At 38.9% G+C, this 109656-nt stretch overlaps 1 protein-coding gene across 1 annotated transcript; it reads left to right on the top strand.

Moving 5' to 3' along the window:
• Positions 1-7059: 7059 nt before the first annotated feature.
• On the top strand, positions 7060-101462 carry LOC135462011 (protein kinase C-binding protein NELL1-like). Its single transcript, XM_064739345.1, has 21 exons — positions 7060-7471; positions 46029-46151; positions 55199-55349; positions 61189-61459; positions 62711-62783; positions 63668-63750; positions 69967-70098; positions 79293-79386; positions 85649-85728; positions 85928-86030; positions 87424-87543; positions 89359-89511; positions 92675-92797; positions 93880-93975; positions 94227-94367; positions 95437-95556; positions 97185-97267; positions 97408-97521; positions 97858-98028; positions 99038-99271; positions 100138-101462. The coding sequence occupies exons 1-21, from the start codon at positions 7405-7407 to the stop codon at positions 100177-100179; spliced, it is 2574 nt and encodes an 857-aa protein (XP_064595415.1). The 5' UTR covers positions 7060-7404; the 3' UTR covers positions 100180-101462.
• The last annotated feature ends 8194 nt before the right edge of the window (positions 101463-109656 follow it).

Raw genomic sequence — 109656 nt, 5'->3', positions numbered from 1 at the left:
CGCTTGTCATGCAAAGTGGTGCATGTTACGTAATAAATTTGGATCTCTCTGTATTTGCTAGTGAAATTGTTCTTAAAACTTACATGTTAAAACGATCTTTCGTTTATTGAAAGGGAAAACCTACGCAACCAAGTCAAACTACGTCAGGCAACACGTTAGAATCTTCAGATTCAGTTTTTTTTCATTGGACATCAATTCCGTTGTGTAAGTTAAAACCTAATTCTCAGATTTCATTATTTTTCTTTCTTATAATAGCCTCTAGGAAACGCTTCTTACGTGTGTTAAAAGTCAATTGGACATGAGGTTCTGAAGAAAATGACTCTCAAATGTTTTCATATTAAAAAGTAAATTTTTACTTGCTGAAACTGATATCATGTTCAGCCATATATCAAAGTTTTACGCATTTCTGCTTTGCCGTTTTAGTTGCAAGATTTTTGCAATTTTAATAACTGAAAAAAGTTCGATTTTTCCCCCGCATGTACTACTTCCGTTTGTAGTTACTTCACTTCCGGTTATGTAAAATTTGTTGCCTTGCCTTGGTATGATGGTAAGCCTTAAGTCTACGAAGAAATACCCACTTCTGGTTTTGTCACTCCGGTTTAGCAAATTGCAATTTCGGAATCAAGTGTCCAAAATTGCATCATACAGACAATTACCCAAAGCAAAATTTTCAACAATGTAAAAATTATTGGGGGAAAAAACGAATTTTTTCTAGTTTAGTTTTCATTAAAGGTTCTTCAAAAAGGTTGTTCGTTTTACAGCTATTTTTCTTTACAGTTTGGGTGTCCACTTAGCTCCGGGCCACGAACGATGAACAATGTCAATGAGTTTCGCTTGAAGAAATATCTCTCGTCGGTTGCAGAACCAATGTACACGCGGAGCAGAACCAATACACACAATTCTAATTGTGTAAATCTTTTTATGAAATATAATATGGTCTTGATCACCTTGCAATCGGGGTCAGACATCATTTTGCGAAAAAGTTTTGGACTGATTTGGAAGAACTTTGTTTCACAGCTCCGCCTTGGACCAAATGCGAATCCTTTAAATTTTGTGGTCATTCTCATCTGCGTCCGGATCCAGGAAATTCTTCACCATTGTGAAATTACGGTTAGCAACCTTCGAAGAAATCACTTTGCACCGAAACACTTCAGTTTGGTTGTGATCCGAATCTGAATACGGTTCAGATAATTTTTTAAAAAGATTCTTCACCACCGCCAGAAAAGTGTTGTTAAAAGTTACTCCTGCTCATTTGGTGCAATAGTATTCCGTACACTGACACGGCACTCTTCTCTATGTTAAGGTTAATCCTGTTCATTTGTTGCATAGTATTCCGTACACTGACACAGCACTGTTCTCTGACACGGCACTGTTCTCTTTGTAAAGGTTAATCCTGTTCATTTGGTGCAATAGTATTCCGTACATTGACACGGCACTGTTCTCTTTGTAAAGGTTAATCCTGTTCATTTGGTGCAATAGTATTCCGTACATTGACACGGCACTGTTCTCTTTGTAAAGGTTAATCCTGTTCATTTGGTGCAATAGTATTCCGTACATTGACACGGCACTGTTCTCTTTGTAAAGGTTAATCCTGTTCATTTGGTGCAATAGTATTCCGTACATTGACACGGCACTGTTCTCTTTGTAAATGTTACTCCTGTCCATCTGGTGCAGTACTTTCCGTACATTTCGTACACTGACTGACACGGTACTGTTATCTTCGTAAAGGTCAATCCTATTCATTTAGTGCATTAGTATTCCGTACACTGACACGGCACCGTTCTCTTTGTAAATGTTACTCCTGTCCATCTGGTGCAGTACTTTCCGTACATTTCGTACACTGACTGACACGGTACTGTTATCTTCGTAAAGGTCAATCCTATTCATTTAGTGCAATAGTATTCCGTACACTGACACGGCACTGTTCTTTTTGTAAAGGTTAATCCTGCTCACCTGGTGCATTAGTATTCCGTACACTGAGCGACACGGTAGGCCCTACCGTTCTCTTCGTACGGGTTACTGCTGCTCAGTTGGTGCATTTTAATCTTCCGTATATATTAGGTACCTTCTCGTCGTAAGTCCTTCGACCGGTTATTTTGTTTAATTCTACTCGTATTACTCATCAATCTCAACAGACTGCATCGTCGTAATTTCGTCTTGTTCTGTTTATGGAGTTGTTGAAAGATTTTTTGTATTAGGAATTCGATAAAGCGATGTAATCTACCAACTTGTTCCGAGACACGTAACAGATTATTAAGGAAACACAGTCCAACATGTATATTCAAGCTAAGTTTCCTTACACATACTTCAGATCCAGCGGGGAAGTGGTTAAATCGCTTGTCATTAAATCACTAAAACATCACACGAGGTATGAATGCAAACCCGGCGTTGGACTGGGAATATCGCAGAATCCCACGCTCTCGGCTGTTCGTGAAGCCTCAGTGGCCGTTCAGTTACGCAATGAAGACCACCTGTCTCATATAGTGGCATATACCTGTATGACACATCTGAAGATGTGCGTCAGCAACTTATATTAATATTACAAAATATTACGTCGATTACTCCGGTTTCCTTTACTCGTAACACTGACAGCTATCGTGTTTTACATCGTACTCATAAATATTTCACTTGCATAAACGACCAGCATTATGATGGAGGGAAAAACGTAATTGAAATATATAGTTGTTACGCGTTGATCTCTATCAAATGACATACCATGCACCTATTAGTACAATTGACACGTACACATGTAGTCTTATATAGGCCTATATTCGAATTCCCTCCTCTAGAGCCTCTCTTGTAAAACGTGTTCCTCAATGAGACAAGATTGGACAGCTTAGTAAGCATCTTGTTCTGATTACGTCTGGTTAACCTTCTACCCAGGGCCTAGCATGGGGCGTCGGCAGAGCGGTTATCTCTCACTTGTAACTCACTGGGAACGCCGCTTTCCTTTCACAAAACGGGCACTTCGTAAGCAATGGCGTATAATCATACACAGCATTCAGTATAGGCCATCAGTCAGTTGGGTAATAACTGAGTTCCGTTCATTTAATAAATTCCAGTAAAATCTTCTGGGTAGGGAGTCACAGCTATATTGCTCTGCTTTCTCATTTGGTGAGAAGAAGTACAGAACAGTTACGTGACTGTTTATAGGCCCTCGAGGGAACTTCATTCATCGGATAGCGTATATACATGTATATACAGAACTGTTGGAAACCCTAGCTGCGTTATAATATACGTGTATGTATATGCGCGTAAGCACGTGGTTATGTACACTATCTACAGTTACGGGAATGTTGATAGTGTCACATGCATGTTATGTTACATATATTGTCACACTAATGTACTGATTTCTTATAACTTGGAATGAAAGCATACAAGTACTAAACCGTGTTTAATTCGTGTATATATAATAATTCTCACCGCCGTCTTATAAGTGAAAAACTCTTTTGTACGGCGCTAAACATCATCCAAATAAATAAATATATTCATTCATTCATTCATCCAATTATGGGGAACATTCTCAGCTCAGTGAGTAAGGTGTAACTTCTATAGCCAAGAGGTACACGGGATGTGGGTTCAATTCCAGCTCTCTCCGGCCGTACGTGGGAAGGTCTTCAGCAACCTGCGGGTGGTCGTGGGTTTCTCCCGGGCTCTGCCCGGTTTCCTCCCGCCATAATGCTGGACGCCGTCATATAAATGAAATTTTCATGAGTACGGCGTAAAACACCAATCAAATAAATAAAACAAATCAATTCCAGCCTTGAAAAGGGGACTCCCCGCTCTCTCTGTTCTTATAGTGGCTTTGATGACAAAGGCGATCGTATATAGGACCATTTCCACAGTCTTGCGCTCCTTGAAAATCACTGGTCGTCCACCAATATGGCGTGCAAGTATGTTCGAGACAAGACGTGGGAAAGTATGTCAGTAACTTGCCATGCAACATTACAACATTTCGGACACTCCGCTTTTCTCTAATAAGGGTGAAACCATTGGGCAAGTGAACAATTCTGAAGTAAGATGTTTAAGAACAACCAGTAAACCTGTGCAATAATTATAGAAAATTGCGGCAACAAAAATATTTGTCTGACGATAGTAGTATATCGTCTAATCCACATGACGCGCATGCTGCAGTTAACTCGCAACGCGCACTGTGAAAACCCAGCGCACGCGGCAGGTAAAGCGCATGCATGACTGCGTGAAGCCTGTATACGCTCATGACACATGAAGCCCAGCGCACACGGCGCGTTAAACCCAGCGCGCACGCCAGAGCAAAACATGCGTCTCTATATTGCGTGCGTTGGCCAAAATCCAAATCCAATGAGATTAACTAATATTGAGACGTGTTTCTCATATTTGTTAAAACTCACATGACATGAGGCAAAAGGCATTGAATATTGCAATAGTTTTTATTATATATATATATATATATACGGACATCCATCATATCATAACACTTCCGACAAACATTTTCTTAGACTTCTTCAGTTTGTCCTTCTCACTGGAACAGTTATTTTATTTTCCATTCACAGTCACAAAGTAATTACATTAATTAATTTGCACATATATCATCACCAATCATGGAGTTCTTGAACCGCAGCACTTTTACGCTTAGCACATAACTAGCATTTAGTTCCTTGGAATTCATGACGACAGTATATATACGTGTACACGTGCCCATTGAAAAGAGAGTACAGCAAAGTACGTACTTCTAAGGTTCTTATAGATTTGTGAATTAATTTTGCCTCACAAAATAGGACATTTATGACATGTTTTTGGTTTAACTATAACAGACCCTTTATTAATGTTAAGCCAAAACCTGTGAAAAAGGGTAAGAAGAATCACTTATAAATATATAGTGCATCTCCGAGTTTTCCTGCTTGGTATATAGGCCTATGTATAAACCCTGTTTTATCATGCAGCATAGGCCAACAAATGCATCCCGCGCCTTCATCCGCGGTCTAAAGGACTGGAAACACACACACACACACACACACACACACACACACACACACACATATATATATATATATATATATATATATATATATATATATATATATATCCATGCACATATATGCAGCGGGTTATTTCGTATGGAGCCTCTGTGAGAATCACTGGTATAGACGACCACAGGTTTCAGATTTATTTCTAGATAGCACGTTTCAGCGACAATTCAAAAAGATGCACTCGCCGATAAATACATAATTTTTTCCTGCAGAGCTGTTTTTCAATGATGAATTTAGCAAATGGTCACAAAAAATATGGGCAGCAGCGCTGGGATAAGATGTGTTGGTTGAGGTCCCATCCCAGCAAGTGTACGGGCTGTGTTGACCGAAAGTTTGGGTTGAGCCACATTTCTGGTTGGAAACAAACCTACATGGCAAAGTAGCTTCGTTACTAAACCATGCACCCATTTTGGATATCAAATAAAGGACGATCATCTCAACTGGAAGACACGCACGAGACAGTGGAAACAGTATATTTCACAAGATCTTTAAATAGCACATGGGCAATGCAATGGTGTTAAGAGACACGTGGTATGTTACTCCCCCCAACGCACGCAGCCTGGCTCCTCACGTCCCCGTTCCCATCCACACATACCCTCGGGCATCCAATCTTGTATACTCCGTGGCTGATTTTAACTGTATACACCGCGTAGACCACATCATTTAGTTGGAGTTACAGACGAATGATGCATTTAAACACATCTAGATATTTTCTTTCACACATGTAAACATGCAGAATGTTAGATTTTTTCATAGCTTAAAGAAATCCACTGTTTGTTCGTATGCTTGTTGACAGCAGAAATAATTTCATAGCTTTTTCATTAAAACTTGTCACATTCAAATATGCTAATTGGCCCGAAGTCAAAACATAGACAATGGTGAATAGTGAAATATGAAATACAATCTCGCTGCCAGATAACTGGATATATAAGCTATACCTTTCTAAATATAAAGTATATATTGCATATTTATTTATTTAATTTATTTATTTGATTGGTGTTTTACGCCGCACTCAAGAATATTTCACTAATACGACGGCCGCCAGCATTATGGTGGGTGGAAACCGGACAGAGCCCGGGGGAAACCCACGAACATCCGCAGATTGCTGACAGACCTTACCACTTACGGACGGAGAGGAAGCCAGCATGAGCTTGACTTGAACTCACAGCGGCCGTATTGGTGAGACGCTTCTGGGTCATTACGCTGCGCTAGCGTGCTAACGAACTGAGCCACGGAGGCCCTCTATATATTATATAAAGTACATATATAAATATAGCCACAGCGGGATACACATATTCCATTTAATTCACACACGTGAAGAATGTGGTTCTAGAAAAAGTCCTTTTGAAAACCATCATGTGTCGTCTGTTCGACAATGACTTTTATTAAAAGGCCAGTCATCATGCATGTAAAGTGGCAGTCCTATATAATTATGCAGGCCTATCTTGGCCTATTTCCATGCAACAGAATACTTTTTGTTCAGTTCGTAAGTAACCCGGTATCGTCACGATATGAAAGTATAGCCTATTTCATCTTTAGTATACTTGCACATATAAGTATTACCTGACCTTGTGTAGTTTCAGAGGCAACACCAAAACATATGTATCCTCCAAAATCCGGGACAGAGTTAGGCGTTGCAGAGAACAACCATGTTTTTTTTTTATTTTTTTTATTTTTCCTGCCATCGCCTCTGAAGCTTCTGATCCGACCGTATCAGCACAGTCAAGGGGACAAAGGCATTGCGGTGTTATCAAAGTTCAAAGTAAAGATGTTGATGGAGTCAACCATTCATGGAATTAGATAGTGGTATCCGGCTAGTGCATGATATCATAAAGTTGGCAAAACTGTTACAGAGTTGAGCTTTCTGAGATTTGGTCCTCTGGTGCCTATGCTGGGATATATAGGACAATAGCATGTGTCAGTCTTTGATGACATATTCGATGATGGGTTCACGATTTTTAATTCGATTAATTAGTTAATGGGCAGTGGAGATACGGTCGCCTCGTCAGTGACGATAGGGGGCGTACCGGCAAAGTGGAATGGTCTTGTGCGAGAGGTCAGAGGCCGGGCAGCAGTGTTTTCGAGCATCTCGCTCTTGTCAGTGGAGCCGACAAGTGTTGGGGGAAATTACCGGGCTCGTGTGTGTGATATGTATTCCGAGAGTGCACTATTATAAAACACCTTCTTATGGAAGAATAGAGCCAGGGTGTTTTCAGTCAGTGTAGCTGTTGTACAATTCATGAAGACGTCCTTTTCTCTCTCATCGCTAACTGAGAATCGCCAATGAGGTCTACGGCAGTCGACACCAGCAGTGTACATTTCGATCAGGGATTATCGTGCGAGGAAGCATGTTGGTTATAAAGGTAGCACCCAACTCCTCGCCAACTCTACCGAAATGGGACCAATCAAATATGAAATCGTCGTGCGCTACCTCTTCCTCATACTAGCATGCATATTTCAAGGTAAGTTCTACTTTCATTGCAATGATTCTTTCACTCCAAAAGCGACAAGCGGCTTTCAAATGTACAAGCTTGGGGCCTACGCAGTACATAGTGTCGTAATATGACCTTTTCTTTGTCATATTTAAATATAATCACTGATGTCACCTTCCTAAGCTTTTAATTTATTCATTTTCTGTGGCAGGGGGTTGTCATATGCGGCCCAGATATGTTTCTTGGGTAGCGATCATTCAGGTTTATCTTTCTTTCCGCGGTGAGAAATGCGAAGAGGTGAGATGAGAAGGCTTGCATGCCTTCCGCTGGCCTGGTCGCACGCCAGTCCGTCACACACACTCCCGGCTCGTGGCGGCGTTACACTGGGGCAATCATCTACATGTGTCCCCGTGCGAAAGTAATCGAATCTTTAAGACCCTGTAATGCGTGACATCTCACGCCCATGGACGCGTGCCTGGCGTCGCAGTTCACGGACCCTACATGCTTGTAGCTGTTTGAATGGTACATGCGCCGTTTTTTTTGTTTTTTTTTTTGGAGTCCACCGCTCACATTGAACTGTGTTTTGATCAACACTTCGCGAAAAATAGTGTTGCAACTTACGTAACTCTTTACATGTATGTTCAACCCTACAGACCTTGTTGCCTTGTTATAATCTAAAGGGATGGATAACTGGTTTTGAGACATTGTCTATGTATAATGAATCAGTACATTTCTTTCTTTAATTTTCACAAATAAATGACAAATTTGATTTTAAAAGTTTACAAACTCAGAACTGTGGACATTATGTGACAAGTAAATAATTTTCAGGAGTTGTAAAATTTATGGGACCGTCTTTATTTGTCTTTGGCAGGTTTAATCAGCATTTCATTGTGAAAACTGATCAATAATGAAACTCATCCCATATCCTCTACGTATGAGAAAAACAACCTCTTGAACTTACCGACCTCTATTTCCCCTGGTTGACCAGACTTTTTCATCTATTTTAGACATTGAAAGTTAGTATTTTCAATCATCACTTTTGTTAAGTTTCAAATTGTTACAAGGTAACTTTGTCTTTCAACTTATTCATTACAAGAAATGACAAGATTCAGTGCCTGTCACCCAATAATAAAATTGTCCTAGAAAAATACATTTGTTTATATTTTCCAATGTCAACTGTTTATAAATGTAAACATTGTGTATTTCTGATGAGATATATTAGGAATTATCAAAAATGTAACACATCCCTTGCCACAGCTTTGAGTTTGTGATATGAATCACCTGCCATCCTGCCATCTTGACTTCATTATTTTGCTGTTTAGTTATTTGTTTGTGCTTCCCTTTACCATTTATCAGCATTTATCAAAACAGTATTACATGTGCAAGGTGGCATTCCACTCTCTTGAGAGATTTGGCTGCATGGGATCCCATTTTTTTTATGCGTCAGATGGTAAGACTAAGACGGGGGTGGAAGCTGCGATAGATGTGGGTTTTTTCAGTTGGTTGGTACTTGGATGTGGGTGAGGTAACCCGGTGTTCTAGGAGACCAACTGGTATTTTGGGTCTGGCCTAATTCAGCAAGGGTGTCTGTCTAAAGTAGGATCATGTACACAACAAAGGTCCCCTTTCTGTGTCTCTCTTCAGGAGCCTTTACCATTGTTTTAAGCTCTACAATATGAAGTTTACACTTCCTCACATGCTGATTTCACTGGTTCTTCAGCTGAAACTACAGTCAGTCAGTGAACTTGTTCACTCTCTCCCCCCTCCCCTCCTCGTCTCATTTTTACTTCTCCCAACAAAAGAAGCAGTTTAATTTGGTTAAATGAGTTCGATATAAATTTACAATTTTAATACTATTACACTATTAGGGGAAGGTATGAAACAAGAAGATAGAAATGATCTGTTATCAGTTTTAGCTTTTCTAGACTGACATAAATGTTGGGTATTTTTTCCTTGTGTAACAGTTTATGAAGTTGATGTGTACATTTTGATGACAAGTGTATTATTTGGAACCTATTTTGTGGTTAGCATGAGGTCACTAGTGTTTCTCATGGTCCGAATGATAAGATAGTGTAATAGTTAAGTGACATGTAGTGCGAGTTAGTGTGATTTCTATTTTCGTTTTCCTGAATACAAAGATTTCTAGTTTTGTTTTCCTCAATACAAAATCAATTATCAGAATTCCAGATGAATAAGTAATTGTGAAGATTTAATGAACTCATCTGTGTCAAGGACATGTCAGTTGTGCAAAATTGTCATTATGACATGATCCTTTGTGACCCATGTTTCTTCTATACTCAATCTTCTCAGCTAGAACCTCATTCACTGTGGAGGAAGCAGAAATAATTTAGAGTTGGTGAATTAATGAAGAGAAGGTTTCACAACTTCACAAAGGATGATCCCCCCTCCCCCCATCAATGTTTTGACCCCTGCGTGCCTCCCTCAGTTAGCCCCTCTCCTACAGTGCACCCACTCCCACCCACCTGCTTTTACCTAGGTGACTGTTCACCGCCACGATAATGGCACATTTAAGGAGATCAAAAACACTTAAGTGAGGAAGACATGGTGGGTGTTATTTGTTGACTTTGTGACAAATCCACTGCAGGGTAGTAGCTGATTGTCATGGAAGTGAGATAGCTCCTTGATAAGGCTTTGTTCAGGCTATAAGGTTAACACCTTACAGGTACTGCCTTTGTTGTCTTGTCCATTGTTGCCCTTAGGCTTGCTGGGTGCCAAGGTGGAGTGGTTATGGATGGCTTGTCGCACAGATGTACCAGGACATAGCCCACTGTCTTAGGCCACCCTTAAGTATACCTTTGAGTGGTGGAACCTAACCACTGGCCATGGGAGCTCTTATCTACACTCATTCTCCTCTGCACTCATTCTCCTCTTAGGACTACATGCATTCTAAATGTATGTGACAAGGAGGTAATGTCATTTTGAACTTCCACCGAGTCCACACCTCTGTCTCAACCACATGTTACAACAAATAAAGAGCACGTGATCTGTGTTATCCGTCATTAGCTAAAATATCCCGACACTATCCAGGTGAAAATTTTGACACTTTTTCTACAGTTTTCTGAAACTTAGTTCTTATATTGTGTTGATGGAACTTTGATCGAACATGCTGCATTGTCAAATTTTAGAAATTCTCAAAGAATTTCACAGGGTGAGTTCCAACTGTGAACATGTACATATTGATTATATCTACCGCGATAATTTTGACCAGTGATCGAGCAGAAGGAAAGTGCAATTAGCCAGTGAAATCGTTCAGAATTTGAATGCGCGGAATGTCTGGTCGCTTTTCTGCTTAAACACAAAAATTAGAAATCATGGACATTTGTTCTTTGCCATATAGTAAGTGAGTGAGTGCTTGGGGTTTAACGTCGTACTCAACAATTTTTCAGTCATATGACGACGAAGGAATCATTAGGGTGCATGTACGTGTAATGTGCCTCCTTGTTGCAGGACGGATTTCCACCGCTCTTTTATTTAGTGCTGCTTCACTGAGACGACTTACCGAAGGCAACTAAGCCGCCCCGCCCGATACGGATACGGTATACTGATACGGGTCAACCAGTCGTTGCACTATCCCCTTCATGCTGAACGCCAAGCGAGGAAGTTACAACTTCCTCTTTTAAAGTCTTAGGTGTGACTCGATCTAGGATTGATCCTGGATCTACCGGTCCCGAAGCGGACGCTCTAGCCATATAGTATGTATGAAGTACAAGTAAATAAGAACTCTTGAGCCAATTACTTTCTGCATCATGGCTTGGCTTGGACATCACCACTCTACCAACTGTGGACAGCTTTGATGTCTAAATGAGGCCAAAAATGAAAAATGAAGTGTGTGTCATTAGCATTTCTGTAACTGTCTGGCATACTCTTGTTTAGATGACAAAACTGTTTATGAATTTTCAGAATAAACTTACAAATAACAAGGAAAAACACCACTGTAGAAAAATGTATTTCTTAAAATTTTTGTGTGGATCATATGGAGATATGCCCAACATACATATTTTTATTCTTGGCCTGATGAATATCTGTTGTGGTCAGTTTGACTATTTAAACTTCATCAAGCTCTTTTATGACCAACTAACTGACCATACTCTATCTCCTTAATGGCTGGTTTGAAATCTGGTTTGATAAACAAAGGTATCAGTATCTACATGTACCTGAGAAGACCATGATTTCCTGTTTATTGGCAGAGGGGCTAATATACACTCAGTGTATCTAGCAAGACCATCAACATATCTGTGTACACATCTCTAACTCCTCAACAGAACCATATCTGTGTACATGTAGTTTCTAAGTCTGCAAGCAGCATGTACATGCATCTGGCAAGAAATTTTAGAACATGTGATGTGCTACTTGAACTTATCAGTTCAAATGCTACTCGTGTGATTTGCAGAATTTAAGGGGTACATGTATGTACACTGTATAAGGTATTCATTTTTGAGGCTGTCCAAAATACTAAGAAATATTAAAGGCGCATACATATTTATGTATATAAATGCTTACTGGACAACTCTGTCTGACTACATCTAACCCTGTGAATGTTTTAACTGTGAGTACAACAGGAAAGTACTTGTGCTGATCGGAAGGGAAGTCACATGCTGGGCACGGGGTTCAGCATATGACGTCAGATATTCCAAGTATATATTACATTGAATGATTTTCTTTCAGAAAAATCTATATTTAGGAATGTTTATAATCTCACTATTGAGTCATTTCTGCCCTCTTGAAGAAGAGTGTGCTGATGAAAACTGGACCCGTTGGTCAGTTGATGGGTGTGACTACCAGTGTTAAAATTTAGGCTATCAGGGCATTGTAAGGTCTAAACGAAAAGGACATATTGTATAACACACATTGTATAAGATGTTTATTATGGAACATGTATATTTTGGAAAGACAGGGCACTAATAAGCCACAAGAAAGACAAGGCACTAATAAGCCATAAGAAAGACAAGGCACTAATAAGCCACAAGAAAGACAAGGCACTAATAAGCCATAAGAAAGACAAGGCACTAACAAGCCATAAGAAAACAAGGCACTAATAAGCCCTAAGAAAGACAAGGCACTAATAAGCCATAAGAAAGACAAGGCACTTATAAGCCATAAGAAAGACAAGGCACTAATAAGCCATAAGAAAACAAGGCACTAATAAGCCATAAGAAAACAAGGCACTAATAAGCCATAAGAATTACAAGCCACCAAGGCCAGTCTACTGTCAGAAACTGTTATAAAACATACTGTATTACTCTAAAGAGATGTTATTGTACAAGTGACTTAAAACATTAAATGTTGTCTGCTGTTAAGAATTACATCGAACCATCAGACTGACAGTTGTTCTGCGTTTAAATGTTGCAATTTCACAAAAAAAAAAACAAAAACAGATGAGCCTTAGAACTGGTAGAAGCCTTAAGTGCTTGCTCAATCTAGTCACAGGAAGGTACATACAAGTACATGGCACTAAAGTGGTTACAAATAAAATACTGTGAGCTGAGTATTTGTCACATCTCAGGCTGTGAGAGTGAAGTAAGTAGAATATGTGTGTGCAGTCAGCAGAGCAAGGCCTAAGCAAGTTGAAAATCTGCCCGAGAATGAATGATTGTATGGATTAACAATAATGTTTCAGTGATATCATGACAAGGCTATAATACACATTCCAGATCTTGCTATAGTTTACGTTCTGAAATCAAGGAGAATTGTCTCCTGATTAATTATGTCACCATGATAAAACTGATCACATGCATGACATCATGCAGTTGTTATGGTAGTATATTTTTAGAAAACCAACCGTCTTGTACGTGAACAGTTTTTATGGAACTATTGGTTGTTTTTTTTACAGACTTACTTTATTTTCTGTAATAACATTAATAAGGAGATCATTGAAGAGTGTTTTTACTACTTACTACGAGTTACCAATTAGAGAACATGAGTAGTTCTGGTATAATGCAGTGAGCAGTGGTACGTGCACACATGGTGATGCTGGCTGATTGTGAGTTTAGTACTTATTTTGCCCAACTACCTGACTGACTTGGTACCAGGGGCTGAACAGTGGCCCATCAGACACGAGTGAGGTCATAGAATCTATTTCCACGCAGATCCTGCCTGACATAATGCCCGGCTCATGGCAGACATGATAAGATGCCAGAGAGCGTCCTGCACTTACCCCTTGTAGCTTAGCAGCTAATATAGACGCCATCTATGCGGATGACAGTGGTCTCAAGTCATCTCCAGGTTCATTAATGTTCCGTTCAGCGTAAAGTGTTTACCACAAAAACCATGATGACACATTATGCGCTCATCCTGCAGGCAGTGTCTCCTTCCGTCGTCAGAGAAGCAGTCTGGCTTCGGGCTCGTCACATATTTGCGCGAAATGCTTGTCAATATTCACATACCGCTACCTAGAACAACTTTGCACTTTATTGTTCATTGTATTAAAGGACTAAATAGATCATTTATTTCCATGTATTTTGTTTTATTTTTTTCAGAATAAGCTCTCAACTGATATAACTTGAATTTCAGTTTGACGTTTTGCTTTCTACATGTACATGTATTTCTTTAAGCCTAGACTGTGTGTGTCTCTAGTTTGCTGTCGGCTATAGATTACTGATCAATCTGTGTTCAAGAATCAATGGCGCCTGTTGTCTGGTTTAGATTGAATTTGAACAATGATACCCCTCATTGTGCGGCATTGTTTTGAGGGATTTGCAGGGATCAGGAATTCTTTAATAATATTTGCAGGTTGAGCTCCAGATCACCCACATGGCATCCTCACACAGCCGATTGGTTTCATTGTGGTGCTGATTGGCCGCCTTCATTGTCTTTGTTTGGCCACAGTTTCAGATAAAGCCGTCTTAAGAGACCAAGCTTCCTCTTGTGGGTTGCTTCAATCTGTCTGCGGAGGCAGTGCATCAACAGAGCCTGGCTGTCAGCTGCTAATTGACACATTATGGCCTCTGTCTACAGTACTGTGTCCAGCGCTTCCTGTTTTCCTTTGTGTAGCCCCTGACACCTTTCCTGTTGCATCTTCACGTGCCCTTGCGGTGATAATTTAACATGGTACAATGATCTCTACACATGTGCAGTGTATACATGTGGTATAGCACAAGAAGCATGAAGTGATATGCTGTATGTACACTGCTCTTGGCACAAGCATTGCATCACAATATCCAGCTGCAACTGCAGGTTAATTAAGATAATGCAGTTGACACTTTGATGGGGGGTGAAGGGTTTGTAAGAGTGTGGGGTTGTATGTGACACATTTATTTAAATCTTTCTACTGATTTATGAAAGTTTGAAATACATACTCAAAGCTGGGATGTACATATAAACAGAATCTGGACTGAAGAGATGTTTTTTTTGCTTACCATAACATAAGTTGGGTGAGAACATGTACAGTATGAAAAAAAAGACTTGGAATTTTTTTGCTAATATAGATCATCTTATCTGTGAAAAGAAATATATGACCATACATTTCGTCCATGACTAACTTGCCTGTATTTCCTAATTCTGAGAGTACTAATTATTTTAGAAAGGTGTCTTGCTGTTTGCTTGGATTATGTATGATATTCCACTGGAAAATCGTAAGTTTCAGCTCCAAAAATAATATTTTGTGACATTTATTTGCCTCTAAAAATGCACTTTTGTGGGAAAAATTTTTGGGTATTTATATTGAAGCTCAGAAATACATTTCTATTAGTTGGATAAGTTTTATTGTTTTGCCTAAGAGAAGAATAACATGTACTATGGAGAAAAAAGTTTATGAATTTATAATGTGTTTAAAATTCTATAAATTCTATGTAGTACATGTATTTACTGTCACAGTCACAGCCTACCACCCCTGTATTTCTTGATGAATGGAATGTTCCAATGATGTTTCATTAATTGTGAAATTATGTCACCATAAATGTGATATTATGGCTTCGGTTATAAAAAGAAGTCTTTTTTTTTCCAGTACTCTTGTGTTAGGTGCGCTTGTAAGCACAGAGTTTATGATTGATTTAAGATGTTTCTGTTCATTTTAATTTCACAAATTTACATCAGCTACACATGGAAATTCATGCTGAGTACAGTTGTGGTCTCGATTAATTCATGCTTTTAGGTTTTTTTTTTTTCGTCAAATGATTGTGCTTCTATAGCTATTCTATCACAATCAGTCTTGGCTGTAAAATGCCAGAATATGCGAGTTTACAACATCATGGTGACATACCTGCTATTTATTCTCTTTGTGAATGCATTTGTGTTTTAAGGTCAGTGAATACATGTTCTGGTCAAACGTAAATTTCGGGGGGTCAAAGTGCGTGATATTTCGAGCTCTTCAATTGGATGACCTCAATGAAGTTTGATTCCATCCAATATGATTTAGAAAGTATGGAATATGTTAGATCACATTTATATTCTGGTAACACTTCATGGCAGTGGGTAAAATGCAACAATCATTTATGTGTCTGAAATTGTGAATATTTACATGACACAAAATGACCTTTTTAATGTCTTGGGCTGAATTTGAGGTCCATTTTTGTGTATAGCTCTGAATGAGCAAACATTTTGACCCCTGACTCCTTGTCATTCTGGGAATATAAATTATTTTTCTCGCACTATACATAAACTACATTATTTCAGGGATTTTACACATATTTTTGAGTGCCTTTAGTTCAGTATCATGATGTTTAAATGATTGAAAATATTTAACTAAATGGGTAGGTATTTATCTAACCAACAAATGGAAATGGTATTGTTATGTACATTGGCATATTCTATCCTTGCAGTTGGAAGTGCCTTTTCTTAAAATGTCAACAATAGTCTTAATAGACATATGGTAATAATAAGAACCACCTGAAAAGAACTGTTAAATAAATGTCTGCTATTCCACTGGACGATGAAACAGCCTCATATAGCACTGATGAATGTAAAACTGTTGTAGAAGAGCATACATGTAATGGGTGTTCCTGTGTGCCTAGGTAACAAATGACAGCGTCATTAGTAATGCTGCCTTGTGCTGATGCTGCGCAAAAGTACTAAACCATCCAAATAGCATTTATCACCATCCGGGAGTGATGTGATGCATTAAACTTACATAGATATAATAATGTAATATTCCAGTATTAATTACATGAAACATTAGTAAATCTTTGGTGTTTTTATATGAGGGGTTCTTGTTGCGCTACTCTTTTATAGGCCTGCTAGCGTTGTAATCATTGGATTGTTCGTAGGGATCTGGTTTGGAGATCGTCAGTTTGTCAGTGTGCCAGCATTAGCATAGGCCGTAACACTCGCCACTTGATGATGTAAAATGTGCCGTGTTATGAGGAATTATCAATCAATACGCTGTCACAGGGGCAATTTCACCAGCGGCAATGAGTTAATAATTTGGCTAGCAACGCACACACAGTCCTACAAAAGCTCATTAAATGACAATGATTGGCCATTCTTAAGACAGTTTTTTTCCCAGAAATAGCAAAATGTTGCTGTTGAGAAAGTGGATTCAGGAAGGCGTGTAAAATGGCTGCTGAAAGGCTCCTTGAAATTTATGACAAAGCTTTAGGACATTCTAGCAACGCATTTAGTGTGAAACAATGCGCATATCAGTACAAGAGTTCATTCCTCGGCCAAATACTATTATGCATATATGTGTTATAATTAAACTTTTCAACTTGCGTTCCTGTAACTACTAAGTACAGAAAAACAACATAATTTGGGGTAGTTTTTTTTCCTTACTAAAATGATTAAATCATTATACAATGTGCTAATTACATCAGTAATGTATTTAAGTAGAAATACATGTATATCTGCATTTAATGATTTGTGATCTGTGATCAATATCTCGGTTTATAAAATATTAATTTGTGACCTGTAAAATGATTTTACCGGAATAGCATGTGTGTAATCTATTTTCTACGTGGACACTGCTCTTCTGCGTAAAAGATGCTCCTCAGAATGTCAACTTTAGATACGCTAATTAAAGCTTGTTCATGCAGAATCAGAGGTTGCAATTCTGCTTATGTCATCCTGCGACGCAGTTCTGTGGCTGTAGTAATCTTGTTAATTTTGTGTTGTCGTTGGTCTGTCATGTGAGTAAGAACAGATAATGAATGCCTTTGTGGCTAAGTCCTTTGATCTGCGGATGACTTTCACTTTGATATTACATTGTATCAGATACCTCCGCTTAATCACCAACCATATTTTGCTGATAATCAGCAGTAAAGCCTCCACTGGGGCATATTAGGAATTGTCAGACAAAGGACACCGGACCCTCAAGTGCTGGAAGAGAAATGCTGTGCTCTTCAATACAAATCTCTACACCCCGCTGTCTCTATTCAGCTATATTTAGACAGTAAAGTGGATACTCAAGCCACAGTCATTGTCACCAACCACTCTCAGCTCTAGTCTTTCCAGGATTAGTGATTTGTTCTGGCTTTTGACAGAAGAAAGATATTGAGTTTTGTCTTCCATTGGTTGAGATTGACTTTCATTTCATTAGATGTTATTCTTATGCCAAACAATGATAATAGCAGGTACAATTTTTCATGCATTAAATGTGTATGTTGATACCCGTTGAGTGGATGTACTGTTAGCTGAAAAATACTAGATTGTACCTGGCCTCCCTGGCCAGTTGGTGTGCATTAAAGAATTGTAAAAATGTTTGAACGAAGAAGATTATACAAATACATGATCCTAGATTAATAGGCGACATCAGAGCATGCGTTTATACATGAAGTACACAGACTTACCACTTTTGCCATGTGGTGAGTATTTAACGATTCTGCCTGATCTGATCTGCCAGTTTTGAGTGTCATTGGATAGTCACGCTTTTGCAAATGTTCACCCATTCACCCATTACCATGTCATGCCTAGACTGACGATTTCAGCAGGACAGTGCTCATACCCATACGGCATTTCTGGATGCAAAAAACTTTTATGTAGACCCTTCGCCTGCAAATTCACCAGGTAGCTGCAAATACTAGATTGTACCTGGCTCCTGAGTGGATGAACAGGTAACAGCAAACACTAGATTGTACCAAGCCTTTAAGTGGAGGCGCAGGTAGCTGCAAATACTAGATTGTACCAGCCCTCTGTGTGGATGTACAGGTAGCTACAAATACTAGATTGTACCTGGCTCCTGAGTGGATGAGCAGGTAGCTACAAATACTAGATTGTACCTGGGCCCTGAGTGGATGAGCAGCTAGCTGCAAATACTAGATTGTACCTGGCCTCTGAGTGGATGTACAGGTAGCTACAAATACTAGATTGTACCTGGCTCCTGAGTGGATGAGCAGGTAGGTGCAAATACTAGATTGTACCTGGCTCCTGAGTGGATGAGCAGCTAGCTGCAAATACTAGATTGTACCTTGCCTCTGAGTGGATGTACAGGTAGCTACAAATACTAGATTGCACCTGGCTCCTGAGTGGATGAGCAGTTAGCTGCAAATACTAGATTGTACCTGGCCTCTGAGTGGATGTACAGGTAGCTACGAATACTAGATTGTACCTGGCTCCTGAGTGGATGAGCAGCTAGCTGCAAATACTAGATTGTACCTGGCCTCTGAGTGGATGTGCAGGTAGCTACAAATACTAGATTGTACCTGGCTCATGAGTGGATGAGCAGCTAGTTGCAAATACTAGATTGTACCAGGCCTGTGAGTGGATGAACGTGGCAGCAAATACTAGATTGTACCTGGCCTCTGAGTGGATGTACATTTGGGAGCAAATTCTAGATTGTAACAGTCTCCTGAGTGGATATACATTGGGTGCAAATACTAGATTATAATGGTCTCCTGAGTGGATATACATTTGGGAGCAAATACTAGATTGTAATAGTCTTCTGAGTGGATATACATTGGGTGCAAATACTAGATTGTTATAGGCTCCTGAGTGGATATACATTTGGGAGCAAATACTAGATTGTAATAGTCTCCTGAGTGGATATTAATTTGGGTGCAACTACTAGGTTGTACCAGGCCTCTGAGTGGAAGGCCCAGGGAACTGCAACTACTAGATTGTACCTGGCCTCTGAGTGGATGTACAGGCAGCTACAGATACTAGATTGTACAAGGCCTCTGAGTGGATGTACAGGTAGTTGCAAATACTAGGCTGTACCTGGCCTCTGAGTGGATGTACATTTGGGAGCAAATTCTAGATTGTAACAGTCTCCTGAGTGGATATACATTGGGTGCAAATACTAGATTATAATGGTCTCCTGAGTGGATATACATTTGGGAGCAAATACTAGATTGTAATAGTCTTCTGAGTGAATATACATTGGGTGCAAATACTAGATTGTTATAGGCTCCTGAGTGGATATACATTTGGGAGCAAATACTAGATTGTAATAGTCTCCTGAGTGGATATTAATTTGGGTGCAACTACTAGGTTGTACCAGGCCTCTGAGTGGAAGGCCCAGGTAACTGCAACTACTAGATTGTACCTGGCCTCTGAGTGGATGTACAGGCAGCTACAGATACTAGATTGTACAAGGCCTCTGAGTGGATGTACAGGTAGTTGCAAATACTAGGCTGTACCTGGCCTCTGAGTGGATATACATTTGGGTGCAAATACTAGATTGTAATAGTCTCCTGAGTGGATATACATGTGGGAGCAAATACTAGATTGTAATAGTCTCCTGAGTGGATATACATTTGGAGCAAATACTAGATTGTAACAGTCTCCTGAGTGGATATACATTTGGGAGCAAATACTAGATTGTAATAGTCTCCTGAGTGGATATACATTTGGGTGTAACTACTAGATTGTAACAGTCTCCTGAGTGGATATACATTTGGGAGCAAATACTAGATTGTAATAGTCTCCTGAGTGGATATACTGTACATTGGGTGCAAATACTAGATTGTTATAGGCTCCTTAGTTAATGTACATTTGGGGGCTAAGACTAGATTGTACTATGCTCCTTGGATATACGCCTGACTTCAAATATTAGATTTTAGTATGCTTCTGAGTGGATGTATGGTACAGGTGACCTGAAATGCTAGATTGTCCTATGCCTCAGAGCAGGGGCAGTTGAAGTCGCTTGAATTTTCCCTAATTCTGATAACAGGTCAGCTGTTACTCTTTGATGTATGCTATATAAAGTCAAGAGTTTCTAAAAAGAGGAATCAAGATCTATTTTTGGTGTACATCATTTTAAGTGTTTGTATTCTGACAGTTGGAGCTCAAACATCAGCTTATCCACCATGCATGCACAAAATTGTTGACTTAGGAGATAGCCCACAACTGTTTAACTCTTTTATCTTTCATGTACTTGTTCAAAGTCAGTTGCTCTTTTAGGAGTATAACATAAAACGTCAATCAAAAAAAAAAAAAAAATGAAGCTGTACATGTACTTAGATTGATTTTTATGCTTGTAATAATGTTACGCTTGTATATATAAAGTCAAGAGTTTCTAAAAAGAGGAATCAAGATCTATTTTGGATGTACATCATTTTAAGGGTTTGTATTCTTTCAGGAGTATAACATAAAACGCCAATCAAAAAAAAAAAATATGAAGCTGTACATGTACTTAGATTGATCTTTATGCTTGTAATAACGTTACGCTTCCGTAGTCTCTGATTACGGAAAGCATCTATAGAGAATATGATGTAATTTAGAACGGTATATGTATAACATGTGTTTTAAAATAGGTAAGGTGTTGTCTGTTTGGTGAGACCTAAATACAGGATGTTAAGTCTGGTGGGTGCTGGCTGGTATTGTGGCTGGCTAGGAAGGAGGTTGGGAGGTGGCCAAGCAGTTCCCCTATCTGTGCCTGCCTTACAGCCAGGCAGCAGACTTGGGGTAGACAGGGACTTGGCTTGTCTTCCTGTGGCTGCTAGTCTGGGCAGGTGAGTCTGGTCACAGAACTCGCTGCTCTTGACAGACTGCCAGCAGGGAGACCTTTCCTCGAGTGCCCCTCGCTTTTTCACCTCACTTGAGATCAGTTTCTCTTTCAATTGAAGCACTTGGTTCACATCCACATTGAAGTTTGGCATACTTGATCTACTTAAGTTCGGCACTTGCACAAATAATACACACGCAAATGATAGGTACCTTGGCTGGATCATACAGCCAGGTAGTGTCTGTTTTTCATTATTCTCATCCCCCGGAAGTCATATTTGAGGACTACAACAAATAGCAGGTGGTAATTCTTTAGTTGCAAGCACATGTACCGTTCTAAAATATTCTAACATTGTGACGGTAGAGCATCTTCATGAAAATTCGCAAGTGAACTGAATTGTGCACATATCTCAAATGTTCTTCCACCTGTTGAATATGTACCTTTTCTTGTATAAATGATACATGTACATGTATTTGGCATAGGTATTTCTGTATTATTTATACACAAATATTTAGGTTGTTGTCAAAGGAAAACTTTCCAGTTGTTTTGTCCTTGTCATGTTTTTGCAATGTCATGTTTTTGCATTGTCAAGTATTTGCAACATCCAAGGAGGGCAATATTGTATATTCAGCAGATTTGATGCTCACTAATTACCTTCATAGTGAGGAATTCAATTAAATTAATATTAATTTTAAGCCAGGGCAATTTGTTCTGATCTTGTGGTGAAATTGATCTTAGTTTTCATACAAACATGATACAGGTACCCCACCAAGGAGGGAAATATTTCAAAGTCGGCCAATTTGAAGTGTATTAATAATTTTTAACAGGCTAATCTAATACAATCATGTTGGCTACTATGAGTCTATTGACTAGGTTATTCTCAGAGCACAGCAAAAAGGGTGATATATATTTTCTGTAGATTATACGCGTATTAATTACATGTGCCTGAATGAGCAATATAAGTATAACAATGTATATTAATATCTAATTCATTTAGTAGGCTAGTTTAAGGTGAGTTACATGTACGTGGAGTGAGATCAGTTACTTAATTCCCTCAAATTTTAAGGTCATTTAAAATATTAAGCCACACTTGTTCACCGGCATTCATGAATCTAGTGACAAAAGGCCAAGAGGGTCATATTGTTTATACCGATTCCTAGTTTGTGGAGAGAAATGAGTCAGGTGAGAGCTGTTAATCTTCACAACTAAGTACATGCATTTATGTGTATATCTAATTCTGTAGTACAGAGAGTTGAATGTACATGAAGGGTGAACTGGGGTTGAACCAAACTTGCATTCTGTAGTAGAAACTACCCTGGAGTATTTCCTAAGGGTGTTTGAGAAGAAATGCAATTTGTAAATACAAGCATACATGTATTTTAGGCATGGCTTGTAATTGAAACCCCTTAAGCTAAATATTACGTGCATATTACGTATGTATTACGTATGTATCACGTCTGTGGTAACCTCGGTATTACACTGATGACTAATGGTTGTAACATGGTATGTAAGGTGTAGGATAAAACTGGCTAGTACAACCATCACCTTACGTGTTGCTATAGATACTGTATAGTCAGCACTATTTGGTGACTCATTACATTGTTCACCAGTTGACGTCCTCTCTCCTTTCTCACACACCTGATAGTACTTGTGTCGACATGCAGGCTAGCAGCCAGTTTGCAATTGAAACCATCCATGTAGGCCCTTCGCAAACAACCCCCTGTTTCAAACCAACAGAGGTAAATTAGTATAGCATGAAAGTTGTCCTGAATGGCAGGCTTAATTATATGCTTGTTAAAGAGAGAGAGAGAGAGAGAGAGAGAGAGAGAGAGAGAGAATTGTTCTTTGATTTTTAACACCCGACAGCAGAGCGACTGCAGCTGGTTGAGCTGGGAAATTAGGCAAGTTTACAGACTTTTCACCATATGCTTCATGTAATCCTCATTTTTGTTTGGGTGGTTTTCACCCCTTGTCTGGCATTCAGGAAACCTCCGATATTTTTACTGCTTCACTAGTAGCTATTTGTGGAATTTGGTAACGTAACTCATCCAGCCTAACTTGTTAAGATGCTGAGTCAGCCGTTGGCCCTAGGCCACCTTTTAGTCCAGCCCTTAATAAGCTGACGTTTATTTGTTCACCTTCTCAGGTTGAGAGGATTAAAGCAAAAAATGTTGGTGTTATGTCTTCAAACAAGCCCTTGTAACTGAGTTGCAGTTGATTCTGAGTAGATGATAGGAGCTAGAGCAGTCAGAGGCTAGACTGTGTCATGTGATAACCTACTTAAATATACAGGTGGACGATCTTCCTAGCCTCACATACCTGTTGGCTCTTTCAGTATCCTACAGTGCCCACAACTTGGCCTGAATCTGTGGTGACACTCTGCCACTTGACATTAGCTTACACGTACATTTGTGATGCACCTTGTTGCTCTGCAATGTGGCACAGACTCTTTGCTATTCACAGCCACTTGCATCCTGTGTGGCACAGACACTTTGCCATTCACAGCCACTTGCATCCTGTGTGGCACAGACACATTGCCATTCACAGCCACTTGCATCCTGTGTGGCACAGACACTTTGCCATTCAAAGCCACTTGCATCCTGTGTGGCACAGCCACTTTGCCATTCAAAGCCACTTGCATCCTGTGTGGCACATACACATTGCCATTCATAGCCGCTTGCATCCTGTGTGGCACAGCCACTTTGCCCTTCAAAGCCACTTGCATCCTGTATGTATACAGACATTTTGACACACATTCAGCCACTACATTTATCCCCACCTGAATTTGGTATAGACACCTTGCCACTCTGTCACTAAATGTCACTAAATCTGTGGCACAGATACCTTGCCATACAACCATTATGTATGTACTCATGTGTGGTACAGAAACCTTGCTACTCTGCCAAAGACACTGCCTCTCACCCACTCCATATCCCCGTGTGGTGTAGACACTATGCCTCTTAACCATTCAGTGTATCCCTGTGTTGTCCAGACACTATGCCTCTTAATCACTCCATGTATCCCCATGTGGTGCAGACACTGTTTCTCAATCACTCCATGTATCCCCATGTAGTACAGACACTGTACCTCTTATCCACTATGTGTATCCTTGTGTGGTGCAAAGACCTTTCCTTTCAACTACACCATGTATCCCTGTCTGGTACAGACACTGTGCCTCTCACCGCTCCATGTATCGCCATGTGGTACAGGCACTATGCCCCTCAACCACGTCATGTTCCCCTGTATGGTAAAGACAGTATGCCTCTCAACCACTCTTCATATCCCTTTGTGGTACAGACACTGTGCCTCTCAACCACTCTTCATATCCCTTTCTGGTACGGACACCATGGCATAACCACCCGGTGTATCCCTGTTTAGACACTGTGCCTCCGGGCTATTAATCACTTCCACTATCCCTGTGTGGTACCCCCACTATGCCTCTCAACCACTCTTCATATCCCTTTCTGGTACGGACACCATGGCTCATAACCACCCGGTGTATCCCTGTTTACACACTGTGCCTCCAGGCTATTATTCACTTCCACTATCCCTGTGTGGTACCCCCACTATGCCTCTCAACCACTCCATGCACACTTTGTAAGGAACCAGGATAGTTTAGGACCCAGAAGCTCTGTTACCCTTTATAGCCGTAGACAAGTGAAGGCTCAAAATATATGGTCGCCAACCGATCACGTGTGGCGGAATAAAATGGCATGGCAAGTAAATATGTAGCAATGTACTCGTCAGTGTGGCAAATTAATATTGACTTACTCACCAAATTGGTGTTGAAAAAGCATAGATCCACTGGCATTTATCATCTGTGCATAGAGACAGATTTTGTTAACTTCCAGCTATTACCTCAGCAAATGCTGTCTGGGCTTGCCATATATGGTAATAAGATTGCGAACGGCTGATTCTCGATTTCAACAAGAACTTTATCGCGTTCCAATTAAGTTTCACGACTAATTTTGACAGCAAGTTGGCAATTGCTCTCAATTAGTTGAAGTCATGTTTAAAAACAAGACTTAAGCAATGTACTGTCGCAGAGTGATACATTCATAAGCATCCGTGAAATGAAATAAATGAATAAATAAATGTGTATATATGTGGCCTCCATTCTGCACAATCTGTAGAGGAGCTGTAACAAACCTTTTGAAATTGGTGAAGAACTATACCTATTCAATCTTCAGAATGACCTTTTAACTTGTTTTGGCATCTTGCCAGTGTACATACAAATGTCCACATCTTGATGTGAAGGGGATTGGCTACCAATTCCCCGGGATATATCTTTCTTAACCTGAAAACTTTGGGTGTGGGCTGAGATCATGGTTATCTTGGTGACTGATGCAACAGCTTCAGTAAGTATCCAGTATGAATATATATATACATGTAGTGTATATGTTTAAGACAAGTGTATATACATGTAACAGGTGAAGGCACAAACTTTTATTTATGCCTGCTCATGTATTCTGTAATATGGAATACTATTTTTGAATATTAAAATATGTATATTTCACCTGAAGTTTGTCACATGCACTTTGCAGAAGCACATACAGACCTTGAAATAACACTTTTGATGCTAACAGTGACATGTAAGTTTTTCTGATAAGAACTTAATCAAACTTAACAAAAAATGTGTTCAGTGACCCTGAAATAGTTGCAAAAATGCTACGAGGTTAGATACAGTACATATGTTTTGACACATATTTTTGTCAGAGTATACATATTGTTATGATGATGTGCAACATATAATAAGATATACCATAATTGCCAGTCACATACATTTATATATATATATATATATATATATATATATATATATATATATATATATATATATATAATATGCTACAGTTTAGAATAAGCATTTGTTTTTTTTATTCTATATATATATATATATATATATATATATATATATATATATATATATATACATACGTTTAGATTTTTAGTACTGCTTTGGTGGCCTAATGACTAGAGTGTATGCCTCGAAGTTGGGAGACCTGGGTCGGGTCATACCAAAGACTTTAAAAATGGTAGTTCTTGCTGCCTTGCTTGGCGCAGAGCACTGAGAGGTTAGAGCAGGGAAAGAGGACAGATTGGCCCGGTGTAAGTATAATTAATGTGACTGGGTGTAATGTCATGTCTGGTGTCTTCGGCATGATACTTCAGTGGCGGCAACACTTTGGTGGCATGGACTCGCCCTGCCACAAGAAGACACAGTATATGTTAACACGCCTAATGACTCCTCGACATCTTATGAATGAAAAATTGTTAGGTACGATGTTAAACCCAAAGCGTTTTTGTTTTATTCATATTTTAGTAGAATCACATATTGTTTCACATATTTTACTGCCTGTCAAATGTTTTAATTGCTTTCATACTTTAATTTTAATTGCCATTGTCATTTTTTATTGCATTTCACAAGTTTGATTTCATTGTCACATTTGTTGAGTAAGTTTATTGCCTTATTCATTATGTCCTTCAGGAGTAAAGAATCAAAGATCCGTAATCAAATGACAGGCCAGTTAAACACAGAGATGAAAAAGAATCAAAGAACCGTAATCAAATGACAGACCAGTTAAACACAGAGATGAAAAGAATCAAAGAACCGTAATCAAATGACAGACCAGTTAAACGCAGGGATGAAAAAGAATCAAAGAACCATAATCCAATGACAGACCAGTTAAACGCAAATAACTAAAATTATTAAAATTAAGGCACATAGAAACAAATATGTTATTAATTGCTATTCTATAATTTATTCATACGGGTGCATGTCACATTTGAATTGCACATCACATACATACTTGTATTGTTTGTTTGTAAGCTGTCTTTTCATACTAGTCTTTTTCCGTGTCCACGACCCCCGCAGACCACCTTCACTGCTGCTCGTCTCAACAGGTGGGCCCCATGCCACACAGGGCCCCAGCCTAAGTAGGTGTTTGGGTAGACAGGTAGATGTGTATACAGCCAGGCCCTATGACCCAGCCTGCTAAGAACCGTGCAGGTGAATGCTGACTGCAGGAATAGCTGGCATGGTTTACTGCCGAGCACGGAGGCATTCCCAGAGTAGCTTCTGGTTCGTTATTCTGCCTAGCATTGTATGTTGAGTCGGCAAGGTTGAACTAAGGTCCACGCATACCTCTGTCTGGAGTAATAGTCCTTGTAAAGTTTTGATATCAGCTTTGTTGCGAAGCTAATGTTTTCCCCATGTGTTACATAATGGCTGACTCTGGAGTGATGTACATGTAAAAGGAGTCAAATCTCTTAGGGACACCTTTTCTACCTCAGGGTAAAGGTTACAGCGTTATCAAGACAGAAACTCTTCAGTTTGCTAATGTTCCTTTGTTGAAAGGTTTGATGCTGAATAAGTGCAATTAAATTTACTAATATAACATGCTCATGACAATTCACTAACTTGAAAACCTCTCAGAAAGCCTCGTTTGCTTTATATAAATTCATAAAAACATTTCTTTAATCTGGACCACAAAGACACCTTTACTACTTGGGGATAGAACCTTTAATTTAGAATGAGTGAGTGAGTGCTTGGGGTTTAACATCGTACTCAACAATTTTTCAGTCATATGACGATGAAGGAATCCTTAGGGTGCATGTACGTGTAATGTGCCTCCTTGTAGCAGGACGGATTTCCACCGCTCTTTTATCTAGTGTTGTTTCACTGATTTACCGAAGGCAAGTAAGCCACCCCGCCCGAGCCATTATACTGATACGGGTCAAACAGTCGTTGCACTATCCCCTTCATGCTTGAATGCCTCTTTTAAAGTTTTAGGTGTGACTCGATCAAGGATTGATCCTGGATCTACCGGTCTTTAATTTAGAAAACCTCACCCTGCATGAATACTTGTTTTAACTTTTACAGGTATCTGTAGTGTCAAAGCGTGTACCTGATCCGAGTAGGATGGAAAAGGACAGAATCTGTGTTTATGTTTAAGTGCTTCTAAGTTATGTTACAATATGAAATGCTGTGGATTTACACACATGCATGTACATGTACGGGTGCATGGATGTGTTGAGTTTTTACATACATTTGACTTTTAGGTTAGTTTTCGCTTTACCTGTTACATGGAAGGATCAAAATAGAACACAAAAGTAAAAAACACAAGAATTTCTTCCTTCGCGGACTGTTAAAACAAAGACAACATACATTATTATCTTAATTATTTTGCAAAAAACAGATCTAAGCAGTCTGGTTTTTTTTTCTTCTGATTTGCTTGGTAACTACAAATCAACTTGTAATCTGGATTTCTGATGAGGCAATGGGATATCACATGGGATGTGCCTTGTTAGAGAAACAAGGAAACACATTACTTGTGCACTATGCTCATACAGCTGATGAGGCCATTGGATATGCCATGTTGGAGAAACAGGGAAACACATTACTTGTGCACCATGCCCATACAGCTGATGAGGCCATTGGATATGCCATATTAAAGAAACAGGGATACACATAACTTGTGCACTATGCCCCTATGGCTGAAAGGCAAAGCAAGGTCAAAAGCAGCTGTGTTCTTCTGTTATAATAATAAAATTAGAGACATACAGCATAGAGAGTAAAACCAGAGCAGCGATGACAGTGTGATAGCTGACAAATGGTCACATGTCACCCGGTGAAATACGGCCTCTTACCTCAGTTTGAGTGGTATTCTAACTGTTCATGTAAATGCGTAAATAGTCGCAAAATGGTAAAAATAGAGAAAAATATGTGGGTACTTCAAAGACAAATATATTCATTTGGCCTAGTGTTGTCCCAACATCATGTATGATTTTTGATTGTCATTGGCTGGTCAAGTGGGTTGACATACACATACTTGCACTACCATGCCCACAGGGCTGTATATATAAAAAAAGTAAACACTGTGCAGCTGAATTACTGTGAAGGCTGATGTCATTTTTCTTTGTGACGCTAAATTTAAACCCTGCGAAGCTAAATGGGGAGGCGGCCAGAAACAATAGGTTTGTTTGATGTTTATGACTTTGTAGGTCACGCGCTTTTTAGAATAATGTAACTGGTATCTACCAGTGCTACTTTGCATAGGTGTGAAAGTGTTTACCTGACTGGAGTTTTTCTTAGTTACATGTAACTGGGTATTACCCGGATTAAACGTTTTGGGGAGGGTTATAGAATTGGAATAATCTTTCCTGAGCACTATAAATAATGTTTCTAGCCGCAGCTTTATTGTCAATAAGGTGGATGAGGTTAAAAAATTTAATATTTTTGTTATAAAATAATAACATGGCCCACCTTATTCACTATAAAACTGCCACTAGACACTCATAGCAGGAACTTTTCTTAAATTGATCTCAGTAAAATGATGTCAAGGTCATTTGACAGGTCCCCATTTCCAAAATCTGCAGTGCATGATATTAAAACTATGAAGACCTGCTGAAAATAATTAAATGTTTCCATACATTGTGGTTTAGATGTAGATCTGGGTTTCCTCCAGCTCTGCCAGGTTTCCTCCCACCATAATACTGTCAGCATCGTCGTGTAATTGAAATATTCTTGAGTATGGCGTAAACCACCAATCAAATAAATAAATAAATACTAGGTCTGGTGAATGATTCTAGAAATGATTTCAATTCAATATGTGAAGTGAAGTATTTGGATTCATGTAGAGCCTCATAATACTTAATTGATTTAGTATAATATTAATAAGTATAAGTGTTCTCCAAGAAACCAGTTACTGTACCTTTGTGTATGACCTTACAGCACATACGCACTTGCATGTAGGGTATGGAACTGTTCGGTCTGTCTGACCCCTCTCTTTAACCCTCACCTTTTTACATAGCCTCAGATTGTTTACTTTGACACAGACTTGGCTTGGGTATATATATCATACTTGTATACATCCCCAAATCACTCGGATTCTGTATGGAAATAAGAAATGTGCACCGAGCATATGAAAATGTAACCAGTTATATCACTGGCAAATATTCCTTAGCCTACTATGTTTATAAACAGGAATGAAGACTGTTTACCATTGTGCATATATGCCAGGTGATCAGATGTATCTTGTGTGATAGAAAAATGTGTTACAACCCATTGTTTAGATAAATGTATAGATAGATGCTCTTGAGTCAGCTGGCGGTAAGATCTTACATGTGCCTGTCAGAAAACAAGGGTGTTTAGGAGTTACCTTATTTATGTGCTATATTGGTGTTGTTGCTGAAAGTTCTATATTTAAAAAGGTTGTATATATCCAATAATAAATAAGCAAATTAACTCTGAAGAAATTCATTTTGATGATCTCAATATTTTGACTTTAATTTTAAAAAGTTCATAATTTTAACATAATTAAAGTTGAAATGTTGAGATCAACAAAATGAATTTCTTCATGAGTTACTTTGCTTACTTATTACGCTAAGCTGTTCAGTGGATCAGCTAGATTGTATATCCCATTGATTAAATTAATTGAAGAGGGTCGTTTACCATTAGACGTCCTTTAACCTACGTTTGTTGCGTTTAAGTCCTTTTATTTTTAAATGATGTCCTAACATTGTAACAGTCAGTGAAAAATTCACCTGTGGCATTAAACAACTGTCAGATAAATAAATAAATGCATCCAGGCCTGTAAGGACACTACCAGACATAGGTAAAATGTATTGGTTATATTGTACTAACAACACTATAACTACAGCAGTACAGGTGATCAAAGACGATTGCCAAAAAGTCAACATTGTTGTTGCTCTTTGTTACATGTAACAGTTACCCAAGATGACATTCAGCTAATAAATTGCATATTAAATAAAGTGAAGAATATAAATACAGTTGCAGTTTAAGTTGCTTTTAAATAGCTGGGAGCAAATTATAAAAAATTTAGCATGGAATGAAGTGAAATGTAAAATTTTACAGTTCCTAGTGAAGAGCATCAAAAAGCATTCCCAAGGAAGTGCATTGTTTTTCTCACTTGATCTCAAACTCAAGAGCAGCCTCTGTGGTTGAGGTGGTTAGCGCACCAGTGCAGCACAATGACCCAGGAGCCTCTAACCAATGCAGTCACTGTGAGTCCAGCTCATGCTGGCACCCTCTCTGGCCGTACATAGGAAGGTTTCCCAGCAACTCGGATGGTTGTGGGTTTCCTCTAGACTCTCTCCGGTTTCCTCCGACCATAATGCCGTCATATAAGTGGAATATTCTTGAGTACGGTGTATAACACCAATCAGGTAAATAAATCAAACTCCAGATGTTTTATTATCAACATGTACATGTAGGCTCTCTGTAAATTTCATCTTAGAAAGCACAATCTCATTTTTGTGCAGCCAAGTTAACCTTTGATCTAGATTGGGCACCAGGAGAAGAAACACTCTTACCCAAGTCACTGTCAATAGTATAATAAAAATTTCTTAACCCCAAATTCTTTTGAGTCCAATGAACTGGTCAGCCTGCGTCAAAGACACAAATTTATAAGGATGGCCCATGTACCTGACTGAAGTATGGTTTGTTGTTGAATTGTCTGGCCAATCCTTTTGGGAAACATTGGAGAAATTGAAGTTCTTGGTGGACAATTGTTCAGCAGATTGCCGCCATAAAACTTTGGCCTTCCATTGATGTTGCTTCCAAAGCTGCTGATCTTGGGAAATCATGGGACAAAGGGTATTGGGCATTGCAGCAATGAGACCGTGAACTGTTCGATGGTGAAAATGGTGGGTATCATTTTGCCTTTGATGGTTATCTCTGTGGCTTGATGTTGGTCTGCCTCAAAATACTGTGGTGTTACAGGATGGCTAGGTTTGGAACTGCAATTAGTAGGATACCTGTAACTCAATTAGGAAACCCTTTAATAGGTTTATTCAGGCCAGTTTATTATCAGATATTAAGAAACCGGAAATCAGTGCCTTATATACCAATTATCATGTCAATATTACTTAAAACATTTTTATACCAATTATCATGTCAATATTACTTAAAACATTTTTGTAGTCAGTACACATAAAGATAGAGAATTTATTTGATCATTTATGTTGATTAATTTGCCAGGCAATATTCTCCATAATTTGAGGGTTTTTTTAGGATTCTGTAATTTGGGCTCACGTAAAGGAATATAGGAATGTCATTGTATTTGATCCTGTACTGTTACATGATCCTGCACTGTTACTTGATAGAGTACATGTGTGTTGGCTGGACAACAGCACGCAGCTCCAAGAAAGGACTTTGGGATTACAGCCACCTTTCATAACAGTCATCCACTTTTTATGGCCATTGATGAACATGCATGTGACATTGCTAGTGAATAATTGCTATTGTTGGCAGTGATATTAACCTATAGATGGACTGTTTGATTACAAGACAAAACACACATCTAACGTGGTGAATCAGTACTATTGCTGACATTCAGTTTGTTCCCACTTGATTACAGGACAAAACACACATCTAACGTGGTGAATCAGTACTGTTGCTGGCATTCAGTCTGTTCCCACTTGATTACAGGACAAAACACACATCTAACATGGTGAATCAGTACTATTGCTGGCATTCAGTCTGTTCCCACTTGATTACAGGACAAAACACACATCTAACGTGGTGAATCAGTACTATTGCTGGCATTCAGTCTGTTCCCACTTGATTACAGGACAAAACACACATCTAACGTGGTGAATCAGTACTATTGCTGGCATTCAGTCTGTTCCCACTTGATTACAGGACAAAACACACATCTAACGTGGTGAATCAGTACTATTGCTGGCATTCAGTCTGTTCCCACTTGATTACAGGACAAAACACACATCTAACGTGGTGAATCAGTACTATTGCTGACATTCAGTTTGTTCCCACTTGATTACAGGACAAAACACACATCTAATGTGGTGAATCAGTACTATTGCTGGCGTTCAGCTTCTTCCCACTTGATAACCATTCAATTTATTTTTTTATTACCACTACAGCACAATTCCGAACCACTTTGGGGAACAATATTGGCCACATCCAAAACTGTTTATAAATGCAAGTGTATAATGGATACATTGATATATATCCTCAGCCAAGATTGCTTCAAGTGTCAAGGAATTCATTTGTCACTGCAGGTTAATTGTTATGAATCAAGTAGTTGCTTTTACTTGGATATGTTAATCTTAGGATTTCAAGAAGCTTTCAATAAAACATTGGTGTGGATTATTGAAGACAGCAAAAAAGTAGTTTGGATTATTGAAGACAAGAAGAACATTGGTTTGGATTATTGAAGACAAGAAAAACATTGGTTTGGATTATTGAAGACAACAAAAACATTGGTTTGGATTATTGAAGACAAGAAGAACATTGGTTTGGATTATTGAAAACAACAAAACATTGGTTTGGATTATTGAAGGCAAGAAAAACATTGGATTGGATTATTGAAGACAGCAAAAAAGTAGTTTGGATTATTGAAGACAAGAAGAACATTGGTTTGGATTATTGAAGACAAGAAAAACATTGGTTTGGATTATTGAAGACAACAAAAACATTGGTTTGGATTATTGAAGACAAGAAAAACATCGGTTTGGATTATTGAAAACAAGAAAAACATTGGTTTGGATTATTGAAGGCAAGAAAAACATTGGATTGGATTATTGAAGACAACAAAACATTGGTTTGGATTATTGAAGACAACAAAAACATTGGTTTGGATTATTGAAGACAAGAAGAACATTGGTTTGGATTATCGAAGACAACAGAAGCATTCCGCTTTAGGTATTAAAGTAGGGAATGTTAGATGCTTAATAAATCTAGTGGTAACATGAATGATCCATTTTTCATTGACACTCTGGGCTAAGAATTTGTACAAATATGCCATTGTTGTAATACTTGGAATCACTGAAGGAATTTTGTTTATAGAACTTACATAGTACTACTGATCAATAATAGTAATAAATACTAGTACATGTTGATGAAAAGCATTTCGTTTAGGAATTACATAGTACCACTGATCAATGATAGTAATATATACTAGTACATGTTGATGAAATGCATTTGGTTTAGGAATTACATAGTACTACTGATCAATAATAGTAATAAATACTAGTACATGTTGATGAAAAGCATTTGGTTTAGGAATTACATAGCACTACGGATCAATAATAGTAATAAATACTAGTACATGTTGATGAAAAGCATTTGGTTTAGGAATTATTTCCGTAATTAATAAGTGTGGGTTAATTTGTCTGGAAATCATTACGAAAGTTTATTTGCCTGTTTTCAATGAATGTGGGGTGATTTGTCTGAAAATTATTACTGAAGTACAACGAGGCATGAAGGTGTCAACTAGAGGCTGGTTTAATAGTAGTTCTAATTAGAAAACTCACTAGGTCTAACTGTGTTTCAGGCATTGCCGTCTGTATGAAATAGATGTAAACGCTGAACCAATTAGTACCTAATTTGTTGGTTCGTATCAAGGAAAATGATAAAGTTCACACTCATTTCTCAGTTGTATACTTTTCTGCTGGAATGAATAAATAGGACAAACTCCATGGTAATGCTACTGCCCAGAACTAAGGGGTATTTGCTGTACATACATTTAAGTGTATGTCTGGGAATATATAGAACTGGAATATGATGGTCACGCAGTTGCCACAAATACGACCTTGAACATGGAAACAGCCATTGCTGATGAGAAAAAGAAAATAGATGGTGGTGTTAAAATGTGAGTGGCCTTAAATTATGCAACAGATTTATGTGTACATAGTTTGCACGCTGGCATTATATTAATTGACTCTTCTAGGACGGTTTCAAAGAAACAATTGACTTTCTAACATTAGGGCAAGAAATGAACTCTTCTGAACACGTGGGCCTTGAGAAGACATTGTTGTATGAAATGTAACTGGACCTAAGCATGGGTGTTGACAGGAATCGTTATGTTAGCCCTGACAGACTGTGAAACTTCACACTTTGTGGAATAAAGCTGTCCTCTTGAATCTAGGTAAGCATAAGGACAATCTTGGTTAATACCCCCCTCCTGGCACAGCCCAGCAGACAGGCATTACCATAGCTACTCTAATCACTGAGCCGTCACTTTTAATCATGGCTGGGCAGAAAAAAACTTCTCAGAAATAGATGACTTCAAGAAGCAGAGAAGTGCTTGCACTCTGGCAAAAGTGGTTCCATGAATGATGTTGGCATGCTTGAACTTTTGTCTGGCAATGTGTCTGGGGGTGTTGTGTTTAGATACACACTGAACCCGAGTACCCCCCATCCCCTAGTTACTTGTCCTCTGATACCAACCAGGCTGGGCGTAGTGATTTGCCAGCCATCCACTCACTGCTACACCTACAACTTTAAGCTTAAGACCTTACTACAATGTTGGTGAATTAATAGTTTACATGTTATGCATCTTAGGACTCACAGCTCACTCTACAATAAATATTTTCAATCAGAAAGCTTTGTACAACCAACTCAAGAGGAACTCAAGAGGATGCTGTAGTGAAGACAACATGTACAGTCATGGGAACCACCTTGAATTCATTGCCTCTCCGGCCGTACATGGGAAAGCCTGTCAGCAACCTGTGGATTGTCGTGGGTTTCCCCTGGGCTCTGCCAGGTTTCCCCCCCACCATAATGTTGGCCTCCATGGTATGTGTGAAATATTCTTGAGTATGGCGTAAAACACCAATCAAATAAATAAAATAAGTTTTAAATTTGAGGGTAATTATTATGTGCATGGACATGTATTTGACTGCTAAGCTCACATGTATCACAGATTTACACTGTGACGTTTAATAATTCATGATTTAATTTGTATTTGTAACTGACACTGCAAGAATTGTTTGCTGGCCCACAGAAATGGCTCAAAGTAAATTACCTGCATTCATTTATTAAAAACATTTACACAAGTAGTTAAAGAGCGTATCTTTTAAACGTTGTGAGTAACCTGCTGTGGTTATTCCTTGAGTCAAATTGTCAGCAAATATATGATTCCCTGTATTCTCTCTGACATAATTTGGAGTTGACATTTTCGGTTAACCCACATGTGTACAGGTGCACAGTGCTTATGAATGATTACTATGTACTTAGTCTTAAACTAAGAATGGCCTCAGGGGGCAGTAGAATACTGGTACATGTAACATCCCAGTCCATTGATTTCCATATCTATATGGACAGATGTTTTTCACATCATTGCTAAAGATGCATGATTTGGGGTGTATTATAAAGGTTAGATCCAGTTGGTTTTTTCGCTTGTACCTTTACTCTTTCTGCCCCTGAATTGTTGCCTAGATGGTAGATATGTCTCATTTATCCATACATCAGCCTTCATGCAATACATACATATACCATTCTGCTGTGATAAAGTTTGGCAGACAATCTGTGGGAGTAATCTATAGTTCTGATATCGCCATGTCATCTTTAGTGCTGTCTGGCAGAGACATCTTGTGGGGCACTATCTGACATCATATCTATAAACTGCCATGTTGCTATAGCTGATGAGATCATCTTGAAATAGAAGAGGGAGAGTGATGTAGCGATGGTTATCTCTTATCAGAGGAAAATGAGGTTTTGAAGACCTGTGCACGCTTAATAATGAATGTACATGTTTTTTTCGGTTTACAGGTAATAAACTTTGATAGAGCTTGCGGATATTGTTAAAAATTATTCAGTTACTAGACTGAAGGATGTTCTTATTCCTCTGTGTGCGAAATTGTAACTTTAAAATGGATTTTTTTTCTGATCTTAATTATATTTGTTTCATTATTGAAACAATACTACAGTATCTGAATATGCTTTTTTGTCTTCACTGGAAGTATCAACACGCACAGTACATGTAGTTCTAACAGATAATTGTTCTCAGAAAACCAAACGAACATTTTCCCTTTTTCCTTCATAAAGCTGATGTGTGCGTATGTTGATATTGATCCAAAACTCTCCGATCATTTCCTTCCAATCGGAAACTTGACCATTATTATATATATTTTTTCACCTGCTCATACAGGTATTCCCTCTGAGCAATGGTTGTAATTTTTTTTTAAAGTAATATTATTGTTAGGTGCTTTGTTGTCAACTTTTGTTAAAGTTAGCATGAAGTTTGCCACCAATATTTATAGGTGAAAATACAGATATTCACAGATATTCATGAAAGGATGTATTCTTGGTTACATATTGTAAAAGCTCATGAACTATTTACTGAATCATGTACGTGGTATGATTATGTTAGTTAAAGTATGTCCTGTGTTAAACTTAGGTTATCATAAGATTTCAGGAAGATACCGTTAGATTTATGTAGTCTTTATTGGCCTTGTTAAGAATATTTTATTCATACTACAGTGACTTTCCTGATAAATGTGTGTATAGAAATTCCCACTGAAAGCTAGATTTGACAAAACACAACTTGAGCAGTTACCTGTCATTGGCTGATCAGTGTTTGCACTTGTCCACTGCATATTTGGAAATACGCTCAGTTGGTTAGTGCGCTAGCGCAGCGTAATGACCCAGGAGTCTTTCACCAATGTGGTCGCTGTGAGTTCAAGTCCAGCTCATGCTGGCTTCCTCTCCGGCCGTACGTGGGAAGGTCTGCCAGCAACCTGCGGATGGTCGTTGATTTCCCCCGGGCTTTTGCCCGGTTTCCTCCCACCATAATGCTGGCCACCATCGTATAAGTGAAATATTCTTGAGTATGGCATAAAACACCAATCAAATAAAATAAATAAATATTTGGAAATACTGGTGCATTGAAATAAACATTGCTGCAGCTAATTAAAGGAAAAGTCACTGAGCCATAGCCTCTCAAACAGTTCTTAATGAAAAGGTGAGCGATTTATCGCTCGGCCAAACTGCAAATTAAAATGTCCTTTATTGCCATCAAAATGTCTGCTGCGTGTTTTAACAGTTTGATAATTTTGAAAACAGAAGTGCTGTGTTGTAGGCTTAGTGTTGTGATGGGCTGTTGGAAATAATTTCCAAGTGGGCCATGTCAAGCGCGCTTTGATTGGCCAGCAGAAATAAGAAATGTTTGCTCATTGGTTTGAGGTCGATTTGTAGTGGCATTCTCGACAGAGCTGCAGATAGGTAATGATGTATATCGTGTAACACATAATCTCCATGCACTGGTTTGGAATCTCATGACATCTCAACCTCAGTTTAGTATCCATAATCTGTGACATTAGAAAACCACGAGAATCTCCAAAGATGTTATTCAAGTTTTAACAATAAATCTCTTTATCTCTGAAGCAGTTTTGATACCGTCATGGAAATGTTGCTCATAGCAAAAATCAACGTGGGTCTAAAAGTTTTATTGTGGCCGAGATGTGATGTATGCACAGGGAGGTAATTTGTCATGTGATAGGGAGTTTGCCTTCCACTATTAAAAAGTATAAGAACTAAATGGTTCACTAAATACGTTGGTGGTTGATGTTCACCGAATATGAGCTATAGCTCTCCTAATAAGGGAGCAATTTGTATCACAGCTTCATTTTTTTGGATAAATAACACTGTGCCGCTTAATTTTTGAGTGTACAACATTTATACACACCCATTAGGTGTGGAGTCAGGTAGATGAACAGTCGTGGAGAAAATTTCATTGGACAGTCCGGACATACATTTACATACTGTGATACTGCTCCTTTATTGTCCATATTTGAGGGTGATCTTTGAGGATAAACTGCATTCTCAAACTTGGATGTCCACTAAGAAAGCTGTCATTTTACATGCACATGGAATTCTCTCATTTCAGCACACATAATCCATTTTTTTTCCAACTTGGACACAAGATATTAATTCTGTAGATTACATCATCATCTTATGTACTGCAGTCGTTGCCAATTTAGTCAGGTGCGGCATGAGCTTGGTACATGTATGTGTACATCATCATCTTCATCAGGCAAGGACCAGCTGAGACAACTATTACTATTTCTTCCATTGGGTATGTGCATTTTACAAATTCCACAGTGGGTATACTGCTGACCTTTAATATTATGCCGAATAAGATGGTTAGTGCTGGTGATTTCTGAATGTTCTGTATTCTTCTCGGAGAATGTCCTTGGATTGTGCTGTAGGCTTAATGCACATTGTACAAGTCTACGAGTGCATTTGACAGGAAAACAAGTACAAATCTGTGATAACTGGGATGTCCACAAAGTGGATGACGCCTTCCACTCGAGGCCATCTTTAGTGGCCTAAAGAAGGTACATGCAGGATGTCAGAAATTTTACAGAAGGACTGACCGTCAAACCATCGGAACCACTTGCTTTTCTCAACTTTCAGTACACCATGTATCAAGAAATACATGTACATGTGTGGCGGTACATGTATAAACTTTGCATGATTGCTGAATATATCTTGTAGATGTTCCTAGATAGCTAGACTTAGTGATATATCTGTATGGGAGTGCTTGTGCTTGATGTAGTAAGATAGAACTAATTGGGTCTGCTCAAGAGTCTGTTTAGAAGCCGCACATATCTCACTCTTGGGCGGGATCGCTGTGTACTTCGTGTGAGATAAACATATCGTTTTAAGTGCTACATAATTCCGCTGAGTTTTGAGGTGATTCCGTCAATTTTGTCTGTTTACGCCACCATGTCAACAATTTACAGGAGCCCCATTGGAAGCAGCAGGGTTGCACAATAGAAGGCGAGGTGATGGGTTGAGGTCTGACTAAGCCTTTAGGCACACAAGCAGAATTTGACTGTCTGCCAAACCTGAGGCTAGCCTTCCCAATCATCGGGACAAATTTCAGGGGGCTTTCAGGCAGACGAAACACTTTCTACCAGTTCCTGTTGTTTGTTGATAGTCAGTGCTGCCGTATGTTCGATTCTGATAATGGTTTTGACACAGCTGTGTACTATATCTCAGCACGTAACGATGAACAATGCCAAAGTCTTGACATTGTTGGTTGTTACACAACCCCTACCTGTATTAAGTGGCTCCGTATAACCCAGTGCTCTGGGCTTCATTGTGTAAAATATGTGAATTGAATTTTGCTTAGAAAATGGAAGTACTTGCACATCTGTAACATATGGTCATCTAGAGTACCATACAAGGAAATTAAATCATGATTCTCTTGTAAACTGGGGGCCTCCGTGGCTCAGTTGGTTAGCAGCAGTACGTGGGAAGGTCTCTCAGCAACTTGTGGATGGTCATGTGTTTCCCCCGGGCTCTGCCCGGTTTCCTCCCATCATAATGCTGGCCGTCGTCGTATAAGTGAAATATTCCTGAGTACGGCGTAAAACACCAATCAAATAAATAAATAAATTTAGTAAACTTTCCCTACACAAATTTCATTTCATTTCAGTACTGGACTGGTCAAAATTATTCATGGCTTTAAAGAACCCACGTTGTTGTTCAAATTGTAAATGTAGTTTAGAAGTTAAATAAACTTGCAAGGTTGCCCTTTGAAATTTAGTGGCCAGGGTGATTGTTCAGATTCTTTGTCTGAGGAGGGGTGTTAGCTTTTGAGTGAGTGAGTGCTTAGGGTTTAACGTCGTGTTAGATTTTGAGGTTAGCATTATGCTACATTCCTCTTCACAGACACCTGTATAACTGGTGGAGTATGTACAGCTATATCTACACGCACATGTAGATGTATATGGAAGTATAAATCAGTGCTTGTATTCACAAGTGTATTGAGAGTAGTCAGAATACTGTATGTTACCTGAAAATTCACAGTATAAAGTGCATTTTTATATAGGCAAATAAAGGTCATATTTTTATTACTTATAAGACTGTTTACTAAACCTATATTTTTATCATCCTACATTTCAAGTAAACATTAAAAACACCTGTCTGAGATCGATATTAGAGCTGTCAGATTAAGCAAAATGAATAACTTAGTCACATATAAAACTTAAACCAAGTACCTGGTACTGTATTAAATTTAAATGTCGGACCAGTGATCTATTTAATACCCAATTTGGTTACAGGGAAAGTGGCACATGCCATTCTGTCAACCTTTGACAAAGCATATGAGATGGATAAATGAGTAAACAACAGACAAAAACAAGTACAGAATAATGTACTTTATTTTGAAAATCCTCCAGTTGAGGTCGAACGTTGAAAGATTTCAGGAAAAATATTGTCTTTATAATTCCTGTAAATATTTATACAACATTTGACAGAGAGCTTGACCAGTCATTTAATTCGTAGCACCTGGTCATAATATATAAAATTTTCTAGTATACAAACAGGACTTGTAAGTTCAAGTATCTTTGATTGGACTTAAATACACAACAATATTTGGTTCAGAAAATGCAATGTATACATGTAAGTTGTTTCCTCTCTCGCAGACTTTGCAACAAGAGGGATAATTTCAATTTTGACATTGCAAATTATCCCTACTTGGATAGTAATATACTGAAGGGTCGTGCATGTGGTGTGTACATATCTCCCTGCATACCTGTAGCATTTGTTAGATCCTGTATGTAATGTGACGATTTCAATCAATGTCACAAGTTATTAATGCAAAAACCAGTGTGTCGGAGAGAGGGGTGGGGGGGCGGTATTTGATCAAATGCTTTTTAAGGCTCACAATGAGTGTAATTCTCTTGTAAGTAAATATGGACAGCGCTTCCAGAATCGCTGACGCTCTGCTTCATGATTTCCTAATTTCACTTAACCAGGGAATAGGAGCTGTATATTCCTTGTGTTAAATTAGAGCGCACCTAGAGATACATTTTTTTTTACCTACAATTTATATACTAGCATGGGATACAATTTGAACACTGATTTTACTCATTTGCCCAGAAAATTCTTTTCTTGTTTCCAACATCATTGAAAACTGCTTCTCTTCGCTATGATTCCATCCTGATTTCGCACAGATAAATGTATATACATTTACTTTCTTAGTTCTTTATTGGTGTGTGTACTCTGTCGAATTGGCTTTGCAATTATTGACCTGTAATGTCCAAATTGGTTGGCGGCTGGTATCAGAATGCCTGTTCAATGTGATACATGTGGATATAGATGGGTTACATGTGGGAAAGTTCAGCATTAATTTGGAAAGGGTCAGTGGTTTACCCTAGGCACTCTGGTTTCCTCTACCCGTAAAAATTGACCACCATTCATGTAAGTGAAAAATTTTTGAGTATGATGGTTTGGCAACAGTATTCTAACAGCTGTAAGTCTTTTTATTACATTATTTCACAGTACGAGAGAAGAAGGACCAAAAATCATGATCTGCTTTGAAGGAAGGGTTTGAGTGGCAAATTCACCCAAGTTGGACTAAATTGTAAATTTGATATAATTTTGTGTGGTCTTACACCAAATCAGTTTTCTTCCACATACATGTACGATGAAGGTTGAGTTGACCTGCTTTCTGAGGCAGAGCTAAAAAAATTTATATTTACAGGCAAGTGTTAAATCTAAGCTTAATCTCCATGTGTCATTCTATATTATAAAATATGACGAGTTAACCAAATTACAATACATGGATTTTTTTAAAAAAACAGTATTATATATTCATTGTTTGCATATCCTGGTGTAGTCTAAAAAAAATACATGTAGCAAGTCTAGACTGTAAGCCCATCAACTTCCATGTATGAGCCTCCACTTTATAGTGTGATGCAGAGATTGTCCTCACAGCCTCACCTGGTTCTGATGGCCCAGGTCAGGTTCCCCAGCCGTCAGTAGCCAGATATATCTGACTAAATCACTCACAACCTCAGCTGCTCTCTCCAATAAATCAAAGGTCTTAAGCGTTTCACTTTGATTAGTTCCCCATTTCCATTATTTCTCCAGATCATTGGGCCGCCCCTGGTGACATGGAGTTGTCTGCTGTAGTCAGAGGTCCGTCCACTCTCCTGGGGTCAGACTCTTTCATAGCTTCTGTTTCCTCTTTAGCGAGATCAGATGCACCCAGAGAATTTTCACTTTGTTATCATAATAAACGAGATGCTTCCTTCAGGTGATCGTGATAAATGGTTTTGTGAGGGCCCTGTGTTGAGCTGTGAACAGTGAAAGCTGTGGAACATAGGCGGATGTTATCCAGACATTGTTGGATCCAAACTTGATTGCACCCACCCAGCCGCCCATCAGTTGTCCATCACAGGAAACAGGAGGGCGCTGCCTCAAGATTACCCCCTCTGTATCCCTCTGCCTTCCGCTGCTGTGTCGACATGTTCTGACCTGCTGCTCTAAGTCCAGTTTGACCTCGCCACTTTAGCACCCAGAACTTCCTGCACCTTTATCTCTCAGCAGTAGTGCCTTTCAGACTCATCCCAATTTATTGTAACTGCACAGGATGAAGCTTTTCCCCACCCATTAAAAGGTGGTATTTTCTCAACATAACTAATGGAAATTAGCACAGATTCATTGAAATTACATGTGATTTTGGTAAATATTACCAATATACGCAATATTGACTGCTGAATTTGTTCACAGTGTTGAGTTACTATGAGTGTTCCCAAAATAATGCTGTTACAGTTTTCCAGTGATCTGATTTAATAGTTCTGCTACATGATGCTTTAATTGATCAACTGATTGACTGTTTATATAACGTCTGCATTAGTTAATTGTTTAGTGGTGGTAGCCCAGACACTGAAGTGTTGTCCAGCCTTAAAATTGACAACCATCATATAAATGAAACATTCTTCATTACAGTATTAAACAACATTACAGCATTGGTCAACAATACAGCATTAGTCAACATCACAGCATTGGTCAACAATACAGCATTAAAGAACATTACAACATTAGTCAACAATACAGCATTAAACAACATTACAACATTAAACAACAATACAGCATTAAACAACATTACATAACAGTCAACAACCACATGTATTTTTCTGGTAAACCATTGACTTTTGGCAAGTTACTGATGAACTTTCCAGCCTATGACATACAGTGCACACCATATGATATGTGTGGAAGACAATGATATTCAGTGAATGAATATAGCAATTTGTGGAAGACAGCACAAATACCCCCAAATGGTGCGTCCCTTAGGGCCATCAGAGCCCTTCAAACAATAAGGGCAGATTAGTGTCCTGTCTCTTGTTTGATAAAAAGGCCAATTCCAGTATTTAAAAATTAGAGAAAATGAAACTCAAAGGTGGTATTTGTTCATATGGATATAGGTTTGAGCCAGTTACAGAACATTTAACCGGTTGATACATGTATATGTATGAGCTTCATTCTAAAATGTGGACAAAGATTATCATCGGTCACACAGATTATCATTGGTCGTGCAGATACAGATTATACAGCCACCATCTTCAGCTCATACTTTTTCCTCATCTGCATCCTGCCCTCTTCCAAATGCAAATCACTACCCCATTCTCCCTCTCTCCTCTCCCACATCTGCACCCTTGGCTGACGTGATCAAATCACACTGAGCTCATCAGAAGTCTTTCTGGAAGTGCACCCCCCCCCCCCCTCCTTCCCGTCTTGTTTGTTTGATCAGTGGTAACTGTACATCCTGTACCTTGTGTTTGTTTAACCACAAAACTACATGGACCTTAACTTTGCTAATGGTCAGTGCATGGGACTAGCTGATGCATCTGTTGAGTGATGAGTTAAGTGTGGAAGGGTTAACTGCAGGAAGATTGTGGAGATTGGTGAGGAAGTTTGTTCCACCTGCACATAGTTACATGCCTAAGGTGTCTGACATTCTGCTGGTAATTTAGGCAGGCAAGTAAAGTTATGGTAGTTTGGTAATAAGCAGATGGTACTTTTAGACCGAGAGGTGAATTGGTGAAGAAAATGGGTGGTAGATAAAGAAAAAATTTCAACAGATAGCCTAACTAGTGCCCCAACAATTAATGTACCGTAGGAAAGAGGCATAACTTGTTGCATTGAAATCCTCACAATTTAGTAAATTGGGGATTATCAGGAAATGTTCTGTTTTATTACCTGTACTCATCTATCATACATGTAACTTTTCAGTTTAATAAAGCAAAAGCTGTAAAAATTTACAAGCAAACAATTATGAACAGAAAAAAAAATAAATGCTTAAAAAGATCTTTTGATATGAAATTTCTATGGTTAAGTTTTCAACATACACATGCCTGAATCGAAAACTCCTTTCAAAAGATTTTTGGCTCTTATGAGAGCTGTAGAAATGATGGGACTGGTAATATGGACGGAGGAAATCTGCAAGGTAGCTGTTATCGTTGGTTTCCATCGTCTGTCTATCGCAGCCTGTTCTCTCATGGCTTGGTTGATCAGTCCTCTTAATTGTGCGGTATACAAACATTTTCCAGAAAAGTTGTACATGCAAGGTATTTCCAGTCCTCCTCGTCCAATACTAGAAAGTCTTTTCTTTGTACTGATCTCTGGTCTTGCACTGTATTGTCCTGCCGAATTCCATAAAAAAAAGTACAGGCAATGTGAGACATTTCTCTTGGCACGTGGCCTACATTTCTGTGCCCTTTTCTTACGGCTGTGAAAGATCAGCAATAAAGTTCTCAACATACACATTTTGTTTATATAGTGTTGGAATAGAAGTGAGCTTTTGTTAATTTCTGTTAATTTTCAATCCACAAAAATATCTTCAAACTTTGGAAATTTCAGTAATCTTGAATTGTGTTTGTGGACTATTCATTTAAGCATGAAAATATTTTCTAGACATCTGTAAATGGCTTTAATGCAGTGTGTATATGCTATACGTACATCTTAATTGTCTGAGTCCTCTCGGGCTGGATGTGGGAAGGTCAGGCAACAACCTGCGGATGGTTGTGGGTTTCCCGCGGGCTCTGCCCAGCTTCCTCCCACCATAATGCTGGCCGCTGTCGTATGAGTACGGCGTAAAACACAAATCAAATAAATAAATAATTGTCTGAAGGCCTGCCTGTATTCAATGCGACTGTCAGCTGATGGATATGGTCTGTTTGTTGCAGGTATAAGTTTGGACTTGCGAGGGAGGGATGTGATTGACCTACTGCAGTCTCTGAACGCATCCCAACAACTTGGTCACAGCTATACATCAGGCCATAACAACACCCCTGTTCTTGTGCTAGAAGGTAAGCTCAATGTAAGTGAATAAAACATGTCAGTTGTGTGGTAATTTACTATTATTCTTGTAGAAAATCCTGATGATTATGAATGATTAGCTAACAAGAAGTGAGCCACCTTGCTCTCGCTGGCTCGTTCAGCTCAGTCATTGGTCTTGCTATAGCCAGTTCGCTTCTGAATATAAATTCGCTGGTTTGGAATTGCTTTAAATTAAGCAAAGATGGTTGGGGATAGGAGTGGTTTAGTCTAGGAACTTCTGTCTTCTGTTTAGAACATTATAATGAAAAGTGTTGTGTTGTGATAGAAATGTACAGTCATGCCAGCCATTTTCATCTGTTCACTTGTTGTTGAAGTATCTGGAGGTTTATTTCATGTACATATAATGCATCTTTGAAATTTTTTTGAACTTATTTTATCCTCTCTGTCTGGTCTACATGTACATGTACTTGTCTGTCCATCATATCTCTAAAACAATGAATCTTCACATATTGATGTACTTAGAATGCGCCTAGAGTGTGGTCAGCACAGATGACTTTTAACCTTTTTACTTAGGTCAGAGGTCATGTCTGCCTGGGAATGTTATTAATGTATCTTCAAAACCATGCCATTTTGAATTAAAACTTTACTCACAGATGCAACAAGGGTTCCACAGACTAGAATCTGATATCCACACAACATTGGAAAAATATTTTTTAAGGATATGAAAATAATGATACATGTATAAGCTGTATTGGTTGATTCGCTGTTTTACCATTTCGTTCTTATTGTTCTGCAATTACATCTTTATTTGCTTGATTGAAAGAATTAATTATTCATCCTCTGCCTTTAAAAAGTATTTTGGAGAATAGTTGGCGCTATGCAATGATGTGAGGCATTTGATTTTTGTCAATAGCACTTGAAGAAAAGACCTCTAAAAATCGAAGTAGGCATCACTGAGTAGACGGCTTAAAACTTTGCGTAAATATACTTTATGTATTTTATTTATTTTATATTTTTTAAATTATATTTATTTATTTTTTTTTTTTTGATTTTTGTGAAAAGAGTTAAGGTGCTCAAACATTTGACTGTGGGCTTTATGGACCATATTATCAGAAGTTGTGAACTCTGACTCACAGGAAGTTTATCCTACTCTAAAAATCATGACAATGTTGGATTCTTTTCCCGTGAGAAAACAATTACTGAGATAATCTTCCCAAAAATTCTTCCTTCTGGTGAACATGAGAAAAAATGGTGATGTGACGTCAGAGTTGCTGGATATTGTCAGTATGGCTCGTAAAGCCCACCATAGTTTTCAAATATTTGAATGCCTTTCAACACTCTCAAAAAAAAATCTGAAAAAATAAATGAAAGTATTTTTAGGCATGGTTTTCAGTTGTCTTTAATGGCTTTCTTTTAGTTTAAAAGTTGGGTTGAGTGATAAACATGGTTTTTAAACACGTGAATTATGGTTGCTGTATCTAATTTATTAACATGACATGTTGATACAGGTGCTTACTTTGATATCAGGCTATTGACATCTTGCAGTGAAAAGTATCTGACATAATAATGTATTGACCTGCAGGTAGGGGAGTGATCACTTGCGAGTGCTTGCATTGTTATCCAAGTGATTGATTTTTTTTTACAACGTGGGTTTTTTATAATAGCTATGTCTGAAAAATTGTTAGTAAGATGTGAAACCCCATACACACATATATAATACGCAATAAGAAGAGTGATTAATAAACAAAAGAGATGAGACTGTGTAGGGATCTCAGGATTAGGAGGCCACAGGCTGATGGAGTACATGTAGGTATGTGTACAAAGTGTCACAAGCCTTGGGGATCTACTCATACAAGTACAGTGTATCACAAGCCTTGGATGTAGTCATACAAATACAGTGTATCACAAGCCTTGGGGGTCTAGTCATACAAGTACAGTGCATCACAAGCCTAATGGGATGTAGTCGTACATGTACAGTGTATCACAAGCCTTGGGATCTAGATGTACAAATACAGTGTATCACAAGCCTTGGGATGTAGCCGTACAAGTACAGTGTGTCACGAGCCTTGGGATGTAGTCGTACAAGTACAGTGTATCACAAGCCTTGGGATGTGGACGTACAAGTACAGTGTATCACAAGCCTTAGGATGTAGTCATACAGTACAATGTATCACAAGCCTTGGGATGTGGTCGTACAAGTACGGTGTATCACAAGCCTTGGGATGTAGTTGTACAAGTACAGTGTAATTACAAGCCTTGGGGGTCTAGTCATACAAGTACAGTGCATCACAAGCCTAATGGGATGTAGTCCTACAAGTACAGTGTATCACAAGCCTTTCGATGTGGTCGTACAAGTACAGTGTATCACAAGCCTTGAGATGTAGTGGTACAAGTACAGTATATCACAAGCCTTGGGATGTGGTCGTACAAGTACAGTGTATCACAAGCCTTGGGATGTGGTCGTACAAGTACAGTGTATCACAAGCCTTGGGATGTAGTCGTACAAGTACAGTGTATCACAAGCCTAATGGGATGTAGTCGTACAAGTACAGTGTATCACAAGCCTTGGGATGTAGTCATACAAGTACAGCGTATCACAAGCCTTGGGATGTAGTTGTACAAATACAGTGTATCACAAGCCTTGTGGGGGGTCTAGTCATGCAAGTACAGTCTATCAGAAGCCTTGGGATGTAGTCGTACATGTACCGTGTGTCACAAGCCTTGGGATCTGGTTGTACAAGTACAGCGTATCACAAGCCTTGGGATGTAGGCGTACAAGTACAGTGTGTCACGAGCCTTGGGATGTAGTCGTAAAAGTACAGTGTATCACAAGCCTTGGGATATAGTCGTACAAGTACAGTGTATCACAAGCCTTGGGATGTGGTCGTACAAGTACAGTGTATCACAAGCCTTGGGATGTAGTCATACAAGTACAGTGTATCACAAGCCTTGGGGGTCTAGTCATACAAGTACAGTGTATCACGAGCCTTATGGGGTCTAGTCATACAAGTACAGTGTATCACGAGCCTTATGGGGGGTCCTAGTCATACAAGTACAGTGCATCACAAGCCTAATGGGATGTAGTCGTACATGTACAGTGTATCACAAGCCTTGGGATCTAGATGTACAAATACAGTGTATCACAAGCCTTGGGATGTAGCCGTACAAGTACAGTGTGTCACGAGCCTTGGGATGTAGTCGTACAAGTACAGTGTATCACAAGCCTTGGGATGTGGTCGTACAAGTACAGTGTATCACAAGCCTTAGGATGTAGTCATACAAGTACAATGTATCACAAGCCTTGGGATGTGGTCGTACAAGTACAGTGTATCACAAGCCTTGGGATGTAGTCGTACAAGTACAGTGTATTACAAGCCTTGGGGGGTCTAGTCATACAAGTACAGTGCATCACAAGCCTAATGGGATGTAGTCCTACAAGTACAGTGTATCACAAGCCTTTCGATGTGGTCGTACAAGTACAGTGTATCACAAGCCTTGAGATGTAGTGGTACAAGTACAGTATATCACAAGCCTTGGGATGTGGTCGTACAAGTACAGTGTATCACAAGCCTTGGGATGTGGTCGTACAAGTACAGTGTATCACAAGCCTTGGGATGTAGTCGTACAAGTACAGTGTATCACAAGCCTAATGGGATGTAGTCGTACAAGTACAGTGTATCACAAGCCTTGGGATGTAGTCATACAAGTACAGCGTATCACAAGCCTTGGGATGTAGTTGTACAAATACAGTGTATCACAAGCCTTGTGGGGGGTCTAGTCATGCAAGTACAGTCTATCAGAAGCCTTGGGATGTAGTCGTACATGTACCGTGTGTCACAAGCCTTGGGATCTGGTTGTACAAGTACAGCGTATCACAAGCCTTGGGATGTAGGCGTACAAGTACAGTGTGTCACGAGCCTTGGGATGTAGTCGTACAAGTACAGTGTATCACAAGCCTTGGGATATAGTCGTACAAGTACAGTGTATCACAAGCCTTGGGATGTGGTCGTACAAGTACAGTGTATCACAAGCCTTGGGATGTAGTCATACAAGTACAGTGTATCACAAGCCTTGGGATGTGGTCGTACAAGTACAGTGTATCACAAGCCTTGGGATGTGGTCATACAAGTACAGTGTATCACAAGCCTTGGGATGTGGTCGTACAAGTACAGTGTATCACAAGCCTTGGGATGTAGTGGTACAAGTACAGTGTATCACAAGCCTTGGGATGTAGTGGTACAAATACAGTGTATCACAAGCCTTGGGATGTGGTCATACAAGTACAGTGTATAACAAGCCTTGGGATGTAGTCATACAGGTACAGTGTATCACAAGCCTTGGGATGTAGTTGTACAAGTACAGTGTATCACAAGCCTTGGGATCTGGTTGTACAAATACAGTGTATCACAAGCCTTGGGATGTAGTCGTACAAATACAGTGTATCACAAGCCTTGGGATGTGGTCGTACAAGTACAGTGTATCACAAGCCTTGGGATGTAGTCATACAAGTACAGTGTATCACAAGCCTTGGGATGTGGTCGTACAAGTACAGTGTATCACAAGCCTTGGGATGTGGTCATACAAGTACAGTGTATCACAAGCCTTGGGATGTGGTCGTACAAGTACAGTGTATCACAAGCCTTGGGATGTAGTCGTACAAGTACAGTGTATCACAAGCCTTGGGATGTAGCGGTACAAATACAGTGTATCACAAGCCTTGGGATGTGGTCATACAAGTACAGTGTATCACAAGCCTTGGGATGTAGTCATACAGGTACAGTGTATCACAAGCCTTGGGATGTAGTTGTACAAGTACAGTGTATCACAAGCCTTGGGATCTGGTTGTACAAATACAGTGTATCACAAGCCTTGGGATGTAGTCGTACAAATACAGTGTATCACAAGCCTTGGGATGTAGTCGTACATGTACAGTGTATCACAAGCCTTGGGATATAGTCGTACAAGTACAGTGTATCACAAGCCTTGGGATCTGGTTGTACAAGTATAGTGTATCACAAGCCTTGGGATGTGGTTGTACAAGTACAGTGTATCACAAGCCTTGGGATGTAGTCGTACAAGTACAGTGTATCACAAGCCTTGGGATGTAGTGGTACAAGTACAGTGTATCGCAAGCCTTGGGATCTAGTTGTACAAGTACAGCGTATCACAAGCCTTGGGATGTAGTCATACAAGTACAGTGTATCACAAGCCTTGGAATATAGTCGTACAAGTACAGTGTATCACAAGCCTTGGGATGTAGTCATACAAGTACAGTGTATCACAAGCCTTGGAATATAGTCGTACAAGTACAGTGTATTACAAGCTTTGGGATCTGGTTGTACAAGTACAGTGTATCACAAGCCTTGGGATGTAGTCGTACAAGTACAGTGTATCACAAGCCTTGGGATGTAGCCGTACAAGTACAGTGTATCACAAGCCTTGGGATCTGGTCATACAAGTACAGTGTATCACAAGCCTAATGGGATGTAGTTGTACAAATACAGTGTATCACAAGCCTTGGGATGTGGTCGTACAAGTACAGTGTGTCACGAGCCTTGGGATGTAGTCGTACAAGTACAGCGTATCACAAGCCTTGGGATGTAGTCATACAAGTACAGTGTATCACAAGCCTTGGGATCTGGTTGTACAAGTACAGTGTGTCACGAGCCTTGGGATGTAGTCATACAAGTACAGTGTATCACAAGCCTTGGGATGTGGTCGTACAAGTACAGTGTGTCACGAGCCTTGGGATGTAGTCGTACAAGTACAGTGTATCACAAGCCTTGGGATGTAGTGGTACAAGTACAGTGCATCACAAGCCTTGGGATCTGGTTGTACAAGTACAGTGTGTCACGAGCCTTGGGATGTAGTCGTACAAGTACAGTGTATCACAAGCCTTGGGATGTAGTGGTACAAGTACAGTGCATCACAAGCCTTGGGATCTGGTTGTACAAGTACAGTGTATCACAAGCCTTGGGATGTGGTCGTACAAGTACAGTGTGTCACAAGCCTTGGGATGTAGTCATACAAGTACAGTGTATCACAAGCCTTGGGATCTGGTTGTACAAGTACAGTGTATCACAAGCCTTGGTCTCGAGTCATACAAGTACATGCAGTGTATCACAAGCCTTGAAGTCTAGTTATTGTGGGCATAAGTCTTATGCTAGATGGCTTCATGTTAGTTAAGTAATTACTGTTTTGATGGGTTAATTGTCAGTCAGTTGTGTAGATCTTTCATGTTTTCTTTCATGTTGCCAGAAAGGGCAGATTTTCTGTCAGATTATTCTGTTTGATTGCTTGAAATGTTGAACACTTTACCTAAGGAGTTGGTTCTCTTCTTTTAGATGCTTTGAGACACCATATGAGACACCATAACCTGTACATGTATGCATGTGCATAATGATCAGGTGTCTGCAGATTGCTGATCAGAAATTTTTTTGTAATACTTCATTAGATTTGGGTTTTGTTACAATTTCTGGCAAGAGTGAAAAGGTTCTGTGGATTGCAAATGGCGAATTTTGTGTCTTGTATGTAATGTGAATGCAATGAAGAGACAGAAATTTAACACTGGCTTGCGGAGGCCTTGTGAAAGCTGTTGGTTCAGAATAATGTAATGACAAACATTAATGATGTCACATATAATTATTAGCCTCTGGCTGTTTGTTTTAGGGTCAGATCAAGTTGCAGCATGTAATTGTTTTTGGTAAATCTCTGGCCACAATTGCTGTTTGTCCAATTAAAGGTGTATGTGGAGTAGCTGGTTTCCATTAAGTCTGCATCCTCAGGCTCATCTGGCAGAATGGCAGTGACCCAGGGCCTCTTTTATCTAACTCGTTTGCCAATCTCTTCTAGACTCATTTCAAGTTAGGAGCCTTTTGCTGTGAACTCGAGCCCTGGAGTTCTGTTTCATCATAAATATTGGTGGCTTTCACAGGGTTGGCTGACTCGACCTGTTGTTTTTAAGTTTCAACGACTGTCTACACAACATGGAACACAGTGCTGCGATCCCAGATAGTGTGTCTTAGAAAACCGTCCCTATCAGGATATCTGACCTTGCAAGAAATGCACTCAACACGTGTACATATGGGGTTGTTTCTGGTGGCTGTCTGGATGAAGCCAGACCTCTTGCTTGATTCCTCTGCCCACACACATGCAAGCGGAGATCGGTTTAGTGATAGCTCAACCTGTTTGATAAAGGGTGATGCTGGTGACTTCAAAAGTACATGTAGTAGCATGCGTAGCCATTATTGCCAGGTTCATCATGTGAGATGCTAACATATGTAAATATAAGATAAAAAAAGGGTTAATATCATACATGTATGTGAGGCAGTAGTATGCATACAATTTTTGCATGTTGGTGTGCAGTAGACGGTTGTGGATAAAAAAAGGGAACAAAAAATGTAAGGTTTAAAGGAAAAGAAAAAGGTAATTATAACTACATTAATATACACAGAAAATAAGGGTTATAATCAACGTTTCAGATAAATGCTTAATTATCACAAAACGAGAGATTGCAGGTCAGTTAAAGTTAAAGACAGCAGGCATTGCGCAAGCCTGTCATTGCCTTCGAGCCGGTACCCCAGTGTGCTTTCTTACTGTATGAATGAAGACCCTGTCCTTGTGCCCTTAATGGGTGACAGTACCACATTATGGATATCTCCATGTGACTTATTGATAGTGATTTAATTATTTTTAACAGCAGGGTATTAGAAATGGTTTCTGATTTTTTTTTTGTCATTGTGTTATGAGCAAACAAACAAACAAATGCCAGTTCTTCACACCTCTCACCCTAAGCAATCTGTTTAGGCCATCAGAAATGGAAGGCTTGAGTAACATTAGGTTGCGTATGTCTAATTATTTTACCGTACAGCACTCTAGCTAATCCTGGCACTAGATTATGTCTTTAAATACACAATATGTGAGTGGAGGTTACCTTAAGGTTGTGAATCTATTTTCAAAAGTGTTTAAAATAAGCAGTACTATAGCAGCTGTGCGAGTGTTAAGTCAGGAAAAAAAACCTGACAAAAGTCTCATTACTGCTATTCCTCTTCTGGCTGTTTTACAACGGAAATTCCTCCCATTGGTGGAGGGACTTGGGTGGTACCCACATACATCTGACAGCAGCTTTCATGATACCGCTAAATGCTTTTGTGTGAAGTTGAGCTTTTTTTTTGACAAGATATATTAGCTGGAAGTTTGAAGTGAAGGATCATGTCAAGAGCACATTGTCTTGTGAGTAACATTTAAAGTGTCTTCCCACTGAGTCAGTATAGGTAAGGCACTGTATTACGGATTTGTGACGATTGATTTTCACTGGGGTTGGAATGTTACATATGTAACTCGACTGTTGTATTTATAATGGGTTATACAGAGAGTCAATTAAAGTAACCAACAGATCATTGAATTGAGAGACTTCTACTTTGTTGCCCCAGTTCAAAAGTATGATGAGTGTCTAGTCACCATTCCATGCTGCACTTGTTTTGTCTTTATTCAAAGTCCATGTATATAGTAACCAACAGAAAGTTGTGGAATTGACAGGCCAGGTAGCACTTTTGACATGTGTTACATGTAAATACTTTCATTTTGTGCAAAATTCGACTTTGCTTTAGCTATTTTGCACATTTCTGTCCACTTTTTTTTTTTGACTGTTGTATTCACCTGGGATGCATTCTAGAGTAATCAAGGCTTCCTATGTCAAGTCACCTAATTTATCATTCTTGTGCCATCTGCCAACCCTCCCCAACTACCCCACCACTTTGGCCCACCCCACCACCACCCTGTTCCCACCCCACCACCACTGTAACCCCACCCCTGTGTTCAGTTTAGAGGCAGTTTTAAAGTTAATTCTCCTGTAGACAGGCCTGGAAATGAATGTCAGTAGAAGAAGAAAGAAAAAAAGAAAAGAAAAACAGACAAACAGTATACAAAATACTGACACAAAATGGTAGCTCAGACAGATGGTTTATGGTTGACTAATCTGTCACGAGGAGAGAAAGGACATTGATTTGGTGCTTTATTGTTTATTGTCCAGAGTGTCATTTTAGTTATACGCTTTGTTTTTCTCTTATCTTTTCAGACTCGGCACGCTACTTAAAACTTCCAGAGCAGGTGCTCACAAGGGCTTTAAAATTTATGAAAGAAAATAATGAAATAACATTTTTAGCAACAGTTCGACAAGAAGTGGGCGATTCGGGTAGCATCATTGCATTTTCTTCAGATATTATAAGGTAAATTTAACCTTTCTTTTTCTTTGTCATTTAGTTAAATATTTGGTTTTAATTTTTGTCATTTGTTTCATGTTGCAGAATATTCCATTTGTTTTTAAGGCTTTGATATTCAACATTTTACTGAAGGTCAGTTCTCCAGGCGTGCAATGTTTTCTGGAAAAGTCTTTAATTAAAGACAAATTGGCAGCAAAAAGAAACAGTATATATAGTATTTGCACTGAAATGTACTGATATATATTAGATATAGTATTTGTGAAGATGTAAAGGTGAGTTTTTCTTATTGCAGTTGAAAGAGATGAATTCAGTTGTATTCTAGGGCATATTTGCTTTATGACTGATCTTAAATACAAAGCTACAATACTCTCAAGTCTGTGAGCCAGATCTCTATTACAAGACTGTTCTTTTCTCAGTACGTCTGCATTGTTCAAGGGAAAGCTGGGCACTTGCATGAACATAGACTGTGTTTAACTTGTTATTGTTTTCTCTGGCTGACAAAATGTCTCCAGTATCTACTGAGGAATCTTGCTGATTGGGAGGCATGTGAAACCTGTGACTGGAATTTGAGGTAGTCGTTAAGACAAATTGGAGAAGTATGTGAGATCTATGAACAGCTGTCAGAGAAGGGAAGGGTGGGGTGAGGTGGGGTGGGCTGATGAGGGTAGTGGTCAGCCCCCTAATCACATAGGCTAATTGATGGATAGTGTGAAGGTGTAGAGGTAGGGATGGATAGTGTCTGACCACTACAAATTGCACACTTCCTCCAGGCATTTACACAGGCAGCCTCCGCTTCATCCCAGATCACCCCTCCGCCCTTTGTTTTTGGCAATTGTTCTGCCATTGTGGTATATCCACTGCACATATAACTCTTTGTTTTTTAATGAATATCTATTCTGTAAGATTCCGCAGAAACTTAGTGTGTAGGTACACATTTGTATTACATGTATGATGCTCAGCTTCTGTTGCATTTATGAATACAACATGATACAGGTAATACGTTTTATACCAGCAAGTTTACACTGTAGTTGACGTTGTGCATGACCATATGAAATACAGGCTCTCTTTATATATATATATATATATATACATATATATATATATTTTTTTTTTTAATTTGACAATGTAGTGTATAAATTTATCTCGTAGTATGAATTCACCACATAGTATGAATAACAGATTATTAAATATAAAACAGGTTCTGTACTGTTGCCATTAGCAAGTTTATATCACATCTGCATATTATATGTACCTGTAGTTATACCTGTGATTAGTAAATAGAATCTAAAGCATAACACACCTGTCAAATAAATACATAATAATAAAAATTCAGTGTAAAATCATTTGTTCTTGATACAAGCGACACGTGGAAGAAAAATTATGCAAATGAGGGGGATTGTGCTGAGTGGATGTACAGGGTTATATAGTGGTGCACTTACTGTTCTACTGGGGCCTCTCAGTCGGTTAAAGCGCTAGTGTAGCGTAATGACCCAGGAATCTCTCATCAATGCGGTCACTCTGAGTTCAAGTCCAGTTCATGCTGGCTTCCTCTCCCGCCGTACGTGAGAAGGTCTGTCAGCAACCCGCGGATGGTCGTGGGTATCCTCCGGGCTCTGCCCTGTTTCCACCCACCATAATGCTGGCTGCTGTCGTATAAGCGAAATATTCTTGAGTACGGCGTAAAACACCAATCAAATAAATAAATGAAATACTATTCTACTATTAGTAGTAATGTGGAGTACACATACATGTACATTTCTTTTTTGCAGGTGTGTGCAATGTGTGACCCCTTTTAGTCATGTTACAAGTCAGCTTTCATCTACACATTCTTTTTTTTTTCAACCATTTACCAAAATTCAACAAATTCAACATGCATATTCCTCAGTAAATTGTCTGGAGCTCTCTAAAATGTCTCACACTCTGATATAGAGCCCGAAAGCTTGAGGGAAGCTGCAGCATGTAGAAGCAAATAGCTTTATGTTAATGTGAAATGTTTGTTTGCTCTTGCATGTAGTCTGAGGGTGTGAACCTGTAAGCATTACACTCGTCTGATACTTTCCCCCATCCACCCACACACTTGTGCTGCCGTTGAATCACTAAACACAGCTAACTACTGAATGCCTACTGAGTAGAGGGGCTCTCAGTCAGTGGTGTACTTAGACTGTTTTTTTTTTTGTTAAATGTGTACAAAGATCTTGAAAAACGCTATGTTATTTGATAGGTGCTAAGTGATATTCACCATTTTATGTATCTTAAAGGCCTTGCATCCCATCCGCATAAGACTTAATCACATTATTAAATGAAACAGATAATACGGCTTTTATGTGTGTGGAAAAATAATCATTTGAGATGTGCTCAGTCTATTCAAGATTTTTTACACTGGAAAACAGTAAATGCATTATGTAAAAAAAAAAAAAACTTATGCATTGTTTTAACCACAAGAAAAGGGACACTAATTTTGAAAAAATGACTCTTTGAGAGATTTCAGATGGTTAATATTCTGCCTCATTATTTGTTTGAATTATAATCATTGATACTGAAAGTACTATAAGACTTAATTCGGCATTTTTGCACAGCCTCCAGTGCATGACATAGACCTGTGGTTTGGGACTTCCATTTTTTAGTTGGGGGATGGGGAGTGGATGGGGAGTGAGTATAAACAAAAGCCTCGTGACCTATTTGACCTCCAGAGGAACAGTGATCTGATATTCATATACAGCTGATTACTCGTTAACGAGCATGTGTAATTTCCTGTTGTTTTTTTTTTGTCACACCTTGTTGTCTCGTACAAAATTATCATTTGTGCAGTTCACGATATGTTAAGAAGCCATTGTATATAGGGGCGTTATGAAGAAGATGAGCATTATTGTTTTTGTATTATCTCTTATATAGTTGACACTGTGGCCTTTTTTCATATTACAACTTAGACATTAATGACAAAGACTTTAAAATTCATCCTGGGGGCCTCCATGGCTCAGTTGGTTAGCTAGCGCAGCATAATGACCCAGGAGCCTCTCCCCAATGCAGTCGCTGTGAGTTCAAGTCTAGCTCATGCTGGCTTCCTCTCCACCATACGTGGGAAGGTCTGCAGCAACCTGCGGATGGTCGTGGGTTTCCCCCGGGCTCTGCCGGGTTTCCTCCCACCATGATGCTGGTCGCCGTTGTATAAGTAAAACACCAATCAAATAAATAAATAAATTAAAATTCACCCATAAAGAAATATGTTGTGTCCTTAGAGGGAAGCAAATGTTATGAATTAACATATTCTGATATTTAACGCTCCCAGAATTTATAGGTGCAGTCAAGGCAAATATTATAATATTGAGACAGTATAGAAAAAGAATTTTGAACAAGATATTCAAATCTTTCATCAAGAGATTTGTGGGGTAATGTGTGAAAATTATGTGCCATGATCAAAGCTTGTATAAATACGTGACGAATAATTCCAAGGAGTAGGATTTGAGCTCCATTTTCTTTTGAAGCTGTTATATTGGAATGTTCAGTGTAATAACTATACACACAATACAAGTAGCCTACATCAGACCGCTTTGTAAACAACACAACATGGTAGTGGTCATTCTCTATTGTAATTAACACCCTACCGTGTACTTTTCCATATGATTTCCAAAATGATTTTATTTATTTATTTATTTGATTGGTGTGTTACGCCGTACTCAAGAATATTTCACGTATACAACGGCGATCAGCATTATGGTATTATGGAGGAAACCGGGCAGAGCCCGGGGAAAACCCACAAACATCCACAGGTTGCTGGCAGACCTTCCCACTTACAGCTGGAGACGAAGCCAGCATGAGCTGGACTTGAACTCACAGCGATTGCATTAGTGAGAAGCTCCTGGGTCATTACACAGAATGATTTTAATGCATGAAGTTACTTGTATGTCATTATACACGGGGTAAAGCAAAACGCTTGTTTTTTTTATATGTATATGAAATGAACAGTTACAGTATTCATTATACTTATCTTCTGTATGCATCACCATTGGTATGTTATTGAATTTTGTCAGCTCATTCTTTGAAGCAGGGTGTTTGATTTGAATTATTAGAATTTCCTTTTTTGTAATGTAATATTGAGGCTGCATAGTTATTTTTCTTGGGATATCAGAAGCCGAGTTAGTATTACTCATGAGGGCCTGTAAAATAGGCGTTGACTCACAACCGTGAAGGGTTGCAACTGTTTGAGTAACGCAGGCTGTATGATATACTACATGTAGTTGTGTCATGAGTTAATATTTAATACCATATAACCGCAAGATACAACCTCGCATAAACATACACGGATCTGTTTGTGCCACTTTGTACTCGGTTGAAGTCGTCGGTTCAAAATAATTATTTTTGTGAATATGTTATTTGTTATAAAGTTGAACTCATGCAAGTCTTTCCTAAGCTGTACACAAATTAATATTGGCACAATATGGCTGAAATATTACTGATAAGTGTCATTCACAAATTAATACATTTCTTGCTATATCGCAGTGTTTGTGTCATGTCCAAATGCTTCACCTGTCCAAATTTCTTACTCCCCATATGTGAAATGTTACCCATAACAGGACTATAATTTTGTTAGAAACCTTTTAGGTAACATTTTGAAGAGGGAAGTTTGAAGTTCTGGATTGAATCAGATTTGTGTGGACAATAAACAGTATATAGCATTCCAAGTGTGGAAATGATGATGCTTTGGATATTTGCATATAATGATGTTGGACAGTAAATCTTGTCTGATGAATGAATGCTTGGAATGACGTTGACATTGGTAGTATTTCACTCACATGGTGGTGAAATCTTTCTGATGAGTTATATTTTTAGCACATTGAAAATGATTGACTTTGATGCATGTTAGGATATTAATGGGGGTTGGGTTCTTTACCCTGTAAACTTGAAATAGAACTTGACCCCTCACTAAACCATTAAACCGCTCTGGGTGAGCTGCCCAGAACAGGGTTCTATCAATTTGCTGACACATGTGAACATGTTGCCACAGCTGGCCATGGCTGCTCTGTTGACCATTAGGGAGATGTGCCCTCTACATTGACCATGTCAACACCTCCCTAATACTGACCATCATTAGAACCCCATCTCAGGCCATGTACACTTAGCTGACCAGTCACCCATATCGCTAGGCCTCAGCACTCCATCTGGACTGACCCCTTGGACTTTAACTCTGTAGCACTCTTCTGTCCACTCTTCAAGTTAGACCCAGCTCTAGCTGTCAGATATTAGAATGACGCTCATAGTGTTCACATTTCCTTTCCTCTCAAGGGCCAAATATATCTGGCCAATTAATAATACTCTAGTGCATAACTAATTAGCAGTATTCATTTTTACCAAAAAAAAAAAAAGATGGAAGAAGTTTGTTAAAATTCACTTACCTTTAACCAGTGAGGCCTTGTACACACGTGCTTGTTCAGGGGATGACCGTCTGTGCATGAAATGTGAGAAATTTGCTAACTTACTTACATGTACAAAGGCTGGTCATTTACTCTGAACACTCCGGGTTTCTCCAACCATTAATTTGACCACCGTCAGAATAGTGAAATGTTGTGCTAAACACCAATCGCACATTTGGCTGTTCAGCACTACCTAATTCCTCGACCTTTTCGCATATGAAAGAGCAACTTTCAGCGCAATTTATGCATTAGATTTTGGAGACAAAACTACATAGGTTGGATTGGCCAATTTCAGGGCTTCACAAGAAGTATAACTTTCTTAGACTGTATAGAATAGTGCCTTCAGAACACCTTGCAGACATGCGAAAATGTTGAAGAATTACAGTACACATTCTGGCAAACTGGCCTAATGCTTGTTTCTCTTGTTCTCTTTTCAGATTTTTAGAATTAGAGAGCAGTGGGCGGAGGAATGAACTGCGCTTTCACTATACCCATGACCACCAAGTACAAGTTGAAACATTCCCTTATAGACTGGCAGACAATATGTGGCACAAGCTGGCACTCAGCCTCAGTGGCACTCGTGTCACAATACTTGTGAACTGTAGTAAAATCTATGAACGGGTGATAAAATCAGTAGATAAAGAATTTACAGCAGGAAAACTTTCACTTTTTATTGGCCAAAGAAATGGTCAACATGCTCTGTTTAGGGTGAGTTTGCTTTTTTTTTTTTGCATTGAATACGAGTATGTTATTGAAGTTCTTCGGCCTATTTGGATTAATTAGTTTATGTTTTTTTCTCATATGTACGCTAATGGCAACTTTGGTAAAGTACCTTTTGATTTCATACTGTAGAAAGTTCGCAACATGACTCTGAAAAGAGGAAAATATCAACAGAGTAGCCTGTATAATATATTTTCACTTTACAAGCATATGGATCACTGCTGGTTAAAGTCTTTGGTTCTGAAAACTTTCCTTTGTTTCACAAAATTCAAAATGGCACTAACTGTTTCTGTTTTGCAACATCACTCCAATTTTGTTTTTTTGGAAGTAATATCTCACTTTGTGTGCATGCAACTTATCCATGAAAAATTGATCAAGTCATCTGTTTGGTGAATTCCATGAAATTTGGTAAAAAATAATTGTATAATTCGTATGTGTTTATCACTCTTTCATCATTATTAACCAGCTGCAACTTGCTGATGGTCGTGGGTTTACCCCCGGGCTCTGCCGTGTTTCCTCCCACCATATAGTGCTGGCCACTTTTGTATAAATGAAGTATTCTTGAGTACAGCATAAATCGCCAATCAAATATTTAATAAAACATTAAGCAATTTTGATTTGGAAATATTGTTGGATGAAAGAAACCTGTTTAAAGCAAGTTGGTATTGATTAGGACTGTCCTGGTAAAAGTTTTTTCGGCATTTTTATTTCTTGAATGCATAATGTATTATGGTAACATAATGTCTTTTCCAAAAAGAATTCAAGTACAAAGCTATTACATGGGGAGATTCAACTGTGATATCTTTCCAGGTTGTGAGTTCAAATCTAAGCTTACCCCAGGCTGAGATAAGATGTGATCTCTACAAATTTGTCTAATCCTGCTGGAAACTCTTTGAGGTTGAATGGACATCACCTTTGCTTAATCCTGACTTGCAGTCATCCTGACTGCAGAATGAAGATCATGTGACTTGATTGAATGCACTTAAACTTTTCGTATGGTTTGAATCTCTGTCAGTCCCTCTGGCTACTCTGTACTTTAGTCGGAAAGCCTGCCATGTACTTGATCAGCATCGTAATAAACAAACTTCCCACGGAGGCAGTGGCAACCAATTAGGCTATGTGGAAAATCACCTTGTATCACCTTGGTGATTCACCTTGTACTAAACTCCCCCTTAACTTAATTATTAATCCTATATTGTTGCAACACGGATCAGTCCATTCGATGTTCTTTGTTGACAGGGAGCATTACAAGATGTGAAAATTGTCACACAAGCACATGGGTACTTATTACAATGTCCCCTCCATAACACAGGTTAGTGGAATGTGCACAGTAAATGTGTGAATGTGAATTATTTCACTCAGTGTGCAGTTTATTGTATTGAGGCTACGGTGGAATGTGTTGAGTGTACAGTGGAATGTGTTGAATTAATGTTCTGCCGAATGTGTTGAGTGTACAGTGGAATGTGTTGAATTAATGTTCTGCCGAATGTGTTGAGTGTACAGTGGAATGTGTTGAATTAATGTTCTGCCGAATGTGTTGAGTGTACAGTGGAATGTGTTGAATGTACTGCCAGATGTGTTGTGTTTCAGTGGAATGTGTTGACCGTATGGTGGAATATGTTTTGTTTACAGTAGAATGTGTTTTGTGTACAGTGGAATGTGTTTTGTGTACAGTGGAAATTACTGATGTAAAGACTAGTGCGTTGGTTCTCTATTTCTAAATCTGAAATAATGTATAGTGCAATATCAAACACCATCAAGCTAAATTCATAAATGTCTTTTGCATGATGTCTGATGCCTTAAATATTGTATTTCAAGGAAAAGCATGTCGATAATTCTTAGCTGTTTCAGGTCTACAAATAATAAATTCCAGTAACATTTTGTCGTGCAAGTTCTGAATAACAACTATGTTAAATGAAGAATCATGTTAAAGATCTTGCTGTGGAACTCTCAGACTAAAAGTAGGCTATATCTAGGGACAAAGCCAGTCGGACTGACTAAATTCATCTGTTTGGTCACATGATACATCACAATGGAGACAGCAACCAGAATTCCCGACTTCCAAGGTTTTATTTTTAAAAACAAAGCATCATGATGCTGGTCATTTTGAATCCCTAAATCCTTAGTCTTTTAGCCAGGTCATCAGCTTTCCTTGTCATTTGTTTATGTTACTTGTATGGTTGTCTTTCATTACAGATTGTCCTACCTGTGCCCAGTACCAAGATTTAGAAGCAAAGGTGGAACAAATGTATACATTATATGAAAATTTATCAGTAAAGGTAAGAAATTTAATGTGTTTTTAAACTTTTCACAACGTCTCATATGCTGCGTATAGGCTGTGCTCGATTTTCCAGGTAACATCCCAGTAGGGCATTATACTTGGTTTCTGTTAATGAGATCAACTTGCATGCTATCAGTTTAATCTTTGGTTGTCTTTGACAGCATGTGAGTGCTCTCTGTCCTTCAGGAAATAAAGTCTGGTGTGAAGAAAAGTTATGCCAAAGGTTATTTTCTTAGCAATTTATTTAACAATTCATTACTTCAAATACCAATGCGGTCGCTGTGAGTTCAAGTCCAGCTCATGCTGGCTTCCTCTCCGGCCGTAAGTGGAAAGGTCTGCCAGCAACCTGCGGATGGTCGTGGGTTTCCCCCGGGCTGTGCCCGGTTTCCACCCACCATAATGCTGGCTGCCGTCGTATAAGTGAAATATTCTTGAGTACGGCGTAAAACACCAATCAAAAAAAAAAAAAAAAAAAAAAATTACTTCAAATGAAAGATTGTTCAAGATAGTAATTTTTTTTGTCCCCGATATGAAAAATTAGCATCTGTCCTTCCATCTAGATCCTGTTTTACTGTACAGCTATGTGTAAAACTGTCAGAAAGTAGTAAAATTTACAAGTTTTATAATCGCTTTCAGCATAATATCATCAGGCCCACAATTTTGCACAAACAGATACATATTTTGGGGGTCGCAATTCTGCAGGCTTAAGGCCATTTTTTTCTTACCTAATATCATAAAATATAAATTTTAATTGTCTTAAATGTTTATAGATAAAAAGTTTTATACATATAGATTTCTAGATATACTATTTTTTAAGTATGCTGGTTTTCGAGTTTTGACTGTTTTGGTTTTTTCTTATCTGATTTTAAACATGTCTGAACTTTTTGTTTTATTTTTGATGTTCTCATTATCATTTCGAAACCTTAACCATCTCGTGTTTTCACCCTGTTTTCGCCACGATATGGCTGAAATATTGCCGACGTGGAGTGAAGCCATAATCATTCATTCATTCTAACCTAATACTAGGTACATTATACTGATAGGGAAAGTATTATCAAATGATTTATACACTCCACTGACAAACGGACACTTTTGAGACTTGCATAATATACGTCCAAAAAGTATAAGATAGGGCAATATAAAACATAATTTACAAAAAAGGTAAATAAAAATAATCAGAAACATGGGATTCTTCAGTCTGAGGGAAGGGGTAGTGAAGCAATCCCTCTGCACTCCGTGGTTGAGGTGGTGTTTAGCTGGAGATTGCCAGGAAGTGTTGTTATTGTAAACAGTTATTGAACATGAAGATGGATTACCTGTTCGCTGAACCAATCAGGTAGAATAACACTGTATGCACATGTGTAATTAATGATGCTGGAAGCAGGTAATATCTCTCACGCAGTACCCTGATCTGTCCAGTGACCCATCTCTTGGCTACAGTTAAGGATGGCCAGAGCTGGCTAGACCACCCTGATGTCTTAGACAGAAATTGTGTGTTAATACACTAAGTGCCAGCAGCTTGAGTGTTGGTGAGATTAGTTGACGTGTAACTATGGCATGCCTACAGATGAAGAATCATAAGGCTGTGTGTAGGTGTATTGGTAGATTGTATGATTCATGCAGGTTTAAAATAAAGCGGAGTCATAAAAATTGGCGACATATGATTGTTGGCCATAATTATTTGTTCCAAAAATTTCCGTTTCGAAGGCAAGGAAAGGACTTAAAGTATTCTTCATGGTCTGGTGCAGATGTTTAAATTTTCTCAGTAGCTGGTTTCATCCTACCTCCACACTTTCCAAGATCAATAATATACAAGTGAAAACCTGTTAAACATCCATTAAACATATAAAAACAAATAAATATAAATCTCGAAGTAAAACTGAGTGACTTGAAAAAATCATGAAGAAATTTTAAATCTATGTATAGCATGTCTGTAATATTAAAACTGAGTACATGTACTCGTAAAAGAGTACATGTACTCGTAATACTAGCAAATATAGCCACCATTTACACTTTTGCTCAATGCAGTATTCAAATTGGACCCTCACATGCAGACTGCAACTGGCTAATTGAATCACATGCTCTGAAAACTTTTCTAGACTCATCAGGCCACTCTAAATCTATTGGCTGCAAACACCCTGCTACTGAAATATTGGCTGAAAATATTGTGAAACAACTGGCTGTGTTAAACAGCATGCAGGCTTTCTGATTGGTTGAACTAAGGCTACTTTGATTGGCTGGAATTTAATTCACTGGATCGAAGCTGAATCCATTTGTGTGTGTAAACCACATTCAGTAAACATTGAATTGCATGTATATTAATTTACTGGTGTAAAATTCTAGGGGTCACGAGATTGTTAGGACTTACATCTGCGCCATACCTGAAAAGAACATTTGCATTTACAGTAATCACATGTGTATGCCCAGAATTACATGTATTTCTTCAATCTTTTTGCCTGTTTGCAATTTGTTTATTCAAGCATATTCTGAAGGCATTCTGTGTACACTGGTGTAAAATTTCATTTTTTGTGAAGCCTTGAAATTGACCAATCCAACCAGTGTGGTTTTTGTCTCCAAAATGAACTTTAAAATGTGTATAAATTGCACTGAAAGTTGAGCTTTCGTATGTGAAAAGGTTGAGGAAATAGGGAGTCGTCATTTAGTGTGCACATTTGAAATCTTTCCCTTTTGTACCGAGTAAGGGTTTCTTCCTCAGAAACTTCGTATTCCATCAATCATATAGAAGTTGGGATTGGTTCCAACTGTGACTCTGATACTACTTGGTGCTCTTCAAATTAATTGACTTCAAATTAATCTTGATAAAAAAACATCCTTAGTAGATGGGAATTAAGCTTGTCAGAGTGTAGATATCCGTTAAGTAGATGATTAATTATGGAAAGGTGCACTGTGTTGAATGAAAGGTCTTGCACACAATTATTAAAGAAGAAATGGCTTCCTGACATACTAATGTCTCAGATCAGCATGCTGATAATGGTTTTACCACAGTGTGAATGTTTCCAACATGTTCATCCTAAGGTGTCGCATTTAAAGGTGAATTTTGCTGTGGTTCTAAAGGCAAAGAAATTTCAAAATTTAAGTAATATCATTTGATGGACTTTTTCAAAACACTGTAGGAAGTAAAAAACAAAGGTTGAGTTGATTAAGCTAATTTGCTTTTAATTACCAAAATGCACATTATATACAAATTATGTTGAGAGTCGGCGCATATTAAGATGCAGTGAGGGGGTAATTATTTATGTCACTGTCTGTCCAGTCTTGATTTTGATACCCATTTGGATTTAATAAAATCTATGGCTCTATGACAGAAATTATGCCCAGAGCATTGTTAGGTTGTTGTAAGGTCATCTGTGACTGAAGTCACAGAGGTGGGGAAGGATCTTCATGAAAACGTGTCAACACTTTGCAAACTGTTTTTGTTAAAATTGTTGAAAATATTAAAGTGGTACAATTGTATTAGAGCTTTCTCTCGATGCCCCTCAGCCCCCCCCCCTCCCCCCCCCCTCGCTTAAATGGTCTGTGGGTAGGAAGTAGCTTATATCCTGGTTTGTATGCCTTCCCCCCAGTCCCTGTCACCTGTATTACTAAGGTTACTGTACCACCCACATCACTGGGCCTGATCATCCCCCACAAATCCCCTCTCAGCTGCTAAGAGCAATTTCCCACCCCTTACCCTAATTCAAACCGGCTTGAAAACATTTGTGTCCAATTACAACCTTATAATATCAGCAACTGGAAGGATAAGAATAATTACTTCTGTGACCCTTAAATTCCCCACAAGTATGTGTGGTGGGTAAGGGATGACCATGCAGGCCCAGTCACGCTACCCCTTAGAAATAGGCATGCATATATAAACACTCTAGTAAGCAAACAAGACAGCCAACCCTCCTTAGTTAAACGTTATCATACTGAAAACCACAGCTTGTCTGAAAAAAAAATATAGAGGTGTTTAAAAAATGATTTACTCAATGTATTTATTACCCATTAACTGGAGTGTGATGCAGTTCTATCCCAGATGTGTGAGGAATTGCAAGAGCTTGTGTGCTACTTGCTATTGAAGCTATCGAAATTCATTGAAGTTGGTGTTTATATGTTTGTACAAAATTTAGATTACTGATGTATGTACTGAAAAAAGCTTGTTTTATTATTTGCTGTACATTTATTCATTTTTTTGAGGAGGTGAGTTGAGATGCTTATATTGTAAAAATGTGATTGTTGGAATAATGAGAGGTGACTGTTGGAATAATGAGAGGTGACTGTTGGAATAACGAGAGGTGATTATTGGACTGACAAGATCATTGACAAGAGGTGATTGTTGGGCAGACAAAGGATGATTGTTGGAATGACAAGGAGTAATTGTGTGACTGACGAGAAGAGTGATTGTTGCAGTGGTGAGATCATTTTTGGAATGGTGAGAGGTGATACCATTAATATATAAGAGGTGTTGGAATGACAATTTAGGTGGTGATCGTAGGACAAACGAGGTGATTGTGGGACAGACAAAAGGTGACTGTTGGACAGACAAGAGGTGACTTGGACAGACAAGAGGTGATTGTTGGACGTGATTGTTGGACAGACAAGAGGTGATTGTTGGACAGACAAGAGGTGACTGTTGGACAGACAAGAGGTGTTTGTTGGACAGACAAGAGGTGACTGTTGGACAGACAAGAGGTGATTGTTGGACAGACAAGAGGTGACTGTTGGACAGACAAGAGGTGATTGTTGGACAGACAAGAGGTGACTGTTGGACAGACAAGAGGTGACTGTTGGACAGACAAGAGGTGATTGTTGGACGTGATTGTTGGACACACAAGAGGTGACTGTTGGACAGACAAGAGGTGATTGTTGGACAGACAAGAGGTGATTGTTGGACGTGACTGTTGGACAGACAAGAGGTGACTGTTGGACAGACAAGAGGTGACTGTTGCACAGACAAGAGGTGATTGTTGGACAGACAAGCTGTCATAGTTGGAGGGACAATTTTCAAGGCTCATGCCTACTTTGTTCTCTTGGCCTTGATGAAAGTAAGCAGTAATGGCACTTGCACACACAGTTCACTTGACTTTCACTATTCTGCCATACACATTGGGCTGTCTTTGTTGATGAAAATCTGTAATTCATATGACAGGTGGTTTACTTTAGACAGTTGAGGATTTAATACCGGTAGTAGAAACATGATAGAACCTAAAATCAAGTCACAACATCAGTTCTTGACAACTGTTGTGAGCAAGCCCCATTGGTTTCATTTTAGCTATGCTGATTAGCCCAGATTATTTATTTACATTGGAGGGACCTCCCGTGGCTGAGTTGGTTAGCACGTTAACTCAGCCTAATGACCCAGGAGCCCTCACCAATGCGGTCGCTATGAGTTCAAGTCCAGCTTGTGCTGGCTTCCTCTCCGGCTGTAAGTGGGAAGGTCTGCCAGCAACCTGTGGATAGTTGAGGGTTTCCACTGAGTCTGTGCCAGGTGTCCTCCCACCATAATGCTGGCCGCTGTCATATAAGTGAAATATTCTTGAGTAGGGCGTAAAACACCAATCAAATAAATAAATAAGCAAATTATTTACATTGGTTAATGATCAGCACAAGCGTCACTTAAGGGACAGACAAATATGATTACTTTCAAGAAAGGCCAAGAAAACACCAACGTCATGTCTGTGTTAGATGAAAGCCTATTCACCACTGTCCAGGAAAGTAGTTTGATTTAGAGTTTGAAATTTTGGACTGTATGCTGGCCTTTTCAGATTATATTGAGACCAGTGATGTCACATCAAACATATATATTAGAACTATGAATGCATTTGCTGAATAGGCTGTGAAACAAATTGTTTCAGGCACGTTATTGGAATCATTGATACCAACAGTAGAAACTGGTACTTTATAAGCCGTTTGCTCAGTTGGACAAATTCCAATAAGACGAATAAAATCGTTGTCATAAAAGGTGTATTTTTAGTCTTGCATCTGATATGTTGTTGTTCTTAGTGTTTGTGTTAAGTAAAGGAAACCACTAAATTTGGAGATAAACACTATTCTGGAAGAGGCTTTGTGTTTATGCCATTTTCTGCCCTTCAGTTCTTGACAGAGCTGAATTTGGAAGCATTGCTTTTTCTGAAATGCTATTTTTAAAATACAATCACCAACATTAAATAAGGTGTCAATACATTGCCTTACCACATTCTTTGAATTTTCTTTTCAGCTTCTGCAGGCAGAAGAGAGACTGACAGATTTGGAAAAATGTGAATGCCAAAAAAATTGTTATGATAACATGACAGTCCATAAAGAAGGGGATGTGTGGAGTCTGGATCAGTGTACTCTCTGTGATTGTATGGTGAGTAAAGGCTGTGGGTTAGTGAATCTGTGTACTTTCTGTGATTGTGTGGTGAGCAAAGGCTGTGGATTTGTGAATCTGTGTACTCTCTGTGATTGTATGGTGAGCAAAGGCTGTGGGTTTGTGAATCTGTGTACTCTCTGTGATGGTATGGTGAGTAAAGGCTGTGGGTTTGTGAATCTGTGTACTCTCTGTGATTGTATGGTGAGCAAAGGCTGTGGGTTTGTGAATCTGTGTACTCTCTGTGATTGTGTGGTGAGCAAAGGCTGTGGATTTGTGAATCTGTGTACTCTCTGTGATTGTATGGTGGGCAAAGGCTGTGGGTATGTGAATCTGTGTACTCTCTGTGATGGTATGGTGAGTATAGGCTGTGGGTTTGTGAATCTGTGTACTCTCTGTGATTGTATGGTGAGCAAAGGCTGTGCGTTTGTGAATCCGTGTACTCTCTGTGATTGTATGGTGAGTAAAGGCTGTGGGTTTGTGAATCTGTGTACTCTCTGTGATTGTGTGGTGAGCAAAGGCTGTGGGTTTGTGAATCTGTGTACTCTCCGTGATTGTATGGTGAGCAAAGGCTGTGGGTTTGTGAATCTATGTACTCTCCGTGATTGTATGGTGAGCAAAGGCTGTGGGTTTGTGAATCTATGTACTCTCCGTGATTGTATAATGAGTAAAGGATGTGGGTCTGTGAATCTGTGTACTCTCTGTAATTGTATAATGAGTAAAGGCTGTGGGTCTGTGAATTTGTGTTCTCTTTCTGATTGTTGTTTGTGTAATGGCTGTGGCTTTGTGAATCTGTGTACTCTTTCTGATTGTATTTCGCGTAATGGCTGTGCTTTTGTGAATCTGTGTACTTTCTCTGATTGCATTTTGCGTAATGGATGTGGTTTTGTGAATATGTGTACTCTCTCTGATTGCATTTTGCATAATGTATGTGGTTATGTGAATCTGTGCATGACTTCCTGGATTCCACTACATGGTACATGCGTTAGCATAAATGTTCATTCATTCATTTTTGTTGCTGTACTTCTGTAGTTCTCAGAGTGCATTTTGGGCAAGCTGAGGTAATTTGGTTGTGTATGTAATTAGTCCTTGAGGAGTGTCTGTTGCTGTCAGTCACATGGTTAATGGGTGACTGATACTGTATATCACTTGACCCTTGACAGACCAACATAATAGAACTTGCCAGACAACCCACTCACTTGGTTACAAATCCATAGGACTTTATTCCTGCCCTCCAACTTTGAAAGAGTTCCTACTCGTATACTGAACCATGCAGTGAATAAATAAAATAAATTCCGATGCTAGTCTATAAAGATATCTCAGTAAATGGATAAATCTCATAGACATAAATCTGTGTTCACACTGTGGCACTTTTCATACTTAAAGTGAAAAAACCCCAAAAAATTGAAGTACAAGAAACCTTAAACCTCTGAAAAGTGTTTGAAGAGGGGAGTTGGCCTGAACTTTAAAAAGATTGGGCTGGTGTGTTTATGTGAGAGTAATGCATAAATTTCTGATTTTAGGACTTGACATTAATCTAGTCTTATGCACGTGTGCATGTAAGTATACATATAATATATTACAAATGAATGAGGGAATTTCAAGTTTCGCAATGATTTTGTGCTGTGACGTCTTCGCTTTACCTCACAGAGAGACGTATCGGGAGCCGGTTAAAGTAAAGCCTTTAACTACCATGACTATGTTTGTTGTAGATATAAAATGCACTTAGATAAGTGCTACTTAACACTAAGTACACTTCATGAAACTGGCACCTAGTCATTTTAACATGGGCCACAGGTAACTACTATATAAACAGAAATTAACCACAAAAGACTACTTAAATTACACATCTTATTTTGTGAATAATCTAAGATATATATCTTTTGTTAAGTCATCTTTTTGGGATAATTCTTCTTATTGTATATATATATATATATATATATATATATATATATATATATATTGCTCCTCAGTGTTGAAAATGTGTGATGTAATTTAACCATAAGATCTCACCATGATAGTGTAATGTTGAATATGACTGAAAAAAGTATAAAGTATAAGGTTAAACCCCAAGCATACAAACAGACATTTAGTCAGTTTCATGAACATTTATTATATTCTTTATGTTTATTCCTATACTGCAAGTCTGGTTGCCTTCATGTGAACCGGCATTCCCCCGAATTATATATATATATATATATATATGGAATTGGGCTGGTTACCTTGAATCTTCCCTTTCTTTTGGCAGCTGGCCAAACTCTGACTAGACACTGAATAAAGAACTGACAATTCCCTGTCTGGGGTTTCTTATCAAATTTGTGGAATCTTGTGACATCACCTTGGCTTGGCATCCGATCCTTCGAGTTATGTCATTGTCAGTATTGGCTTCCTTAAAGAATAGATGCCATCTGGTAATTAGAAAGTATCACCTCAGGATCGGTGGAAAGTTCTAAACTTTGCCAACTGGTGCATTGTTTCAAAGGAAAGTATGATTCATCATGGACAGATAGTACTGAGAGCATTTACAGTGTAAGAAGCCAATCACAAAAACAAATTATGAGGATGTGCTAATTTTATTACATACTTCTTGAATATCTGCATTTATGCAGTTTTTTTTAGTTTTTTTTTTATTAGTTAGCGAAGTTTTCACACCAGTATGTGTTGCACACAGGTGTATTTTATGATAGGGACTAACAAATAGTCTTTGAATTAACAAATAATTATACACATGAAATAAGAAAAGTTTCAAATTTACACAATCTAAAGTCCATGTACTGAGTTCAGCCTAACCTTTCGTAATTCTGCAGACTGTTAACTTTGGAATCAAGGAATCCAGATAAGGCATATTGGAATTCACTTCTATTTGTATACGGCTGACCGTCAGTCTGCAGAGGACAATTCAGGGCCAAAGGGAGATTTTAACTTGTTTGAAACTCAAACACATCAGTTATTGTCTTTGGGATTGAGGCAGTGTATCTTGCCACTTAATCTGAAATGAACTGGTCTTGAAGGGCCAATATAAGCGCAACATGTAATTGGGCTGTTGGTGGAAATCATGGTAAATTGTGCTTTGAGACAGCTGATATTGGAAGAAGTGTATTCTATGTGTTCAGGAAAGAGTTTAGGCTAATTGCCAGGTTTATTGGCTGCAACCTCATCCAGGGTTCGTTGCATCGTCATCTTGACTGCTCAGGACAAAAGATACGATACCAGGGGCAATTTACGGCCTTTTCCCTGTATGTATATTTGGGGATGACGTGTTCGCCTGGGGTATGTGTGCGGATGAATTCCCGACTGCAAGGACGTGGCCTCTCGTTTGAATCAAACAGAACGATCACAGAACTTGATTCTTTTCAAACAGAGCTCTAGATATTACTACGTCTTACTCATCCTTTCCCTTTATCCAATCCACACTTGGCATCATGCCAGCTTTCCATCCCCTCAGGGCCACACACTTTACAACTGATCAATTGGCTAGCTTCAGAGAAGTTTTGTCAGACTTTCACTTTCTTATCCCTGTAGAAAAGAAAGAAAAAGGAGGATAAAGAAAATACAGCCAAAGCCTCATTGCTGTACAACTCATGCTTTGGTACAATTCATGACAGACTCAAGGGAATTGTAAACTGTGCAGTGGACAAGTTTTGATGGTTGTGGAAATTTGTAAACTGCAAGATGGGTTTGATTGGAGTTTGTGGATGAAGGTTTTGTATTCATTAAAGTGAGATAGATAGTTGATTACGAGATAAAATATTTTGTATGCTCATATGCTTTATAAAATAGAATTTTAAAATAAAAATTTCTCATTAATGATAACATCACAAATGACATAGAAATTCAAAAGTATTTTAGCTTTTATAGCCTTTAACCCCTTAACACAATGGTATTGGGCATCTGTCTATCCATTTCCTAAATATTGTGAGAAACGATCGATGCATGTTTAATTATAATATTTGGAGGTCCACTAAGAAGCTTTACTGAAATTGAATGTTTTCTGACCCAGTACCTTGTGGTCAGAATTTGTGTTTGGATTGTCATATATTACCTTAGTTACATGTCCGCCAGTTTCTCCTTGTACTACCATGAATTCTTTTTCTAATGGTGAGGGACAATACGGAGAAACTAAGCACCATGATCAAAACATTCTTTACATGTTCAGTTTGAAGTCATCCGGGGCATGATACCTGTGATTAATGTAAGGAAACCTCAGAATTGTTGATGGTGTCATTGGAGATAGACAGATTTTGACAATGTATCTTAATTTAGTTAAATTTTGAACATAATTTCATTGAGGATTTGAACTTGATGAAATGATTTAATTTGTCTTTTCTGTACTGGTAACAAGTTTTCCTTGTGTTTCTGAAGGTGACAGTCCACTTGCTATTATGCAATCCTTAGCATATTGGCTTTCAGTTTATTGACTTAATTTATTTGATCGATGTTTTACGCTGTACTCAATAAATATTTCACTTATATGACGGCAGCCATATTGGCTTTTATCATTGTTTCTGTATCTGCATGTGAAAATTGTTAGTTTAGTCGATGAAGCGGCTCGCCATTAGCTGGCCTGGTTTGCCTGCGTGCTGGCACAAGGGTTGGGCTGTTTACAGTTGAATGAGAGTGGTACACTCTGGGTTGACTAATGTTTTAAAAGCCCATTGGCGGGATAAACTTATGCTTTCTGCCACAAGAGTTAATGGCTGGTGATGACCCAGGCAAGTCATTTCACAGTAAACATCATCACTTAGGCAACGAATTTGTTAGCAAACAAATGATAAAGGCAAATATTAATCTAGATTTGCTTGTCTGGTTGAGAAAAAAAAAAGGGACTCAGGTCATTAGAAAGAGATTGCAATTCACAGCTTAGTCGATAGCCATTAAGATAAATGTTTGTGTTACACAACTACTGTAGACCCTTAAATGTCTCGTATACTGGAACAAATAAATCTTACTAATACCATGTATGCACAGTCTATTGCCAGATTTACTGGATGAAACTAAGTCAGACTGAGTTTGGTCCTTTCGTGAAAGTAAAAAGCATTAACCTGTAGAATCTTGTCATCCAACAAATAGTCCTTTCACTTCATTGCATGTTTGCTAATGGTAAGTAATTTCTATTGGCAAAGAGTTGTGTGTTTTGGTATTGATCCTGATAATAGGACTAACATAGCTGTATCGATCTTTCCTTGGGTTTCCGGACGATTGTATCCAAGTTGCCTACTCCAGGGATATCCTTAGGGACATTGTTCTTTATTGCAAAAATTTGATGAGGTATCCGACCTTCAGATTTTTTTTACTCCAGATCTGACCTTGTTTCCTGAAATTGATTTTGGGAGCGTCTTTATTAGGTCAAGCCCTGGTAAGAAGAAGTAGACATTTCCTGATGAGTCATCTGTGTGTTCTTTTCCAAACTTTGGACTTGTTAATCTTGAGCTGATGCCAGAATGCAGTGTTTGCTTGTCATGTGGCTTTAACTTCTGTAAGAGGCATCTATTGTGCTATGACTCACATGTGGTCATTTTTCATTAGTCTTGTAGGGACATTTTGTGGCTTCCAATCACATGACATGTACCTGAAACACTACAAAGAAGCACAGACGGCAGACTGATGATGTTGATGTATTTGTCACCTCACACACCTCAGTGTATTTACTTCTGTATGTGTAGCTGTAAACCTGTGCATGTAGCTGTGAACCTGTAGGTGTAGCTGTAAACCTGTATGTGTGGCTGTAAACCTGTATGTGTGGCTGTTAACCTGTGAATGTGGCTGTAAACCTGTACGAGTGGCTGTAAACCCATACATGTGGCTGTAAACCCGTATGTGTGGCTGTAAACCTGTAAGTGTGGCTGTAAACCTGTAGGTGTGGCTGTAAACCTGTATGTGTGGCTGTAAACCCGTAAGTGTAGCTGTAAACCCGTATGAGTGGCTGTAAACCGGTATGTGTGGCTGTAAACCCGTACGTGTGGCTGTAAACCTGTAAGTGTAGCTGTAAACCTGTAGGTGTGGCTGTAAACCTGTAGGTGTGGCTGTAAACCTGTATGTGTGGCTGTAAACCCGTAAGTGTAGCTGTAAACCCGTATGAGTGGCTGTAAACCCGTACGTGTGGCTGTAAACCTGTAAGTGTAGCTGTAAACCTGTACGTGTAGCTATAAACCTGATTGTTGGACTCCATGTTACTGAGTCTACCACACGGAGTCATTTTGTGCTATTCATGTGTTTCCATATAATCATTTATTTCATTTTACGCGTTATTATGTTGTGATGAACTATTGTTATGACATATTTTGAAGGCCTTGTGGAATCAAATATTTTGTGAAGTGATAAGCATCTTTCATTAAATAAAAATATTATTATGATATAAAGGAAAGAATGGTGAGTCTTTTTTCATGGCACCATTCTGTATCACTGCTTTTGAATGACTGTTAAAAGTCAATTCTTTAGTTTTCTTTTTTTCCCTCTAGACTGTCAGGTCAAGCTGATTAAGCTGGCTAAGTTTTGAAAGGTTAAAAATTTGGTGTTCAGCCTCTACAGTCCAGTTCAAGCAGTTATCCATTGTGTTCAGCCTTTATAGTGCAGTACAGGTACATAACTCTGGTATTCAGCCTCTACAGTATAGTGCAGTTCAGGTACTTTGATATTCATGGTGTTCTGCCTCTGTAGTGCAATGCAGTGCAGGTACAAATTCATGGTGTTCAGCCTCTACAGTGCAGTGCAGGTACATGTACTTGTTGTTCAGCCTCTATAGTGCAATGCAGTGCAGGTACAAATTCATGGTGTTCAGCCTCTACAGTGCAGCGCACGTACCTGTTTGTGGTGTTCAGTTTCTACAGTCCAGTGCATTTACATAATCATGGTGTTCAGTCTCTGTAGTGCAGAGCAAGTGCATATTCATGATGTTCAGCCTCTGTAGTGCAGTGCAGGTACATGTTCATTGTGTTCAGCCTCTATAGTGCAGGTACATGTTCATGGTGTTCAGCATCTATAGTGCAGTGCAAGTGCATATTCATGATGTTCAGCCTCTGTAGTGCAGCGTTGCAGTGGAGGTACATATTCATGGTGTTCAGTCTCTGTAGTGCACAGCAAGTGCATATTCATGATGTTCAGCCTCTGTAGTGCAGCGCATTGCAGTGGAGGTACATATTCATGGTGTTCAGTCTCTGTAGTGCAGTACAGGTACATGTTCATGGTGTTTGTCCTCTATTGCACAATGCAGGTACATGTTCATGATGTTCAGCCTCTGTAGTGCAGTACAGGTACATGTTCATGGTGTTCAGCCTCAATAGTTCAGTGCAGGTACATGATCATGGTGTTCAGCCTCTGTAGTGCAGTGCAGGTACATGATCATGGTGTTCAGCCTCTGTAGTGCAGTGCAGGTACATGTTCATGGTGTTCAGCCTCTATAATGCAGTGTAGGTACATGATCATGGTGTTCAGCCTCTGTAGTGCAGTGCAGGTACATGTTCATGGTGTTCAGCCTCTATAATGCAGTGTAGGTACATGTTCATTGTGTTCAGCCTCTATAGTGCAGTGCAGGTACATGTTCATGGTGTTCAGCCTCAATAGTTCAGTGCAGGTACATGATCATGGTGTTCAGCCTCTATAGTGCAGTGCAGGTACATGTTCATGGTGTTCAGCCTCTATAATGCAGTGTAGGTACATGTTCATTGTGTTCAGCCCCTGTAGTGAAGTGCAGGTACATGTTCATGGTGTTCAGCCTATATAGTGCAGTGCAGGTACATATTCATGGGTTTCAGCTTCTCTAGTGCAGTGCAGGTATGTATCCTTTGCAGTGTTGCAAAGCACTGCCTGTACATCTGGTTGCTGCTAAATAGATACATTGTTTATTGCTCCATTTCTAATGCAATTGCACATCTGCTCTCCTGGGCCAATTATGAATTAAGTCGTGCTGACAAGAGAAGAAAAGAAAACTTCAAAGGTAGATTGCATTACATAACTTTTTATTGACGATGAGTAACTTGTCTGCTAGACTGCTGACAGTAAGCATATGTGAAGTTTGCTGTCTGGCTTCCCTCTACTTTCTTACTGGCCTAGGTTGTTCTCTTCATGCTCAACTCTCGATGTACAGAAGCACTGTCTCAATTATGACGAGTTATCAGTTAATGGTGGAATCATCTTTCAGCTAGGATAAGAAAGGGCAGGGTCAGCTCTAAGTGCATGAAGGGTAACAGCCAGGAGTGCTAAATGAACCACGGACCCAGGGTGGAGTTTAGGCTGGCGGGTGGCTGCTAGTCTGTCTGGCTGTGCACTGCCACTGCCATCCCTGCATGCCAGGCTATTTTAGTGTGCCACCAACACAAGCTGCTATTCCTGGCTGGCTTCCTGCTGGAAAATGCCAGATATCTCCCTCAATGAGCCTCACATCTCCTTACAGTTTCTGTCTGCCCCCGTGCACTGCCTTAGTCCGCCAGGTAGGCACAGCCGGCTGTGCTGTCTAACCTGTATAGGTGTTTAGTCTGCTGCGGGACCTGTTCGCTTACGCCAGGGGTCGCCAGGAGGCAGTATGTTGGATAGCCACCAAACCACGCCCTTGCCCGACGTCTGGGTCTCGCCACTACACACACTTTTCACCTCAGACAAACACTTGCCTCTGTAGTTCTCTGTGTATGATCTCTTCACTAGTTAGTGTACATGCTCTTTAAGTTCTTCTAGTTTAGATGACTCAGTTTTGACCCCCTACTCTTCTGACTTTGGAGGTGTTTGTTGTGAACGTGTGTATAAATTATCATTCACTTAGCTTGAAAGAAATTCGCCTTGAATTGCAATAGGTAATGCAAGTGTAGCCCACATCCCCATAATTCATCAAGTATTGCAGTAATGTTTGGCCTTCCAAAGCTGATATGTTAAGTCAAAGGAATAAAGACATACAACATATCTTAGACATCCAGGTTGTTGAAGGAGATTTCATGCTAGGAGTTGATTTATGTTACTTGTATAAAGTTGTGGGAGGTGCATTTATACACTCATCTGTCACAGTTTGACCATGATCTCATTATTTTGAAATGTAACTTAATTTTTGGGGGAAAATTTCAGCTTCTTAACAATGTGAACTGTTGTTAGATAGAAGAAAGATTTCTTTCTTTTTTCAATTGTAACATACGTGTACAAGCTATGAATAGGTTTAAACTGAACCTTGCTTGCTATGGCCACTTCAGTCTGTGCTCTTTATATTTTTTCAGAATGGTTCGATTAATTGTAAAAAGCTGGACTGTCCTGGAGTCCTTTGTAAGCACCCAGTGTACAAAGAGGGAGAGTGCTGTCCTGTCTGTCTCAGTAAGTATACTCTGTAACAATGTATACATAGCTGAAAATGCTTATTTAGAGTGTTTTTCTTGACTGATGGACAGGTCCAGGATGGTTATCTTGACTGATAGACAGGTCCAGGATGGTTACCTTGACTGGTAGACAGGCCCAGGATGCTTACCTTGACTTATAGACAGGTCCAGGATGGTTACCTTGACTGGTAGACAGGCCCAGGGTGGTTACCTTGACTGGTAGACAGGCCCAGGATGGTTACCTTGACTGGTAGACAGGCCCAGGATGGTTACCTTGACTGATGGACAGGTCCAGAATGGTTACCTTGACTGGTAGACTTATCCATGGTGATTACCATAACTGATGAACTGACCCAGGCTGGTTACCTTGACTGATGAACTGACTTGTGGACTGATTGAGGATGGTTACTTTGATTGATGGACTGATCCATGCTGGTTACCTTGGTTGATGGACTGATCCAGGAGGGTTACCTTGATTGATAGTCAAAACTAAGATGTTATATTCACTAATAGACTGATCCATGCTGGTTACCTTGATTGATGGACTGATCCAGGATGGTTACCTTGATTGATAGTCAAAACTAAGATGTTATATTCACTGATGGACAGACCCAGACTGGTTACCTTGACTGATGAAAAGGCCAAGCTGGTTATCTTCAGATACCATTAACTTTTTAGCATTAACACTTACCAGTAGTTGTTTTTGGTGTACATGACTTTATGATTTTTTTTGTGTACATGACTTTATGACTTTTTGAACTGCTGTGTCGATCTCTGTGTGCATGCACTTTCCTTTTCATCTGTATGTGTATACACTGTCCCTTACATTTCTCTGCCTATACACTTTGCCTAAGATTTCTATGCCTATACACTATCCCTTTCCTTTTCTGTGCCTATACATCATGCCTTAGATTTCTGTGCCTATACACCGTGCCTTAGATTTCTATGCCTATACACTATCCCTCTCCTTTTCTGTGCCTATACACCATGCCTTAGATTTCTATGCCCATGCACCGTCCCTTTCATTTCTACACTATGCATTTCATTTCTATGCCTATACATTGTCCCTTTCATTTTTGTGGCTGTACCCTGTTCCTTTCATTTTCTGTGCCTACACACCATGCCTTTACATTTCTATGCCTATACACTATCACTTGCATTTATATGCGTATACACTGTCCCTTTTTTTTGTATGTCTATACACTGTTCATTACATTTCTATGCCTATACTCCATGCCTTAGATTTCTCTGCCTATACACTATCCCTTTCATTTCTATGCCTATACAATGTTCCTTTCATTTCTATCCCTATATAGTGTCTCTTACATTTCTATGCCTATGCATCGTTCCTTACATTTCTATGCCTATACACTGTCCCTTACATTTCTATGCCTATACACTGTCCCTTACATTTCTATGCCTATACACTGTCCCTAACAGTTCTAAGTCTTTGCTTTGTCCCTTACATTTTTAAGCCTTTGCACTGTCCCTTACATTTCTAAGCCTTTGCACTGTCCCTTACATTTCTAAGTCTTTGCACTGTCCCTTACATTTCTGTTCCTATACACAATTCCTTGCATCTATATATCTTAATACAGACTTAATACAGGCCTTGTCATGTGTTTACCTGTACATGGTACCTTTCAATTATGTGCATTTACTATTACTGTTGCGTCTATATACCTAGATTAATCACATGTAGGTATCATAATTATTTATGATATCATAATTCAGAAAAATTCTAGGCTTCTGATTAATCAGTCTGCCTTGGATAAGATACTACTGTCTCCGAGCAGGTGAGGAACACAGCCTCGCTCTGTGGGTATGTTTTCAGTATACCTACAGAATCACGGACTCGCTCGACAACAGGAATTGTTCTAATTGTTCAGCCTTTGACAACAACTTTTGGAAAGTCTTCTTGTGACGTCTTTTTGAGGCAATTAAATTTCACACCCTTGCAAACTTAGTCGAAAGTGACAAACAAACACTTCATCAAAGGCAAGTATTTTTTCTCATCTCAACCAAAGGGTCAGGCAATTCACAGTAAAAAGGTTAAATTCTGGTGTTAATTCAAGAAAAGTTGCTCTTTGTTGTGTATTTATTATATAGCTCAATCTGTCCGAGGACTTTCTCCCCCTGTACAAATAACGACCAAAGATACAGCTACAGCTTCAGCTGGCCTGAAGTGGATGAAGTTTTCCTATCTTCCTGTTTTGGTCAGTCAGTGCACTCTGTAACCAGGGCTTGAATATCCTAAATAGCTTCACTTACTCTTTTCTTCCCAGTAGTATGTTTCGGAATTTGGAAATCAACAGATAATGAAATTTATTCCTCAGTCAACATTTCAACCTCATCAACGTTTGCAGAAACGCAGCGAGCAAATAATACACACTGCAGTGCCCCCAAATCCTTTAGCATATAAAGTTACCTCCCTTAATTGCTCCCTTTATTAAACAGTTCCATTTTCAATTTTTTATTTATTTGATTCATATTTATGAATTTTCCACATAAGGCTCATGGGTGGAGGAAACTTGAGTATTAACCTCTGACCTTCGGCAAGTAACTGACAGACTTTTTCACTGATGATTTTTTTTCTTGCACAGCAAGCAGAAGATGTATGCCTTATTTGTGGAAGACAAGTGATCTCAGAGTATTTCATGTAAGACCACCTGAACGGCCTTACGTACATGTATGCTGTTGACAGCATATTGCCATGGGCCTCTTGATTCATACATTACATTACATTACTTACTATACTGCCAGCTCCGAAAGTTATATATTTGTTTGTGCCATGCCTGATCCTTACATGATTCAGGGCCAAGAAAATAGCTGTTTTCATCACAGGATATCTGTTTAAGAGTAGGGCAGGTTAAAAGATTACAAGGGACTCGGCTGTGGAGCAAGGATTATCAAGAGGCTTTCTGGGAGGGAGATATCCTGGCTGTTAGTAGTCTGGCTTCATCTACCTGGAAGTGCCAGGCTGCCAGAAATCTCTCACTGGCCTGTGTTAAATCCTGTTTTACTGCTGGTGTAAAAGAGGGGAATGTGGCTGGCCATGGCCAGGTCCTGTAAATCAGAGCTTCTGGGCGCAGTAAGCCTCACAAGGCGACCGTCATTAGCCGAGCTTATGTCTGCGTGCCTAGCACAGTATCTAGACACTGTTTTATATTGATCCCCTGGCGTCTGCCGAACCAGACTGAGCTATTGATTTTAGATTTTTGAAAGAGTTTTTCTGGTCCAGTCAGTATCATAACCAGAATCACCGTGTGGTGTAGCCGTTCCTTGGCTTACCTCTGTGCCAGTATTTGATACCATTTCTAGGAAGAAGCAATTACAACAGCTGTTTACATGGGTTAAATTGCCTATACGTTGTTCAACCCTGATAATAGTTGGTAGATCACAGGTCTGAATTGACTGAAGCCTTGCCATATCCCCACGGAATCCATAGGTGTAATAAATCCTCAGTAAACTGTATGGCACTGTGGTAATCTCATCTGAACTGCTGTCTGAAGGAGCAATCACTGTGAAGGACTGACAGTCTGGGGACAAGGTTTAATAGCTTAGGATGTATGGATGAAGCAAGCACACATTGGCTGCTTGTCTCAGGATGAAGCAAGCACACATTTACGCCGTGTACATATGTAGGGTTGAAGCAAGCACACATTGGTGTGTGTCAGGATGAAGCAGGCACACATTGGCTACATGTACATATGTAGGGATGAAGCAAGCACACATTGGCTACTTGTCTCAGGATGAAGCAGGCACACATTGGCTACATGTACATATGTAGGGATGAAGCAAGCACACATTGGCTACTTGTCTCAGGATGAAGCAAGCACACATTGACGGCATGTACATATGTAGGGTTAAAGCAAGCACATATTGGCTACTTGTCTGAGGATAAAGCAAGCACACATTGGTTACATGGACATATGTAGGGATGAAGCAAGCACATATTGGCTACTAGTCTCAGGATGAAGCAAGCGCACATTGGCTACATGTACATATGTGATTGCTGAAACACCTCCTGACTTACAATCATACACATGTACATTTGTAGGGGTGAAGCAGGTGCACTTTGGCTGCATATATTTGCGTATTAAGGATGAAGCCACCACACATTGGCTACTTGTCTAAGGATAAAGTAACCACACATCAAGCTACTTGGGTAAAGGTGAAGCAACCACACGCTTGGCTGTTTGTCTAAATATGAAGCCAGCACACATTGGCTACTTGTCTGAGAATAAAGCAACCACACATTGGGCTACTTGTCAAAGGATGAAGCTAGCACACATTGGCTACTTGTCTGAGGTTAAAGCAACCATACATTGGGCTACTTGTCAAAGGATGAAGCCAGCACACATTGGCAACTTGTCTGAGGATAAAGCAACCACACATAGGGCTACTTGTCAAAGGATGAAGCCAGCACACATTGGCTACTTGTCTGAGGTTAAAGCAACCAAACATTGGGCTACTTGTCAAAGGATGAAGCTAGCACACATTGGCTACGTGTACTTGTCTCCGGATGAAGCAAGCACACATTGGCTACTTGTCTAAAGATTAAGCAACCACACATTGGCTACTATTGTAGATCCTCTCTTTAGATGAATAACATTTTTATGCGGTAAAGACCACATTTGATTGGTTGCTGGTATTAAATAATTACAGTGTATGTATACAATTTATTGTATTTGAAATAATAATTGTTACTCTCTTGATAAAGATCCCAGCATGAGGATCCAAACCCATGTACCTTTTGAAATTAAAGTGGCGATGTCTTCATTATTTCATTATTCTTTTGTACACATTCAAGGCTGCCTCAGTTTACATTTGCTAGAGAATTTAGAAATGTTAAATATATAGTTAAATAAAAATGAAATATCAGAATTTCCTTCCCAGAGAAAAGTGCTATATTTTACGTAGTTAGATATCACTTATTACATTTTTGTATTTCACACCCAGCCATCTCTTAAAAAAAATGACAGATTTTGTTTCACAACATTAAAATTGGAGGTTGTTGTGATGAACGGGTAACAATAAGACAGGACTTGAGTCAACGCCTCATGTACAAATCTGTGTAGGTATACATCTAAAAAGTTTATTTTTCCATAAAGGGCAAAAGTTACCATAATTCCAATATTTCAAGCCTACACATTCTAGCTTTTCAGCAGTCTCTATCATCCCTAGTTAAACACAACTGGTGTTCACTCATCTGCTTCACATTCATATGCAGCACATTATGATATGCTTATTTATACATAGAAATTGGCCTCTGTGGCCTGCTGGTTAGCCTGCTAAGGCAGCACACTGCCAGGAGCCTCTCGCGGATCTGATCACTGTGAGGTCAAGTTCAGCTCATGCTGGCTTCCTCTTCAGACATACGTGGGAAGGTCTTCAAGAAACCTGCGGATGGTTGTGAGTTTCCTGGGCAGAGGTTTTCTCTTACCATAATGCTGGCCGCTGTGGTATAATTGAAAATATTCTTGAGTGCATCATAAAACGCTGATCAAAATAAATATATCCTTACCTACAAAAGAGTGTAGTGACTTTAAGTGCTAATAATTTCAGATAACAGATGATTGTTACTGTGTAATTCTATGTACTGTATTACAGATGATTAATACTAGCATATTCTTATATTCAGTTCAATCATTCTAATGCTCTGTTGTTCTTGCATTAGAGATGATTGTTACACTTCATGTAATTCTCTGTATTTGTATGTTACAGATGATTGTTACACTTCATATAATTCTCTGTATTTGTATGTTACAGATGATTGTTACACTTCATGTAATTCTCTGTATTTGTGTGTTACAGATGATTTTTGCACTACTGTAAATGTTGGGATAGATATAATAAGTGTTGAAAGTAGAATATTACATTTCTTTACCAGCCTTTTGGAAAGTAAAGAAATGAGTGTGTTGTTCGTGAGATGGTTTAACCATGTCAGAAAAAAGAAGCTCAATATTCGTGCTACAGTTAGATTTATATTGGCTAAAATGAGCAGAGTAGGTGTCCCAAATTTTAAAAGAAATAGGGTAATTCTCTTTATTCTATTGTTACAGATGATTGTTGCACCAATTCTCTTTATTCTATTGTTACAGATGATTGTTGCACTGATTCTCTTTATTCTATTGTTACAGATGATTGTTGCAGCAATTCTCTTTATTCTGTTGTTACAGATTATTGTTGTACTAATTCTCTTTATTCTATTGTTACAGACAATTGTTTCACTAATTCTCTTTATTCTATTGTTACAGATGATTGTTACTACCTAGGAGAGTATTATGACCATGGGGAGAGTTCTATACCCAGGCCTTGTGTTATCTGTATGTGTAATGTAAGTAACACAGATAATACCTTAAGACTTTTTCTGAAGTGTGAAGGACACAAATTTGTTGTTAATATTTTTCCAATTTTTGTTTTCACGAGGTGTAGTTCTTGGTATACGACAGAGAGCATTCTGAATTGAAGCCGACTTGGAGCCAGTTGTTGACAACCATCATCAACGTTTTTTTTCTCTGGCTATATCTCTTCAGGATGGTAATATGATCTGTGAAAAAGAAGACAGCTGCCCGCCATTAAATTGTTCAGAAGAGGATCAGTTGTCTGTTCAAGGGGAATGCTGTCCAGTGTGTAGAGGTAACCTCCCACATTACTACCAGTAATTACTGCAGCTGGTCTGACCACTCAGCCCAAGCTTAGAAAAAAAGCTGCTTTCTCTTAACCAGCTCACCCACGGAATCTTCAGGGTTACAGCTTACTGTAGCAGCAGTGCATGAAGATGACTTCTGATTTGTCCCGTCAAATGATGCACGTATATTTCTCCCGGCTTCACCGAACTTATTGGTCAGTCAGATGATCTGTTTACTTTGGCATGCTTGTGTTTAGCTTTAATAGAGTGAAGAGTTGACGTAAGCATGTCTAATAGAATAATAGGATAATAGAAGAAACAGTGAAAAAGTGTTATTAAAGGAGTTATAAAATGTTTTTTTTTTTTTTTTTACACTTCCTATAAATAAATGAATAAAAAAAACTAAATAAGTAGTAAGATACAGTGCAGTGATTGCATTCATTTCCCTGATTTTCTCCTCTTCGTAATTATTTTACTTGATTAAAGTGTACCAGTGTTATGCAAGAAGTTAAATCTGTCTTCACTTAAATTTTGTCAGTGTTTGTGTGGCTTAAAAATGTAAAACAAAACCTAATGTGAAGATTTTTGATAACAGCCGTAATAGTTGTGCAAGTCAAGTGCACTTAGTGGATTCGTAATAATTGACCTCGTTTAAGTTTCTGACAGGTGTAGGCTATCATAAGCTTCACTGGGTAGAGTTTGGGGGCAAAAGTTAGGCTTGACTGATTTATTCCGATAATATTTTTTTCCCCGATAGAAGCTTTTTGGGTGTTAAAACTGTCAAATAGGTAAAGACATCATTGAGTACAGCATTAAACACTGGTGAAATGAAAATGATTGAATAAATACATCATATTCTGCAAAACCTGTGTGGTTTCTTATTTCATTGATACGATGGACGAATTACTTGTGAAGAGCTAGATTAATTACTAGTGAAGAGCTAGATTAATTACTAGATTAATTACTAGTGAAGAGCTAGATTAATTACTAGTGAATAGCTAGATAAATTACTAGTGAAGAGCTAGACAGGTTGTTAGGCCCTAAGGTTGCTGATTTGATTTACCTCGGTTTTACAGGATGTTGCATATCGTCAGCTAGAAAAAGAAAATTAAAATTGGTTTTATAGTAGACATTTTATCTTAATTCCGATATCTTCTCACTGGCTTCAGACTCCTGATTCCAAGATCAGTTAGGTTTGTACCTGATTTGGAAATACAAATGCCACATCCAAAGTTTCAATCAAAAACTGGAATTTATTTCTTTTTGTACCGTAGGCCTGTGGCAAAGTTGCAAGGTCAGATTTCAGGTGTCACCGATGAAATGTAATATTTGAACTAATCATGGATTGGGTTTAGATGTATCAGTTGGTGATGGATGGGTGTTTCGGATTGCTGTTGTCAGGCACAGATTTCTGCTCTCAAGGCCACGACTGCCATGTCAACGCCACATGTGTCAACTTGGATACTCGCTATGCTTGTCAGTGTAGGGCTGGTTTCCATGGGGATGGGAGGGAGTGCGAAGGTAAGTCATTGTTCATATATCCTGTTGACCCAAACCGTTGTAGCATACAGAGGTATTGTTGCTAAAATGGCCATGTTTGTTTAGCAGTTTTAAATGCAGTTTTAGTCTAAACAGTTGCATTTAGAACAAAAAAAATTTCTGTTTCAAGGAATATGTGGGTACATGTAAATAGGGTACAGTAAATAAGTTTCAAATTTTCCAAGTTTCGTAGCAATACTTACAGTTCTATTTATTTGTTTATTTGATTGGTGTTTTACGCCGTACTCAAGAATATTTCACTTACACGACGGCGTCCAGGATTATGGTGGGGGCATGAGCTGGACTTGAACTCACAACGACCGCATTGGTGAGAGACTAATGGGTCATTATGCTAACCTACTGAGCTACGGAGGACCCCATTACAGTTCTAAGGAGTGACTTAAGCTAAAATGTCTTTGACATGTCAGGGTGTGGGTGTGGCAAGGCATATGCTCATGGGACTTATACACATGTACACACATGCATATCCATCTTTTCCAGTATCAGACAGGATGCTTTTGCTTAGAACAGAATTGTTTTTGTAATTGTTCTGTTACCACAGGAAACTATTCTGTTAATTCCTTAGGATCCCAGTTGTGTATACTACAATGCTTGGAGGAATCATTAGTTTGTCTGTACAAAGTACAGGTGTTGCTGATGTATGTTACACCCAAAGTGTCTGGGTCAGTATTCAGTAACGTCCAAACCAGTGTTAAGGTAAACATTAAGGGTGGTATTTAAAAAAGTACTGGATGTAATGAGCTCAGGTTTGTATGCATGTTAGGGGCCTCTGTGCCTCTGTCGGTTAGCCCGCTAGCGGAGCGTAATGACCCAAGAGTCTCTGACCAATGCGGTCGCTGTGAGTTCAAGTCCAGCTCATGCTGGCTTCCTCTCCCGCCGTACATGGGAAGGTCTGGCAGCAACCTGCGGACGGTCGTGGATTTCCTCCTGGCTCTGCCGGGTTTTCTCCCACCATAATGCTGGCCGCCATCATATAAGTGAAATATTCTTGAGCACGGCATAAAACACAAATCACATAAATAAATAAATGAATTTGTATGCATGCACAGAAATATAATAATATGAGGAGGATGCTCCATCATTAATGCCCTACAATGTATGTGCACATTTATTATAGTAAAATACAAAATTCATAACCTGACAACTTGTGTATTGGAATCAGTGTTACTATAGATGTGGTATCTTGAAAAGCGCTGCAAGCATTGAGCTCTGCCTGTGCATACATATACATGGAAAGTACAGGGTGGGCGGGATGCTCAATTGTGCATGCTCTGTGGGCATATTACATGTAACTATCTGTGTTATTCACCATTAATTATGAAAATTCTTGACTTTAAAGTTGGATGAACCGGCCCCGATAGCACAGTTGGTAGAGCGTATGATTTAGAATGGTAGGTCCAGGGTCAATCCTGGGTTGAGTTACACTTAAGGCCTTAAAAGAGGCACGCACTCACTCACTCACTCACTCAAAGTTTGATGAGACAATCTTTTTGGTAGTCTTGCTACCAAATCTAAGTTTTCAATCGGTGGTAGGTGTATGGAAGGATCGAGTCTGCAATTGGTGGAGACACTTTGTTATAGCAGTCTGAACTTCGTACAAGTGTCACATCATCCAGAGATAATTATTATTTGATAATTATTTATGTTATTTGATAATTATTTATATTATTTGTACCATCAGTGCAGTTGAAAAGTAATAATTTAATAATCCAATTCTTGAGTAGAGCTTAAACAACAATCGAATAAATAGATTGAATCAATGATGGATTATTCCAGATGTTGACGAATGCTTGACCGAGGGAGGAAGAAATGGTCACCACTGCCATGGCAACACATTCTGCGTGAACACAATTGGTGCATACCGATGCCAGTGTGCTGGGGGTCACAAAAAGGGGAGGAACGATGACTCAAGTGACGACTTGTGTGAAGGTAGCGCGGGTTTAGTGCTTGTACAGTCTGTGATGGTGGTTGGAGCCTGTCTACTGTTTGGTGGGGTCCTGTAAGGGCAGGCAGCATGTGTATGTGTGTGTGCGCCAATACGCATACGTACAAAACTGTGCACAGTTTGTATAAACAGAGAAATCCCGGACTAATTCTAGATGTCTACAGTATTTTATATGTGCTTACCACTTTGTACAGTATTCTGTATTTGCTACACTCCCGATTGGGCGACCAGATCTGTGAGTATATAATAGAGAGGAATTCTCCCAGTCATGGTGTAGAAAGTCTATTTTCTAGTTGGGAGAGAAATGCGATAATGTAAAAAAACAATTAGTCCAAACAAAAAAAAAAAAAAACAAAAAAAAAAAATTAAAATTACAAAAAAAGACGAAAAAAGAAAAACAGAATTATAATGAAACAAATACAGAAAGCATTTGTTATGATGACTCAATTTTTCTACCTCTGGGATAAATCAGCTGTAGGTTTTAAGGAAAAATAAATCCCATTTCCTTTTTACAAAATACTTTTCTCTGTGTTTGTTTTTCATTGGTGCATGACCATGTGTCGTGCGTCCAAAATCTGGCAAAGCTAAGAGAGGACTTCATGCAAGGCCAACTAAACAGATGTAAATTAGACTAGATTTCCAGTCAGACTCCTCACCTGTTTAGTCACCTGCTTGTGGTCATTTTCTCTTGCCTTTACTGCATTCAGAACAATATGCTGCAAAATACTGCTTCATCTGTAAATTCGGGGTGAAAAAAGAACAACCCCAAGGAAATGGTGATTTATTTTTTCTTTCTGTGCTGCAATTGAACAAACATGCTGTTTTTGGTGAAATATTTAAGAGGAAGTGTATATGGATATTCCCTTAATCGTTGTTACATGAAGGAAGTATTCTGCAGCTATGGTTCAAGGGGTTTACAGTGAAGGGGACATGGTGCCTTATCGTTGCCTGATAGCATCGTGCATGCATTACCGGGTACTAGGAATTCTATCAGACAAGAAAGATGAACATTTTACAATGTATGTGTCTATGTACTGCGCATGGGTAACAGTCTCGTTATAAGCCTACCTTTTGTCAATAGCAGTGTACTAAGCTTAAGTATTTAATCAAATAACTTCTCTAAAAACTTAATTTTTTTAAGGGTGTTTCGAAGGTCTTAATGCTGACATGACATTGATGACTTGGACTTCAAGGCTGTTCGACTTCAAGGACACATGACCTAAAACTAAGTGTTTAAATCATATTTCATATGTTGACCTGGGTGAAACTTGCCTTTGTGGGAAAGGCCTGTGGACATTGAGGATAATGGAGGGCTGAAATAGGGGCTAAAATATTGCTATTAAATGATAATTCACTCTTCCGTACACAAAAATACAAGCTGTTTCATAAAATAAATCTAAAACTTGATGTAATTAACAAACCGAAATGTTATCGTTGAGAAAATAAGCTGTGGAGTGCTATTTTCCTCTGATTGAATGATTGTCAGATTGTCATTAGTATTTGACTCCTTAAGCCAGATATAGCTTTTCGGAATGGTGCATCAGTGTGCATGTGCAAAACGGATCTTATGTGGGACAAACAAACCATTTATACCTATGCTACTACACACCTGTCTTTGACTTGAAACTACTGGGGGTATGTAGGGCTGTTTGCCCCACAGTGATGGTCATTTACACTTCCTGTAACTATCTCAGTTATTAAACTGATTCATGGCTGATGAAATTTTTGATGGCCAGGTATGGAAGAGGTCAGGCTAACCAGGTGAGGTATGAGTGTCTGGGAGATACCTATTAAGGTTTGTTGGGTTGATACGGTGGAGTGAGATGGAATGAAACCCAGGGAGGTAGAAGAGATATGTAATGGTCACGTTTCATGTCTGAAAACTGAATGGGTGGTGAGAATCGGGTGAATGAGTTTGATCCATATCAGGTGTTTGGTGGGGCATATTAGGGTTTGGAGGCTGGGTGTGGTTTAGAGTGGTTGAAGTTGGGTGGGGTGTAGTGTGGTTGGGTGTGGATTAGTGTGGTTTAGGTTTGGTGGGGTATGTGGAGGCTGGGTGTGGTTTAGAGTGATTGAAGTTGGGTGGGGTGTAGTGTGGTTGGGTGTGGATTAATGTGGTTTAGTTTTGGTTGAGTGTGTGGAGGCTGGGTGTGGTTTAGAGTGGTTGAAGTTGGGTGGAGTGTAGTGTGGTTGGGTGTGGATTAGTGTGGTTTAGGTTTGGTGGGGTATGTGAAGGCTGGGTGTGGTTTAGAGTGGTTGAAGTTGGTAGGGTGTAGTGTGGTTGGGTGGGATTAGTGTGGTTGAGGTTTAGTGGGGTATGTGGAGGCTGGGTGTGGGTTAGAGTGATTGAAGTTGGGTAGGGTGTAGTGTGGTTGGGTGTGGATTAGTGTGGTTGAGGTTGGGTGGGGTCCGTGGAGGCTGGGTGTGGTTTAGAGTGGTTGAAGTTGGTAGGGTGTAGTGTTGTTGGGTGTGGTTTAGGTTTGGTGGGTTATGTGTAGGCTGGGTGTGGTTTAGAGTGGTTGAAGTTGGTAGGGTGTAGTGTGGTTGGGTGTGGATTAGTGTGGTTGAGGTTGGGTGGGGTATGTGGAGGCTGGTTATGGTTTAGAGTGGTTGAAGTTGGTAGGGTGTAGTGTGGTTGGGTGTGGATTAGTGTGGTTGAAATTGGGTGGGGTCTGTGGAGGTTGGGTGAAGTATGTTGGGGCAGGTGGGTTGCTTGGAGATTGGGTGGGGTGGTTTATGTTGAGTGGAAATTAGATGGGTGGGTAGATTTTGCGTGGTTGAGAGGAGCTTGGGCGGGTTGGGTTCTTGTTGGGTGGGGTTTGTGAAGGACAGGTGGGTTGGGTGAATGGTGTGTGAGAAGGTTTTGTGGGAGCTGGGTGGGGTATTTGGAGTCTGGGTTGAGTGGGATGTGTGGTGGTTGGTAAAGGCAAAACATTAGGATGTGTGAAAGCTAGGTGACGGTTGTGTTAGATTAATTAGAACAGGTTAAATTTATGAGAGATCTTGTCTCATTGGCAAATTTATCACTTCTGATCACGTAATGGTCACAATGAGTTGTGAGGTAATGGTAATGCTCCAAACCTCACTGTCCTGTGAGAGCAGATGTTGTGTGTGGACACAGGTGCTATGTAACATTCTGTTCCTCAGATGTGGACGAATGTGACACTGAGGCCCATACATGTGGTGAGCAGGCAGTATGTGTGAACACAGCCGGAAGTTACATCTGCCAGTGTCAGACCGGCTACTCCCTCCAGGGGGGACATTGCCAGCGTAAGTTCAACAATCCCTGTGTATCAGTGTTATGTTGTATCATAGTTAGACAAAAACAAGGGCTTTTTATCCTTCCGTCTCGCACACTTTGCGCAATAACGGCATGAAATATTGTGCATTTCAGTTTGATGAAATTTTGTGTGCACGTCTCCGTGGTGAAAATCAAGTTTGGAAACCAGCCTAACTTGCGCTCATGTTTGGTATATTGAATGAATTCTGTGATTTTCATTGGATGCCAATGTGTTAACATGCCAAGCAATGACCCAGGAACCTCCTACCAGTGTGGTCACTGTGAGTTCAGTGCTTTCTGGCTTCCTCTCAGGCCGTACGTGGGATGGTCTGCCAGCTACCTGTGGATTTCTGTGGGTTTGTGCCGGACTCTGCCTGGTTTCCTCCCAAAGTAATGGTGGCCCCTGTCATATTAGTGAAATGTTCTTGAGAACGGCGTAAAACATCTATCAAATAAATAAGTCCTTATATCAAACCCTGAAAGGTATCTCAAGACACATTGCATGTAATGAGCTCAGGTTTGCATACATTTAGAGCACAGTAACACAAGTGGTATATCATTGTGGCACTCTGCATATTAATTGCCATAAATTATAAAATTCACGAATATCCAGGCAAATGTTCAGGGGTGGTATCTCAAAAAGTGGTGGATATATTGAGCTGAGGTGATATATATATACATGTAAAGCACATAAGGGGGATTTGCTATCGTTGATGTTCTGTGTGTGTATTAATTACCTTCAATTACAATATTCAAGAGATCCGTGCTTGATTTTCTTGAACTGAAGTTTTGCGTCCATGTGTGTCTTACAGGCAACATCTTGTAGGCTTGCTTAAAAATCAGCTTCCTGATAATTTTTTTGTTTTGGTTGGAAACGAAAATATGTAATCAGAGTGACTACCTTTGTTCAACAATGGATTAAAAATAATCTAATTTTAATTAAGTCTCAACTGTACAATGTCTTCAGAATAAGTTGTTAGATTTCCTTGTTTAAATTTGTTCATTGTTTTTTTTTTATCATTAAAAATGAGAAGTTGACCCTTTCTTATGTTAAAATTTTTTTTGCCTTTAGCCTCTTGTTCTGGAGAGTGTCAAAATGGCGGCCATTGCATTGCTCCAGAGACATGCTCCTGTCGTCATGGTTATATGGGTCCTTTTTGTGAAATAGGTAGGTAGGATTTGTTTTGCTTGGGGGGGGGGGGGGGGGGGGTGTGTCGTAAAATGACCTCTTTTCATTATCCCCACGTACTGAAATGCAGAGTGTGACTTTTGACAGACCAGACATTCTACAGGTATTCTTATTCGTGAATACCTGTTAAAGGGGCAGTAACTCTGACCTTGAACTTTAATATAGAGAAGAGCTTTTAGAGTTATCTCCTCCTGAAAAGGCACTGTAGCAACGAGTTTTGGCCATTGCAGATGTTGACGAATGTAATTTGGCTATAGCCACTTGTGGCCCCCACTCGTTGTGCATGAACTTGCCCGGTTGGTACCATTGCCAGTGTGAGGAGGGATATCACAGTCTGTGGACAGACAACCAGTATGGCCGGCTCTGCTTAGGTGAGACTTGTACCATATTTATCTACCAGCAGTTGATTCAGGATTGAAATAATGTATTCAGTATCAAGCACTTGAATTCAACCTACATTTTACCAATTTCACAGGAAATGAGTGTAAATATTTAGTTGTTTGGTTTCCAAACTTTGCGCAGAACATGAATGCATTTTTCATAAAGATTGAAGGATAATAATGGTGCTTGAGGAAACCTTGAGATAAATCCAATGGGTATATATTTTCTCAGGAAGACAAAGCATTAATGATACACAGAAGCCTCCAGTGTTTTCTGTGTCTGATATGGTTTATGAATATGACAGTATCATTTGAACACAGAGCTAAACTTCACTTTCAGTGAAAATGACTAACCTAGGCCTAGTTTGAAACACTTGGACAGTGATAATCGCAGCTTTACCAGATTTTCAACCAAGCACCAAGTGGTTTCAGGGGTGATAAGGTTCAAATTTCAACCAAACAATTCCCATTTTCATGAATCCAGCTTTATAGAATGCAAATGAAAAAGTGCAAGAATGTTGCTCGCTCACACTTTTACTACAGACTTGAGCAGTCCAGTCATCTCTACCATGATGATTGCTATGACATGTAGGCTGATTTTTAAACATACTGTGTTGAAACTTTTCTCATATCACCCATACCTGTCTCTTGTGACAGCTTTCATGCAGTGGCCTCGGGGTACATGCCTGCGTGTTGTGAAACAACCTCATGTTGTATACAAAGTTATCGGGAAATTACTATTTTTGTTTATTTTGCCCCTGCAACTAATGAAATATTTGAAATAGATCATAATCATTTCAATTTCAAGAGGTATTGCACTTGAACTCCATTTGTCTTCGCAAGTTGTCTGGTTGTGGTAAGTCATCGTACAGATTGGTGAGAAATTGTGTTCATTTTTCTACAATTTTGTGCTTATTTGATAAATAGATTATTAAGAGTATGTGTTGCCCTTGAGGTTAGTTGCTTCAGTTGATTGAGAGGTCTACCTCATTTCAAGATGATAATGTAATATCAGTAACCAGTCCCAGCGATACATGCTTCCATGTTTTCTTTTGACTAGATATTAATGAATGTACTGGGGAGGGGGATGGCCATACCTGTCATCCCAGTCTGACATGTGAGAATACAGAAGGGGGTTATCAGTGCTTGTGTCCTCACCCAAGGGGCAACTGTGTCTTCAGTGAGTACTTCTACTTTTGCTTCTTAAGAAAATTTGTTTAATATTTAAAATATTTTGTCAACGGCTCTGAAGTGAATATGTACTTGCATATTAGTCATTGTAATTTGCAAGTGTTCCTATGTCAGTTTCTAAGCTGGGTAGTGTCCAAACTGAAAAGCTCTAGGGTGGAGTGAGTGAGTGAGTGCTTGGGGTTTAACGTCGTACTCAACAATTTTTCAGTCATATGACAACGAAGGAATCATTAGGGTGCATGTACGTGTAATGTGCCTCCCTTGTTGCAGGACGGATTTCCACTGCTCTTTTATTTAGTGCTGCTTCACTGAGACGACTTACCGAAGGCAAGTAAGCCGCCCCGCCCGAGCCATTATACTGATACGGGTTAACCAGTCGTTGCACTATCCCCATCATGCTGAACGCCAAATGAGGAAGTTACAACTTCCTCTTTTAAAGTCTTAGGTGTGACTCGATCAAAGATTGAGCCTGGATCTACCGGTCCCGAAGCGGACGCTGTGCTATCCGGGCCGGTCTCTAGGGTGGATAAACTAAACCTGTGCAAAGAATGACCTTTGGGGTGCCAGTACAGAAAATGTGTAAATAATGGCATTACCTATGTGCTACTACATTGTTGACTGTGTGATGTGAAAGCAGTTATCACCAAGGACACAGGAGGTGCTGGTTCAAATACACCGGATACACCGGACGCTTGATACACCGGGCCCTTGATACACAGAACCCTTGATACACCTGAATGTTGATACACCGGACACTTGATACACCTGAATGTTGATACACTGGACCCTTGATACACCTGAATGTTGATGCATCGGATGCTTGATACACCGGATGTTTGATACACCGGACCCTTGATACACAGAACCCTTGATGCACTGGAATGTTGATACACCTGGCCCTTGGTACACCGGACCCTTGATACACCTGAACGTTGATACACCAGACCCTTGATACACCGGAATGTTGATACACCGGGCCCTTGATACACCGGACCCTTAATACACCGGACCTTTGATACACCGAGCCCTTGATACAACAGGCCCTTGATACACTGGACGCTTGATACACTGCACCCTTGATACACCGAACCCTTGATACACCGGACGCTTGATACACCGGACACTTGATACACCGGACGCTTGATACACCGGATGCTTGATACACCAAAATCTTGTCAACACTGGCTGATTTATACGGTCCACTTTTATCCATTTAAATTACCTACAATCCAATCTAGTATACCGGAACCAGTGAACTCTGGCTGTGTTTATTAACTCAAGTTGTGCAACATTGCTAATCACACCTGTGAAAATGTACACTGCAATGGGTTTTTTTTTGGGGGGGGGGAGGGGGAGGAAGAACTGTGAATTGTTGGTTTTCACAGATTTCACTGTAAATATTATATATTGTTGACTGTGCAGTTATTTATGGAGTTTTGTGAACTGATGAGAATTAGGGTGTAATTTTGTCGAAATATAGTATAAAATATTGTAGATGGGTTTATGTTATTTAAGTGTTTAAACCCTGGAGTAATACTCAGTGTATTGTAGACTATTTTTTTAAGAGAATATAACCGTAAATTCAGATGATGCATGTTGTGTTTTAATGTATTTCAGACTGTGTGTATGATGGGGAGGAACATGAGGGTGGCACTAACTGGACTCATACAGAGGAGCCGTGTACCCAGTGTACTTGTCAGGTAATTAGGTTGAGAGTTCAAATCTACCAGTGCTCATTTTGTTTTGAGGATTTACTTACTGCAGTAAGTACCAGTGACAGATAACGAAGTAAATCCAACAATTTTATACTTATGAGTGATGCTGAATTTTTACTTTTCAGAAAGACCTTGACAAATTTAGTGTGCTAAGTTTTAGTTTCAGTCTATACTTCAATAGCCTAGTGGCTCAGTTGGTCAGCTTAATGACCCAGGAGTCTCTCACCAGTGCGGTGGCTGTGAGTTCAAGTCCAGCTCATGCTGGCTTCCTCTCTGGCCGTCGGTGGGAAGGTCTGCTGGCAACCTGCGGATGGTCATGGGTTTCTCCAACCATAATGCTGGCCGCCATCGTATAAGTGAAATATTTTTGAGTACGGCGTAAAACACGAATCAGATAAATAAATAAATAAATCAATAGCCTAGTGAATAGATATGCTGTCATTCATAAAGCAGAGTAATTGCATTTGTGAAATTGTTAATAATTCTATTTGATTCATGCTATTCATAATCACTCTTAAGTATGCCAGAACATTTTCCAGATGCATTAATCAGTGTTGTTGATGTTGTTGTGATAGGCTGGTGTTACGGAGTGTCATCATAAGACATGCGACTGTAGCGCCCCAACAGTGAACTACAAGTGCTGCCCCCATTGTGACTTCAACTCCCAGTGTAACCACCAAGAGTTACCTCTCTTGCTCCAGAATGGAGATCAGTGGCTATTCCAGTGCCAGATCTGTGAATGTTTGGTGAGTGGTAGAGTAGCAGGTGATATTGGTGAGCCATAATGGTTGATTTGTAGTGTGCATCATGTTTGGTTACAGTTGATCATGCAAAACTAGCACCTGGTATTTGTAGTGTGTGTCATGTTTGGTTACAGTTGATAAGACCAGCACCTGGTATTTGTAGTGAGGGTCATGTTTGGTTACAGTTGATCGCTTAAGACTAACACCTGGTGTTTGTAGTGTGCGTCATCTTTGGTTACAGTTGATCATTTAAGACTAACGCCTGGTGTTTGTAGTGTGTGTCATGTTTGGGTACAGTTGATCACTTAAGACCAGCACCTGGTATATGTAGTGTGCGTTATGTTTGGTTACAGTTGATCACTTAAGACTACCACCTGGTATTTGTAGAGTGTGTCTCGTTTGGTTACAGTTGATTATGCAAGACCAGCACCTAGTATTTGTAGTGTGCATCATGTTTGGTTACAGTTGATCATGCAAGACTACCACCTGGTGTTTGTAATGTGTGTCATGTTTGGTTACAGTTGATCGCTTAAGACTAGTACCTGGTATTTGTAGAGTGCATTATGTGTGGTTACAGTTGATTGCTTAAGACTAGTACCTGGTATTTGTACTGTGCATTATGTGTGGTTACAGTTGATCTCTTAAGACTAGCATCCGGTATTTGTAGTGTGTGTCATGTTTGGGTACAGTTGATCGATTAAGACTAGTACCTGGTATTTGTAGTGTGCGTTATGTTTGGTTACAATAGATAGATTTTACGAAGGATACAGCAATGTGTAGAAGTTGAGTTTGTGATATATAAAACAGCATGGAGTCAGCCAGGATGATATTGATAAAAGATCATGCGTTAAACTAAGACATTTTACTTTTAATGCCTTTTTGTGGCACAAAATGGAATCAGTTTCTTGAGTTAACAAGTGTGTTATAAAAGGTTTTGCTCATTTATATAAAAAAAAAAAAACGTTAAAAAAATTGTAAATGTTAATGGCAGTTACAATCTAATATTCATCAGGATGGTGAGATTGACTGCTGGCCAATGGATTGCCCCACTGTTACCTGCCAATCACAAGTACAGTTGCCAGGCGACTGCTGCCCTCGATGTGCTGAAGATAACCCTTGTCTATTAGATCAGTCTGTGGGGGGCATGGACCTGTCGCAATCAACCTGTGTCTATAAACAGTTCACCTATCCAAACAGTCATGTCTGGACCCTCGACAATGACCCCTGTACATTTTGTGAGTGCAAGGTAAGAAGCTTAAAAGCACAGCCAAGTAAACAAATACAAAATTTTGGAGATACATAAAAACATGTATGTCTACGATTGGTGGGTGTAAGAAACAAGAATATATGATTCTTGTCAGTGTCGCAAATGATAGCACATTTTTCGTGTGGACAGCTTAAATTGATTAGTCAATGAATTTTGTTTTTGACAAATAAAGTTTGTATGGCTTGTCACTTCTGATGCTGAGGATAAGCACTCTCAAGTTCACACTCAGAGAGCAAAATATCATTGGGTTTTTTTGAGGCGTTGGGGGTATATTTTGTCAAATGCATGTTAATTTCAGTCAATAACACATGGCATATTTATTCAGTTAATTAAACTTGGATTATGGCAACGATCAACGAATCTGTTTAATTGTGTGTGTTTACCAACTTTAAGTACTGAAAGATCAAATTCACTCATTCCGCTGTTGTTGTAGTCCTATACATTTTGTGGACTAACAATTTTGTACAAGATACATGCTGTAGATCAAAATTCCTGGCTTTTAAGAATACATGCTTTGTGAATGGCCCCTTTGTGCATTGAGGAGAGTCCTGGACGTCAAAATTAGCAGAAATACATGTGTGTTGTTAAATTAATATGTTAATGCTTGTAACAAGATTTAGGTTGTTTTGCTTTAGATTGTTTCAATCACATGCACAAGCTGTATTTAGACATCGTATTGTTTATTTGCTCTGAACAACAATCGTTTGTTTCATTCAATCTTTTGACCTATGGTAAGTGTGTCAAATTTTATGGCAGAACTGTAACTCAAAAAGGGTATAATTACGGGAGTGTTGTGGGAGGATTGTTACCTGACCACCATTCATTGTGTTTATGTTTTGTTTCAGGCTGGTCATATTTGTTGTGCTTTCAACCAGACATGTGTTTAGGAGAATAAGCTGATAATAGTCCTCTTGAGCTCTTTGGAGAATTAACCTACATTGGTGATATCCTTTGGAGAATTAATCTACACTGGTGATATCCTTTGGAGAATTAACCTACAGTGGTGATATCCTTTGGAGAATTAACCTAGAGTGGTAATATCTTTTGGTTTGAGATATATGGAGAATGCCTTACCATGTAACATCTGTCTTGAGCTCTATTGAGTATTAACCTAGACTGGTAATAATAATACTGGGATTATCTAGACTGGTAACATCACCCTTCAAATATTGGAGAATTAGTATAGACAGGTAACATCACTCTTCAGATATATGGAGAATTAGTATAGACTGGTAACATTACCCTTCAGATATTGGAGAATTAGTATAGACAGGTAACATCACTCTTCAGATATTGGAGAATTAGTATAGACAGGTAACATCACCCTTCAGATATTGGAGAATTAGTATAGACAGGTAACATCACCCTTCAGATATTGGTGAAATAGTATAGACAGGTAACATCACCCTTCAGATATTGGTGAATTAATATAGACAGGTAACATCACCCTTCACATATTGGAGAATTAGTATAGACAGGTAACATCACCCTTCAGATATTGGTGAATTAATATAGACAGGTAACATCACCCTTCACATATTGGAGAATTAGTATAGACAGGTAACATCACCCTTCAGATGTTGGTGAATTAGTATAGACAGGTAACATCACTCTTCAGTTATTGGAGAATTATCCCAGACATGTAACATCACACTTCAGATCTCTGGAGAATTATCCCAGACAGGTAATATATCACTCTTCAAATATTGGAGAAATAGCCTAGATCGGTAACATCACCCTTCAAATATTGGAGAATTATCCCAGACAGATAACATCACACTTCATATATTGGAGAATTATGCTGTGTTCAGTATCATTCGTACAGTTTCGCCAGTCTTTGCCATTGAAACAAGATGGTGACTGCATAGGCAGTTCGTTCTTCTGTCCTGCTGGCAGTATCTTGTTGCTGTTGTTGTTTTATCACAGTGACATTGAAGACATGCATGGACAGAGGATGTGAAAGTTTATAAACTGTTTGGTATACTTGTTCCTCGTCCGCAAACTTTGCTGAACTTCCCAAGGTGAAGGTTACTACAAACTTGATCCTTCAGTATTATCCTGTACATTGGTAACATCACTCTTCAGATTTATGGAGAATGGCATAGACAAAATATTGTCAAGCATTTTGCAGCTACTTTTCTTGAAACACTCAGCTACATTTTTGTATTTGTGAACTCAGAGCAAATTTTTGTACACTTTTTAAGAGTCTTCCATTATTGCTTTTGTTGCAAAACTGTAATGAGTGTTGTGTTCGCTATGTTATTTAGCATTAGTTAAAATAATTACCTGGTAGACCAGTTGATGTACGAGATCTGCATATACATATATTTCTATATTTAGTCCAGGCTGTGTTGTCTACAGCTCCCAACTCCTCCATTGTTATATTCATTATGCTGTCAGTGTATTACAAAAGCTGAACAATATAAACAATTAAATTCTCGACTGTTTGGAGTGAATTTGAGATTTTGATTCCATCTCTATATAAACTCAATATTTCCCACAAACATTTTTTCTATATTACAAAAATGTGAAGTATGTCATGTTACTAAATTAGATAGATATGCCTAGATTTGTGTCATGCTGATCATAGATCTTGTGAAAAGGTTACATAGATTTGTGCCAGGCTGATCATAGATCTTGTTAAAAGTTTACATAGATTTGTGCCCTGCTGATCATACATCTTGTTAAAAGTTTACATAGATTTGTGCCAGGCTGATCATAGATCTTGTTAAAATTTTACATAGATTTGTGCCAGGCTGATCATAGATCTTGTAAGTTCACATAGATTTATGCCAGGCTGATCATAGATCTTGTTAAAAGTTTACATAGATTCATGCCAGGCTGATCATACATCTTGTTAAAAGTTTACATAGATTTGTGCCAGGCTGATCATAGATCTTGTAAGTTCACATAGATTTATGCCAGGCTGATCATAGATCTTGTTAAAAGTTTACATAGATTTGTGCCAGGCTGATCATACATCTTGTTGAAAGTTTACATAGATTTGTGCCATTCTGGTCCATGATTTTATTAAAAGTTTACAAGTGCATGTAGGTTTGTTTTTATGGTTTGGTTTTGTTTTTGTTACGTATTTTTTGTTTTCATGCAAGTTTTGTTATTGATAATTATATTTTATTAATTTTTTTCTTGGACCCTTTTGTTTTGTTTTGTTTTAAAATACCATACTTGTGTGAATGTGCACTTGTACAGGTGTTCTTGGAGGTAGGGGTTATGGCTTTATTGGTGTGTATGTAGGTCCTCTTTTGTGTTTAATAAAAAGACCAGTGCTGTTCCTAAAAGAAACCACTCAGTTGGTAATGTATGTTGTATGAGTAAACATTGCCAGCAAGTGTCAGGTCATTGTGTAAGATATCTATAATTGAATGCACTAAATCAATCAGATAGGAATGTATGATGTTGACCTAAAAGTCACTTGTTTGATTAGCCTACATATCGGTAATGCATAGAGTATGTGTGTTTGAATTGGCAGCTCTGTAGTTGTGATATTCTCACATTCCCGTGATATCTCCCTTGCTATTTTTGACAACCAAACGGTTAAATAGTTGCACTATTAGTTTGCCAGCTTTGTGGTTAGGAATTGGATGTGTGACATATTTTTTTCTGGTATTCGATGTCACATGAGTGTCTGATTTTTCTAATGACGCAGGTTGTGAAAATCATCACAGTACTTGCTGATAATGTTTATAATGTGCTAATTCAAGCTTCAGTGCACAGCCATGTGCATTTAAACATAATACCCCCAACAGTGTTGTTGCCAGAATTTTAGTTATCACAGCTGGAAGAGATCTTACTAAGCCATAATGATGTGAAAATGTATTATGGTGATAATATGTTTGTGATCCATTGCAAGGTCATGATACTGTACTCCATGTACTATGACATGAAATCTAGGAATTGTATTTATTAGAAATGTCCACTCCTTTGAATTGCTATCACCCACCTGTAGCTAGGGAAGTCTGTCATTTGTTATGTAAGTTTAAGAGTTGATATATGATTTATATGTGGGAGTGGTATTTCCACCAGTAGTGGAAGGATTTGGACTGTATATAATGATAGAGGTTGCTGGCTGGTAAATGAAGGTGTTTTTGAAAACTGGGCGTCACTAGAAATGAAATGTCTGTTCTAAGAATAATTAGCTAATCTTAAGTTAATTAAGCCCTATTCTGATCAAATCATGATTTAGTTATGCAATTTTGTTGGATGATCAGGGTGTTAAACCAGGGATTTATGTTGCCTGGTTTACACACTTGAAGACCTTCACACTGCATGGTTTAACTTGCAGGGAATTCCCATCTTTTGAAAATGTTGGAAATGTCTGAAAACTTGCATCTATTGCATGATTACTGAAGGTATATTGCATTTTGTTATCATTTTGTGCTCGGTTGAGTTGCCAAACGTGTACAGAATTGCATGTATTGATATGTATATCTATATATGGTTGTGTATTCATGAATACATTTTGAATGCCTATATTTAGAAAATTGAATATGCATTAACTTACATGTAAGTCATTGTTGCTCCTGTTTTCAAACTATTTGTATAATGAATTTTGTGAACTGTAGTAAGGTGAAGAAATGTTCTATGGAGGGACCAAGTTAGCTGTGGTCCTTGTGGTATGTGTGAGGTAGGGTTATTAATTTTGAGAAAATATGAATTGTACTTTTTAATTACTCTATGCTTCAAATATTCATTCTAGTCTTCTTATGCTTTGTTTTATTATCTGGGTTTTGAAACTGCATTTCTTCCAGAACTCCACATTTTTGCCATTAATGACATACCTCATAAGAATACAATTACCTGTATTATAAATGTTAATTAGTTCATATGTGAACATATATTTGTTGAAATTAACTTTTGTTTTGCAGTGTTGTACTGACAGATTTGTAACTGACAAATGTCACTTTCTACCACCCTTCTAAATCAAAATCTTAAGTGTGCTATAAAAAAAATATTAAAATAAAAATTAAAAAAAAAATGTATGTATATATATGTATATAAAAGTAACAAAAAAAGTATATATATAAAGAAGGAAAAAAAACTGATAAATGAAATGTTATGAATAGTAATGGTTGAAGATGATGTTGACAAAAAAAAGTACACTAAATCCATTATAAAAATAACTGATCAGATTCAGAGAAATTACTAGTTGAAGGTCATCCTTCCTCAAGAGAGTTTCGGCATAATTAACTGAAAATGATCAAAGTTGGTGTCTGAGTTGTGACTGAGTTTGTGTATATATACAATACATATCTATCTATTTGTATACATGTATATTTGGCATATATATATATATATATATGTTAAAAAAATACTGAGTGTTCTGAGGTGGAGAAAAAGTACAAGAAAAAAACAAGGAAACCTTCTCACTTCTACATTCTTGTATTCTAGCTGCAATTTTGAACTTGTTTTCTCTTTGTTTTTGTCTTATATATGAATATATGTATAGATAACTAATATATATATCTTTCTCATTCCGGTACATTCAGAAATTATTGACTCCTTTTCGAATGTTTTGTATTCCAGTATTTCTGTGAAGTATCAGTGGTATTGCGCCAGTTGTCAATGGAGACTTTTGATATTATGTATATATGTGTATGTACATTCGAATAGTGTTCGATATAGGTAGTGTGGCTAAAATGTGCAATTGATGTGTTCTAAAGAATTTGTCCCATTTTTCAAATTATTTTTCTTTTATTTTCTTTTTCTTTTATTTGCCTAATGGCAACTGAAGACTGATTTTGATTTATTAGTTATTCAGAAGTATTTTATGTGAAATTCTCAGTGTTTTGAAGGAACCAAATTATTAAGGAACTATGGATAATTTCACATTGAATCAATCCAAGACTTGAAGGAAAATCTTTGTTATGCTGATACATGTAACTAGAAGACCAGAAACTAGTTGCCAATACTTCAGGTTTGTGACACACTTTATGTGCTCTACAGCTGCACTGTAAGCTTTTATGGATTTACAATTGCTTCAGCCAGTCTTAATTCGGATCCAGTTACTGTTCTCCACAGAGGTGACTCTTGCTATTTATACAAAAGAATGGCTAATGGATAAGATTTAATTAAGTGAGGTTGTTTGCAGTTTGGTGTATTATTGTAATGTAAGGTTGGGTTTTTTTTTTTTACAAAATTATTTAGCTCACAATTAACTTAATACTAGTTATTTATGTAGATTTTTGTCAGTCTTGATGAAACAGGCCTGAAGTCGTGATGATCAATGCTGAGTTTTGGTGTTATCTGTAATATGTTGTCAGTGTTAGTTTTGTTTTTGTTAGTTGTGATGTGATGGAGTGGAAACTTCTGGTGCTATATCAGTAAGCTATCAAAATATATCATTATTTCACACTTCTGGGAAGACTTAATTTGTTTTTTAAAATCACTTACACAGTCTGTCTATTTGTATATCATTTGTTGGTTTATTCATCTGATTGTTGCATAATGATATACTCATTTTTCACTTTTATTCCACATCAAACAAAATACTCGGTCACATGGTAGAAACATGGTTTCATGTATATTCCTTTATCCTGAAGCTGGACTCATGTCTTCTGACTAGATTTCCTTGCTTGGCGTTGAGCATGAAGGGGATAGTGCAACGACTGGTTGACCCATATCAGTATAATGTCTCGGGCGGAGCGGCTTACGTGCCTTTGGTAAGGCGTCTCAGTGAAGCACCACTAAATAAAAGAGTGGTGGAAATCCGTCCTGCAACAAAGAGACATATTACATGCATTCTAAGGATTCCTTCGCCTTATGACTGAAAAATTGTTAAGTACGACGTTAAACCCCAAGCACTCACTCTCTCACTCTGACTAGATTATCTCACTTTGTTTGTGAAAACAGTGGTCACATCACTGAAGCGATTCACCTATAAACTGGTCTTAGTATTGAACTGATGGGTATTTTGCAGGATAAATTTGTACATGGTTACTCAGTGATAGGATAGGAGGGTTACTGATACCATATGTTTCTGTATCTTACCACTGAGTAACCACTCATGTTAACTAATAGTATCCTGCAGCATACTGTAGGGAGTGTGCGATGTTATATGTGTCTACTGATTAGGTTATATCCCTGTCTCCATCACATCACTGAAGCAATTGGCCTATACTTGTGTCTTGAACGGTGAAGTGATCTGTCTTTTGCAGGATGAATTTGTTACATTGTTTCTCAGTGACAGGACGCCTCAATCGCCCATTACGAGGCAGTGTTTGTTGTGTAACCCAGTAGCACTGGACCTTGTTTCATCCTGAGGCAGTTTGATGAGGTATGAAACAAGGTTCAGCAGTATTGGGTTATACAACAAACTCCGAAGATGAAGGTGTTGAAAGTCTGTTCTACCCCCAGTAATGAAGAAACCACGGGAAAGATAGCATGCTTTATGTGACCACTCTCTTTCACTCCCTCCACAGAAGTCATGAATTTTAGATTAATTAACGGCAAGCTTAGGCCTTTGCATTTGACCCAGATATTTCAAAGCTGTGTAGGTATGATGTTGTGGCTTATTGTTATGTGATGTATGTGTAGACATGTAAAAGTTACCTGTACAGATATCATGGTGTCATACGGCTGCGCTCAGAATGGAACGCCATCAAACAAAATGTTCCTTTTTTTCCATGTCCGGTGTAAAATATCAAAAAATGTAAAAAAAACAACAAAAACGAGATCTGTAAACTATGGGAAAAAGCACTTTTATCACTGATGGAATTTCAGATATTTCACATCTATATACATCATAAAAGCAGGTCTAACAAATAAACTCAAATCCTTTTGTTAACAGAAATAAACAGCATGAACATGGTGAAAGGATATTACTCAGAAAGGTCAACATGCAAGCCAGTGTGTTGCATGACATGCTTGATGTTGTCACAAAGGTCTTCTCCATTCAGTAGCTATAATTGTACAGAGCCAACAACTAACAGCGGGGTAGAATAACTGACACCATATACTTCCATATCCTGTCACTGAGTAACCATTTAACTCATAATGCACGTTTTTAGTTTGTTGAGGAAACTGGAGCGCCTTCAGAAAACCACCTACTTTGTTAATTAGTCGTCTACGCATCTTTGAAAAATATTTTGTGACCAATGATACGTGGGAGTGGAGGAGTATATGAATGCTTTATCCAAGGTCAGAACCGTCGTGCCTCTTGGTCAGAGCATGGAAGTAGAATATCTTTTCCACCTCAATGGTCAGTCACATACATGAATCTTACCACTGAGCCTTGTAAAAGATTTGGTATTCTCTTCCACCAAATAATCTGATGACTTTGATTTGACGCAGTTTTGTGCAGGCCTAATTGTGACTGACGTTTATGAGTAATAATAATAAATGTTTTATATGTTAAGTGATCATATATTTCATAAAGGGGTGCCTCTGTGGCCAAGGGGGTTTACACGCCAGCATGGCGCAATGACTCAGGAGCCTCCAATCAGTGCGATTGGATTTCAAGTCCAGCTCAATCATGCTGGCTTCCTCTTCAGTCGTAATTGGGAAGGTCTGTCAGCAACCTCTGGATGGTCAGGGTTTTCTGCCTGGTTAAATAAGTACATAAGCAAATAAATATATTTCATAAAGCATAGTGTTGAAAAAGTATTTTTATGTATTAGATATTCCATCTTCCTCTTGTAATCTGTATATTTTTGGTGTACATGTAGTTGTGTGTATGAAACAACCTGAGGATAGTAAACTTGTTTTACCAGATTGAATTCCCCGGTCCATTAAATGAAATGACTGGCTGCCGTTCAAATGTCACACCATTGTATACAGATAACTAATTGTTCCTTACAACTTCATTCCCTCTGACAGTCATGGGTTGACGCTTTAGAGAGGTTACCTTAATTTGGCATGTTTGTGTATCCAAACCTTCCACAATACCCAGGGAGTCAGCCAGTACACTCCAAGTTTACAAATGTGTTATCACATATTTACATTGTGCACATGGTATTATACAGGACATTAAACCAGCTGTCAGTAGAAAAGTCAAACATGTCTGAACTGGATACGACCAGAACAGCCTAGGGTCCCTGCTTGACTGGATAAACTGAATACGTAGTCACCAGTCAGAGAAAGAAATTGGTTTCTAGATGGTTCTGGTTAAGTGCATAGAAATGCACATAAACAGACCAATGACTCGGTGAGCTTCATACATGAGAACACAAATACTGTCTTGGTAACCATCATTTTGTCCAGTGTTAGTTTTTAATGGATCTGTAAATGCATGAAGGCAGATAAGTTGATACATGTACAGACCAATATTGATTGTTTCTCAAGCTAGATTGTAAAAGAGAATGGGGGACTCCATGGCTCAGTAGGTTAGCGTGCCAGTGCAGTGTAATGACCCAGGAGTCTCTCACCAATGTGGTCGCTGTGAGTTCAAGTCCAGCTCATGCTGGCTTCCTCTCCGGTCGTATGTAGGAAGGTCTGGCTGCAACCTACAGATGGTCATGGGTTCCCCCGGGCTCTGCCCAGTTTCCACCTACCATAATACTGGCCACCGTCGTATAAGTGAAATATTCTTGAGTACGGCGTAAAACACCAATCAAATTAAGAAATAAAGTAAAAGAGAAAGGATATCCTTTTCACTTAATAATACAGAATAATTTACAGAAAGTCCACACTTCATCCCCTGGTGAATGGGGCATGATTGGAAAATCTTTTGTCCAATTGATTCTACACTCACAGGAGTTGCAAGGATTTAGAATACTGTCCACATATAAAGAACGGTGAACAGTATTGTATATAGTTTCATGCCTTTGTGTTTGCACTGCTTGTGTGAATTCTTCACCCATGGGATTCACGTGTAGGTTGAACTGGAAGTGTTTCATCTTGAAAGTGTTTCCTGTTGTTAATAAAATACTTTTATATTCAGTTGTGATACATTAATTACACATCACACATTCACATTATACATCTGTCATAATGAAGACACCAGTCCTGCTAGTAGTTGTTAATAATGATTTTCGATAGTTTGATAACTAACCATCTAGCATTTATCAGAATTCACCATTTAACGAAACCAAACCCTTGATGCAGGTGGCATTTGGATGTCAAAGTAGCTTTTTTCAAATTATTTCCTCTTCAGTCACTTGCTGATGTATGCAAATTGTGTGTCTGTTGTTCTGAGATCATAATTTCTCTGAAATGAAATTCTGTAAAACCTAGCTTGACCTCCAACTTGACTTTTAATTGCAGCAGCACATGATGTGCCAGTTCAAACCCAGCCTGAATGACTGGGAACGTGCGTGGGGACAGGGAGTGTGTGGATTCACCAGCTCCCACTGTTGCTGGGGCCTTGATGATAGTAATAATATATGCGTGTTTAGATATGGTGCTCA

The sequence above is a fragment of the Liolophura sinensis genome, chromosome 1, assembly GCF_032854445.1.
Source record: "Liolophura sinensis isolate JHLJ2023 chromosome 1, CUHK_Ljap_v2, whole genome shotgun sequence".
NCBI lineage: Eukaryota > Metazoa > Mollusca > Polyplacophora > Chitonida > Chitonidae > Liolophura > Liolophura sinensis.
This window is presented reverse-complemented; position numbering and strand designations above follow the sequence as displayed.

What these genes read in the sequence shown, in the direction of transcription:
- LOC135462011 (XM_064739345.1), top strand. Translation starts at nt 7,405, where the DNA reads ATGGGACCAATCAAATATGAAATCGTCGTGCGCTACCTCTTCCTCATA. An exon ending in CCCTGTTCTTGTGCTAGAAG is followed by an intron (nt 46,152 to 55,198) that starts GTAAGCTCAATG and finishes TTATCTTTTCAG; the next exon opens with ACTCGGCACGCTACTTAAAA. An exon ending in GTACATTTTGTGAGTGCAAG is followed by an intron (nt 99,272 to 100,137) that starts GTAAGAAGCTTA and finishes GTTTTGTTTCAG; the next exon opens with GCTGGTCATATTTGTTGTGC.